Source organism: Malania oleifera, chromosome 7 (assembly GCF_029873635.1).
Source record: "Malania oleifera isolate guangnan ecotype guangnan chromosome 7, ASM2987363v1, whole genome shotgun sequence".
Classification (NCBI taxonomy): Eukaryota; Viridiplantae; Streptophyta; class Magnoliopsida; order Santalales; family Ximeniaceae; genus Malania; species Malania oleifera.
The window spans coordinates 99917964-100062142 of NC_080423.1; the positions used below are offsets into that span (position 1 = coordinate 99917964).

Here is a 144179-nt window from a genome sequence, read left to right on the forward strand (position 1 = left end):
AATAAGTACTTTTTTATATGAATATTTTTTTCCAAACAAAAAACATATTTTTCTATTATTAGTTCAAAATTATCATAAATCTCTCACTATGTAATTGGTCTGAGATAAGTGAATCCATCTCAACACCAATTTATTATTGTTAAAAAAGGCAACCCTGATTAACGAGACTTGGGGGCGAAGGACGTCGATCCGTAGGTTTGGTATAGTACCAGGGGATCCGAATGGCTCGTTGGTGGTTGGAGTTCCTATGTAATAAAAAAAAAAAAAGGCAACCCTAGTGCATGCCTCCAATCACTTGCTAATCATAACCCAATATGTGTTATTCCACCTAATCATTGATATGTGTTGGCATCATCCATATCACACTCTTACCGTTCTTATGTTAATACTCAAACTAGTCAAACTTCACTAGACAGTCACAAACAACAACAACAACAATTACTATGGTAGACACCCCAATTTTAACCAGGTCGCCCTAAGAAAGCCCAGTATGATAAAACTTATCTTAAATTCGATTAAACCCTAGTGTTTAGAGTCCTGGTTATGTTCAAATAAGTCTTCTTCAAAATTTGAGTCTCTCTTTTAGGTTAGATGAAATAGGTCATGTGCTTCCAAAAATCGAGTCCTTTTGGCTTTAATTTTAAAAGTTGAAAAAATTCCTAAATCTTGAAATTGAGTCTCTTAAATCTTAAATTCGAGTCTTAGTGCGTAAACAGAGTCCTTTTGAAAACTGAGTCTTTAAAATTCAAGTTTTAAATCATAAATAGGGTCTCCTTCATTCCTTTAAGTGTTTTAATTTTTAATTTGAGTCTTGATACCGTTTAGTTGAGTCCCGTATTTTCAAAAATTAAGTCCTTTCTACACTTGATTTTAGAATATGATTATGTTTTTAATTTCAAATTTGAGTCTTGTTGAGTCCTTTTTAATTGTAATTTTCAAAATTCAAAACCTTTGGTCGAATTTCAAAAATGAGGATAGGGGTTTCTTAATCTTTAATTTTAGTCTTAAAATCTTGAGTTAAGTCCTTCAAAATTTTAAGTCAAAAGTTTTAAATTGAGTTTTTCAAGAGTTTTCAAATAGTCTTTTAGTTGCCAAATTGAGTCTGTTAATTTTAAAAATCAGGTATGTTTGTTAGATCTTAAGGTCATATTTTATTACCATATGCTTTTTGGGCAAAATAAGTCAACTAAAATTTTGATTCTTGGTCAAAATCAAAGGATGTAGAAACGCTAGAAGGTACGTGTGCACGTGTGAAGCACAAGCGCACAAGCAAGCATACAAGGGAGAAATTACTTACAGAAAAAGAAAAGTTGTGTAACACCCCGACCCTTTATACGAACCCAAAGTGATACTACACATACGTTATATCTGTATCTGATAAACATACATGAACAACCAGCCCTAAATAGGGACAAATGAGTGTATCTCATACATATATGTATTCATGCACAGCGGAAAACATAAACATTCTTGCGGGATTCTATTAGACATATACCAGAGTTCTATCTATATTCTTTAGTACATAAGATTCATGCTTAAAACATAAACTGTATTACATCCCCATACATTCAACCAGGCTAACGACCCAGTATTGATACAAAAACTTACGTCTACTAACAAGACTCTACGCGTCAAAGTCCCTCTAGAAGACTAGGACTGACGTCCTGTAAGACCTGAAACAAAGGTTGTAAGATTGGGGTGAGACACTTCTCAATAAGGTGGAAGATGTACATCAGCACGTGACTACATGAGTTTATTTCAATTAGAAACAGCTGAACATATCACATTCACAATACTGTACTATAAGAGATATGTAAACATAATTCAGCATCATTACAAGCGAGAGTTCTCGAGGTTAGGGTAGGGTATAGGCCTATATATTGTACGATCCCTCCACATGGTACTCAACCCTGTGACTTTGCCTATTTTAATTTTTAAATAATGTATATGAAAATTTAGGACACTGACCAACTTTGGAACTCCATAAATATGTCTAATTACCCCGTGGCATGGGTTGTGCACTAATAAACTCTGATAGGGCCCTGTTTGTGTAGGCATTGTCAGGCATCACATATATAGTCCGACTGCCCCACCTGGTCCATTATTTCACTAGTGGCTCCACACTCCTGCAAGTCGACTAACTCGATACCCACATTGATTCACATGTGTGGTTGCACTGTACCTCCAATAGCAACGGAACCGCGCCTCAAGCTATTTAAAGGTTCATATAATCTAGAGTGTCTTTCAACTCATTTAGAGTGTCTTTCAATTCCTTTAGTAACAAGTTGTGGTCCCAATTTATCATACATATAATTTATAATGAAAACATAATAACCTGTGCAATTCGAGTAATTTCACAATCATAATCATGCATTCTTTCTTTCTTTTAGACTGTGGTGTTAACTGGCACAAGCACTCTCGGTTCAACCCTTTTTACATATAAAGCTTGGTGATTAACCAGTACCTATTTTCAACATTTTCAAATAACACAATGGAACTTCATTTCTCATAGTTTATTTACAAGTATAACAGTTCAATATATTCCACTTCACATCATATGCCACGCTTGTTTCGTCAAAATTCGCTATATATAGTGTATAACTCAAAAAATACCATTTGGACTGCAAACATGGGTATCAAGCAGCTCTTACTTTAGGTTTAAAACAAATAAAGTAGTTTTGGAAAGTTTGGATGTAATAACCCAAGAAAAAAAAATGAATAATAGTTAGTATTAAAAAAGAAAGTGTTTCTCTGTTAGGATCCTTGATTCTATGTTTGATGCCTAAGAAAGACCTTGTCTAAGCGAGTGCTCAAAGACCATTGCGGCTCAATCGCTCCCTAGAGGTCAGCCTGGTCAAAATGGAATTTCATAGGATAAAACAGGGTAGACACTGTTTATATAAGTAAATAAGTACATAAAATAATGTTCTGACTGATATAATTTGTAAAGATATATGATAAAATAATAATAATATAGGTATTTTCTGCAGGGCCCACATGAGTCCCGAAGCCGTGTGGAGGTTTACACGAGTCTCGAAGTTGTGTAAGGCTCATAAAATCGTATGAGGATTATTGGAGTTACGTAGGATTCGTCTGGGTCTCAAAGTGGTGTGGGGCCCACAAGACCATGTCCGGCCCACATGAGTTTTCAAAATTCAAATTTAATTCTTATTCAAAAATAAATAATAAAATAAATAAATACTAAAAATGGTTCAAAATTAATAATAATGATAATAATGATTAAGAAAAATAATAAAATAATAAAATAATTAATTAACTAATTGATTAATTAATTAGGTAAGTGATTAATTAAAAATTTATTTAATAGGAATGGTGGCAAGCACTCCCACATGGCCTCCATCCCCATCCCATACTCAACCCATACCTTGCCCATCCCTTGCCCATTCTTTGATTTTTAAAAATTATAATTTCACCATCTCCCCACATTTTTATAAATTTCATTTCTTCCCCAAAATTTTCCCATAAATAGGGAGCTCTCAACTTTCATTTTTCACAACAATTTTCCAAGGAAGAGAAGAATTAGTGAGTGAAAGAAATTGTAGTGGAGAGAGAATTTTTGAGTAAGTTCTCAATCACCCACTCTTTCCGATCTCATTTATTAGAGATAGTTACAGTGTTCGTAAGGAAAAAGGTAAGTAAATTTTGATTATGTTAGTTTTTTTTTTTATTTAAAATTCATAACCGAGTTTATTTTATAAGTAAATTTCAATTATGTTAATTAGTTTCACAAAATTTTCATGAGTTTATTTTTACGCATATTTAATTATATCAGTTCTATCTTTAATATACTTGCATCTATTTTTGGGTTAAGAAATGTTATAATCCTCTCGAGTAAATTTTCAGCATTTCTTTCTATTCAAAAATAAAATTATATATATTTTTAACACAAAAATTGTGTGACATGAGTTTATTTCTACGTTACATTTTTTATGAAAATATGAATAAAGATGAGATTTTCACGATATTATATTAAATTGCATAAATTATAATAAGATGATTTTAAAACCCCTTATGGCAACAAAAGTTCAAAGTTACAGATGTTCGGTACCGCAACTTAAAGTTTATACGGATCAGAGTACACCCACACTGTTTACAGAGTGGTTATTTATGTTAGTGGATTTCTCCTGAGTGCACACCTGGTTCCGGATCAGGACTTAATAAGGAAAATCTCACTTAAAGTTTACGTATGTTGATTTAGTTTGGTCGGCCAACCAGCTAAGTTCAGTCTTCGGACCGCACAACTCAGTCATGGGAGTAAACATGACTTACGGCAAATAGGCCTAAGGATGGTTTTTACAATATATGTTTATACATATTTAATTACGTGTACAAAGTTACTGATGATTTGAAGGAAAAGTATAAGTTTACATGAAAATGATCATTTTTGTGCTCAAATGACGATCTAAAGAAAACGTATAAGGAAATGTATATGTATATTTATCATTAAATATTTATACAGTTTTAAATTTAAAAGTTTAATTTAACAGTTATAGTATATGATTATAAAATTTACTGTTATAGTTGATGGTAAAAGTTTTATGTATAAATTTTTTAAAATTATATTTATTCTAGAGACAGTTTTGAAGTTATAATGTTAAATATTGTTTTACGAAATTTTTAAAAAAGCTTATTTTTGCAACACACTAATAATAATCTTATTTACTTACTGAGCGTTGTCTCACTCCAATCATATTTTTATTTCAAATAACTCTGAAGAGCATATTGAAAATCAGGCTTAGCAACTATGCGGGTGGGGATAGAAAAATAAAGATTGTTTAGAAATATTAGTATGATGCCAGATATTTATGCTTATGTAATTTTTCTTCTTTTGAAATAAATAATTGTAATATGGATAATTAGTGCTCTGGTTTAATAATAATTGAGTTTATTTGCTTCCGTTGTAAATCAATGGTAAAAAGTTAATATCCCAGGTCCCTTGGGGTTGGGGTGTTACATTGGAGTTCATATGTCAAAGCCTCATTTTTGCAAAAAAATCGTAAAATCGTACGAAACAACATTTATACCCGGAAAAACTTTACAAATAAGCAGTCAAAACATACATAAAGACATAATCTAATTTTCTGGCAGTTTAGTTTTCTAAAAATACTGATGTAAACAAATCCCCTTACCTTAATTCTAAAAATCGAAACACAAACGAATCGATCCAAAACAACGACACGGGATTCCCGAAACCTAAAAACCGAAGAACAATACTTCACTATAATCTCAACTACTACATATCTACCAAATCAAAAACGAAATCAGATCCTTACCTCGATTTTAGGAAAAAATCGAGAAATCCTCAGATCGAAAATCCAATCTGCTATAACTGTAGAGATTCTCCTCCTAATCCACGTAGTGATGTCAGATTGTTGATTCCTGCAACAGACGGCACGAAATCCTAGATAGAGAGAGAGGGGGGGCTGGTTCGTGTTCTAGAAAGAGAGAGAGAGAATGGAAATAACTTAGCATGAAAGCAATGAATATTCTATTTATAACTAGGTTGACCCAGCCAGCCTCGTCAACGAGTTGAAGTTCTCGTCAACGAGCAGAAGAAGGTCGCTTGTGGTCGAGAAAGTGACCTCATTGACGAGCCTGAGATTTCAGAATCTCTGAAAATCCCTCGATATCTTCTCATCGACGAGCCCCTGCGTCCTATCACCGAGCCACATAAGAGACTTTGTCAACGAGAAATGGAGCCTCGTCAACGAGCTCCGCTGTTTTATCATTTTAAATTTCCCTTATATTTTCTTTATTTATTTTTCAGATTTGGGTCCCTGCAAGTTGTACAAAACCAGTTACAGTACAATGGGGTGAGGGTACATCAGTATACATGTAAGGTACAAAGAAATGGAAAGTTGTACAAATTATAATTGCAGGGGTAAGTTGCACGGGGGTACATACAAAGTATACAAAAATAAAGTACCAAGCATAGGGAAATGAAAATGAAATACTGGTACAAACAGGAGTTGCAGGGTGAAACAACTTGAGGGTACATCACAATATAGCAAAAAGAAAAATACAAAAATAAAAAATAAAATTACAGGGGGAAAGATGCCATGCCCTCCTTTCCCTAGCCACCACCTGGATCACCAGGTTCACCTACACACAGGAAGCACAAAATCAGTTATCTGGAATTCAAAATAATAAGAAATGAAATGCAAAAATCATATGTACTAGTTGTTAAAGGGAATTATTCCCTGCTGGGTGGAGGGGAATTCTGTTAGAGGATATCAGAATTGGAGCCAAGAGGTCCCCCAGTTGCTTATAAATAGGGTAACCCCGCACTGTAGCACACACAGAGGAAAGCATAAAAATACTCTGCAAGAATTAAGAGGGAAAGAAAGTAGAAAGAGAGATAGGGAGGTTCTGTAGAGTTTAAGAAATAAAATAAAAAAGAATGGGGGCAAGTTCTGCCAGATTGGGAGTAAAAATGACTGAGGTCTAGAGAAACGCACTCAGAATAGACACACTCATAACAAATCATCAAACAGATACAAAAGAAGGAAAGAAGACTGGAGGAGGAAAAGAGAAGGGTAACTATCCTAAACCTTATGTTTCTAAATTGATTCAATTCATGTCATTGAGAGCATATGCAGGTGCCTCCTCTCGGGTTGAGGTTCATGTCTTAACCTAAATTGTTGAACTCAGACGAGGAGCCCCACAGACCCGAATCCAATATCCCATGAGTTCGAGTTGGGCCGGTGATACCCAATAGACCCAATTCTTGACCCGAACTTGACTTCAAGTTCAAATTTGCTTAACCCTAGGTCTGTTAATCATTTTCAATTGGACCCCAACCCAAATTCTCTTTTGTGACGCCCTGATTTTTTTTCATACCATATTTTTTTCACAATAAACAATAATAAACGAGTATCTACCACATCACAAACTCTGATACCATATTAACATAACCCGGCCCAAAGTGGTGTACCGAGTATTCAGTCTATTTCATACAACCATACCTAAAAGTGGAAGTTAATATTAACATACCATTCCGAATACAAATACCAAAGTACTATATATCTATCATACACATATACATCTTTACAACTCCACAAAACATCCCAGTAGATTTCACATAACTCATTTTCCAACTCAAACACTTACCTTGTCTATCAGGGTACCGGGTCCCTTTTTATCTCGAAGCTCTATCTACTGGTATGTCACGATTCCTTGAAAAATTTAGATATTTGGGTGAGACACCTCTTAGTAAGTCGGAATAAATTATTTACAGTGTATAACACATGAGTTCAATTACATCATATTACATTCCATTTTAATAAATATACTAGCTGGAAAAATATATATAGATATGTACTCATAATCATATATGTATGTAAAGCATAGTTTCATAAGCTTTCATATCATTTTCATAATCATATACGTATACTTTCATTTCTCATTTCTTATTTGTATACTTTCACATATCATGTCATATACATACTCTTTCTTTCTCATATCATGTACGTACTTATTCATTCTCATACTACTTACATACTTTCTCATTCCTTATAATCATATTCATATTTATATTATTTCATTTCCCATATTCATTTTCACATTTTCTAGCCTGTGGATGTCCACCAGCAATAGCACATCATGTCTGTAACCCATGGTTGTGCATCTCATATCGATTCACATTCTTTCATTTCTTATATTCATATTCACATTTTCCAACCCATGGGTGTGACGATCCAATATTAAATACCATTATTATATATATATATATATAATAATGGTATTTAAATAATAAAGAGGGAGGGAAATTCAAACAGCAGCAGAAGGAGGCAGCCGACTTCGTCGACGACATTGCACTTTGGGAGTAATAACTGAGGAAATTTATTAGGTCCTCGTAAACGAATACAGGGGATTCGTCGACGAGGATACAAGAGGGCCTCGTTGATGAAGACAAGTTTCGTCGACGAGAAGATATCGAGAGAGGATTTTTGAGGAAGCCTGAAATTTTTCGATGAAGGTGCAGGTTTGTCGACGAACTTTCTACAGGACTCGTCGACGAATCCGACCCTATAAATAGAAAAAATCTAGATTTAAACGAAAAAAATTAAGAAAAAAAATCACTCCCTCTCTCTCCTTTCGGTTTCTCTCTCCTCACTCTTCCATTTTGGCTTCGTCACTCGCCAGATTGACGATCTGAGGCCACCACGATGCTCCTGTGGAAGTTCTCTCCAAATCTACTAGAGCAGCTCGTTGGTGGAAGCGAGTTGAAATTCATCCTTGAGTTGAGGTAAGACTTTTTATGCCAAATTTGGTCTTACTGTAGTTATAGGAAATGGTATTCACGTGAAAATACCGAAGTTTAGTTTTGCGAGTTATTGTTTTCAGGGAATTGAACGGGGAACCCTATGAGTGCAGGACCGAAAATTTTAGGGGGTTTCTTTCAGTGTCAGGTAAGAGAATAAACTAAAACAATTATTTTTCATGCAAATTATTATTATTTATCAGTAAATTTATTTTCAGGAAAGCATGTATTATATCTGTATATTATAAAGAAAAATGCACATTTGAAAAAATACTGCTATTATGTTGAAATGTATATATATATATGTATGAGATGCCAGAAATTATGATTTTAGAATATAAAGTATGATTTTATACAACAAATGTGTGGCATGAATATTACTTTACGTGATAAGTATTATGATATGACTATGTTATGAATGAAGCATGTTTTCAGGAATATGAAATAATACAGTACAAAATGATGTTGAAAATACATGATAATTGATTTATTATTCAGAATGATATATATGAGATATTCAGCGCAAGGCTGTGATTGATAGCCGGCGCGAGGCTGTGTTTTACGTATGATTTCAGCGCGAGGTCGTATTTATGAAACGTTCGGCGCGATGCCGTATTTATGAAATTATAGAAATGATATCGATCTATTTATGTTAAATATTATATTATCATGTATTATATGTTATCAGAACCTGGATGTTAGTTTAGTTCAGTTTCAGGAGCATGGTATCGTACCTTATAGATCAGATATCTATGATCAGATTGGTACTAACCACCCAACGAGGGGGTGGGAGATGGACAGTCGATGTGGCTTTCAGTGTAGAGTGTAGACGTCCACCTGGCAGTTCGGACCAAGGTGTGGCGGGCCCATCGTACTTACATACATTTTTGAATCGACAGTGGTCAGCCAGCCATTGTCAGGTCCTGCCTTTGGCTGCATAACCCGTCATGGGGGTTAATATATGACATCAGCAATCTATTCATCCTGAGTATGTTTTTCAGTATTATTAGCTATAACATATAGTTATGATTAGTATTGTCGCGACATCCCAGGAGTGTGTGTGCCCCGAGCGATGAAATGAAAATCAATTTTAATTTTCAAGGAAAGATATAGAATGTTGTAGTCGCCACTAACCTTTTAGTGTGGTTAGAACACATGATTACTACCCCGTTAGGGGTAGAATGGGTCTACGTTACCAGAGTTGGGGTTGGGAGTTCGGTTACGCGAGGGGAAGGTACTAGCACCTTCTACGCGCCCATTCTTACGAACGATACCTAATTAATTTGAAATTATCCCTAAGTCAATCTAGTAAGTCTTTTAAAATTACTTCTCTAGTAAATTTACTAATACACGTGCAAAGTGGATAAACAAATAAATAAATAAGTAAATGAATAATACAAAAATATATATAAAATATAAATATTTACATATTCCCTCATAACCAAAGGTACGTAAAGTTCGAAGGCTTATACCCCAGCATTAAAATCATAGGGATAATAATTAAGAAAATACACTCCCAAATTTTGAAATTGTAAATAAAATTTTTATAGGAAAATACTAGTATGGGAGGTTTTAATATATATTAATAAGATAATAAACTAAGAAATTAAATTATCATAATACATGTAATAATAATAGGGATACATATATGCTAAAAGATTACAAATATCAAAGTAAGTAATGAAATACCATGATACTATATATATTAAGACACTAAAGACACTATAAAATAATATTAATAATAATAATTAATACTAAATATATCGAGATACTAAAAGTAATTAATACTAAATATATTAAGATACCAAAAATAATTAACACAAATGTATTAAGATACTTAAAAATAATTAATACTAAATATATTACGATGCTGAAAATAAATAATATTAAACACATTAAGATACCAAAAATAATTAATATTAAATGTATTAAGATATTAAAAATAATTAATACTAAATATATTAAGATACCAAAAATAATTCGTACTAAATATTTTAAGATAAAACAAAAAATATCACAATACATAACTATAATACCATAATGACTACATGTAATAAAGGAAACCCTAAAAATACCTAAAACAATGTAAACTGATCAAAACCCTAAAATATATATACATGGAAACACATAAAACCCTAAAATTTATATGTAAATATACAATACTACATATGGAAACAAATCAATCCTAAAATTAATATACCAAATACAATAACAAGTATGGGAGCAACTAATGCAATTAAGGAAACAAATCAACCCTAAAACCAATATGCAAAACCACTGGTGAAATTGGGAAACAATCCAATCCTACAATTAATGTGCAAGCTATACAATATGAAGACAAATCAATTCTAAAATTAGTAGGTACTTACACGATTATAAAGATGACACCAAGATAATGAAATTATGGAAACACTTAAGATCAATATACATGTAATCTCTAAAGTTAGTATACAAGCCATATAGAAATAAATTAAATCTTAGACGCAGAAACCAATCGAAACTCTAAACATGTTTAAATAATAGTAAAACATAATTACAACCCTAAATAGTAATATACTATTTGTTAAATAAATGTATGACAATAAGAAAATTAAAACTTTAACAATAATATTCAATCAACCACAATGTTACCTATGTAACATATGTACAATTCAAACTTTAAAATTGAAACCAGCCCCCACAAATAAAAAGGAAACCTACAAAAATGAGAGAAAACCAATTAGTATTTATAGTAATTATCACAAAAAATTTAAACAAACATCACTGCGATTAAATGAGATCGTGAACATAATATTTAAAAATTTAACATATATATAATAAAAAGCCTAAATGTGAATATTAACTACATACTATGATAAATAACATATTAATAGAAACACCTATGCAATGAAGTCTTAAGCTTTAAATATTAAAACAAGTCAAAATAAGAAAAGAAACAGAAAAATAAATAAATAAATTCATTAATTAATAAATAAAAATATGAACATCAAATATACACATAAAACCTGAATAAACATTATTACACAAGATAAAAAACAAAAAAATCCTGCGAAAAATAAATTAAAGTTAGTATATATATATAACATCAATTAAATGTATGATAAAAAATAAAATAAAAAAGAAATTAAACTTTACATATATACATGCGCGTGTGTGCGTAGTGTGTGTGTGTGATGGCAGGAGGCAGGGAGTTCACCGCCAGGGATTGCTGCTGGACTGATAGCCAGAAAAGAAAAGGTGGCTGGAGTTGATGAGGGTCTCGACTGGTGCTCACGGCGGCGGGAGGTGAAGCAAATGGTTCTCGGCGATGGTGGAGCAGGGGCGTTGCAGAGGCTAGCTGAGGGGGACTTTAGAAGCTGTTGGTTTGGGGCCGCTGTGGTGGAGATGGCCTTCGGGTGGTGAAGATGGTGCTCGGGTCAGCTGGTCTGCTGCCGGTGTGACGGAGACGGATCAGATGGCCGTGAAGAGGAGGGGGTTCTGCAGGAGGGTGGTCGGAAATCTGGAGATGCTGCAGGGCGGCCGTGAGGTGACGACGAACGGCGGCGGCGAGTATGAGAGAGGTGCCTGCCGGAGCTGAGCTGTTTGGTGGTTGCTGGGGTTGGATCTATGAAGGTTGATGGGCTGTGGATGTCTGGTTCGTGAGAGGGAGCGTGAGAGGCTGAAAGAGATAATGGAGGGCGTGAGAGAATGGAGAGAGTGAGAGGGAATCAGGGAGGCGCTGGGTTTGCTACGGTTGGGCAGGAGCTGCGGGCAGGCCTCCAGAAGCTTTTTTTTATTTGGCTGTGCACTGCTCCCCCGGCTGTGGCTCTCTTGGCCTGCGCTGTGTGCCCCCCACTTTTGCCGTGAAGGCTCCCCTGCTTTTATAAATAAAACTCCCAAAACCCTAAAAATCCTTTCCTTTTTTGTTTTTTTTTCTTTTATAATGATAATAATAATAATAATTATGATAATAATAATAATAATTATAATAATAATAGTAAGACAATAATAGTAATAATAAATACTAATAACAATAACAATGATATCAATAATAATAATATAGTAGTAGTAATAATAATAATAATAATAATAATGATAAAAATACTAAAAAGAAATAAATAATAGTAAAGTAATAATAATAGTATACAAAAATAATAAAAATAATAATAATAATAATAATAATAATAATAAAAATAAATATTAATGACAATAGTAATAATAATAATAATAATAATAATAATAATAAATACTATTAATAATAATGATAATAAAAATAATAAATAATAATAATAATAATTGCGGTAAAAATAATAATGATAATAATAATAATAATAATAATAATAAATAATAGTGATAATAATAAATTACTTATAACAATATAGGAAAATAAATAATAATAATAATAATAATAAAATAATAGTAATAATAATAAATTACTTATATCAATATAGGAAAATTATTAATAATGATAATAATAATAATAATAATATAAATAACAACAATAAAAATAATAATAATAATAATGAAATAATAGTGATAATAAAATAATAATAATAAAAATAAGGAAATAATAATAATAATAATAATACAATGAGAAATGACCCCTTGTTGTACTTGGTTAGGGCAAAAATAGGGTGTCTACAAGTATGATTTATTAGAAATATGAAAGTATATGTTTTGCGGTTATTTAATGATGAATGTTTTTAGGTATAAAGATTGTACTATATATCTATATTATCATTAAGTATTTATGTTGCTACACAATTGTATTTAGTTTATTTTCCCTTACTGAGAAGTGTCTCACCCACGAACATTAAATGATTTTTAGGGAACCCAAAAAGATCGGCGGATCGAGGCTGCCGTTGAGATAGAGCGGTACTACCTCGTTAGGAGGGTAATTTTTGATCTAAGGGCGGGTAATTCATATTGTAGGTCCCTAGACATGAGTATATTTTTGGAAATTTGTTTGGAGACTGTATATAAATATTGTGCTTTGGGATTACAGTTAACTTTGGTATTATGTATTTTGTGGTAATGAGGTTGATGATTTACATTTACTGCTGCTTAGGTTCCGCCGTGTATGACAGGTGTCCCCGCTACCCACGAGTTCGAGTTGACTGTTTTATTTATTATGTTTTATTATATGTTAAGATAAGTAAGTCGTTACAGTTTGGTATCAGAGCCTAGGATACTAGATTCTGTAGACTATAGAGTGCAGTAGTAATAATACCAGAGTATAAGATAAGGGGACTTGAGGTATGGTTTTGTAGTCTAGATGCAGGACTTTCGTGGTGATTTGTGTGATTTTCCTGGGGTGATGATTTTAGGAAAGTCATGATAAACTATAGTCGGGTTGGGTATCTAAGTTGTAGGATTGAACCTCGAATTAAGATCGGGAGAGATGAATTAATTTAGGAATAAATACTATATTGGTTGGGGGATATATGTAGTGAAGGGGTTGTGAGTTAAGTTACTTGTTTTTCATGATGGACCTTGGTGGCAGTAGTTGTGGCGACTTGCTTATTTTTCACATTTTTTTTCTTAAAATATAATAATAAAATCAATATCACATATTCCAGTTTAGTATATCATAATCCACCTGGACCCGTGGGTACCAGGGATACATCAGAATACAAAACGGAAGCCTAAGCAGTAGGAAACATACAATCATATACATCTCATTATACCATACAACACAATATGCTAGAGTTACTACAATTACTGTATATATATATACACAACACTCAACCCAAAAAGATGTCTTAGGGCCCTTTTCACAAAATACATCCGACCCTATCAAAGTACTTACCCTTCTGGAAGGGCAGCTCTACCGTACTAGTCTAGCGGGGCTTTACCCACTCTCCTATCAGGGGCTCTTGAAAAGTTTATAAAATTTTGGAGTGAGAAATCTCTCAATAAGGGAAATAAACTAATATCAGTGTGTGGCAACATGATTATTTCGTGTTATACATACACCAAACAGAACATATTCAGTAACTGTTTGTCAAATCTGGGAAAACATATATATCATCAAAACATATCAAAACATACTGCATTTTCATAAACATATTTTATCTCATATAATTATAATAACACAAAAACATTCCTAGTAGGTTAGCTGGCTGTTGTCATGTATTATCCCCACATGACTAGGTTGTGTGGCCTAAAGGCGAAACCTGACAATGGTTGGCCGACCACTGTCCAGTCAAAAGTACAGTCTGTAAGTTTGATGGGTCTACCAGACCTGGTCTGTACACTAGGGGCACTCACACACTTCTTAAAAACCACATTGACCATCCAATCTCACACCACTTTGTACAGCGGTGTTAACACAGATATCATGATCACGTAGACCACGGACACATAACAACGGTACCGTGCAAGTGCTAGCCTAGACCAAGCCAACCAGGTTCTGATATCATATAACATATACTAAAACTATTATACATGGATATCTCATATCATTAATTATCAAATCAATCATTTCATTTTGCATATATACGTATATCATGAAAATCATCGGCTCGTACACCGATATTACACATTTTACCATAGTTCGGCCCATACGCCGGCAAATCATAGCACAGCCCGTACGTTGGGATATCACATCCATAGCTCGGCCTGTACACCTGCAAATTATATCATAGCACAGCCCGTACGCTGGCAAATCACATCCATAGCACGGCCCGTATGCCGGCAAAATATATCCATAGCTTAACCTGTACGTTGGCAAATCATACATATAGCACGACCCGTACGCCGACAAAACATATAAAAATCTTGGCCTGTACACTCGTTTTCCCATTATAAAAATCCGTATCATAATCACATTTCTAGTAAACAATATTTCAAAACAATTTCTACTCATGCCACGCTAACAAGTTTTTCACACATTCAACATACCATCATTTTAACAGTTATTTTCCCAAATATAAATCATATATAAATATATTTATTTTCCTGAAACCAAAAAGCTATAAAAGTATACATATTTTTCATAAAATACTAGCTTACTTTATCCCCTTACCTGATTCCTGAAAAGCCCCTAACAAAATCTACCCTACACCCGCAAGGTTCCCAACTCAACACCCTGAAAATAATATTTCCCAGAACAAAAGTTCAATTTTTCTACGCGTATGACACTTTCTACAACTACCAAAAATCCAAATATTGAGTAGAAAGTCTTACCCTGGATTTGGGATGGTTTCCACCTCAGCCTCACCAACGATCAACTCCGGTAGACTTGCATAGAACTTTCCCAAAAGTGTCGTGGTGGCTTCAGATCTTTGAACCGGCGGAAATCCGACCCGAAATTGAAGAAAGAAGGAGGAGAAACCGTATGGGGAGAGAGAGAAAGATTCGGAGCCGCAAAATGAACAAAAAATCACGTTTAACCCTATTTATAATGCGAGATTCGTCGACGAGCCACGTCACCTCATCCACGAGTCCTGTAGAAAATTCGTCGACGAACTTCAACCTTGTCGAGGAATTTCAGGCTTCTGAAAAAACCTCTCTCAGTATTTTCTCGTCAACGAGTCCCTTGTATTCGTCTACGAGGAGCTGAAAAATTCTCAGGATTATCCTTTTCAAAATGCAATGTGCATTCGTCGATGAAGTTCACTGCCTCCTTCTATTTTCGGTTTTCATTTCCCTTTCTTTTATTATTTAAATACCATTATTCTTCGAGTCGTTACAGTAGTACCTACGCTAGTGGGAATGAGGGTATTGGACCCTTAGGCGCTACAGGCGGTGATTTGGATGCAGTTTTACGCAGCGTGGCATAACAAGTTATGGCAGAAATTGCCATGAGCTGGAGGGAACAGGGTGGTCCATCGACAGGCCATGATAGCTCAATAGAGAAGTTTATTAAGATGAATCCTCCGACTTTCTCAGGGGGAACAGATCCTGCAGTCGCTGAAAACTGGGTGCAGAAGATAGAAAAAATATTTGTAGTGCTGCAATGTTCTGAGGAGCAGAGGGTGCTATTTGCTACCTACAGACTGACTGGGGAGGCCGAAAGATGGTGGTTAGCCGTGACACTTTTGGAGTGGTAGAGGACGGTACCTGTGGAGATGACATGGAGCGGTTTAAAGAGACATTCTTCGACAAGTATTTTCCAGCCTTGCCCAAGGAAGCAAAGATTGAGGAGTTCCTGAATCTGAAGTAGGGACAGCAGACCGTACAGCAGTATGCGGTGAGGTTCATTGAATTATCTCGCTTTGCCTCGTACATCATACCAGATGAAGCAAAGAAGGCATGGCAGTTTGAGAGAGGTCTAAGGAGAGCAATACATAAGCAGGTGTCGATTCTAAAGCTGTAGGATTTTGCTGAGCTAGTGGATAGAGCCACTATAACGAAGATTTGGGAGCGATTGGAGGCTAAGGAGCAGAGGCATAAGATAAGATCCACACCTTCTGGTTCCCAGCAGGGAGTCGGCCATGATTCATGGAAGAGAGGTGGCTACTACAAAGATCCGAGGCAGGAGACCGGGAATCGCAGTTTTCAGGATGTGCAACCATCTCCAGCTTGCCTGTCTCTCGGGAAGTGACACCTGAGGGAGTGTCATGCCGGGTGAGGTGTCTATTACCGGTGTGGGGAGTGAGGACATATGATGAGGGATTGTCAGGCTCATATTGTGTTACTCCTACTCCTAGACCTGCTCGAAGAGGCTACCATGCGCCACGTGGAGGCTAGCAGCGGAATATAGCCCCAGCTAGGGTTTTTGCTTTGACCCCTGGTGATGTTGAGATAGACGGGGACGTGGTGATAGGTACGGTTAATATACTTTCATTTAAAGTTACTGCACTTTTTGACTCAGGGGCCACACTCTCGTTTGTATTTGTGGGATGTGTTAAATTGTGTGGGGCCGAAAGACAAACACTAGATGTTGAATTATTAGTAGCTACACCAATTGAATTAGCAATGAGATGTAGTAAGGTACTCCGTGGTTGTCCAGTTGACGTTCAAGGGAGGATTCTATCTGCTGATTTGGTAGTGCTAGACATGCATAGGTTTGATATTATTTTCGGCATGGATTGGCTAGCAACTAACTTTGCCAGTATAGACTGTCATGCGAAAGAAGTAATTTTTAGACAGCCAGGAATACCATAATTCAGATTTACAGGGTCATGAGTGCAATCTCTACCTCAGATGGTTTCAGCTGTTCAGGCGAGGAAACTACTCTTAAATGGTTGTCAGGGATTTGTGGTTGGTTGTGTATTGATGCAGTATGGCAAGGTAGTGGCATATACGTCCAGACAGTTGAAAGAATACAGAAAGAACTACCCTACCCATGATTTTGAATTGGCTGCAGTAGTACACGCATTGAAAATTTGGAGGCATTACCTGTACAGTGAGCAGTGTGAGATTTTCTCTGACCACAAGAGCTTAAAGTATTTCTTCACCAAGAAGGAACTGAATATGAGACGGAGAAGATGGTTGAAGGTTATTAAGGATTTCGATTGCACTATCAGTTACCACCCAGGGAAAGCAAATGTGGTAGCTGATGCGTTGAGTAGGAAGTCTACGAGATCAGTGATGGTAGCTATGGAGATCCAGTATCCGATCATGATGGATTTGGAGAGACTTGGCATTGAATTGATTGAGAGTGATCCTTCTCTATGTATCGCCAGCTTAGTGGTATAGCCTACCCTACAGGAAATAATTAAAGCTGCTCAGAGGGAAGATCCAGAATTAGCAGAGGTAGATAGGGTGCATACTGGTCAGGGAGAGGAATTCTGCATTTCAGATGATGGAGCCTTACGATTCCGTTCCAGATTGTGTGTTTCTGCTGATGCTGACATCAAAAAGACTATTTTGGAGGAGACTCTCAGATCTTTGTATATAGTTCATCCCAGCAGTATGAAAATGTACACGGATCTGCAAAAATTTTATTGGTGGAGTGGTATGAAGAGAGGGATTGCCGACTATGTAGCCTAGTGCTTGACATGCCAGCAGGTAAAAGCTGAGCACCAGAGGCTAGCAGGTCAGTTGCAGCCGTTATTTATCCCAGAGTGGAAGTGGGATCATATTTCCATGGACTTCGTTTCAGGGTTGCTGTCGACATCACATGGCTAGAATGCGATTTGGATGATAGTGGACCGGTAAGACCGCTCATTTCCTCCCTATCAAGATCAGCTATTCCCTCAACCGTTTAGCGGAGATTTACATTTAGGAGATAGTTCATTCTCATGGAGTTCCCGTATCTATTGTGTCAGATCGAGACCCGCATTTTATGTCACATTTCTGAAAAAGTTTGTAGGAAGCTCTAGGGTCTCAGCTATCGTTTAGTATGACATTCCATCCTTAGTTAGACGGGTAGACTGAGAGGACGATACAGATATTAGAAGATATGCTCCAAGCATGTGTTTTAGATTTTGGGGGTAGTTGAACTTAGTTCATGGCACTGATAGAGTTTGCGTATAATAACAGTTACCAGTCCAGTATCGGCATGGCACCATTTGAAGCTCTATACGGTAGAAAATGTCATTCCCCGTTATATTGGGACTAGATGGGTGAGTGGCGAGTTGTGGGACCAGAGCTAGTGTAGCAGGCGTACAATAAAGTTTGGCTCATTAGGGATAGAATTAGTGCAGCTCAGAGCCAATAGAAGAGTTATGTCGACAATCGCCGCAGGAATTTGGAGTTCAATGTGGGTGATCACGTATTTTTGAAGATAGCTCTGTTAAAAGGGGTTATGAGGTTTGGTAGGAAGGGTAAACTTAGCCCTACGTTTATCGGTCCATTTGAGATTTTAGAGAAAGTGGGGTCGGTGGCCTTTAGGCTAGCTTTGCCACCTACACTATCCAGGATGCACGATGTATTTCACGTATCTATGTTGAGGAATTACGTCCCAGATCCTTCTCATATTATCAGCTAGAGTTTAGTGATTCGCTAGTTTATAAGGAGGTACCAATGCAGATTCTGGACAGCAAGGAACAAGAACTATGTAATAAGAAGATTCCTCTAGTAAAAGTTCTATGGAGGAATCATGCAGTAGAAGAGGCTTCTTGGGAGCTCGAGGAATAGATCAGACAGGAATACCCGTAATTATTCCAAGAAGTCCATATGTGATTAAGAAATGTACGTAAATAGGTAGTATTTCTTTTGTAGGTACATGTAATGCTTTAGTTAGTAAGTGGTATTTTAGTTTTGGGGGAATTTTCTTTTGGTATATGTAATCTCCTAGGACTTGAAATGTAACTACGGTATTCCTCCGCCATAAGTGAGGGTAAGTAATAAAATAAGTAGATCGTTTTGCCTTTAAGGGATGATGAGTTGTATGAATAGTAAATTTCGAGGACGAAATTTTATAAGGAGGGGAGAATGTGACGACCCAAATATATATATATATATGTATAATAATGGTATTTAAATAATAAAGAGGGAGGGAAATGGAAACAACAACAGAAGGAGGCAGCCGACTTCGTCGACGACATTGCACTTTAGGAGTAATAACTGAGAAAATTTATCAGATCCTCGTTGACGAACAAAGGGGATTCATCGACGAGGATACAAGAGGGCCTCGTCTATGAAGACAAATTTCGTCGACGAGAAGATACCAAGAGAGGATTTTGGAGAAGTCTGAAATTCGTCGACGAAGGTGCAGGTTCATTGACGAACTTTCTACAGGACTCGTCGACGAGGTGACGCGTCTCAGTCGACGAATCTGACCCTATAAAAAGCAAAAATCCAGATTTAAATGCAAAAAATTAAGAAAAAAATCACACTCTATAATGACCCAAATAAAAAAATGGAATTTAGATAATAAAGAGGGAGGAAAAATGGAAACAGGAACAGAAAGGAAGCTGCCAAGCTTCGTCGACAAACACAGGGTTTTATCGACGAAGGCTTTAAGGATTTTGTCGACGAACGCAGGGCTTCGTCGACGAGAAAATACCGAGAGGTGGTTTGGGCTGCTCTGAATTTCGTCGACAAACACAGGGCTTTGTTGACGAATTTACTAAAGGATTCGTCAACGAAGTGATGTGTCTCGTCGACGAATATGGCCCTACAAATAGTGAAAAATCGGGAATTTTTTATCACTTTCAGCGCCCCTCTCTTTCTCCTCTCTCTCTCTCTCTCTCTCTCTCTCTACGTCTCTCTCTCCCTTCTCTCTTCGATTTCGGTCCCAACAGTCGTCGGATCGACGATCCGTAGCCACCACGACGCTTCTGGCGAAGTTCTCTGCAAGTCTGTCGGAGCGGATCGTTGGTGAAAGTAAGTTGGAAATCATCTCTAAGTTGAGGTAAGGCTTTTTAAGTCAAATTTGGTCTTATGGTAGTTATAGGAAATGCTGTACGTATGAAAATACTGAAGTTTAATACTGGAAATTTTCCGTTTCAGGGTATTGATTAGGAATTCTTACAGGGGGTAGGCCAAGATATTTTGGGGGCTTTCTCAGTAGCCAGGTAAGGGGATAAACTAACCTAGTATTTGTTGAAATTATATATACTGCTATAGCATCTGATTTTGGGGAAAAGTAAATGTGTATATATATGATTTATATTTGGAAATTATTGTTAAAATAATGATAAGTTTAATATGGAAAATCTGTTCAGTGTGGCATGAGTATAAAATGTTATTGAATTACTGTTTTCTGGAATGGGATGGTGATATGGATTTTTATAATGGGAAAATGGGTGTACATGCCGAGATTTTTATATATGATGTGATTTGCGAGCGTATGGGTTGTGCTATAATATATGTTTGTCGGCGTACGGGCCGTACTATAATGTGATTTGCCAGCATATGGGTTGTGCTATGATATGTTTGCCGGCGTACGGGTCGTGCTATGATATGATTTGCCAATGTACGGGCTGTGCTATGATATGTTTGCCGGCGTACGGGCCGTGCTATGATAAAATGTGTAATACTGGGGTACGGGCCAATGATTTTCATGATACACATATATATGCAAAATGTTATGATTGATGTGGAAATAAATGATATGAGTTATCTATGTATCACAGTTTTAGTATATGTTATATGGTATCAGAACTTGGTTGGTTTGGTCTAGGCTAGCACTTGCACAGTACCGTTGCTATGTGTCCATGGTTTTCGTGATCATGATATTTGTGTTAATGCTACTGTACGAAGTGGTGTGAGATTGGATGGTCGATGTGGTTTATAAGAAGTGTGCTGATCGCCCCTGGTGTACAGACCAGGTCTGGTAGACCCATCGGACCTACAGACTACTGTTTGACTTGATAGTGGCCGATCAACCATTGTTAGGTCCCGCCTTCGGGCCGCACAACCCAGTCATGTGGAGGGAATACATGACAACAACCAGCTAACCTACCAGGAATGTTTTATGTTATTATTATTATATGAGATGAAATATGATTATAAAAAATGCAGTATGTTCTGCCATGTTTTGATGGTATATGTATGTTTTCCCAGATTTGATAAACAGTACTGAATATGTTATATATGATATATGTTGAACATAGAATACTCATGTTGTCAAACACTAGTATTAGTTTATTTCCCTTACTGAGAGGTGTCTCACCCCTAAATCTTATTAACTTTTCAAGAACCCCAGATAAAAGAGTGGGAAAAGCCCCGCTAAACTAGTGTTGTGTATCTGCCCTTTTGAAGGGTAAGTTTTGTAGGGACGGTTAGATTTTTGGGGAAATGTCCCTAGGTCTTATTTTTGAGATGTATATATGGAAATACGGTAGTTGTAGTGGCTCTGGTATTTGACGTAAAATAATGGATGTTTTGTATTTACAATATTATGAATATATATATATTTCCTGCTGCTTAGGCTTCCAATTGTGTTTTGATGTATCTCTGGTACCCACGGGTCCAGGTGGATTATGATTGGTTGAGTTGGGTTTTGAGATATAAGATATTGATTTTATTATTTTTTTTAAATGAGTAAAATAAGCAGGTCATGACACACACTCTCTCTCCCTTCGGTTTCTCTCTCTTCTCTCTTCGATTTCAGCTCCGTCGCTCGCCGGATCGACGATCTGAGGCCACTGCGATGCTCCTGGGGAAGTTCTCTCAAAATCTACCGGAGCAGATTGTTGGTGGAAGTGAGTTGAAATTCATCCCTGAGTTGAGGTAAGACTTTTTATGCCAAATTTGGTCTTATTGTAGTTATAGGAAATGATATTCATGTGAAAATACTGAAGTTTAGTTCTGCGAGTTATTGTTTTCAGGGAATTGAACGGGGAACCCTATGAGTGTAGGACCGAAAATTTTAGGTTGTTTCTTTCAGTGTCAGGTAAGAGAATAAACTAAAACAATTATTTTTATGCAAATTATTTTTATTTATCAGTAAATTTATTTTCAGGAAAGCATGTATTATATCTGTATATTATGAAGAAAAATGCACATTTGGAAAAATACTGCTATTATGTTGAAATGTATATATATGTATGAGATACCAGAAATTATGATTTTAGAATATAAAGTATGGTTTTATACAGCAAATGTGTGGTATGAATATTACTTTACGTGAGAAGTGTTATGATATGACTATGTTATGAATGAAGCATGTTTTCAAAAATATGAAATATTACAGTACAAAATGATGTTGAAAATACATGATAATTGATTTATTATTCAGAATGATATGTATGAGATATTCGGCACAAGGCCGTGATTGATAGCCGGCGCGAGGCCGTGTTTTACGTATGATTTCAACGCGAGGCCGTGTTTATGAAATTATATAAATGATATTGATCTATTTATGTTAAATGTTATATTATCATGTACTATATATTATCAGAACCCGGATGTTAGTTTAGTTCAGTTTCAGGAGCACGGTATCGTACCTTATAGATCAGATATCTATGATCAGATTGGTGCTAACCACCCCACGAGGGGGTGGGAGATGGACAGTTGGTGTGGCTTTCAGTGTAGAGTGTAGACGTCCACCTGACAGTTCGGACCAAGGTGTGGCAGGCCCCTCGTACTTACAGACATTTTTGAATCGACAGTGGTCGGCTAGCCATTGTTGGGTCCTGCCTTTGGGCTGCACAACCCGTCATGGGGGTTAATATATGACATCAGCTAGCTATTCATTCTAGGTATGTTTTTCAGTATTATTAGCTATACTAGACAGTTATGATTAGTATGATTTATTAGAAATATGAAAGTATACGTTTTGCAATTATTTAATGATGAATGTTTTCAGGTATAAAGATTGTACTGTATATCTATATTATCATTAAGTATTTATGTTGCCACACAACTATATTTAGTTTATTTTCCCTTACTGAAAAGTGTCTCACCCCCGAACATTAAATGATTTTCAGAGAATCCAGAAAGACCGGCGGATTGAGGCCGCCGTTGAGATTGAGTGGTACTACCTCGTTAGGAGGGTAAGTTCTGATCTAGGGGCGGGTAATTCGTATTGTAGGTCCCTAGACATGAGTATGTTTTTGGAATTTTTTTTGGAGACTGTATATAAATACTGTGCTTTGGGATTATAGTTAACTCTGGTATTATGTATTTTGTGGTAATGAAGTTGATGATTTACATTTACTACTGCCTAGGTTCTGCTGTGTATGACAAGTGTCCCCGCGACCCACGGGTTCAGATTGACTATTTTTTGTTTTATTTTATGTTAAGATAAGTAGGTCGTTATAATGGGTGTCCACTAGCATATAGCACGTCATGCTTGTAACCCATGGCTGTTCATTCCACTTTTCACTTTCACAACATTCCCTAGCTCATGAGCGTCCACAAATATATTTTACACGTCATGTCTGTAGCTCATAGCTGCCGTGAGGATATTCACATCGTCATGTATTCACCCCACATGACCAGATTGTGCGACCCGAAGGCTGGATCTTACCACGTTGGCCTACCTGGTTAGATCAAAACAGTTAACATATTTGTAGTTCGATTGGCTTGCCCACACTTGGTCCAGACTCTAGGGGATAACACAACCCTTCACACTAACCCAATCGAGTGCCATGCCACATGCTATACAAGTCGTGTGGTTGCACTAACACAATGCTAGCAACGGTACTGTGCTCTCAGAATTATTCTAGTCCATCAAGATTCTCATTTCTACATTTCAGTAATCATAATCCATTATATCAATATATCTCAACATGTTAGTATAGTTTACATCATTTTTGTATCATTCTATCATTCTTGTATAATTTTCATCATTTCTATTCAATTCTCATCTTATACCAGTATATTTCATTTTGCATATCTGTATAACACATCTCTCATTATTATATATATATATGTGTGTGTGTGTGTGTGTGTATGTATATATATATATATATATATATATATATATATATATATATATATATATCCCATTTTATTGTTTCTCAATGAAAACATATCTATATAACACATTTATCATTACCAGTAAAATACACCTCTGTTTCACAATTCATCATTTCTTAGAAAATACTCATCAGTATATCACTTTCATCATTTCCTAGTAAAATACACACACACACACACACACACACACACACACACACATATATATATATATATATATATATATATTCATATTTTCACATCTGAGTAAAACATTTTCATACTATAACATAGTATCATTTCTCAGTACAAAACACATTTCTCAATTTCTAACACTTTCCCAGTATAAATTTATTATTTCAAAATTTCTCATGCCACACAATTTTTCACCTGATATTCATATTATAATTTTCACAGTGAATATATCATAATATCATTTTCACATTTTTACTCAACCAGTAGTTTTCAAAAATAACTGTCATAATTTATTCCCCTTATCTGTCTTATTGAGAGGCCTGCTAAAATCCCTAATTCCACGCCCACGGCATTTAGAGCTCAAAACCCTGATATCACATTTTCCTATTTTAATCACCTCAACCCCAAAATAATAATAATTTTAATATTTCCTAAGCCCACACACTCCCATTAGCTAATTAAACTTTAAAAATAATTAATGGATATAATTTCATTATCCTTACCCTAACCTTGAAGCGGTGCCTAGGAAATCCAAATTAAAAATATGCTCCAACTAAAATGACGAGGATTGACGCTTGGACCTCGTGGTGGTGTCCGATCGTCGATTTGGTTAAAGATTTGAGAATAATTAAGGAGAGAGAGAGAGAGAGAGAGAGAGAGAGAGAGAGAGAGAGAAAGATTACCTTATCCCAGGAATGGTGCCTATGATGCTCTTACGACAAATCCACTTTAGTTAAAATGTCAGTGGTGGAGAATGGAACCTATGAGTATTTTCCGTTCTCCAATTGGTGCACATTTGGTCGAGGAAATCGAGGAGAGAGAGAGAGAGAGAGAGAGAGAGAGAGAGAGAGAGAGTGATGGAGACGTCTCTATATTTCTCTGAAAGGAGGTAACTAACTAATATATATTATTATATTATTTAATTAATAATAATTATTTATTTATTTATTCATTTGTTTATTTATTTTTATTTTTTTGGAATCACTACATCTTTAAAAATAGCCTAGGACCCATCTTGTGTTAAAATCACCCCACCTATTTTAAAATCCCATTGGGCTAGCCCGTTTTTAAAAATCCAACCCTTGTTTTAAAAATAAAGCTGGGCCGACACGTTTTCAAATAATAATCCAGGTCTTGTTTTAAAACCCTACTGGGTTGGGCCATTTCCAAAAGATGACCCATGTATTGTTTTAAAAAATAACCCCCAGGCCCCCATTTTTAAAAGTCTAAACTCCTGACCCATTTTCAAAAATCAACCAAAGCCCAAAAACTTTTTAAACTCTCTAGCCCATTTTTGGAAAATTTAAACTTGTTATGGAAAACATAAACCCAAGGCCCATTGTTTTCAACACTTTACCCGAAGCCCAAATAAACCCAAACTCACCCCTCAACCCACACATGTGTTTGGTTATGAAAGTCAAGGTGTAACCTCAAGAGGGGGGGGGGTGAATTGGGTTATTAAAATTTTAATTCTTTTTATGTATTCTTAACCTTTTGTTAATTTAGCAATCACACAACAAAAACTTAATTGACTAATCAATCCACAAACCAATATTCAATCAATCAAATAACCAATCAACAACTAAACCAATAAACCACCAAATACCAAATCAACATATGATATGCAACTCTTTGGAAATTTTCAACTTTTGCAAGAACTCGAGATATTTGTTTGTAGCCCTGTGTTTGTGAATGAAATTTGCTTGCTTTCTCAATTAAGATTTCCGCAAACGATTAAATAACGTACTCCCTTTTTAGGTTTCCATAAAAGTTTAATCAACACGTACTTTCTTGAGTTAAGAGTATTATTATTAATCTCGGTTTTTTATTTCAGCAACCTGCACTTTGCATACACACGACACAATGTACATATATGCTGAAAGTAAAGAGAAGGGTAAAAGTGAGACCGAGATTTTTTACGAGGTTCGGCTTATCCCCAACCTACGTCCTCGCCTTAGGCCAATACCACCTAAGGATTCCACTATAGCACTCCTTTCCAGGTGGAGCAAACCTTTACAAATCCCTCCTTCAATTAGGCTACTTTGTGTCTCTCCAAATGATACCCCACGCTTGGTCCAACAACGATTGAAAACCTGAATCGTCTACAAAAACAAAGAACAAGAATTTGTGTACAAAGACACTCTCAAACAAAGCTAATTAGTACAATAATTCAACACTAATAATACACTTCAATTCAAAGCAATAATTGAAAGAATTTGAAGCTTTAAGAAGTATATCACCATAACCCTTCTTTCTAGGTTGAAAGAATTAGGAGTAAGCTCAGAATACGTAGCAAAACCTCTGTAGAGAATATCAGAATTTGTTTGTACAAGAGAGCTTTAGAGAGTTTTGAAAACTTTGAGAGCAAGAGAGCTAGATTGTTGTAATTGCTTGGTATTTTAATCCTTAGCCTTGGGAAGTTATTTATAGATTGAAAAACAAGTCTATTTCGTGTTCCCCAAGTGACTTGGAGTGTTTCCCAAGTTTTTATAACGGTTAGGATTTTAAAAAATCAAATTTGGAAAGAAAGTGCCCGTTAAGTTTAAAATTCAAAAACTTGAAGAGTCAATCACCTATAAGTTTAGAGTCAGTCACCTGGATCCATTTAAAACAGAGATTTTCAAAGGCAAAATTGAGTCAGTCAACTAGATCCTCAAGAGTAAGTCGCCTGGGTCCTCTCGGGTTAATTCAAAAATAGTTCAAAAAATGATTTGGTCGTCTGGGAAATCCTTCCCAGTCGCATGAAAAGACCAAAAAATTGTTGTAATGATATGAAAAATAATGATATTTAAATAATAAAGAGAGAGGAAAATGAAATTAGTAAAAGGGCGGCAGCAGACTTCGTCAACGAACGCGACAAAGGTGCACTTCGTCGACGAGATGATACCGAGAGGGCGTTTTGGGCGATTCTGAATTTCGTCAACGAGGGGGAGAGTTCGTCGAAGAATTGCCTTATTGACCTCATTGACAAGGTGATGTGGCTCGTCGACGAAGGCCAGTGTATAAATAGGCTTAAACCTCATTTTTTATCCAAAAATTGAACAAAAATTCCTCTCTCTCTCTCCTCACTTTGTCCCTCCTTCCTTCTCTCTAAGATCTCAGGCTAAATTCTCGCCAATTCGACAATCTGAAGCCACCACGACGCTCCTGGTAAAGTTCTTTGCAAACCTACTGGAGTGGATCGTCGGTGGAACTACTTTGGAATTCATCCCTGGTTTAAGGTATGACTTTTTATTCAAAATTTGGTCTTCCCATAGTTATAGGAAATGTTATTCATGGAAAAATACTAAAGTTTAGTTTTGAGAGTTGTTGTTTTCAGGGTGTAGAACGGGGAACCTTGCGGGGGTGCAGGATGAGTATAATTTAGGGGGTTTCTTTTCAGTAATCTGGTAAGGGAATAAACTAAACTAGTTCTTTTCCATGCAAATTATTATTTTTTATCAGTAAATTAATTTTCAGGAAAACATGTATTATATTTGTATATTATTGAGAAAATACATATTTGAAAAAATATTGCTATTGTGTTGAAATATATGTATTAATATGAAATTCCAGAAAATGTGATTTTAGAATAGAATGTATGGTTATATACAGCATTGTGTGGCATGAATACTATTTTATGTGGAAAATATTATGATATGACAATTTTATGAATAAAGTATATTTTTTAAGGATTATGAAATAATGCTATACATTATAATTTTAAAATACATGATAAATGAATTATTTATTCGAAATGATATGTATGAATTATTCGGCACAAGGCCATGATTGATAGCCGACGCAAGGCCGTGTATTATGTATGATATTGGTGCAAGGCCGTATTTATGAAATGTTCGGCGCAGGGTTGCAGATATGTAAGAAATCGGTGTAGGGCCGCAGCTATGTAAGAAATCGGCACAAAGCCATATGTATGTATTTATGTAACTACAAAAAATGCTATCAATCTTATTATGTTAAACAAGATATTATCATGTATTATATGTTATCAGAACCTGGATGTTAGCTCAGTTTAGTTATAGGAGCACAGTATCCTAGCTATACAGATCAGATATTATGTTCAGACTTGTGTTAACCGCCCTTGCAAGTAGAGGGGGTGGGAGATGGATAGACGATGTGGCTTTCAGTGTAGAGTTGTAGACGTCTACCTGACAGTTTGGACCAGGGTGTGGCGGGCCCATCGTACTTACAGACATTTTTTACTCGGCAATGGTCGGCCAGCCATTGTCGGGGTCCTGCCTTCGGGCTGCACAACCCGTCATGGGGGGTAATACATGACATCAGCTAACTATACATCCTGGGTAAATTATAGTATTATCAGTTATATCCGACATTTCATGATCAGTATGAATTATTAGAAATTATGAAAGTATATGATTATTCAGTATGTTATGATGAATGTTTTCCAGCATATGAAATGTATTGTATATGTATTATAGCATTTAAATATTCATGTTGACACACAGCTGTATTTAGTTTATTTTCCCTTATTGAGAAGTGTCTCACCCCCGAGCTTAAATAATTTTTAGGAAACCCAAAAGACCGATGGATCGAGGCCGCCGTTGAGTTAGTTGTGCTACCCTGCTAGGAGGGTAAGTTTGAACTAGGATCAAGAGATTTTGATGTGGGATCCTAAAGATATTTTTGTATTTTTGGGAGATTGTATGTAAACACAGTGTTTTGGATTATAGTTAACTCTTGTGTTATGTATTTTATGGTTTTGAGAATGTGATTTATATTTATTGCTGCTTAGGTTTCCGTTGTGAATGTCAGATTGTCCCTATTACCCATGGGTTCGGGTTGACTTTATTATTATATATGTTTTATTATGTGATAAGAGAAGCAGGTCGTTACAACTGTTTTTTAAATTTTTGTTTCCATATTCATTTTACTCTTTGCTTTCCCTAAAATAAGTTTTGACTTTTGAAAAGTATAATTTGGGGTTTCTCAAAACATGGTCTCTAAGTCAATTGATTTCCTAATAAGCTTCAAATCCAAACAAATTATCATTTTGAATTAAGTACTTACATAGACTCTATTAAGACATAAAAACATTCTAAAAATTAGAGTCTTCAAGCTTGTTCATTATTGAGTCATTTTTGTTTTTAAACTTCAAATCTTTAAGCTTTTATTCTATCACATTATTTGAGCTTTCATATTCCTTTCACTTTGAAATCTTGCAGTGAGCTTCAAATACCTATTACCTGAAGATTATTACTCACAACAAAAACATGTTAAATAACCTTTTATTTGTTATCATCAAAATAAGATTGGTAAGCCATGTTAGGCCAATAGGTTACACGTGTCAAACTCACTTGGAATCCCCGAGTTCCCACAACACCTCCGTTGACTCGCACGAGTCAACCAGGTACCACCCACCTTCAACCTAACCCTGACTCAAAACCCTAACTAGATCTAGATCACAAAAACACCCAAAACAACACCCAGAATCACCATCAACCAGACTCATCATAGATCAGAACAACAACATCCACAAATCATGCATGCTCACACCATACTTCAAAGATTAAAAGAATAGAAAAAGGAAAAAAAAAACAACAACAACGACAATCAAGATAAGCAAAGAAGAAACTTATCTTTTCAAACTCTTCTGAATATGGGATCTCCTCGAGGTATACCTGGATCCTCCAATTCATGTCACCCTCTGGATGCTCACAGCTCAATCATGATTTCTGGAGGCCTCAAGGGAGAGTTCTTGTCATGACCTGCTCATTTTCACATTTTTTTTTTTATAATAATATCAACATCACACATCACACATTCCAGCTCAGCATGTCACAAACCACCTGGACCTGTGGGTACCAGGGATACATCAGAACATACAGCAGAAGCCTAAACAGCAGAAAATATAAAATCATATACATTTCATCATAATGTGCATAACACATACCAGAGTATTACAAACACCATCTCTTAGTATATACATGCCAAAAATAATTGTAGGGACAATTCCCACAAAAATTTAACTGTCCCAACCCAGACTTACCCTTCTAACAAGGGCAGATAATCAACACTAGGTCAGCGGGGCTTTTCTCGCTCTCCTATCAGGGGCTCCTGAAAAGTTATGAAATTTAGGGGTAAGACACCTCTCAATAAGGGAAATAAACTAATACCAGTGTGTGGCAACATGAGTATTCAGTGTTCTACATATACCATACATAACATTTTCAATACTATTTATCAAATCTGGGAAATCATGCATATATCATCAAAACATGGCAGAACATACTGCATTTTCATAATCATATTTCAATCTCATATGATAATAATAACATAAAACAATCTTGGTAGGTTAGTCGGCAGTTGTCATGTATTACCCCCACATGACTGGGTTGTGTGGCCCGAAGGTGGGACCTGGTAATGGTTGGCCGACCACTGCCAAGTCAATAGTCTAGTCTGTAGGTTCGATGGGTCTACCCAGACTGGTCCGTACACCAGGAGCGATAACAGCACACTTCTTGAAAATAACCACATCGACCATCCAATCTCACACCACTCCGTACAGCGGCGTTAACACAGATATCATGATGACAAAGACCATGGACACATAGCAACGGTACCGTGCAAGTGCTAGCCTAGACCAAGCCAACCAAGTTCTGATATTATATACATGTACTAAAATTGTGATACATAGATATCTCATATCATTTAATTTCACAACAATCATATCATTTTACATATATACGTGTATCATGAAAATCATCGGCCCGTACGCCAGTATTACACATTTTATCATAACTCGGCCCATACGCTGGCAAATTATATCCACATAGCACGGCCCATACGCCGGCAAACATATCATAGCACAGCCCGTACACTGGCAAATCACATCATAGCACAGCCCGTACGCCGACAAACACATCATAGCCCAGCCTGTACGCTAGCAAATATATCATAGCACGGCCCGTACGCCGGCAAATATATCAAAATCACGATCCATACGCTGGAAAAAATATATATATAAAAATCACGGCCCATATGCCGATTTTCCATCTCACAATCACATTTCTAAGAAAAGAGTATCTCACAACCATTACTACTCATGCCACATTAAACAAGTTTTCCACGTATTCAACATATCATCATTTTCAACAGGGTTTTCTCAAATATAAATCATATATATAAACATATGTATTTTCCTAAAAATGAGTGCTATAAATATATACATACAATTTTCAAAAAGAACTAGCTTAGTTTACACCCTTACCTGATTCTTGAACAGCCCCTAAGAAACTCTTCCCTGCACCCGCAGGGTTTCCGACTCAATACCCTGAAAATGAAATTCACCAGAACTAAAGTTTAGTATTTTTGTACGTACAACATTTTCTATAACTATCACTAAGTCAAATTAGGCTTAAAAGCCTTACCTCAACTCAGGGATGATTCCCAACGTTTCCAATCAACATCCCTGGAAACTAAAACTTTCAGTATTAAACTTTAATATTTTAACGCGTACAACACTTCTCTCAACTGTCACAAATCCAAAAATTGAGTATAAAACCTTACCTTGGATTTGGGATGGTTTCCTTCTTGCTTTCACCAATGATCCGCTCCAGCAGATTCGGAGAGAACTCCGCCAGGAGCGTCGTGGTGACTTCGGATGGTCGATCTGACGTAAAAATAGCCCAAAAATGAAGAGAGGGAGAGAGAGAGAGAGGAAACTTAGCTTCTTTAAGAAGCTTAAAAAATCTGGATTTCCACATTTATATAATAGAAAAATTCGTCGACGAAACCCTGTGTTCATCGACAAAATTCTTAAAGCCTTCGTCGACGAAGTCGACGGCCTCCTTCTGTTTCCGGTTTCCATTTCCCTCTCTTTATTATTTAAATACCACTCTAAATTCGGGTCGTTACAGTTCTATTCAAGCTACGTTCACAGAGTAGTGAGTTCAAGTGAGAAAATGAAGGGTTGGTGTTTCTAGAAGAGCTAGGTTGAATGAGGGTAAGAGAGACTTACAGAGAGGATAGATCTTGGGTCTTCGAAGAACAAAGAGTGAAGGGATTTGAAATGAAAGAGAGAAAGAGAGAGTTCTAGAAGGTCTCAGAAGAACTCAGGGAGTGAGGAAGAAAGCTGCATGTTAGGGTTTTGGTTCGAGAAAAGAGAAGGGGAACTGAGAAAGAATGAGGGACTGAGAGAGGCTAAGAAAGTTTTAGAGTAAGGAAACCCTAGGGTTTCGGGAGTGAACCTGAGAGAAAGGAGAACGAGAGGAAGGGGAAGGGTTGCTGCGAATGGGGAGTGTGAAAAGAAACAAAACAGAAAAATTTTAGTTTAAATATGTTCCATTTCGGCATTGTAGAATTGCTCTGCGTGGCGTACTTTGTCTCGTTAGATCAAGTCATGGACGAGGTCCCTTTGCAGCCATTGGATCTCTGATCTAATCGATGGCCTAGATCTCATCATGTCAGAGGCTACCCTGATGACCGTGCCATCCGTACGCCTCTTGATGCGTGGCGACATCTAATCCTTTCATCGAAATTGTCAGCGTGGAGAGCCCTTAACCGTTGGATTACCTCTCTCTGTGTATGGCCATGATCAACCCACATCCGTCCTACCACCTGTTGTTGGATTCCTGTCCTCATCAATGGCCGGGACCATCTTGAGTCCAGAGCCCTCATCAATACTCGCATGCTCCCCTGCACACGTTGACGCGTGGCGTTCTTGTCCCCCTCTCCATTAATGCCTGACGACCCTCCCTATCAGCCATCCGATCACCCCATGATGAACCTTTGAGATTTGGCCACAACTTTCACTTGCACCTTGCCTGCGTGCCCTCACCTGATCATGACGCGTGGCAGCTCCTCCACACATCAATGACAATGATCACTCCATTGTTAGAAGCCTTCAATACACCCGACCTACCTTGCCCGCTCACCGACATGTGGCAAGCTTGTCCCCTATGTGCTCAGCGCTCCTTACATGATCATTCATCTACCGTCAGATCTCTTTTCTCATTGAACGCTCAGGATGATGACACCTCAGCAATCCACACCTATCTGCACCCATCACTCATATGCTGACATACAACATTGTCTTAACCAAGACCTTAAACCAAGTTCCCCCTACACCGGTCAAAGTTTGACACGTCCACCCCCCTGAACCGGTTTACACCGATTTTCTTTTCCTTTTTATTTTTAAAACCTTCAATAATTCATTTAAAATTCACAAAAATTCATAAAAAAACCCAACAAAATTACCAAAAAATCTAGAATATTTGGGATTTTTTTTTAAAATATTTTAAGTCAGTTTTATTGTTTAAAATAATTCCCATGTTAAAAAATGCATAAAATACCAAAAATTTCACAAAGATATTTTTTGCAACCCGAAATTGTTTTTTACACTTCGAAAATTCACAAAAAAAAATTCAAAAAATTCAAAAGAAAAACCTAAAAAATAGTTTTGACTCGATTCTTATTGTTTTTGCTTAATTGACTTTTTGTTATTTCAATTGAAAATTAAAAAAAAAAGTCATAAATAATATTTTGGAGATCAAAGTTGCTTTCGTACTTGGAAAAATCACATAAAAATTTAGAAAAAAATCATAGGAAAATAGGGAAAAATATTTTTGAGTTAGAAAACCCATTTTTACAAATTTTTCATCTCCAAAAAAATTCAAAACCTCCCAGAATATCATTTTCATATTTATGAAAAACCCTACAAGTTTCAAATACCCCGAGAGTGTATTTCATACCACATTTTCTCAATTTTCATATCCCAATAATTTTAAAAGAGAGGCATGAGTTTTTCGGAGCGCGATATGCCCCGATTCCGAGGGAATATTAATATAATATTTTATTTTGTACATTTATTCACACTTTTTTGAATGGGAGTAATTTCAAAGGCCTATTATTTTTATTTTTGGATAAGTTTCGATTAATTAGGTACTGTTCGTAAGAACGGGCGTGTAGGGAGTGCTAATACCTTTCCCTCATATATCTGAACTCCCGAGCCCAACTCTGGTAATGCATATCGATTATACCCTTAATTGGGTAGTAATCAAATATTCTAATCACACTAAAAGGTTAGTGTCGACTCCATCACATCTTGTTTTCCATGAAAATAAACATTTTCAAAATCCACACATTTCATTTCATCATTTTAGTCGTCCCAAGTTCGCGTTCGAGAACGTCGCGACAACTATTATTATTATTATTATTATTATTATTATTATTATTATTTATTGCCTACATGAGTTTTCCAATACGCCCAACTTAACACAAGTACAAGTCCTACATGAACACATTGTTTTCCCTTTAAGCTCCTTTGCGACAAATTAAAGTCCTAACTAAAAATGCATACACACAAATGTCCAAATGAGATGTTAATCTATGTAACTTCGAAGTTCAAAATAACAAAATGATGGTTGCACTAAATCTTAGGTTATTGTCGTTAGATGTAAAGGCATTGAAAGACATGCTAGTTCAAACTCCTCATCCAAAATGTTTGTCAGATAACCTAATTAATGACTTAAACCAATTGTCGCCAAAGAACCAATGATGAGAGAGCATTAAAGGTTGATGATTAAAAAAAAAAGAAAAAGGCATATCGAAGGTCAAGATCAAACAAAGCAACGCAATGTCCACACTTCCTTGAAACAACACATTGTTTTCCCAAAAGATAATTGGGAAGAGCTGTTGTAATTGGTGTGATCCCAAACGGGGGGTGAATTGAGTTTTAAAAATATTAGGCTAAATTAAACATTTACGCTAATTCACCACATATCATATCTCATTTTAATTATGGTTGTGTATGTAAAACTGAATAAGCAATATGTAGTAACTCGAACTAAGAAAATAAGAAATAAATAAAAGAAAAGGGAAAGGGGAAGAAAAAAGGGAAATTTGGTTTGGCACAAGACCAAACCATCAACAATTTCAGGGAGTCTCAGAAAAACCATCAACGATTTTCCTACAGGACAAACTAGCGAGAGCATTACACTGACAAACAGGTTTGGTAAGTGGCCAAACCGTCAACGGTTTCCTGCAGGGGCAGAGTCTATAAGTTAAGTTCTTATATTATTTTTTCATTCCATACTCATTCTCTCTCTCTCTCTCTCTCTCTCTCTCTCTCTCTCTCTCTCTCTCTCTCTCTCATCACTCTCTCCCTCCTAAGCCTTCCGGATCACCTTCGAGTACTCCTTGATTCTCTCTCCCTCTTCTTGGCACGTCGGTCGTCGATCTTTAGCGGATTTGAGCGCCTAGGTTTCGTGGTTTTGAAGGTTTTAGGTAGTTTTTTCAAGAACAGGTAAGGGGATTAGATTATGTCAATTATTTTTGAAATATAAACCGTTTGAATTGAAGTATGTGCGTACAAAAATAGTATATATGATTTTCTGAACGAATCAGGCATATAATAATGGTTGTTTTGACTTTTATACATTTTTTGAGGAAAATTAAAGTGAATGGTTTGAACATCTCCTATTTTTAGTAAAATATATAGTTTGAGTTAAATTAAACCCTAGAGATGCTCATACCCCTGTTTTCAGCAACTTGTATGTTTTTCAAATAATTTATTATATTTATGATTTATCAAATAAAAATTGCGTGACATGAGAATGATTTAAAATGGCATAAACAAACAAAACGTTTATACAGTTATGATACAGTATGATATGACGACTATATGCCAAGATGTGATATGACGACTATATGCCGAGATGTGATACGACAACTATACGCCGAGATGTGATACGATGGCTATATACCGAGGTATGATATGACGGCTAGATGCCGAGTTTTGATATATCAGTTTTATATCGAGACAGTATATGACAAATATTTTATAAAATTATGAGCAGCTTATGTTTTATACAGTTTTATGAAAGTGAATTCATAACTACAGTTTTTATTACATAAATTGTCATATATGATTTAAGAACCCTAAGGATCATATGTGATATTATGAGTATGGTACCATAGCTATGTTTTTGCCAGTGAGTACAATCATACGGGGATGGAAGTGTGATGCAGGATAGTCAATTTGTGGCCTGAGTACAGTACTACTCTAGTTGTAGTTCCGTGGGACCCTTCCTGTCGTAGTTCCAAGTGACCCTCCTCATGCAGTTTTGGGTATAAGGTAGACACAATCATACTTACTACCTTTTTATGACTTAGCTTTGGTCGGCTGACCATATTATAACGCCCTAGAAAATTAATATGCATGGAAGCGTAAAAAAAATTAATTAAAAATTATTTAAATAATAATAATACTAAATAATTGATCAATTAAATTATATAATATAATATATTAATATAATATATAATATTATATTATAAAGTTAGTAACTTCCTAAGGAAGTAATACGAATTCAATTCTTTAGGAAGGACCAGCACTCCGTCTCTCCCTCATCTTCTTTATCCCACTCTCCTTAATTTTTTCTCTAACATTTGACTGATCGGAAATCCGAAGATACCCTTAGGTTCCTACCTTTGTCACCGACATTCCTACTGAGCGGATTTGTCGTGGGAGGTAAGCATATCTCATAGGGTAAGGCCAATTTTCACACTTACCTCAATTTTTCTTAAATCTTAAGTCCAATTAACGAACGACAATTGCCAGGAGATTCGTGGGGAGATTCTCTACAATATAATTGGAGCGAGTTTTCGAATTGGAGCTCTGGGGCATCAACTCTAAATCGGGGATAAGTTTAACAATTTAGGCTTTGTTAGGCTATTTAGGGTATTCAAAACTTAGAGGAATTTTAGAAAAAGTTACTTTGAGAATTGTGACAAATAATATGGTGAAGTTTGAATTTCAGGGTTTCAGGGGTTTTGAACGCCGTGGGGCGTAGGTCGAGGTTGTGTTGGGCTTTTTAGGAATCAGGTGAGGGAATTAATAGGTCGAGGTTGTGTTGGGCTTTTTAGGAATCAGGTGAGGGAATTAAGTTAAGTCAGAATTTTATTAAATATGATTTGGTTAAATTGTTATATATTTATATATTTATTTATTTATTTTTGTATTTAAGAATTTAAAGGCTATTTCGAAAACCAACCGTTCAAAATGGATTTTACAAATTTAGGATATATGGTATGGTATTTTAAATAAAAATGATCGGTGGAAAGTTTGGTTGTTTGTATGATTATATTTAAATGTTGAAATTGTGTGATCGATGATTATTTGGTAGGATTTATTGTTTAACTTGATTTGAGACTGTTTTCGAAATACTGGAATTATTTGTAAAATACTGGAATTGTTGTGAAAAATATTAGAACTTCTTGTGAAAAATGCAGGATTTTGAAATAAAGGTCGGTGGCTGGGTATTGTTTGATTGGCCAAGGGCCAGGATTATTATTTGACGACCGAGGGCCGTGGTTTTGTTTAAACGACTATGAGTCGAATTGTATTTTTGGCCGGGGACTAGGTTTTTTGAATAACAGAAAATATATGTGAATTGATATTTTAAATGGTAATTTCAATCATCTAAATTGCATGATATGTTTTAGGAACCCTAGGGACCAATGTATTGTGAGCATGGTACCATTGCTAGTTAGACCATGTGCACCCACACTATTTTAGATAGAAGTGTAGGGGGTCCAGCCGACTGCCTGCGTGAGGTTGAAGTAAGGGCGTTGGACCTACAGTTTTGCTGTGGATGCCTGCAGATGTGTTTGCAGAGGATGTTGTTTTTTTGACTTTGTTTGGGCTGATCACCCAAGCTTAGTCCAGCCTTCGAGCCGCACAACCTGTGCCATGGGGGAGGTAAATGGCGTGTTTGTCACAGGGATTGTCTTATATGCATATAAGTTAATTTATGTGAATATGGATAATTAATAAGATAACTTCGAGGGTTTACTGAGAAATGTGAGTGCCCTAATAGCAGTAATGGTATTAGAACAGAGGGAAGCTACTTGTATGGTCGGATAATCTTCCCTATCATCGGCTAATTGTGTGTGTGAGTGTAAAATAAGAATGATTTCATAAATGTCTTTATCTACTTAGTGAACTGGTTATTTTCTGTATACTAAATGCATGTTGGCCACACATTGACATTAATTTAGTCTTTCTCTTACTAAGTTGTGCCTCACCCCTACTTTACAAACTATCTTTTCAGGAAATCCTGAAGATCGGATCTAGCAAACTAGAGGAGCCGGGCTCGTGGTGTAAATTTATGTAGGTAATGTGTATAGATAGAGATTTTATTTTTGTTTAGTTTTATGAGATGTAATTATGATAAAATAGATTTATTTGTATATAAAGGTAGTATAGAACTCTGGTAATGGATTTTTAGAGATTGTATCTTTTAGTTTCGCTGCATTTTATATGATGAGTTTGGTATTATGTACACAGACGTAACTAAAGTAGCACCCCGGGCCCACGTGGCGGGTCGAGGCGTTACAAGTGGTATCAAAGCCTAGATTTTCTAGATTCTGTAGACTTTAATTACCAGAGTTTAGGCTGAGATAGGATAAGGATGAGAGTGGGTAAATTAGGTTGGGTTTTGGTCTGGAAGCTTAAAGGCGGAGTTCCTTTATGGTTTTTTGGGTTTTTCCTAGGATGACGATTTTAGGAAAATCATGGTAAATCCATCAATGGTTTCATTTATGGGTTGAGGGACTGGAGCACGAAAGTTTAGTTTGGGACGTTAGGGCAGTCGAGTACGTGATCAGTGTTATGTTGGAGACTGTTATCTTGTTGGTTTTGTGACAGAACTAGGGGAATGAATTTTTTTTAACTGAGAATTCATACGTATTAGTAGTTTCTTCATTTCATATTTACTTTAATTATGATAAATGAGGAGTTTCCAAGTCGGTTTCTATCCTATCTTCAGGATGGATTTTAGGGGAAATGACATTGTAGCTAGAGGGGATAATTATGTAGATACTTCTAGTGAGGATGATGTTGATGATTCGCCAGTGCTGTGAAGTATAGCGTGGCAGGCTAGGAAGGAGACCTGGAGGAATTCAAGAGAGCAGGATCAGCCACCAGTTGGTCGGAGCTACACTTTTCAGCAGTTTACACGTATAAATCCTTCGATTCTTGTTGGAGGAGTGAATGGTCGTAAATGAAGATTGGGTTCAGGAAATAGAGGAACTGTTAGGTGTGTAGGAGTGCACAGAGGAGCATAAGGTGTAGTTTGCCACCTTTAAATTGGTAGGGGAAGCAAATATGTGGTGGAGATTGGCGAAGATGGTTGAGGAACAGCGTCCAAGGCATACATTTATCACTTGGAGCCGTTTCGAAGGAGGTCTTCTTCGACAGATACCTCCTTACTGCCACCCGAGAGGCGAAGACTCAGGAGTTCCTGCATTTGACTAGGGACCTATGACTGTACGACCAAGTTTGTAAAGTTATCCTGTTTTGCTCCTCATATGGTCCCAGATAAGCCAAGCAAAGCTCGGATGTTAGAGAGAGGTCTGAGGTAGGAAATACACGCACAGGGGAGTTTGTAGCATCCTATCTATTTCAGATGCCATCAGAGGCATTTGGGTGGGTGCAGGGGAGGACCAGTTGTTTGCTATCGGTGCTGTGGGGTTGGACATATGGTGCGAGACTGCTGTATGACATTGAACTATCTACCTCCACAACACTAGTACCGAGGAGGTAATCTGGCACCCCAAGGAGGTCACCGGAAGGGGAGTTGAGATTAGAGGATATCGCGGTAGTGAAGGATTTTCCTGATATATTTTCTGAGGATTTGCCGGGACCACCTCCTAATTGTGAGGTAGAGGTTACTATTGATCTAGTTCTAGGGACAGTGCCGATTTCTAAAGCGTCGTACAGAATGACACCGACAGAATTTAAAAAGTTAGAGGAACAGATACAATAATTATTAGATAAGAGTTTATTAGGCCCAGCGTGTAATCTTGAGAAGCGCCAATATTGATTATGGAAAAGAAAGATGGGTCGATGAGAATGTGCATCGACTACATATTTTCATATTTCCATAAGTTAGCCAAAATAGTGGGAACAATTTAATCCTAAAATTAAGATGCCCATAAGAATGTAAGATACTAAGTGGACAAAAATTTGACTCCTATGTTTTGGGGAAATTCTTTATTTCCTGGGAAGTGATGTTATTACCATAATCTATAAATAAACATGAGAATAAGATGTCATGGGCATCACATTGCCAAGTATTCCGAAGGAATTTGTGAACCAAATAACACCTAGCAGAATCATCTTTAGTAACTTACCTAGAAGAAAAATCATAATGATACTTGGACCATTAGCAACTCTCTAGCACAAATGAATATCACATTTTCCTTCCTGGTCTATTTCACACAAAATTTATGCTGCTGGACAATGTTCAATCACTGATCATGGCAGACTAAACAACTTCATTAGTATTGTATTTTGTACCAAAAACCAAGATACGTGTTTATTGCATATTTGTTCAGTTACTGGAGTAAGATCAGGGTTAGCTTGAGTTGGTATACCAGGATTTGGACTTGCCATAATTGCAATCCTTGTTTTTCATGGAGGATATCTTCCAACTATATTTTGATATTCAACGTTTGCCAACATAGGTTAGAAGTTGAGTCTTAAAAACTATTTAAAGTGAGAAAAAATAAATAAATAAATTTAGAAACCAATTTGGTAGGAAAATGATATTTTACCCTGATTTAAAAGTGTAAGCCTGTACATTAGTTTGGCATTAAAAAGGAATTCGATGATTAGAATTATAGGGAATGTTTAAAAGCTCATATAATTTTTACTCAAACAAATCACAAGTTATGATGAGAGTTTGAAGTGCCTTTTATACATTTGATCTGACAGGCTAATGATTGCACATTATGGTTTGGGATGTCTCAGCAGGCATGGTCCTTGATGAGTATGAATCATCATTGCAAGTTCTCTGTTAAAATATGAGGCTAACTATTGGTGGTTATTCATTGATCATACACCTAGTTGATTGTTTTCAAAAGAAAACAGTACTTAAAGATCCAAATGGAGTGAGGGTTTTCTTTCTAACTAACAAGCTCTCGTATTTGACATCTTGAGTGTTTATGAAAGGACGGAATGTGGGCTCATGTCTGGGGTTGTAACAATAATGAAAGAAATATACAAGTTAACGAATCCCCAAATTTCTTTACCCATAGGTGACGAATTTTCAGATATTCTTCCCATATGATTTATCGGGGTTACTTCCAAAAGGAGATTGAAGTTAATATTGATTTGGTGCTAGGAACGAAGCCTATGTCAACTGTTTCATATAGAATGACATTAACTGGACTAAAGCAACCTAGGGTGCAACTAGAAGATTTCTTGACAAAGAATTTGTTCGACTTAGTATATCATCATAGGTTGCACTTGTGTTATTTACTAAGAAACATAATGACACTTTGAGGTTATGCATTAATCATTGGAAGTTGAATCATGTTACATTAAGAATTGGTATCGACTTCCAGGGATTGGTGGATTATTTGATTAATTGGTAAAATCCCAAAATTTTTTAAGAATGATTTGCAATTAAATTACCACTAATTAAGATTTGGGAATTACACACCCCAAAGACAAAATTGAGTACACAAAAAGGTCGTTATAAGTTTCTAGTGTTACTAATTGGGGTATTCAAAGATTCAAGAAGAGCATGAACAACATTTGTGGTTAATTTTACAAACATTTATAGAGCATCAGTTATATGCTAAGCAAGAAATGTTGGTGTTAGATCTTTGGAAGATTAGAGATGGGAATTGAAGTTGTTGAGTGTTGGTGTTGAAGTAAGGTATATTAGGACATAATGTATAATCCATCGACTTATGTTAGTTACCAGTTTTAATAGGGTGGTTTACGAGATTAACTCAAACCTTATTAGGTTAACGATGGATTGTACTTGGGGTTGTATTCAACAAATTTTGAGAACGAAATTTTTATAAGGATGGGAGAATGTAACGCCCAAAAAAATTAATATGCATGGAAGTGTAAAAAAAAAAATTTAATTAAAAAATATTTAAAAAATAATAATAAAAATAAATAATTAATCAATTAAATTAAAATTAAAAATTAATTAAACAAATATTATTAATTAAATAATAAAAATTATTAATTAAATAATATAATATAATATATTAATATAATATATAATATTATATTATAAAGTTAGTAACTTCCTGAGGAAATCTTCCTCAGGAATGAATTCAATTCTTCAGGGAGGACCAACACTCTATCTCTCCCTCATCTCCTCTCTCCCACTCTCCTCAATTTCTTCTCCAACATTTAGTTGATTGAAAATTCGAAGATACCATTGGGTTCCTACCTCTGCCACCAACATTCCTACTGGAGCGGATTTGTCGTGGGAGCAGCGTGGGCATATCTCATGGGGTAAGGCCAATTTTCACACTTACCTCAATCTTTCTTAAATCTTTAGCCCAATTAACGAATGGAATTTGTTAGGAGATTTGTGGGGAGATTCTCTACAATCTAGTTGGAGTGAGTTTACGAATTGGAGCTCCGAGGCATCAACTCTAAATGGCTGGTAAGTTTAACAATTTAGATTTTATTAGACTATTTAGGGTATTCAGAACTTAGGGGAATTTTAGAGAAAGTTACTCTAGGCATTGTGATGAATAATATGGTGAAATTTGAATTTCAGGGTCAGGGGTTCTGAAAGCCATGGGGCGTAGGTCGGGGTTGTGTCGGGTTTTTCAGGAATCAAATCAGGTAAGGAAATTAAGTTAAGTCAAAATTTTATTATATATGAACTGATTAAATTGTTATATCTTTATTTATTTATTTGTGTATTTAAGAATTTAAAGTTATTTCAAAAACCAACCGTTCAAAATGGATTTTACAAACTTAGGATATATGGTATGGTATTTTGAATAAAAACGAACGATGGAAAGTTTGGTTGTTTACATGGTTATGTTTAAATGTTGAAATTGTGTGGCCGATGATTATTTGGTAGGATTTATTGTTTAACTAGATTTGAGACTGTTTGCAAAATACTAGAATTGTTTGTAAAATACTAGAATTGTTGTGAAAAATATTGGAACTGCTTGTGAAAAATGCAGGATTTTGAAATAAAGGCCAGTGGCCGGGTATTTTTTGATTGGCCAAGGGCCAAGATTATTATTTGACGGCGGAGGGCCATGGTTTTGTTTAAACGGCTGTGAGCCGGATTGTAATTGTGGTCGGGGGCTAGGTTTTTGGAATAATAGGAAATATATGTGAATTAATATTTTAAATGGTGATTTCTATTATTTAAATTGCATGATATGCTTTAGGAACCCTGGGGACCAGTGTATTGTGAGTACGGTACCGTTGCTAGGTAGACCATGTGCACCCACACTATTCTGGATAGAAGTGTAGAGCGTCCCGCCAATTGCCTATGTGAGATTGAAGTAAGGGCGTCAGACCTGCAGCTTTACTGTGGATGCCTGCAGATGCGTTTGTAGAGGATGTTACTTTTTTGACTTTGTTGGGCTAATCACCCAAGCTTAGTCCAGCCTTCGGGCCAACTCGTGCCATGGGGGAAGTAAATGGTATGTTTGTCACAGTGATTATCTTATATGCATATCAATTAATTTACGTGAATACGTATAATTAATAAGATAACTTCAAGGGCTTACTAAGAAATATGAGTGCCCTAATAGTAGTAATGATATTAGAATAGAGGGAAGCTACTTGTATGGGCGGGTAATCTTCCCTATCCTCAGCTAATTGTCTGTGTGAGTGAAATAAGAATGATTTCATAAATGTGTTTATATACTTCGTGAACTGGTTATTTTTTGTACACTAAATGCATATGTTGGCCACACACTGACATTAACTTAGTCTTTTTCTTACTAAGTTGTGTCTCACCTCTACTTTACAAACTATCTTTTCAGGAAATCCTAGAGATCGGGTCTAGTAGGCTAGAGGAGTCGAGCTAATGGTGTAAATTTATGTAGGTAGTGTGTATAGATAGAAGTTTTATTTTTGTTTAGTTTTATGGGATGTAATTATGAGAAAATGGATTTATTTGTATATAAAGGTAGTATAGAACTCTGGTAAAGGATTTTTGGAGATTGTATCTTTAGATTGTATCTTTTATTTTCGCTGCATTTTATATGATGAGTTTGGTATCATGTACATAGACGTCACTAAAGTAACACCCTAGGCCCACATGGCGAGTCGAGGCATTACACATATGCTTCGTCCAGCCTTCGAGCCGCACGATTTGTCATGGGGGGAAGCATGTCGATTCTACTTTAGCAGTACATAGGTGTTTTTATTTTGTGCATATATGAGCAAATTTACTATAAAGGGGCTATATTGAGCCAATAGAAATTATGTATTTTCAGTATTACAGATTAGTATAGTTTTAAAATTCCATTTCAGATACAGTTAAATTATGGAAGATTTATATTCACAGGAAAACTCATGTTAGCCACAAACTGATGATAGTCTAATATGCCTTACTAAGAAATGTCTCACTCCATTATCCATCTCATTTTTCAGGTCCTACGGGGGAATCATGCCTAACTTACCCCAGGGTTGGGATTAGACAGTTGATAGTAGTAGTCAGAGCTGGTGAGACACCAATTATCATATTTTGTTATTTTGGGTTGTATTATATTGACAGGTAGTTTTATATATGTATCTGGGGACAATTAGAACTCTAGTAGTGTAATTGAGGTGTTTTCTTCCGCTATATGGTTTTATTTCAGTTATGATAGGACTACCCAGTTTTCCCATGTTAGGGCGGGTGGAGGTATTAGGGTATCAGAGAGTTTATTTTAGTACTTTTATTTTAACTAGCACCCCGGGCCTCACTCTCGGGTTTGGGGTGCTACACAATATGTGCAGACATACACATGTATCTCATTTAAAGTAAATGTGGGCATGCAATTAGTTATAACCATAAAGAGATAAGGAGAGAGCGACACATGATATTTGCTATCGAGGCTCGGCCAAACCAGCTTACGTCCCCACCTTGAGCATACCCCCCAAGGATTTCACTATACCTGCTCACTTATGGGTGGAGCAGAGACCATTTACAACCTTTCCGTACGGGGTAAAGTAAACCCCAAGTCAGATTACAGGGCTAACCCCACCTTCACACCTCTCCTAATGGGGCGAGGAATACCCCAGCTGTAACGCCATAAAAATAATTATTATAGGAGGATGTAGTGGATCCAAAAAATAATAATAATAAAATAAAATAAAAAAAATAAATTAATTAAATAATTAAATAATTAATTATAGTAATTAAAATAAATAATTAATTAACTAAATAAATCACTAATATTAATTAAATATTATAATAATAATAATGATATTAATATTAATATTATTATATATATATCCAAAGCTACCAGGAAGCATCTAAAGGAATTTGAAATTCAGGGAGAGAAGTCGCAGCCCCCCCTTTCCGAGTCTCTCTCTCCCACTTCTTTCAATTTCTCGAATGATTTTCGCCCGATCGAAAATCAGAAAATACTGCTGGACTCCATTCTCTGTCACCGACATTTCTACTAAAGCCGATTTGTCATAGGAGTGGCGTAGACATATCTCATGGGGTAAGCTCAATTCTTACTTTTACCTCAATTTCTCGTAAATCTTAAGCCCAATTAACGATTGGACACCACCACAAGAATCTAGAGATGATTCTCCACAAGTCTAGCGGAGCGGATTTCTCGTGGCGTCATCATAGGCATAACCCCAAAATTAGGTCAAGGGGGTTATTAAGGTGCTAATTATTATTTAATTATCGTAGATTTAGAAATGTTAAATATTGGGCATTTTGAGGTTGAATTAGGGTCATTGGGCTCGAGTAAGCGTCGTCGGTGTAATTTCGGGACTTTAAGGGCATAATTCAGAAAAACCAAAGTAATTTGATTATTTTGGAGTTTAACAATTTATTTAGGTTATTGGGAGCCTAGGAAATGTTTTATGGAAATTATGTTAGAATTCTATTGAATGTTCCGAGGAAATGGAAATTGTAGATTTTGTGCTGGAAATGCCATAGGCTCAGGATTGAACTGTGTGGGCATCCTAGTAAGTCAGGTAAGAGGATAAATAAAATCAGAAATTTTCATGAAATTATTCATTATTTTGCAACCTTTAATTAAAGGAAAATATGTATATTGTATAATTATGTTTGAGAATTACTGTTACGAACAAGGATATGATTTAAGTATGTTTATCAGGAAATATGATTTTTAGCAGATTTTACGTACAGAACGTTACTCATTTCTGTGTGGCATGAGTTTATATTCTTGTAATTACGTATATTAGATTAATATGCTTTTCCCAGAACAAGCACGATATGATAATTTTCAAGGAAATTGTAAAATATTACAGGAACCATGATTTTATGAATATTATGTTAAACAGTATAGAAAAATCATGTTTAGTATATTATATTATGCTAGGGCATATGCCGTGATTCATATTGGCACAGATGCCATATTGATGTATTATATTACAACATTCATGAAATATTATTATGTTAGATATTATTGTGAAACATGAAACAATAATGTTCAGTATATGAAACATATTATATGCTAATAGAACTCGGATGGTATGGTATAGTTCAGTTTTTAGAAGCACATTACTGTAACTATATGTCAACATTATGATAGTGCAACCACACGACCAGAGTGTGGGAAGTGGTAGTCAATGTGGCTTCAGTGTAGAGTTGTGATGTGCCCCTGGCAGTTTGGGACCAGGTGGGGCAGGCCCATCGTACTTACAGACTCATGTTTTGATCTATTGTGGTTGGCCAGCCATTGCTAAGTCTCGTCTTCAGGCCGCACAATCCATTCATGTGGGGGTAAGACATGACATCAGCTAACTATCCATCATGGGTGTTATTTCAGTATAGTACAGTTATATAAGATGTTTTCCATGCACAGTATGCAGTATGCTATATTATGAATTAACAAATCATGTTTTACTCAGTTTAGTACAGTCAGACTTTTTCAGTTATGTTTTATCTATTATTTATATGTACAACACGAAAATACTCATGTTGCCACACACTAATACTAGTTTATTTCTCTTTTTGAGAAGTGTCTCACCCCAACATTAAAACATTTCAGGAAATTCAAGTAGAGGAGCTGATAGAGTTCCGTGACGGTAAAGTTGGACTATGCTACCCTGTTGGAAGGGTGAGTTGTTGTGCTAGGGTCAGATTTACTTTGGGATTGGCCTTGGGATACATTTCAATCTTTTGGTGGATGATTGTATATATATAATTAGCGGATTTAATAGAACTCTAGTATTGTGATCGATTGGATGATTGTATGTTAATTACGTTTCTTATAGCTTAGGTGTCAAAGTTGTTTGACAAGTATGTCCCCAGTACGCATGGGTCAAGGTGGACCATGTTTATATCAGTATAACAGGGAAACAAGGTAATTATGAATGTTGTTATGTTTTCATGTGAAAGAAAAAATATATATGGTAAAATAGGCAGGTCCTTACACCAGCTCAATTACCAAGTTGAGCCGAACTGATCTCCCTTGCCGGCGGAGACTCCCCAGTTCAATTATGGGTTGAACTCAATCGGTATTTCTTACGGGGCGGAGACTCTCCGGTTCAATTAACGGGCTGAACCCAATTGGTACATTAAAAACATTTTATACATATAAAAATGCTTCTAAATACAAGTACATATGTACAACATTTAAGCTCTAAAACATGTACTCTAATAAGGTATGAATTATGCTCAGTAGAGAAAGAGTGTTTTTTAAAATAATATTTTAACCTTTGAAGATAATTTGTATGATGAAAACTCAAAGGTTTTGATCTTAACAAAAATATTCTCCCAAAATTGTTTTTTTATGAATAATAGGAGAACCTAGGGTTTTGCTCTTCAAATAATTTTTGCACAAATAATATATATGAATATATATATATATATATATATATATATATATATATATATATAAATGATAAATATGTTCTCCAACAAAGATTTTTGCAAAATAAAAAAATGTTTGGAGAATATGGGATTTAAGCTTAAAAATATTTGTGCCATGAAAAATTTCTCCCAAGAAAATTTATCATAAGAAATAACCAAGAGAAACCAAAGCTATACTCTAAAAAATGATTTTCAAAAATAAATAATGAGTGAAAGTATATTTAATAACCCAAAAAATTAAGCAGGGTCTCGTTGACGAATACAAGAGATTCGTCGACGAACACAAAAGATTCGTCGACGAGAATACATGAGGGTCTCGTTGACGAGAAGATTTCGAAAAAGGGGTTTTAGCAATCTGAAATTTGTTGACGAGGGCTTCATGTTCGTCGACGAACTTTCTTCATGGACTTGTCGACGAGATGACGTGTCTCGTCGATGAATCTGGGGTTATAAATAGCTAAAACTCGGATTTTCTGTAGAAAAACTTGCGCAAGAAGATCCTCTCTCTCTCTAAAACGTCCCTCTCCCCTTCTCTCTTAGATTCCGACTCCGTTTCTCGCCGGTTCGATGATCTGAGGCCACTATGACACTCCTAGGAAAGTTCTCTTTAAATTTGTCAGAGTAGATCGTTGGTGGGGCTGACTTGAACTCCATCCCAAAATCAGGGTGAGACTTTTATTTAGTATTTGCCTACCCTATAGTTATAGAAAATGTAGAAGTTAGAAAAATACTAAAATTTTGTTCTGGGAAATGTTGTTTTCAGGGTATTGAGCGGGGAACCCTACGGGTGTAGGACCAGATGTAGTAGGGGACTTTTCCATAATTAAGTAAGGGAAATATGCTATGCTAAGAGTTTTAGCAAAATTATCAGAAATTTTATGTATATATATATACCAGTTTATTATCTAGTTTTACAACATATGAGTTTTAATATTTGTGTGGCCTGAGTAGATATTTACCTGATATAGAATTTATATAGTTTTTCCCAGCATATCATGATTCATAGTATATACAGATATATACAGATATAGACAGATATTTATCAGACAAGTATTGCAGATTTTTTTTCAGATCAGTATATTACAGTAATTACAGAATGTCATGTTTTCTAAAACCATAACTGTTGATTAAGGTGTAATCCCAAGAGGTGGGGGTGAATTGGATATAAAAAAAAATTTAAGCCACTTAATTTTCTTTCACACACTTCTTATAAGTTTACCAACTACTTCTAGTTGCTCAATTACGTGTGAGAGTGGCAATCCTATCTATGTATGCAATGTACTTGATTTTAAATATAATGCGGAAAATAAAAAGTAAAAGGAAGAGAGAAGACAAACGCAATTTTACGAGGTTCAGCCAACCTGGCCTACATCCTCGCCTTGAGCAACCACTCAATGATTCACTAAAAACCCTGCTCCTTAAAGTGGAATGGAGCTTCCCGTACAATCCGCTGCTTACAAGAGGTATAGCTTCCTCCTACTTTGCTGCTTACAAGAGATACAACTCTCTCCTCACACACCGGTTCACACACTGAACCGTGTATACAATAGAATCTGTAAAATAACACTCAAAACAATGCTTCTAACAATAGCTCATGAGTACAATTCAAATTCCTAACACATTAACATATGATATAACTTGAAGCTCGTGAATGTATGAAAACGATACAATCGTTTTATGAATGATTATGCATCAACACACAGATCCCGATTTATTCAAAATTCCCAAGTTATAATATATTTGAGATGCCTCGGAGTTAACTAGGGTTCTTGGTTCACTTTTGTAAAGATGCAAAAGTATGTTTGAAGTGAACTCGTTAACAAAATCTTTGTATTGAATACAAACTTAATCAAAATCACAAATCTTTATTCCATGTATTCTATCACAAACTGAGAATATTAATTTTCAGAAAATATCCCTCAATTTAGAAATATAGTTATAAGTACCAAGGATATTTAATCAAGCTTTAATATATCAAAATATAAATCCTTTGAAGAACACCCACTTGAATCAAAAATCAATCAACCAAGTTAAATAAGTTTTCTTAAGTAATGATCTTCTCAAAAATATATTTTATATGAATTGATACACTCAAGATAAAAACTTTTCAATACTTAGTCAAGAATAATCAATGAGATGAGAATTTCTTAAGAATATAAACTTGAAAGATCAAACCTCAATACTAGATTGAAGTACAGTAGAGTAAGCAAGTTCCCTTTGAGAATCTGAGTTGATTTGCTCAAGCTTGAAGATTAGAGATTGAGAAGTAAGCAATCGTATAGCACTAATAGTAGATTTTCAATGTTCTCTCAACAAGATGCGTTCTTTTCTTTCTTGTGTGTCTCATCTTCATTCTAGGGTTGAGACATTTAATATATATAGTGTATGACCCTTAGGATTGATCTTAGATGTTGGATCAATCAGATAGCTTGCGTGTTTTTTTTAATAAAAATCTGATTTTTTAGGCTTTCCTGCAAGTTCAAGCAACCGAACTGGGGTTTAAGCTCCTGAAGTGACAACTTCAGGCACCTGAGGTTCTAGGGTAAGGCGACCGAAGTACCTCTGCCAGGTTCTGTCTTTCCCATTTAATTCTTCAGGCTACTGAAGTAAAGTTCAGGCGACCGAACTCCCCTTTTTCTCAAATTTTCTTTTCTAAGTTAAAAATATGCTTTGATTCTCTTCTTGGGTCTTTCATAAAACATATTTTTCAATGATTTGAAAACATTTCTAAGTTCATACAGGTTCCCTAATGATATACATGAAATGCATGAAACCTAAAATCACTCTAAGTTATATTTGAGCTTCAAAATAAATCATATGACAATGTAAATACATAAGCTCTAAATACCCATTCCCAAGAGATTCTTGAACTTTGCCGCTTGTATCTTGATTCTTGTACTCTTTGAGTTCCATGGTACTTGCCAAGATGTGTAAGCTTTACTTGAAGGATTCCATGACTCATTATCTTTCCGTGCATGCTTAATATAGTTCCTGTTCACAAACTTGATGCACATATCAAATACCAAGTGATTTGTCATTATCAAAACAGGATTGGACTCGTAGAGTCAATAATAACACTTAGATTATACAGATTATACAGTTAGATATACAGTTATAGCAATCAGATGCTACAATTATGTTATATAGATGTTACTGTATTTCCAGTACAGAACTATAGTGTTATGGTTATTTTGGAAACATGATGAAAACAATAGGGTAATTATAGTAGTAGCATATATGTATACATTATCAGATCCCTGATGAAATATTACAGACAGATACAACTTACAGAGTATGGTTCCGTTGTTAATTACAGATCAGAGTGCAACCACATATCTTAGATAGTATGTAGGTACCGTCAACTGCGCCCGGAGTGATTGCAATCTCCCCAATTCTTTGGGTTGAGGGAGCTTAGTTTGATGAGGTAGCAGTCTAGTTTCGTGCTTAGGAGAGGATGTAGTTTGGCTGGACTGAGGAAGGGTAGAGTACAGTGACTTACCTGGTAGGCCAACTAGAGTTAAGTCCCGCTTACGGGCCGCACAACCCTGTTATGAGGGGTTAAATCATGACATACAAATTTTCAGGGAAAAATCACAGTTATGTATATGTATACAAATTTACAGCATTTTTATAGTATGATATTAGAAGTATGAAAAAGTAGAAAATTTAGATGATATAGTTACATTTTAAACTGCGATAAATGTAAGATATACTTTTTACTGATTTACCAGCTTATACAGTTTCAAATGTTATTATAATAGCTAAACAACTTGGTTGCCACACACTAGTAATAACATATTTCCACAAACTGAGTATCCTCTCATCTCATTACTCTAATATTTTTCAGGTGAACCAGCTAGGTGAGTATACCAGGCTCGTAGATAGAGTGATTTCTTGGTTGCTCTGTTTATAAGGTAAGTGTGTTCAGAGGGTTGTGTTTTTGAATAGATGATACTGGTGAGAGATGTAAAAATGTATCTATGGTTTGGGAAATACTGAATTCTGGTATTGTATATATATATATATATATATATAGATGTATGATTTTATCTTTTCTGCTGCATAAGTGTGTCTATTATGTACGGGAATATCTTAGTGCCCATTTGAGGCCTGAGAAGCTATAGCAGGGGTATCAAAGTAATTTATTTTATGTGGAAAAAAATGTGTAATTTTTGGGTCGTTACAGTATATGCATGTGAATACAAAAATAAATGCCCAAAATAAATATACTCTCTTCTAAAATGATTTTATATAAATGAATGGAAAGAGGGTTTGAGAGTTTTGTTTAAAAATTTTTGCCCCAAACAAGAGATTTTTGCAATAAAAATGATTTAGGGAAACTTCGATGAACAAAGGATTAGAGAGAAAATTATAACTAATTAAAGTTACTAATCTGGAGTAATGAGGGGGTATTTATAGTTTTTCAAAAAATATGACCATTTGGGGACACGCTTGGTATTTTTCCATTTGTTTAATTAAAAATTAATCATGTTTACCATTGGTAATTACCGAACCCGAGATGCTCAGTCGACCGGTCTAAGACGTTAGTTGGTTGAATACTCACAACAATCTGAAGGGGTTCGGTTGGCCGAGCAAAGGGTTGGTTGGCTGACTTTGGGCAATTTTCCTTTCCATTGTGATTTCGGTCGCTCGTCCTAAGGTTCGATCTGCTGGTCTTTGAAGGTCAGTCGACCGAGGCATATTTTGAACTAGAAGTTCGGTCGCCCGGGGACGGTAGGAAACCCAAATTTCATGATTCGATCGATCGTGGAAGGTATGTTCATTTTAGGTTGGTCGCCCGAGGCATAGTCAACATTTTGACTCCTGACCTACAGTGTGTTCAGTCGACCGTGGTGATTTACGTTAATGAGTTGATCGACCGAGGCTATTTAATTAACCCAAAAAATCCAACGTCGGTCGACCGACATAAGGTATGTTTATAGCCTTTGATTCTTTACAGTTAGTATATGATCGATTTGAGCATTAAGTCATATCATGCAAATGCATCCATTATTACAGACCAAAGATATAAAAATTAAATGCAATACAAATTAAATCAAAATATCTTCTTATTTGCTTTTCTGACTTCATGGAAAGTGCCTGAGTGCATAGTCTTTATGTTCTTAATGGCTTCCATTTCCAATCTTCTTATGTGTGTGTTGAATTATAATCTGTTCAATCACTAAATGTACACACAAGTAACTTATGCTTTGTCAGTATAAAAACAGGGATTATACTCAAAAAGTCAACAAGAGTCTTTACCAAAGGAGCTCAAAATGCCTTCAACACATTCTTACTATAGTAGCACTAATCTCATAAATTGTGTTAAGATGCTTAAGGCATTAATAGTTGTCCACATAAACCTAAATACAATCATGCACACCTAAATACAATCATGTACAAGCTTTTTGACATCGTTAACTTGAAGTTGGAACTTGGGTTTGAGACTAAACTTTGTATTTTCCTTCTAACAATTTAGTGTTTTTAACTATTTTTGTTAGTGATAGATTTGTAAAAAGACCTCCACAAGCATCGTGGAAATTAGATAGCGACAACACGAATTGTTGCATAAGCACATTTATGACATTAAAGTACTTAAGGTATGCAACAATTATGACATTAAAGTACTTAAGGGACCGTTTGGTATCACTGACAAGTTAAAGAAACAAAACCAAAAAACATAAATATAAACTAAAAACTAGAAACCAACAATCTATTTGGTTAACATTTATAAAACTAATAAAAGTTAAAAACTTAATTAAAAATATTTATTTTCATCTTTAAATAAAATAATATTGTAAAAATATGATTAAAATGATAAAATTACAAATAATAGAAATTTAACAAAATTACTATTATAAAAATAAATCATTATAATTATTTTACTTAATTGTGATGCTTTCAAAATTTACTTTACAATAAAAATTTTACTGGACGTGACAATTGAAAAATAGTAAAAGTATTTTATAAGTTACTTTATTATTATTATTTTTTTTCAAATTCATGTATCTTTTTTATTTTAATTATACTTAAATTCACATGATCATTTAATTTTAATTTTAATTAAAAAGTGTATAAAATGAATAATTTAATAAAAATAATAATTTTTGAATATCAAAATTTTTTTAAAGCAAGTATGGTTTTCAGTTGTTTTGGCAAATAGTTAAAGACTAGTAATAGAAACAAAATATTGACAATATAAACAAACGCATTTTTATAATCTGTTTATTCACTGTGGAGAAATAGAAACAAAAAACAAAAACCAACAATGATACCAAACAAACCTTAAGAGTTCATAATTTAGACTATGAAATAATAGTGGTTGCATTTGTGTACAACATTCTACAATTCAACTTGTGTTTTTCCCATTTTAATAATCTCTCAAAGCCATTATATGACTCTTTGAGCTTATGGATGGATATCGTAGCACCAAAAATATCATGTAAGAAGAAAAAAAAAGGATTCTGAACAATGTACTTTGTATGTTTTACCTCATAAAAACACATCGAAGTAACATATGTTGATGCATGTGTGAGAGGACTTGCTTGAACCCCTGTGGCTTGACTCTAGATTACCCACTCAAATTATGGGCATGTTGCCGAAGATATGTGTCACTTTGATAATTATACAACAAATAAAAGCCCTTATTCAACAAAGGGTCACCGTGCAGGCTTATGACATGACAATAACAACAATATATAATAGTAGGGGAAGAGGGAGGCCATTGCTTCATAAGGTTATTCATGCAAAAGGATAAAACGAAAGGATGTGCAAATGTGTCAAGTTGTTAACTTTTTTTTTTTAACATGACTTAATAAGGGAACTCACAATTTAGGTTTAAATAGTATTAAGAGGATAGTACAAAGATCAATGTGATATTCACAAGAAGGATGTGACTAAAAAGTATTTCACACTTAACCTTCCCTTAATATATTTCATTTGTAGAAGACCGTTGTGTTAAAAAGTGCGTAAAGGTCAGCACAAAAATCACTTGGAAGTAGCATGATCACTTGCAACGCTTTTTAACAAGGATACAACTAGCCATGCTTTAGTAGGTTGAAACACATTTTTACAAAGAGATGTAATGCCTATTAGCAACACTTTAGTCTTAATAAGCAAAATTTCAAATGGAAACAATCATAATATGCCTTTTAGGACTACCCATAAACATTAGGCTAATAGACAACGAGAAACAATTCAACCCAAGTTTAAAGCATTTTCTTTGCAAATTTACTTGATACACCTTGGTTAGTTGTCTGTAAATAGCTAGCTAAACACAAAAAACAAACACGGCTAACCGTTTCATAGTGCATTTGGTTTGGTGTTTAGGTTAGGGTAAGGACCCTTAGCGTATATTTGGTACAACACATAAGTGATATAGTACTAGCCAAGAAGGGGAGACCTAGTCCATGTATATGGTACAAAGCTGGCCAATTCTAAACTAAGTAGTCTCCATAACAAAAAGAAAAAAGAACAAAAATATTGTTGTATAACAAGAGCAGGGGTGATTGTCCTTCGTAGACCTATTCTCTTATTCGACAAAAGGAGCCCATCGCCTAAACTTCTCTATTGCCACCATTTATGACTCCCTCTTCAACTTCTCCTCTGCCCTCACTCCCTTGTCTTCAACCTTGACAAATGACTCCAAGTTACGAATTAGCTACAAAATGTCAGCTATCAAAGAACATAACAACAGAGGAAGTTAGTGCAATCACAATTGCAACTTTCATATGATCCTACTTCAAGATGAAGAGACAAAAACAACCATCGTGAGAGGTCTTCATTGTCGATCATCGTCAAATTTCACTTGAATGAATTGATGTTTGCTTTGTTGGATATGACATAAACACAGACAGACAAACATACACACACATAGAGAGAGAGAGAGAGAGAGAGAGAGAGAGAGAGAGAGAGAGAGAGAGAGAGAGAGAGAGAGAGAGAGAGAGAATAATGTGCATTTTTTTTTTCTTTTAAAAGAATAGTTTATCTAACGGGGTGTTAAAATTAAATACAAAGTATAAATATTATCGTAACAAATATAATATAGTTTTATAAATCAAACACACACATTTGTGCATTAGAAAAATAAATAGATATAGACGAACTCGAAAGGATTCTTTAGATGCTAATGTCCCATTTTGGTAGAGAAAAAGCCTACCTTTTGCATTGTAGGCCTTATGACTAGGCCCACAACAAGAAAGAGAACAATGATAACAATTCATATTCAAATCAATGTGTTGGGGAAGGCGGTCCAGCCCACCAGGTGAGAAGTTTGAATGGGCCGCGGGCCGTGGGCTCTAATGAAAAGTTGAACTGAAAGCGGAGGTGACTTAGGTGAGGCCGTGAAGGACTGAAAAAAAGTCTGAAACTCGAAGGAGGTCGTCAGAGCATTTGCTAAGTCTTCTTCTTCGTCACCATACGCGTCTCCACGCGCATACGACTCCTCCAAGCTCCTCGCCTTCAATTCAAAGGTACTCTCTCTCTCTCTCTCTCTTGCATTTTCTACTTCATTCAAATTCACGAAATCCTGTATTGCTTTTCGCACGATCGGTTTGGTTGCTGTGAGAAGTCGGGAAAAGGAAAGAAAATGATGGCTCTTTGAGTCTCACGTTTTGTTCCGTGGTGTCTCACTGTCTCAATTTTCGAATACGGAGTAGGGAGGTGAATAAACTGAGGTCAGCTAATGCAAGGAGTTGAATTATTGTGTCTTTAATTATTTATTTTTTTGCTTTCGGTTCCTCAGCAACTGCACGGATCATCATTACGGATTTTTTTTTTTTTTTTTTTTCTGGTTTCTGTATAAGAATTTTGTTCATCAGTGACTCTATTTCTAAACTTTTTTGTGATCTGATTAGTTGTCGCAATTTCCTGTTTGGTTGCTCGAAAAATACGGGAAAAGAATCGGAACACAATGGAAGAGGAAAATTTATAGTGTCATGTTTTAGGTTGAATTCGCACGTGCTTTTGTTTCATTTTCTAGCATTTTATCAGCAAACAATAGGCTAGTTTTTGTATTTTTCTTTCTAAAATTTTAAGGTTTTTGTTATTTTCAGGGCGAGGCTTTGGGAATTTGAGGTTTTGAAGGGTTTGGAGGTTAAGTTGTTAGGGTTTTGAAAGGGCTGTGAAAGATGAGTGACAATTTGATGGAGAAAGTGAGCGCTTTTGGTGAGCGCTTGAAGATTGGAGGGGCCGAGGTGGGGCGAAAGATGAGTGCAGGCATGACCTCTATGAGCTTCAAAATGAAGGAGCTCTTCCAAGGGCCGAACCAAGTTGACAAGCTTGTTGACGATGCCACTGCAGAGACCCTCGACGAGCCTGATTGGGCCTTGAACCTTGAACTGTGTGACATGATCAACACTGACAAGATCAGTAGTATTGAACTACTCCGAGGTATCAAGAGGCGGATCATGATTAAGAACAACCCCAGGGTGCAGTATTTGGCTTTGGTGTTGCTTGAAACTGTTGTCAAGAATTGTGAAAAAGCATTCTCAGAGGTGGCTGCTGAGCGGGTGCTTGATGAGATGGTGAAGCTGATTGATGATCCGCAGACTGTGGTCAATAATCGCAACAAGGCTTTGGTCTTAATTGAAGCATGGGGCGAGTCTGCTAATGAACTTCGGTATTTGCCTGTTTATGAAGAAACATACAAGGTATATTGATAACCAAATTGGGCCTTATTTTTTGCTTTTTGAAAAGAATTTGTTCCCTTGTTGGTCTGCAGACTCTGCACTGTGGTGGATTCTGATGATCAGAAAAGCTTGAAAAGTATGAATTTTGAGCTGCTCAAATTGTAAGATAATTAACCCCCCACCCCCCCCCCCCCCCCAAAAAAAAGAAAAATATTAATAAATATACTGTCAACTAAGGAACAAGTTACTACCCTTTTCTTTGTATGAAGAAGGTTCTTTTGGAATGGTATAAGTTTGAATTTGTTTGTGTGAAAGTATAATTTTCTGTGCATTCGTTTGATATTTAAACCAATGAGGAAAAAAATAATGAAAAAGTTCAACATTTTTCTATCTTAGGCTTTTTTTTCCCTGGAACAAATACTGAAGACTTGATAATTTTCTCTTTTTCCAGTGATTGAGATAAATGGATTATGAATCCTTAAAACAGATTTTCTTTTTTCCCAGAGTCTTTTATGAACTATTTCTTATCAAATTGATCCTTAGAAAGTCAATGTGCACAACCCAAATGCATGTTGTGGGCTTAATATAGGAAAGAAAACTATGTGTTTTTTGGGCAAGAATATTTGGAGATTTTGTATGTTAAATTTCTCTAACATGTCCCTGTTTTTCAGAGTTTAAAGTCCAGGGGTGTTCGGTTCCCTGGTCGCGATAATGAGAGTCTGGCACCTATATTTACCCCTCCTCGTTCAATTACGGCTTCAGAACTGAATGTTAGTCTTGCTCAGGAAACGCATCGTGATATTCCCATACAAAGCTTTTCAGCCGAGCAAACAAAGGAAGCATTTGATGTGGCACGAAACAGCGTTGAACTTCTTACCACAGTTATATCTTCTTCACCCCAACAAGATGTTCTGAAGGTATTTTTGTTCCTTTCATCGATCACCATTTTTCTATTTGTGTTTATGTGGATGTCCTGATTCTAGTTTGATATTAAATTTGTGATCATCTAAGACCTACACATGACTGATCACCTGGTCGCTTTGTTTTGAATTTCTTGTATCTAAAAATACATTATACCTTCCTTATTTAGACCTTTTGTTGGGTCCAGCTTTGGCCAGAGAAATATTCCAAAATATTAACTGACGAAACCATTTTGGATCATCATGTTGTTTTGATTAATTGGAAAATGGATTGCCTGCTTCGACCATGTGAGTGGCTTGAGAAGCATGAGCCGCATTCTTGTTACGTAGGATCTTGTGATGTGAAAAATAGGATCAGCACACAGCAGTGTCCTGTACTGATCAATTAATAGTTTGAATTTTTAAAATGGGGCAAATTATATCTTAAGTCCTTGAAATTTCATTGCATTGCATTTAATCCCATGAAGTTTTAGTTGTAATTGTTTGATCCTTGAAAAATTTCAATTCTGATGAGATCCTTGAACATAGACTTGAACTAGCCTAAATATGAAACTCCAAGGATCAGATTGTTACAATTAAAGCTTCATGAAGTGAAGTGCAATTTGATGAAACTTAGGACATGTTGTGTAATTTACCAATAATATATCATAGTTATTTATTTACGTTTGTGCGGTGCCTAACTCTAATCAGATTGATGAACTCCCTTTGCATTTTATATAGTAGTTGTAATGTACAACAACAACAACAACTACAACAACAAGCCTTAAGTCCCACTAAGTGAGATTGGCTACATGAATTCTTTTATACAAATTCACATGATCAAGGACATTTTTCTCATCTATCTAAAGAGCTATTAAATCCTTCCTCTCTATCTCATTCCATGTTAATTTAGGTCTACGCCCACCCCCTCTAATTATAGTAACAATAACTGGCTCATTCTTTCTCGCGTGTGCATTGCTTGGCTTGTGTTTTAAATGCTCAAACCATCTAGCCTACCCTTCCCTTAGCTTATCTTGTACCGATGCTATGCCTAACTTATTGTGATTATGATTGTTTCTTAATTTATCCTTTAATGTTATACCACTCATTCAACTTAACATTTACATTTTGACAACTTTTACTTTTTGGATATGTTGTTTCCTAGTTGCCTAACATTTTGATCCATAAAGTACGGTTGGTCTCATAGCCGTCTTATAAAACTTTTCTTTTAATTTTAAGGGTATTCTATGATTTCCCAACATTCTCAAAGCACCCCATTTTACCCAACCTGTTTTAACTATATGTATTACATCATCTTCAATTTCTCCTTTTTCTTGCATAAAAGATCCAAGGTATGGAAATCTACTGGTGCTATTAATTTCTTGATTATCAAGTTTAATTTTATCTCCAATATATCTCCTTATGCAGTTGAAATTACACTTCATATATTCTTTCTTATTTCTACTTATCCTAAAACCTCTAGATTTTAAAGTTGTTCTGCATAGTTCTAACTTAGATTCTACTCCATTCCTACTTTCATCAATCAAGACAATATCATCCGCAAGCAACATACACCATGGGATCTCGCTTTGAATTTTCCTAGTGAGTTCATTAATCGCTAAGGTGAAAAGATAAAGACTCAAAGTAGAACCTTGTTGTATAATTATTGTGATTGGAAATTCTCTAGACTCTTCTCCTACAATGTTAACACTAGTCATTACTCTATCATACAATATCCTTAATGACCTTAGTGTATCTACTACATACTCCTTTCTTTTCTAAAACCCACCAAAGAACTTCCCTAGGTACCTATCATAGTCTTTCTCTAGGTCAATAAAAACCTTATACAAGTCCCTCTTCTTTTCCTAAACTTTCTCATGAATCTTCTTAAACGATAGATAGCTTTCATTATTCGATCTCTCGGGCGTAAAACGAAATTGATTCTTTGAGACCCTTGTTGGGTGATTGATATGTATGCATGGATCAGATATGGTTCTAGGGTGTTTGTTAGATAATTGTAAAGTGAACGCAAGTTAGGGAACATGTATATTACTTAAGAGTAGGGTGTGCGGGATTCTACTTTAACATGTATTGAAATTTTTGAAAACAGTACTACTTTGGTTTATGTGGAAATTTAAATTGACTTGTGAATTAAACTTTCTGACTTCAAGAGCATTATAACTGCAAGTTAAACATTTGCATTTTTTTTAACAACTTTCTTCCTTCAAGAACAACTCAACTCACTCCGTTTTCAAGTTAGAACATACACACCTTATACATTTCAGTTTTTGCACTAGATATTTTTCTACCATGGATTTTCAAAACTAGAAATATATACACATGATTCTTTTAAAAGTTTCAATACAAAGCTATAGAAATTTTTTAAACTAAATTTAATCAATTAATCATCTGTAAATACATGCACTTCGCTTGTGAAGCACTAGTTGCCCACATGTTTTTACACAGACAGTACTAAGCTTGAATGAAGGAGTAGGGTTGCATTAGGTAGCTGACAATCAACGTAAAACTTGTCATATCTATATGATATTAATCCTTACCAAGTATTCACTGGGGTACCCCCTACAAGTGACACATTGCAATTATACCACCTGGGTGCAACAAAATGGGTGGGCTAGGCTGGGTCATTCTAGACGGGAGAGGGTTAATAAGTTAGTATAGGGAGTGATGGTCCTATCCGTATCTATCTCCCCCTTTTGTGAAATAGTTCCTCTCCCCCTCTTGTGCGTTCATAATGAAGATTGGTTTAGGTGATGATGAGCCAAATGATTCAGATCGAAGGAAAACCCTTCGATTTGTGTTTGAACAAGGGCGAGGGGAGTTCATCTTTGCTCATGGTTGAGAAGAACTTCCGTTTGTAATAGATGGGTTAGGTTATTGGAAGAGGCTGTTGTGGTTTGTTGAAGGGTTGTCGGTTTTTGGTTGGATGGAGGGGTTTTCAGAATTTTGGCGAGGGTATTACAAACTACTTTTTGTCAATTTGGACATGAAATTGCCTGATATTCACTTGAAATGCTATAAACTTGCAACATATAAATTTATGTTCTTCCATTATGTACCAAGACTTAAAGGTTGTAGTGTTGTTGTTGTATGTTGTTCCAATTTTTCACCTTGACCATTTGATTGGAGGCTTTTGATTTGGTGCCTGTTGTGATATGGTAATGATTGAATTCTCCATTTTTTTGATGTATATAAACTAACAATGTGATCATTTGTATTTTCCATACCCTCGATATCTATAGACGAATTGGATGTGGATACTATTAAATATTGGAATAGCTTTTGACTACTAGTGACCTTTTTAAATTGTTTTTTATTTTTTTCTTTTAGCATGATGGGGTAAAATGGGCTTTGGCTCCCTTAGTCCATAATGAGCTGGTCAGGAATTAGAACTAGTGAGGAAGGAGGAGGATCTTGGGAGACCCTAATGTGAGAAAAAGAAGGAAATACGAGGCCTTAGATTGGATGAAGTGGAAGTGGACTAACAAGACAAGGGAAGAGAATAGCTCCGAGTTAGGGCTAAGTGGACCTTATACTACGTGAGGTCCATTATTACTCCTTCATGGCCAATCCATCCAGGATTAATGCCATAAAGATGCCAATAAAGTTGACAAATTGTTTACTCATATTTTAACCTTTCAAGCCATAGCATAGAATCATATAAACGAGTAAACAAAATGCCTCTTGTATCCATGACACACATTATCTTAAATGTTTTATATCCTCTTTTGATTAACACCCAACTGCTACTTGTAGATAAAACTCTACAGACAGCAGTACTCAACAAAATAGGTTATGAAATTCCTGTTTGCATTTTCGTAAAGACTAACACTATTTTGCATGCACAGATCTATCCATCATGCTATCTAAAATATACCATTCACATCTTTTATTGCTAAAATGCCAGCGCTTATGCCTGTCTAGATTTGGTAATCAAGTAAACAAAAGCAACCATAATAGCTTTCTATAAAAAATAATCATATGCCATATAAAATTATAGCCAATTACTAAAAGTAGATAATAACATAACAGGCGAGTATAGTTCCAAGCTTTGTGAGCCTTAGAATGCACTTCCACTACATGCGAGCTCCTGAGCTTTGAATCTCCCATTTTTTTATCATTGTTAGAGCACTCTCTATTCAATTTTTTGGAGCACCTTTCCTCCAAGATGGCCTTCTTTCCTTATGGATTCCTTCTGACTTCTCCTTGTTGGTTTCACTTCCCCTAGCTTTTTTTTACCACTGTCACTATATGTTTGATGCATAGGAACGGAATCAAATTTGTTACTTGATTATTACACATTCTTCATTCAATTGTTTTTTTGATTCCATTCTTATCCTATTCCGTTATATGATCTAGATGTGCTGTAAAATGCTAAGCTTGTAAGGCAGGGGATAGTCCCAGAGTTATATGCTAGTAGGCTTTTCTAACATGGTTGAAGTGGGGCACTTCTCTATTGTTTACTCAAACACACCACACTCTACAAGTATGCGAATGTCAAACTTACGGAGCCACACAAGCTATTTACACCCTTGGCTCTCATATACATTGATATATTTTGTTGACAATATCAAATTGCGTTGAGGAAGGTGTTAAGACTATGTGTGCTTGATTTACATTGTTAGCTTTTGTCCTATTAGCTTAAGCTTGTCCAAATCCATTTTGTACACCTCTCCATGTATGAGATAGGTTGCATGTGAGGGCAATTATTTGATGGCTGGAAATACATTGTGGGGCCTAACTCCTAATGGCTTAAGCTTTTGGGACTGGCAATAAACTAACATGTTGTCAAAGATTGGTTGTTAGGTCACAGTTTAAACTCTTCACACACCACTTCTAAAGATGAGGGGTTTTGGCATCATTCTTGTTTTCCATTTCTCTGTTGTACAATGAGGAATTGGAGTATGGCAATGAATTTGTTTATGTTGCTATTTTCGCAAAAAATTAGAAAAGAAAACAGGATATATAAATTTCAATTATTTTGGCAACGTAGCCACAATACTTTAGTGTTCAGAATTAACTTTAATGAATCATTCACTTTATGCATAATGTTGTTCTTAAAAAATTAAAATAAAATGACAATGTTGCTATAAAAAAATAAAAAATAAAATAACCATGTGAATTTTAAATACAGTTTTTGGAAATATTGACGTGGTTTTTGGCTTTTAGTTTGTGTTTCTAATTTTTAACTTTCATTTGTTTGTAATTTTTGACATTGATACCAAATTGCCCCTAAACTTGTGTTAGATTTGGCCCTTTGTGTTGATTTTTGGACTTCCGCTTCCACTTGCGTGTGCTGGTGGGCCTAGCATGTGTGTCACTCCCCGAACCCAACAATGGGACCCAGGGTTTGATGTAGTAACCTATGTCCTTGTATCATACAAAACACAAATGATACGATAGTGAATGAGGGTCTGACCCCGTGGGGTTCCCGTACACCCTATGCACATATATGTAGCGGAAAAGTTCATTCTATACATACACAGTACCATACGAGAGTCTATACCAATAGAGTTTAAGCTCCATAATACAAAACATAACCTAGGGTGCCCGCAATACCCAAAACGACAACCCTGTTACAGTCCAAGTACTTACACTAGTACCCTACGCAGTAAACCGACCATCACGCTCCCAACACAAGGATGCTAGTTCTGGTTTCTCAAAGGATCTAAAAAGATGTATGTATGATAGGGGTGAGACACCTCTCAGTAAGGAAGAATCAGGTTATATCGGTTTGTGACATATGAGTGTTATCATGACATATAAGATATGCACAGTTCAGTTCCAGAATTTCCACAAAACAGTACTCAACACACACAAGATCAAGTAACCCGGTGTCGTCACACCCTTCGGCGTGAAGCCGACTCTCATTACACGGCATCCCCGGCACATGGCGTAGCCCCAGGCTCCCATGACATTGTACTGGTACATCTGGTGGATCCACACCCTTCGGTGATCAACCGGTAAGAGACGATATTTCACGTCCTCGGATATAGAGCCGGACACTCTTGCCACTAGCAGGCGATATTTCATGTCCTCAGATATAGAGCCGGACACTCTTTCACAACTTCGGAACACACGTTCCTATATCTCATTTCAGCAAATCACAACTTATGCATATTCATATAACAGTACATTCCACACTTATTTGGTAATCTCAAAAATCATGCTTTTCAAAATACATTTTAAACAAGTCAAGGCACGACCATCTCCATAACACAATATATAACACAATATATCTACGGTTTTCCAACGAAACCAGAGATGCAACCCAATGCCCTCTTTTTCCCAAAACTATAATATAAAAACCCTATAATTTTCACCCATTAGATTTCCCCAAATAAGTAGTCAAAACACATACAAGACCGTGAACCACAATTCTATCGGATCCGATTTCGAAAATAACCGATATAAACAGAATCCCCTTACCTTTCCCCGAAAATCCAAACCCGAACTCTATGACTCTTAAACAGCGAATCGAGTTTCCAAAACCTATAAATCATAGTACAATACATACTTACAATTCCATTCTCTACATATCTTCCAAAACGGAAATGAAAATCGAGCCTTACCTCGATTTTGGGTCAAAACCCGGAAATCCTCGAAACGAAGATCCGTTCCACAAATCAAGAAGAGAATCCTTCTCTGATCCTCGTAGTAACGTCAGATGGTCGATTCTAACGACGAACGACGAAGAAATCTAGAGAGAGAGAAAGAGTGTGGCTTCGAGTTCTCAGAGAGAGAGAGAGAAATTTGGATATCTTAGCTTCTAAGCAACTCAACTGATATTTATAGCACCTTTGACTTGGCCAACCTCGTCGACGAGGCGGCGTCTTCGTCGACAAGTCAACAAAGGGAGTTTGTCGAAGTAGCTGTGGCCTCGTTGACGAGCCCGAGATTTCCGATTTTCCCGAAACCTCTCGGCTTCTCCTCGTCGACGAGCCTCTGCATTTCATTGCCGAGCAACAGAAGGGCCTTCGTCGACGAGGCCTGCTCAATTTACTGTTTTACCCCTTTCTTATTTATTTATTCCACATATCACGGGTCGGGTTCTTACAATGTGAGCAGGTGATCTGGCACGTGAGGGAAGTGAGCATTGGCGTGCTCGTTATATATGGTTAGCCTGTTTCCATTGGGTTAAGCTTGTTGGACTAGCAACAATCCCCTTGTGTGTTGTGGGGAGAATGGGGGATACAAACTTTTTTTGCTTTGACACATTTGAAATAAACTACATGATTTAAATTGGTGTTTGTTGTTTTGCACTCATTCAGGCTTGCCTTTCTAGTATTCCTCTATATTTCTTGTCAATCTTTAGATTGCCTGTGAGGATAGCCAGTACAATAGTATTGAGAAGATCATGTGAGATTTTCTCTTGTTCGGGGTGCGGGAGAATAAATATTATTTGGTTAGTTTAGAGGTTGTCTGTAGGTCTAAAAAGGAGGGGTGTTTGGTCCTGGAAAGCTGTTATCTGAGAACATTGTTTTAATGGGTAAATGGTTTGTGGCAATTTCCCTTAGAGGAGTCTTCCCTTTGGCATAAAATTATTCAGAGTAAATTTGGCTTGCAGGATAATGATGGGATGCTAATTCGGGTTTGAGATGTTCTTTTGACAGTCCTTGGAAGGACATTTCATAGTTATATCCTCATTTTATTCCTTATACACATTTTATTATGGGGAATGGGTATCATGTTCGGTTTTGGGAAGACATTTGGGTTGGGGGGGGGGGTTCTTAGCTTTGTTCATCTTTTCCCAGTTTGTTTTCATTGTCCTCTTTGCACAATGAATCAATTTCTTCTTTCTTTATTTCTAATGGGGCTGGTTTCTATTGGGATTTCCATTTTCATAGGGATCTAAATGATAGGGAGGTTTTGGAGTTTGCTTCATTAAGTTTGTTGGATGATAGGTTCCTTTCCCAAAGGAGAGACTATCATTCTTGAATTCTTGATTCTTCTGGGGAGTATTCTTGTAAATCTTTTTTTGAGCATTTAACCAATAAAAGCTTGTCTTTCCCACTTCATGGATTCATTTGGAAGGCTAAAGTCCCCTCTAAGATTAAGGCTCTTTTTTGGTTGGTTGTTCTAATAGAGTTAAAACTAGCAATCTGCTGCAGAGTAGGAGGCCTTTTAAGGCTTTATCTCTGGATGATTGTTCTCTCTGTTTTCAAAATTCAGAACCTTCTTTTCATTTTTTTCTTCATTGCTCCTTTTTTTGGAGGTTGTGGAACAATCCTTTTTTGGTTTATTTGGAGAGAATTGGATTTGTCCGGAGTCAGTGGAAGATTTGTTGACCATCCATTTTTCAGGATTTGGCAAGGATGCTTCAGCCTTTGTGTAGATGTGCAATTTTTGCAGTTTTGTGGGGGATTTGGTTGGTAGTGCTCATTTTTTAACAGGGAAGAAGGTGTCGTCAGTTATGCTTTGGGATAGGATTTATTATTTGGCCTCCTTGTGGGGTTTTGCAGCTGGGTGTGAATTTTTTTTTCCATTTTCTGCTTTTTACAGCATGATTGGTTGGCTGTGCTGTTTTGATTTATTTTGATTTTGTTTTGTTCCTTTTAAGGAGGATTACTTATGCTTCTTGTCAAACTTCTTCTTCTTAATAAAATCCTTTTTTTCTATTAAAAAAATAGTGTCCGTCATTTAGTACTTGTTACTTCACATTTTTAATATTTTATAATAACATGTATTATCATATATATGTATATGTACGTACATATGTATGTATATATAAAATCAAAGGTCCAAAATGTGGTCTTAATGACCTGAGATGCTATAGTGTGACACATACCCAGCTGAAACTGTCCTCAAACTAGACTGACAGGAACACTTGCTCCTCTTTCTGGAAGTGTTATTCTTCTCTGCTTAGTCTTATTAGGTCTTATATCTCTTGAGCATTGCAAGGACTTTTCCCTTTGTTTACAACAGCTGAAGAATATAAAGCTTTTGTTTAGCCGTAATAGAATATGAGCAATTACTTCTAATCTAATGTCCCTTTGATTAGAGCTTGGATTGGTGCATTTGGTTGAAAGGCAGGCAGCGCAGACAATCTATCATGTTCTTGGTGCTCTTGATAGTGCTAATAAATTTTCCTCAGGTTTTTGACAGTGTGAAAGAGATCATGATTGAATTAAGCCCATTAAGAAAATTAATTATGATTGGCCATGAATGACCAGGAAGCACCTGTTGTCAAGAGTTGGTCTTTACCAAGATAAACCATTTGGCTAACTGTAAGCTTTTAACTGCCTAAGCAGCTTTACAGACCAATATCAGTAGCAAGTTGAGCAACTATAAATGGTCCATTTCCTGAATGATATAAATGATATATAGTATGGCCATTAGCTACTTCACATTGTTCATGGACCACCGTAATTCTACTGATTCGCAGAATGACAGAAACAGTGAGTGTTTTTGGACATAGCCTTTTTTTTTTTATCAGTCAAAGAGAGAATTTCAATAGAAGGGGTACCTAGGGAGTGCCAACCCAAGACATTTCAACTACAATTCAAAAAATCATTAAGGTCAAGAAAAGCAGGTTTTTTCATTGCATACCAGAATGTTAGGCTTTGTAACCATCTTGAGCTGACCAAAAGAGGTTTCCTTCCCTTCAAAAGCTCTTCTATTCTCTCAGTCCAGACAATCCAAAAAGCAGTGAAGGGAGCAGCTATGCAGGTTTTCTTGTTTCTGTGCGGTGCACGCTCTAAGCCCTGACCAAGCCCACAATTCTGGAGCAACTGTTTTAGCTCCCACCCAAGACAGGCCCAAAAATGAAAGAACTGTTTCCAGAGTTCCTTGGTCTGAGAACAACAAAATAGGAGATGGCGGGCAGATGCTCCATCCTCTTTGCATAAAAGCACCTTTTAATCAGAGTTTTCCACTTTTCCCTCTCTTTTGCATATTATTGATGATAAAGATCTTCTCTCAGCTAGTAACAAGAGCAACTTTTTCTGTACCTCATACTTTCCATATTTCTTTCCAAGGAAAGCTGCCCCTTGATGAAGCTCTGACCTGCTTTATTATTTCATCACAGAAGGGTTTCAAGCTGACTTTGCCATCCACTGTTGCTTTCAAATTTTTCTGTGCTCCCTAAATTTGTCAACCCTTTATCTCATAGAGATTATTAAAAATTCATAGAGGAGTTGAAGTTTCCAATCCTGAGGCTGCCTTCAGAAATTTATGTTCCAAATCACTGTGTCATTTACTCAAGTGATAGTATTTGCAACCAGAGTGCAGAATCTCTTTTTCCATCAACAAGAGTCACATGTTGCCAGATTTCATCCCACCCTTTCCTTATCCACCTCCACTCTTACACCATAAGTCTCCCTAACATCTTTCATGACCCAAAGTGCCATATTTGGAAGCAGGAACCTTCCTTTACGGGCTTTCCTTTTCACACGAAGCGCTAAATCCATTTATTGAGGAGGGATTTGTTGAAACTATTGAGAGATTTAATGCCAAGGTCTCCAAGTTTTGAGGTAATTTAGCCCCTTTCAGTTGATCAAGTGGTACATGAACTCATCCCCAAATTAACTCAATAAGAATCTCTACTCAATGCCTTCCAGTCTCTTTACCATTAAACAGAGATGGGAAAGGGGCCTATGAAATGCATGGTTAGATCAGCCATGGTACTTCCAGAGTTTGTCATCCTCTGCCATACAGTTAATTTTTCTTGAATTTCTTAACAATGGATTCCCATATTACACCATAGGAAGTGAACACAGATTGCATCCCATAGTGTTAGCAAGTACCTCCTGTCAATCCCTTTGTTGGAATAAAAATTTTTTTTGAGCCAATCAAAAAGTGACAAGTCAAACCAAATGGGTTCAAGAAGGAAAACATAGAAGGCCAATTAAAATGTGCTATGTATTGCTATGAGATCCCGTTTAATAAGGACAAATGAAAAATCACCAAGTGTTTCGAGCTTCATTTAAGATAATATTGTCATGGCAGTGAATTATTTCCACATCATCAATCAGTTCTAGAATCTACAACTTGACCACAAGCACCTCTCTCATGTTGAAAGATTTTTTTTTTTTTTATAACAAAAAATTTAATTAATGCAAGATCAGAGAAAAATCAAAGTGTAGGAAAGATTGCAATTAATAAGGTCTGTTCTGATTATTCAATGCTACTGGAGCTCAGCCTTAAAACTCCCGATTGCAGTTATTAAAAGTATTGAAAAAGAGCTTAACTACTTTCTTTTTAAAGGCAATGATTGGCACTCTCAAGGCTGCAAGGTAAGCTGGACTAAAATCTGTAATCCCTTTTCTAAAAGTGGGTTGAGTGTCAAACTTGTTTCAGATGTTAAACTGCTATGGTTCATTTGCTCTTCTGGAAGTTTCTTATGCGTCTCTTGGATTCACTTTTACAAATTGAAGAACAAGAGCATTTGGGCAGTAAAGCCTTCCCAAAATCCTGTTGGATATGGAAGAAACTGCGAGTGATGCTGTTTTCTGTTGCTTCGTGTATCTCATTGGTGATGAGAGGCCTAATTTTATTCTATAATAACTGGCACCCCTTAAGCCCTTTTGATGTATGTTTTGCTCCCTTGATAGAAGCTGATCTTGGGATTCCAGTTGATGCTAAGTTTCAAGCATTATAAAAGATGGGCATTGGCATTGGCCAAATACCTGTGAAAATGGTTCAGTTTTATGGTTGCTGCCCCCTCATGTTCTCTCTCATTCACCTCTGCTTGGGAGCATATTAGAGAGAAAAGCCTTGTGGTCATTTGGTTCAGGCTCAATATTCCCAACCATGCTTTCATATGCTGGTGGTGGCAGTTTTGAACTGATTATTCACTCTTGACAGACAGCAGGTTTGCGTAAGAGTTGACACTGCCTCCTGCATCTTCTGTCATAATCACATGGAGGAAAGAGACCGTTTGTTCTTTGCATGTGTTGTTACTAGAATGCCCTATGAGAGAGGCACTTCTGGCTTCAATCTCCCTGGACATTTCACAGATTGGGAAGAGGATTCGTTTGGTTTTTCTCCTTCAATTGTTCAGCTACTACTATCAAGTTATCATTTTGGAAGGCTAGAAAAGCTGCTTTGTTTGAGAGTGCTCCTATGAAATCTGATGACCTATTTCAGGTAGTGTTTGGGAGTATTTCGAGGCTTGGCTTTGGATTTGTAAGTTTGTAACACAGGGTCATTGTATTTTGTTTGATTTTAAAGGCAGGTGTTCTGGTATTAGAAAGTTTATGCCCCTTATAACCTAACAAGATTTGTTAGCTTTTCTTTCTAATTGTTATTCCCCTTTTGCTAATATTTTCTCTCATTCTAAAAAAAACATTGATACATGCCAATTGCTTACCCTATAAACTTTTCACTTTTCAGTCTAGAAGCAAGTTTTTTTGAGGTTTTAGACACCCCCTACAAGGCTAATAGGCTGGAAATATTTGATATTGATGGCACGAATTCTTTTGAGAACCAGAGCTACCAATATTGCATCAACTCTGCCTGCAAAATCCTCTGTTGTATAGATATATTCGAAGATCTTCATCACATCCTTTTTGACGACTTCCTAATTTGGATGCCGGAAAACCATTGTGAAAGCTATGCCTTCATTATTTGATTAATGACAAATATCCATTTGTTTCTTTGGTGCAGATAGTAACTCTCCATATTTTCAGAGAGTTCTTTATGACTGCCCATTTCCTTCTATTCTTGGACCCCTAATATTCCAAGCTATTATATTTAAGACCACCTTTGCAAATAATTCCTTTTTTTTCCTCCTCATATCATCTCTTTAATTGGTTTCTTCTCCTTTCATTTTGTTGCAGCTAACATAAGATTCCATTTTTAGTACTAGGGAGATCTTGGGCTTATAAGGGTGGTTTGGACTCCAACTACGTGAGATGCCTTTTATAGGATAAATTTGTGAGGCCAGTGGGCCAAAGTGGACAATACCTCACCGGAGTTGGGTCCAGGACCGTTACATTTGGTATCAGAGCTACCTTGGGGGTACCATCATGTGGGTGGATCCTACATAGAGGTGTAAGCCACTCTGACGAGGGTGTCAGAGATCAGAGGGGAGAGCCTGTCACGGTCCCATATTGGATCTGTACAAGGGAGATCTTAGGCTGGAGATCTTAGGCTTATAAGGATGGCTTGGACTCCAACTATGTGAGGCGCCTTTTATAGGACAAATTTGTGAGGCTAGTGGGCCAAAGCAGACAATACCTCACCGGAGTCGGGTCCAGGACTGTTTAGTTTTGGCCCACCTTTCTTTTTTTGCTTCTGCTACTTGTTCCCTTTTTCCTGTCTCTGTCCTTTTCTTCCTTTCTATTTCTTCAAAAGGACTATAAATCTGCTCTTCAAATCCTTGAAAGGAAACACTGATATACTTATTGGCAGCCTTCACTTTGCGTAGGACCCATTCTGAAAGCTGCTTCTGATATCAGATTGCTAATTGGGATGCAATCAATGGTTTCAAACCTTTATCCTTCAATACTTTTTGGTTCATCAGAGAAAACTTTGGGAAGGACAGGATTTATGACAAGATATTGATACTTAGAAATTGACCCTTTATCAATTGTGTTTTTGTGCCTCCTTTGCCACCATTATTCTGTTCCTTTGTGCATTTTCCTGAGTGACGAGGATCCCTTCTTTTGTGATTGTCTCCTCTTTTTTTTTTTTATTTCCCCTTAAAATTTCATTAATGCTGTTGGTCAACCCTCAGCAACTATTCTGCAAACTTACTTCTTTGAATTTTCCTAATCATTGAAGCTTGTCTCTAGTTGTAAAGACAATGCGAGCTGGGGTAGCGGGCTCTTGAGGTAGAGTCTGTTTTGAGGGACCTCCTACTTTGTGAGAGGACCGTGAGTATATGCAAAGTAGGATGGCTCAAATTCAAACAGACTGGGTTCAAACCTGAGGGAGCAATCAATATGAGCCTCTCCCCTAACGTTTTGATACTCTATAGATTTTGGGTCTTTGAGGAACGAGAGGCTCGTCTTTTAAAACAAAAAGTTTGAATTTATCCAGCAGTAACCCACCCTGCTCTTAGCCTTCATGTGTGGAGGAGTGCGAAGAAGATTGATTGCATACCCCCACTCTATCTTTATATATCTTCATATTCATATATGTAAATATAAATTCCATATAGGATATGGAGTGCACATAGCACCCCATTTCTATTTTTTTTTGCTATCTCTATTTGATTTGTATTGATTCCGAGCAATTTGAAATAATTGAAAGGAGATTCTTACTTGAATGACTCTAATTCCTAGATCTATTCTTATTTCATATATGAATCTAAGTATGCATCTAAAGAACCAAATCAGGAAGGAACAACCATATGGGGCATTTTCTAAAAGAAAACCAAGCTATTTTCTAAAAGAAAACCAAGCTATCTCTAGCATTATGAAGAAGTAATTGATTCACCCGTTGACAGATGATCTGAGGAACTCTATGTTGGATTTCGATAAGTGGTAACCACTTAACACTCAGTTTGTGTGATATGAAATAAGTCAATGAAGCATAAATCCAATTTCTAAAAGAACATAATAAAACAAGCTATAAGTGCATAGCATGTGATCCACTCAAGGCAAGGTCATACATAGTATCTTGTTGGTCATTAACTTCTGATAATACTTGTTATCCAAAAGAAGGATTTCTGATGATATCAGGAATTTACCATGAGTGTTTGTTTTAAGATTGAAAAGAGTGTTTGGTGCATTTCTTCAGCTTTATGAGTGCCAAGGTTTTGTTCTTCTCACTCCCGAAAGACAACCAAGGCTTGGTGAACCATTTTTAGCTCCTCCATGTCTGGGAAAATGGAAGTCCTGGATTCCTTCAATATTCCATTGTGTGCAGCAATTTGTCCTCCCCTCTTTGAACATGAGATTGAAGGTTTTCCTTCCAACAGCCATGAAACAACAGTCATCTCCTCTCATGAGAGCGAGTGAGATAGAGGAAGCTTCTTCTTGGAAACCAACTGTAGATGAGTTAATTTGTGCAGTGACAAATCCTAATTCAATGTCATGTTAACATGTTTTTGGACATAGTCATAAGAGTGCAGCTAGCATGGGTGCCAGATGTGGTCAGAAGCACTGTTGGCTAGATGACAGCCATACATTGAGTTCAAATGCACATGCTTTTTAGTCATCAAACTATTTTGATTGAATTGAGAATGCTAGGACAGATGATGGTTTAAATGTAGAACTCTAAAATATAAATTAAGGAATGAACATATATGTAGTGAATTAGCTGTAGCACCTGTACAAGATAAGATCAAGGCGGTTAAGAAGGTTTGGGTGCTTTCAATGCAGGGCAAATAACGTTCCTGTGAGTAGTGAGAGGAGGGGATAGACCTATGATTACTTGGAACACGACAGGGAGTAGGGATTTGATGTCACTTCAACTTTTGAAGGAATAGCCCTAAGTCATGAGGAATGGCAGAAGAAGATTCATGTAGTTGACCCCATCTAGCAGGACTGTATTTGTGTTTATGGGAAGTGTGTAATATATATCTGGATTCATATACTCACACACACACACACACACACACACACACACAAGATAGTCTATGGAGAATACTCCAAGCATCCCATTAGGTTTTTGGGAATTTATTTCCTTTACTTAAGAGTATAACTGTAAGATTGTCAACCCAGCCTCCAAAGGCTATTTGAAGTTGTTGAGGGAAGCATTTTGCTATCATGTTAATTCCATTTGTTTGGGCTTGATATGCATTGTTGGTCCACAACTTTATATTTTAAGGGCGAGACGGAATCTAGTATGGCATCAGAGCATGGTGGTTGCTGAGGAGTCTTGGGTTCAATTATTGCTGACTCTGTTTATTATCTGTTTGGTAAATTATTTTTTTCACCAATCATGGGTGCTAATTTACCTCAATTTACTGATTCAAATGAATTCCATGGAAGGGTTATTTAACGCATCTATGCTCTGTGACAGGTTGACCATTTGTTTGATCTCAAGACTGTTAACATTTAGAGTGCTTGAAATTTGCAGTGATGGTTTAAGGAAGGTTACAATATATGAATGTTCTCCTCCCTCACCCAAAGAAAAAAGGAAAAAATTAAAGTGCTATTAGACTCGTATTACAGTTCAGATGTGATTAAACTCTTATCATAGTATGCGTGCTCAATTCAAGAGTTCTGAGGGAAAATTATATATATTGCTTGTACTTGTGGGGTGGTGTGGATGAGATACGCGAATTCGCTATTTATGCTTTTATTTTTTGCCTGCTAACAATCTTTATTAGCAGGATGACTTGGCAACCACACTTGTCCAGCAGTGCCGCCAATCCCAATACACTATTCAAAGAATCATTGAGACATCTGGAGAAAATGAGGCGCTGCTCTTTGAAGCCTTGAATGTTAATGATGAGATCCAGAAAGTCCTCTCCAAGTATGAAGAGCTGAACAAGCCATCTGTAGCTCACACCGAGCCAGAACCTGCGATGATCCCTGTTGCTGTTGAGCCTGACGAATCACCCCGTCTTGGAAAAGAAGATGCATTGATTAGAAAACCTGCTGGTTCACGGAGTGGCGCTCAGAAGGGGAGTAATGATGATGTGATGGATGATCTTGACGAGATGATCTTTGGCAAGAAAGCTGGAGGCAGTTCTGAAGGGGGGAATGATCCAAAGAAGCAGCATCCATCAAATGATGATCTTATCTCCTTTTGAGTTTCCATACAGAAAGATTTCATATTTTATTTTTTTAAAAAAATGAAGTCCTTTGCCTTGTCGATGTCAAGCAGTTGATAAACACAAACGTTTTATAGCTGAAAGCCTACCTTTATGAACAGGACCGGAGACTTTTGTCGAGTTTCACATACCATTGTTTCTACACATTTTGTGTAATTATTGTCTTGGGTTTGCCACATAATTGCTTGCCAGGATGCATAAAAATGGATTTACGACGGACATATTTAATTAGTATGGATCTGATTTTTAATGCAATGCCAATGCCATGATCTTGTTCCATATTCTCTGTGGATCTTGTTCTGGTCTCCAGCATTTTGAGGGTACTTGGATGAAATGGTATTACGGTGATGACTGATGAGGGTCATGTGTAGATACTAGATACTTTTTTGTGCTTGTTCCTAGGTTCATTTTAATGGCTATGGTAATTTTCCTGCTGCATGTAGAGTGCTCTTTTAGAAAGTTTGAAGAAAAAAAGAGGTGATGCAGCATTTAGAATGAACGACTATGAAATATGTCAATACATTTTTTGAGGAGACGTCTCTCTCTCTTTCTCTCTCTCTCTCTCACAGTAATTTTTAGAATTTATACTGAATAACTTTTAATTTGTCACTAACCATTAGATGAAATGTTAGAAATCCATCTCTTTAGGCCTTGCTTGAAACATTTGTCGTCAAAATGTGAGACATGTATATGTTCCTACTAACTTTAGATGGACATCGAGCATTCAAAGAATGGTGGACCAAAGTTTTGAAGAGCGAAATTGATTTTATTTTTTATGGCAATTTAAGAAATGTTCCTTATTTTTTTTAATAAATTTGTTCAGGAAATATCTATTTCTAGATAAATTTTAAGAGAGAAGGCCTAAGAAATGTTAGACACTGAAAAAATAAATTAATGAAAATTTTGTAGTTAGCCAACTTATTAAGTTAATAAAAATAAAGATTCAAACTATATTGAACAAATCATGCCTTTACAAGCTTGAAATTTGAATTTAGATTTAAGTTCTATAAATTTGGACAAAATGCAGCGTGGTAGTGTATTAATTTATTCTCAAATTAACAAAAATTCAAATCTAAATTCCAAAGTTCATCTTTTCAAACACCAACATATTTTTAGAATAAAAAATTTAATTCTTTTTAAAAATAATTGATGCCCTAAACTCTAATTATTTGTTTATATTATAATTTATGGTCTGTCTGGAAACCTGTTGGAGTTCTGCACATTGGTGTATAGAAATCTAACTACACCGTTTGGGATCACATTTAATAAGAGCCTGAATTTTGAATTTGGGTGACATTCGAGGGAATCTGATGCGCGGAAGCGCAATCCATGAATTTCAAAGGCTCTTAACCCAAAAATTTGGATTTGTGTCTTGAATTTGATCCCGAACACGCTTCTCTTCTTCCTCCCGCCGCCGTCGAAGCTCCTTTCTTAATCCCCGATTTCTCCTTCTGGACACAATCTTGCTGAAGCTACAACGAGCTCGTTGGAGCTGTGTCTGCCTTCAGGTATAGATTTTTCATTACCTTCTGCTTCATATTTTCCGCCTTATCCTCCTCCTCCTCCTCCTCTTCTTCCTCTCTCTCGTCAAAAAAATCGTGAAGATCTCCTTTCGTGGTAAATTAGCGTGCAGTGTGTATCTTCTTCACCTGATGGTAATTTCATACTTTTCTTTTGATTAGTTTGTAGAATATGAAGAAATCAACAAACAACAGAGCATAATAGTAAGTTGCTATACATGTTATCCAATCCATGTAGGGCAGCAATTGTGGCGCCTTCATTCCAACCCATGTATATGTATTTTTGTGAAATGGTGCTCGAGTTCAATCTGCATTCGTGTGATGTTGTAGTGGTTGTGTGACGCTTGATCTTCAGGTGTTTGTGTAAATGCCCCAGTGGGCTATGTTTGCACTGGTCTTAGGGTGCATGATTTGGTGTAGGTGTGTGTCTTATTGCGTGTGTTTGAAACTGCAACGGATGGGGGGAGGAAATTGGTTCCCTTCCTATTGTATTGGCCATGGTTATTTGTGGGTATTTTTCTGGATTTCTTCTGTATAGTTTTGAATTATATTTGGGACGTTGGTGGCTCTTCCCTCACGTGTCTTACTAGTTATTGTTGATTTATGGAGGGAGGAGCCAAGGTTGGCCCAGTTGCACATAGATCCTGGATTCCAATTTGTTCCACTAGTCATCCTGCCAATTTTTGAGTTACATAAGAGGGGAATTTTGGGAAAATTTGGAGTTTTTGATGACTAGGGATGGCAGTTGGCAATTTGGTAAATTGCACTGGCTGTCTGGTGGTGAACTATGGGCCAAGTTGCAGTCGGGTTTGAAACTTCAGTTTTTGTACTGGTGGTCCTACAACATCTAGTGAGTCAATGGTTCCTGCATTGCACACGTGAAAGCTGGGGATCAAGCAGCAGGTAGCATCTGGATTTGGGGCACTCGATTGCAATAGGGTAGTATTTCACACCAGTTCCTATATATTCAGTTTAGCTAACAACATTAATTAAGATACTTTTGCTTTTAGATAACTGTTTTGAGGACTTTGAATCTAAATGACTGTTCTCTGTATTTATGAATTTATTAGAGGACTTTGAGGAATAAAATACTTGGTTACTAAACTTTTAAAAAATGTTTTACATTGTGTGCTATGATATAAATTTTTTCTAGTCGAGTCACTAAAGCTGTTGTTGTTACTAATTAAATGCTCACAGCAGGTTGGACCACCTGGTCACCTGATAGCATGTGGATTTTGTGTGGTGACTAGTGTCATGAGACAAGCTTGTTCAGGGTTGTGAATGTGTTATTGTGGTAAACGATGTATACTTTCCGTTGACTAGTTAAACAAGAGTGTTTTAGCTAGTGCTGCACAGTCTTTCACAAGGAATTGTTCTGCCCATGACAGACTGGACGTGTTGATGTGCAGGATCCATAGGGAAAGTAAGGAACGCAGTTGGAGAAGCCATACCTGAGCACCTATTGTACCATATTCATTCATTTTTTCTCCTTTTTCATCTTTAAAAATTGTCAACACAATATTTGAAGAAGGATAAATTGGATTTTCTTGTGAGAAGGAGAGCATTTTTGAGAGAAATCTGCGAAGGAGGGCCACACAGATTTATACAGTCAAATTTAATAAATTATAAAGGGACTCTTAAAAGCGGGTTTGGGCCAAATGGACAAAGGTAGTTTTCCTTTCTCAAAAAGGAAGCTTGGGTCTTGATGCCGAGGGTAACTTTCTCTTTCTCAAAAAGGAGATGAGGACCCAAGTGCTCTAGGGGCCAGAATGACTTTCTCAAAAAGGGGAGCTTGGGGCTTGAATTGGCTCAAGGCTGGGGGATTTTTCTCTTCTGACAAAATGAGCTGAGGGCTCGAATTGGCTGAGTGCTAGAATGGCTTCTCAGAGTTTCGAGTTGCAAATCCCCCCAAAAAAAAAGGAAAAGAAAAAAAACAACTTGTATTTAAGAGATTATACTCTCAGTTGAACTATGCCTTTTGTTTCAAGTTCTTAAGCGTTAGCTACATGATTTGCATGTTTAATTTTTTTTTACCTTCATGAGGGTTCTTGACTTCGAATCATTCACATGGACTTTAAAGCTAGCAATGCGTTATTAGACTGTGACATGAACCCAAAAACCTTTGGGCTAGCAAGAATCTTTGGAGGAAATGAAGGTGATGCTAATACTTCTAAAATTGTCAGAAACTGGTAAGTAAATTCATTTATTTTGTTTCATTCCCCATGACTAATTATAGTTTAATAGCAAGTCTTCTTTTTAAGAAAAATTTCACATTCTTGTGACAACAATATGGCTTAATAAATTTGTAGTATTTTGGCTTGCATAAACTTACTCTGCTTCTCTCGAGGCCAAAATCTACTTGAGGTCCCATTATTCTTCAATTTTAACTTATTAATTACCTTTCACTTATTTTCATTTGCTTGTGTCCATCAATCAGTGTTTAAAACCTTTCTGCAACCTCTTCTCTTTGCAGGTTTGATGCAAAATGTCCCCAAGAGCTGCCCAAATCCGCCTTGTCAGTATGCATCCTGAAGTTTATGAGCCATGTGATGATTCTTTTGCGCTAGTTGATGCACTATTAGCTGATCGAACTAAACTGATAGAGCATCATCCAACATTGTGCATGGAAGTGGGTAGTGGTAGTGGTTATGTTATTACTTCCCTTGCTCTTATGCTCAGAAAGGAGGCTCCTAGAGCTCAGTATTTTGCAACTGATATCAATCCGCATGCCATGGAAGTGACACGAAAGACACTGGAAGCACATGGTGTTCATGCAGAATTGGTAGCCACAGATATTGCGTCGGGACTGGACAGGAGACTCGCAGGATTGGTGGATGTGATGGTTGTGAACCCACCATATGTGCCAACCCCTGAGGATGAAGTGGGACGTCATGGGATTGCATCTGCATGGGCTGGAGGAGAGAATGGCCGAAGCGTTATTGATAAGATATTGCCTGTAGCTGACAATCTTTTGTCAGACAGGGGCTGGTTGTACATGGTCACCCTTTCTGCAAATGATCCTTCACAGATCTGCCGTCAAATGGGAGAGAAGGGTTACGCAGCTAAAATTGTTGTCCAGAGATCGACAGAGGAAGAGAGTCTTCATGTTATCAAGTTTTGGCGTGATGGTACCCAATCAATGGCAAAGGAAATGTCAAACACGAACAACACAGTATTTAGAGGGGTCCTGGAATCTGTTCGCTCGCAATTTCCTCAATTATTGTTCTGGAGCAATGGCCATGACAACAACAGCTGACAAATGGAAGGGTAGAGGTTTCCTTGATTATCTCACCTGCCAAAGCTATATCATTTCATTCCTCTGAAAAAAAAAGCATTCGGTAAAATATGATTCATTTATCAACGATTTTTGTAATTTTTTGTTTTGACAAATATGTTCACTAAAAGTCTTATGATTGCTTCTCTTAATCAAAGTGAGGGCCTTGGCCAGACACTTGACATTTTTGTGTTTATTTTTGCTAAAAGTTTCCTTAATGACATTTTACTTCCCACGTGACAAAATCAAGTTTATTCAGCACAATTTCTCTGTGTATAGTGGGCAACCTATATTTTTGCTAAAAATATTCTCAACTACTTAATAGCTATGTAGTTTCATTCACAAAATTCCTTTTCAGTAAACATATTTAATTTTGCTGGCGGCTTTTGCAGTTTTTTGCAGCAATGGCATCTGGCTCTGAAATTGGTTGTATTTGCATAATAGTTCATGCAGTTTTTAGGGATTTTTTTAGCCTCCTAGGATGCATTTTGTTTTTGTGGATTGGTCATGTTGGTCAGGTTATTCCTTAGTTTCCTTTTGGTGCAACAAAAATGTGGAATAGGACTAACCAGGACCATTTTCATGGTGGCTGGTCTTGCCTTCCTCATGAGTTAGGAGGGGTTGAGCAGTAAAATACTGAACTGTCCTTGTTTTTTTGGTCTTTTTAAATGAAATTGTTCTTTTCATCAAGGATGTTTTGGTCTTTTGAATGACTAGCCTGTCCTTTATAAGTGATAATTTAGACATAAAATATAATAAGTAGCATAGCTGTTGAAGTCCAATATTATTGACTATAGTTTAGCACTTCAGCTTTGCAAACTATGGCCATAAAAACCGTGGCACCCTTAATCACCAAGCAGGATTAAAAACTATATGAAACTAATTATACTAATATATATCTAGGGCAAGTACTACACGTGCAAACTCACGACACAAAAGAAGGATCAGAGTGTTAGTATTTTCTAACTACTATCGTAGTTTTTTTAGGCAATTTTTTGAGATTTTAATGTTCCTCCGTTGTTCTCAAATAGGGTTGGAATCGAAAGATACCGTTTGCATTTTCAGGCTTGTGTCGATGGAAGACATCGTCTCTTCTTAAGCTATCATTGATAAAAAATATCGAGTCATGGGGATCATGTTCACTAAACATGGTTTTTATGAGTGCAATGTTTGTGTTAATAGCATTTCCATTTTTTACTGTCATCTATTGATATGAAAACTTTACTAAATTATTTTATGCTACTAAAAATGATGCCCATATCATTCCACAGAAATAAATAGACTTTAACGGCTTTAGTGATGACTTATATAGCTTTAAGCATCGATAGTTATTATTGTTAGTATCTTCTTTAATTACCACAATAATGAAACATACGAAGCCTCTTGGGGATTGTATTTGTTTCTCGGGAAGCCTATTATTTACTTGCCTTGCCAATGCTCATTGAAAATCAATTTCTAAATAGGATTGTTTTATTCACTACTTCTGCAATGTTTAACGGCAATAAGATTTCCTTTTTCCTAAAATTGTGTTATTAAATACAATTTATCGCAAAATTTTCAATTTTTATCTAATTAAATTAGGTTAAAAAATACTGGCCTTGCCTAAGGTCCGACAAAAAAAAGGTGCAATCTTTTCTTAAGGTGTGATAAAAAAAAATGTAATTTTTTTTTAATAGTTTAAAACTCTCATGGATCTTTTCTTAGATTTAATTTTAAGACACTTATATTCCCTCTCGGCTTGCACTTTTGCAAATCTCAGAAAGATTCATCAAATTTTGGAAATTGTCCAAGGTATTCGTGTCATTTTGTTAAATTTCAAAGAAGGTCCATTAAATTTTGTAAAACACTAAAATATTTATATAAATCAATTAATCAAATTAGAATATTAGTTAATTTGAAGACCATGTCTCGAGTTTGATGGAGTTTAAGTAGGGAGGTATGATGATTTATAGGAATGAAAATGTGATTGGAGGTGAAAATAGTGTGGATGTTAATCCAATTAATTAATAGTTTAATTCAATTTATTTTCATTATTTCTTTAGATCTTTATTTTTTAAGTCTTTGAGCACATTTTTTGTTTACAGAAAATAATAAAATAACTAAATAACTAAATAAATATATATATAGTTTCTCTGGAAGCCTGAAAGGTTCGCAATGCTTATTCTTCATAGCGTTCGGAACGGTACGACGTAATTTGCAGAATTGCAGGTGCCTAAGAAATTGTAGCGAGAGGAACTCAAAGCTCAGAGAGAGAGGGATGGCAGGAAGGCATTTGTATTCAATTGGAAGCCCTAGATCCAAATCCCCCACCATCCTCTTTGTCTGTCTCTCTCTTCTCACTCTCTTCTTCATCTTCCTCTTCTCCTTTTCTATTTCTCCTTCCCAAAACCCTAACCTCAGACCCGAGCGCTCCTTCGTAGCCTCACTCGAGCACTTCCTCGCCTCTGGTTCTCGCAGATCTCGTAGGGTTCCTGACGACACGGTGGTTTCTGGTGCTGAAGATTCCGTGACAAAGCTCGATGATTTGATGTGGAGGAGAGAGAGTGAGAAGTTCCGCGAAGATTCGTACTACCCGGCTTTGTCACTGGCGCCGTCGCCCCTTCGGGTTTATGTATACGAAATGCCTTCCAAATTCACCTACGATTTGCTGTGGTTGTTTAGGAATACGTACAGAGACACCTCGAATCTCACCTCTAATGGCAGCCCCGTTCATCGCTTGATCGAACAGGTATTTAGGTTCTGTAATTGTTTTTCTCACAGAGAATTTTATTTCCTTTTCGGTATTACGATATTTAGATTGAATGTTTTTCTTATTTTATGTTATTATTAAAGGGCCATTATTTTTGAGCATTTTTTTGGGATTATAAGAATTGAAATCTATGCAGTTTTGCTTCAGAACGCAAGAAAACTGCTTTGGATTTTGGAGTTGCTAACCAGATAAATATTTCTTTCCAGAACTAAATGTTGGTCGGAGCATTGTTTGAATCTTGGAAATGAAATATTTCATTAGGCTGCATTTCTGATTGGACATTGGATTCCAAATGCGGACTTTAGAATCCTGCTTTTACTGTAAATTTGCCGGCCATGTGGTTTTGAATATTTATTGAAAATTTGCTTGCATATGAACCTGCAAAATAATGCAATTCCAGTTAGGCCTTTTTAAATTATCGTTCTAAAACTCATTTCATGCTACGTATAGTGTGAGCTTTTGAGATATAGTGGTATTTTTATTAGTAAATTGATACTCATGCTATTATAATCTAAATGTAATTATGTTCAGATTTTTTATGCTTTTATGTGCATATATGATTGGAGATTAGACACATTTAGTTTATTCTCAAATGCTGAATTTAATTTTTTAAAGCTTCATTTGATTGTTGAGAGGTGTCAAGGTCTAGGGAGAAAAAGAATTTGAAGTTTAAGCTTAAATTTTCATTCAGGGAAACCCAAGAAAAATAAATACAGCTTCCCAACTTGCAGAATACAGTTATTTTTTGGTTTGATAGCCAATGTATCTTCTCTCTCTCTCTGATATCTTATATAGCAGAAAAACATACATAGTAGATTAATAGGCAAATAGTTCCCTGCTGCTTTGAAATGTTGTTAATATATTATTTTTGTTAGTCAAATGACGTGTGGAGCATTAATTTACAATTGTCAATGCAGCATTCTATTGACTACTGGTTGTGGGCTGATTTGATTGCTCCGGAATCAGAAAGGCTTCTAAAAAATGTTATAAGAGTTCACCATCAGGAAGAGGCAGACCTATTTTACATTCCATTCTTCACAACCATCAGCTTCTTCTTGTTGGAGAAGCAGCAATGCAAGGCACTTTACAGGGTGTGAGTGCACTTCCAAGGTTTATGTTCAGTCTGCATGGTTTTTTTGCTTTATATTCCTCTGTGTTTGTTAATGTCATTTAACTGCTTCAACTTTTTGTAACTGGAAAGGAATGTGATGTTATATCATCAGCCCACTTTCAGTCCATTTTCGTACTTACTCTTCACTTGTCCAGAAAAATTAAAACGAAAAAAAAAAAAATACTTTTGTGATACTGAGCTTGACAAATCCTGATCCCAAGTACACGGGTTCAGTCGCCTGAATTTTATTTTATTTTCCAATTTGCTCTTTATGTGTTTCTGCTATAAAGTTGGTCTGCACTTTGGGCTAAAAAATTCATGAGCTGGATGAAGCATGTTGACCTTAAGTTGAATTTGGTATACCCTGCAGGTTTGATCCAAACTATCATTTATTAAAAAAAAATATTAAAAAAAAAAAAATAAATTAAAAGAACTATTGGAGCAGATGTGGAAGTGTAAACAAGACTCTATCTGTGAATGTTGTTCAAGCATAGTTTATTATGTTTGATCCAATATCATCATTTATCAAGTTGCAGTAATTAGTGTTTTGTTCCATTTTAACAATGTGTCAAAATGGTTCAAGCATTAATTTCTAGGTTAGGTTAACTTCATAAATTAGTAAGTTTCAGAAGAATCATACTAGGTAATTAGTCTTTGTATTGATGCTATAGCTTAGTACTTTGCAGTTTCTATCTTTTTTGTTCTGTTAAGTTGATTGTCTTTAGCTGGATTGGAAAATGGGAGGATTAGAATCTTTTCCATGAGAGTTTTGTTTTTAAGATGATATTCTCATGTCATAAAATCATACTTTCTGAATATATACTCTAGAATTAGTCATCGTTTTGTCGTGGCTGAAGAAAATTATGTGAAGGATTGAGGAGCTCAACCCAAATCTTAAAATATGTGAAGAATTAAGGAATTTATGCCAATGTCCACACATGCTTGTTCATTTATTGTTTGATAATTGATACAAAGACATCAATGAATACATGTGGTCTAGCCATCAACACTAATATGACGTGTCTATCTATTTATACGTGTGGTCTATCCGTCTGCACGGATATAATCCCTTCATTTGTTTATCAGTTCATCAGTTATTCCCTTATTCATGATTGCATACTCTCTGAGTCATTATTGAGTGTTGAGTAAATGTCTATTAGGGATTAATTAAAAACTTGTGTGAACACATAGTATGAACACCTGCAATGTACACAATCAGAATTTTGGTAATCAATACCTTTATATCATCCCTAGATTGTCTTCATTATTTTTTATTTGGCATTTGAGGATTTGTTTGAATGGCTTTTAGAATCTGTTGTATCTCTTGCAACTAGACTGGATGTGTGGTTTTATATATATATTCTGTTAAGTTTGTCAAATTTGCTTATGCATTCTGAAGAGCTTTTACTCATGCTTGTAGGAGGCTTTGAAGTGGGTGACAGATCAGCCTGCTTGGAAGCGGTCTGAAGGAAGGGACCACATACTTCCAGTTCATCATCCCTGGTCCTTCAAGTCTGTTCGAAGATTTATGAAGAATGCGATTTGGCTGTTACCAGACATGGACTCTACAGGGAACTGGTCTTTATCTGCCTGACATTGCTAATACTTCTTTAGAAGTCCATTCCTCACTTTAGGTGCTCTTGTAACTTATTTCAATATTTCAGGTACAAGCCTGGACAAGTTTGGCTTGAGAAAGACCTGATACTTCCTTATGTCCCTAATGTTGATTTATGTGATGCAAAATGCTTATCGGAGAGTGAACCAATGAGAAGGACTTTGTTGTTTTTTCGTGGAAGGCTTAAAAGAAATGCTGTAAGAATTTTGGCCAAAACTAATTGCTGAATTTCCTTGAGGTTATTTTGGTTGAGTCATGCCAAACCTTTTGGATATGTGAAAAACGTATTCTCATCAAGTCATCTGGATGGGCCTGGGAGTGAGATTTGGCTGGGGTCTGGGCTTTTAGGTGTTTTGTTTTTATGTTTTTTCGTCCTTTCTTTTTTTTTTTTTTTTTGGCGGCCATTGTTGGACTTCCTGAGATTTGATTATGGTTGCAATTACAATAGAGTTACTTCTGTATATCTTTCAGATACTTGATCTGATATTTTGTATTGCGGTTTGAAGCATTGAATAATGATCAGTTATGTTAAATTATGGCACAAAAGATAATTTGGTGTGGCGGGGGCACTTCAGTGGTGTGATAGTGAGGGATGTTGGGTGGGAAACACAACATATGGCACTTGATTATAGTACTTTATCATTTATTTAGCTTCCTGTTATGTTTAGGAATCCTACTTATTTGACCCGCATATTTTGTGCATGGTTTATTGCTTAGTGGCTTTTGTATTTTGTGTGTCACCATTCTGTAATGCTTGGACCAGACCTTCTCATTGATTCATTATTTTCTTGAGCCACTAATTTTATCACAAAAGAGCATGTGCGTGTATTATTTTCCATTTATCAAATATGCGTACTTAAGAAAAGTCAGAACACTAGAAGCATGTGTTCTTGAAAATGTTGTTGGCTGTCTTAGTAGACTTGCAACTGCTTTTTGCACTATTGGGTTGTATTATGCCATTAATCTTGAAATATTTGTTATCACCTAGTTGCATACTTGTATATGGAATTGCCTTCATCTGTAGTGGCCTTCACAGATCCTGCTTGCATTGTAATTGGGTTGCATTTTGTTTGAAGTTCATTGTCGGAATTTTTTTAGACTTAGGTTAGGTGGCTATAAGTCTAGATTCTGTAAATGAATCCTCTTATCTTGGGCAAATTGTAGCATTCTCTGGGTTCATCCACACCTTTTTGATTTCTCTGAAAGGTGTTATGAATTAACAAGTATGATCATATTCTGGAATTTGAAAAAAAAACCTACCTAGGCCATCACTTTGGAGTTTATTCGGAGCCTGGATATGGAAATTAGCTGGTCTCCGTATTTAATCATATTTTGCAGGCTGTTGGCATAAAGTTTTAGTCAATCATATTTTTTTATCCAGATGGTTTGACACCCTCTTGGTGTACAATGATGAATAATAAATATTGAGGCAACAAAAGGAAAGCAAACATTTGTTGAACCAATGAGTTCATTTCTTTATGTATTTTTCTTTGGAATGCAAAGAACATTATCCAAGAAGATTATGTCCATCAATTAGATGGTTTTATTGTTTCATTCTTTTGATCTCTTGCATTAGTGATCTTCTGATTGTTAGTGGGGAGAAGGTTCCTTTGCATTCTCTGTAATGAAAAGATAACTACGCATTTGTCTCGAACAGTTATTTTGCTAGTGCTTATTCCATCCAAGGAGTAGTTGCTAAGTTTATGGTATTCTACATGCAGGGAGGAAAGATACGTGCTAAACTTGTGGCTGAACTAAGTGGTGCAGAGGATGTTGTTATCGAGGAGGGTACTGCTGGAGAGGGAGGGAAAGAAGCTGCTCAAAATGGCATGCGCAAGTAGAAAAAATGCAGATGCTCCTTTTATTATTTCTTTTCAAATGAATTCAGCTCTGGTTTGCATTAGTAAATTTGTTCTGCTGCTTCCTTTCTTATCAGGTCTATCTTTTGCCTAAGTCCAGCTGGTGACACTCCATCATCTGCTAGGTTGTTCGATGCTATTGTTAGTGGATGCATACCTGTTATCCTTAGTGATGAACTAGAGCTTCCTTTTGAAGGCATACTTGATTATCGTAAGGTATATGCATTTTTTTAACCTGTGTCTAAGTTTTTTCTTTCATTTTGCGTATCTTGGAAAATGAAGTGATTAGTTTAATGAGAAAATATTTATAGTAGTCTCCCCAAAACAGCCATTCTCATAAGACCCTTATTGTTTCAAAAATCTATATCACCATACTGAATCTAGTGTGAAGGAAGGAATGATGATAGGAAGTTGGCTACTTAGGTAAATCAGTTCCTTCGCTAAAAGACCTGCCTGCCCTGTTGAGGGATATCTTTCAAGAGCACTTCTTGATAAATATGAAGAGAATTCGGTTGTAGCTAGGAGTAAAGCCATGTTCATTTGTGGAACAAATTTTAATATTCCATTCCCAAATTTTCAAATAATTATAAAAATGCTACCTTTTTATTTACCAGTTTCTCAAATTTGTATAGGAAAGTTGGAAAACATCTTTCTATTGTTTGCCAAATTTCCTATATAAATCCTGAAAAGCTGGAAAACAAGGTGACATTTTTGTAATTATTTGGAAATCCTGTGTATCTGTTTTCCATGCATAAACGGTCCCCAACCTTTTTTTTTTTTTGTGCTTTTTTGGGGGTGGGAATGGAAGATGAGTTTCAAATGTCACAGTTAAATGAATGCAATGCCTTTTATTTAGTTTAAAATTAGTAAAAATGTATCCAAATCATGGATCTGCTAGTATGATTTAAAGTTTGATTTTGTTCATTATATCTGTCTCAGATCTACGAGAGTATGATTTAAAATTTGTTTTTGTACCATATATTTTACTTGTATGTGATTATGTTGGTTGTACTTGAATTTCTAAGCGCATCACTTGCTCCACTGTTACATTCATCTGTTCTGCTGCTGCTAGGCAGAAGGCTTCTATGGGAGCTCAAGCTGGGCAGCCACTCTATAGCTCAAGAAGTAACTTTTTGATTTAGTATGCAAGGTGGCATGTTGAGATAACTTAAGTTTTGTTGATTAAAGTATTGACTATGTTGTTGCTAATTTCTCCATCAATAGGTATAAATGACCAAATGGTCAGCATACTAAATTTAAATTGACTTCTTATATAGTTATTATGTATGTTGCAAATAAGCTATGGTAATGAGTAGTTGCTAAGCTTTCGTGTTTTCTTGAATACAGATAGTTCTGTTTGTTTCTTCCAGTGATGCCATGCAACCAGGTTGGCTTTTGACATTTCTTAGGAGCATTAGTCCTTCTCGGATACAAGAAATGAGGAGGAACCTAGCCAAGGTTTGTGACTACAAAAAAGTGATAGAAAACTTCTGACTTAGCGCTGCTGTTTGAATGTCTTTTTTTAAATAGCTGGAAGCTTGTTGAACTTCATCTTTTGATCTACTTAGTGATGATGCTCTCCTGCAGTGTCACCCATCAGCTTCCAAATCATTTTCTTAATTTATTATCTCTTTTCATCTCATCAATATTCGTTTAGTAGCTTTCGTGAAATTTCTCATTATTATCCTTCATAACTTAGCCATTGCTTTGCAATGACAGATTTTGTTAGTCATTCATTTCTTGCAGTTTTCAAGGCATTTCCATAATTTAAGTTTTTTGTTTTTGTTTTTGTTTTTATTTTTGTTTTTTTGCATCCAATCAATATTCATTTAGTAGCTTTCGTGTTATTTCTTATTATTACCCTTCATAGCTTAGCGATTGCTTTGCAGCAACTGATTTTATTATTTATTTTCTTGCAGTTTTCAAGGCATTTTGTTTATTCAAGTCCAGCTCAGCCAGTTGGTCCAGAAGATTTAGTGTGGAGAATGGTCTCTCTCTCTCTCTTCTCTGTGTGTGCGTTTTCGCTATAGACTGGTATGCCAAGCATGGGTATGTTGTTGAAGTATGACATCTTCAGTACTGGCATACTGGCAATATCAAAAGCTTTCTAATCCATACTAGTCAATTTGAACCCTTTATTGGCTGCTATGTTTATTTGTTTCTTCATTTTATGCACCAGATGGCAGGCAAACTTGTGAACATTAAGCTCCACACCCGGCGATCGCAGCGTGTTGTGAAAGATTCCAGAAGACTCTGTACCTGTGAGTGCAGGCGTGCCAATTCCACAACTTCAACTCCTCTCTCTTGATCACTTGCTGCCACTGTTGCTTCAATATGCTTTCATTGTTGGTGAAAGATTGCTTTCTTTGCTCGTCCGATGATGCAAATCAATCTCAGCAAATTACTTCTGTAATCTCCTCATTATCTTTGTCTCGCTGATGCTAGATTCTGTAAGCTGCCAGTTTTTGAAGGTCGCTTCTCTCTTGATTATGTAAAAGAGGAACCGATTCACTCATGGTGTTCCTTCTTTTCTTTTTGTGCAATAAATTATTTTTGCCATCATTGTCTTTCCTTTTGCGTTGTTTCGTTTTTAATGTTCTTCTAGACTTTATTTATGATGCATTATCAATGTATATACTCAAAATGTTCTGTTTATATTAGAATGCTTCTAATCAAAGTAGACTTCTTTTTCCCCCCTACATTGCTTTCTAAATTTGAAGAGAAAAAAAAGTGAATTCGATATATTTTTTAAATTAATCTTGAGCATAGCTATGTTCGATTCGTTTTAAGATTGTTTGATAAACATTACACTGCTCTCAAGATCTTCATCTTTCAGTTTAAATTATCTATTTTTGTTTTTCAGTTTAAACTGTTCGCAAGGATAACAGTTTTTATTTTTGTTGTTCGTATCTTTGTTGATTTGTTTTTAGGTGCAGAACAAGGGGTCGGAGGAATAGCCAATCAGCCGAAGTTATTGAGATTTTTTCGTGTCGCAAAACACACCGAGGCAGTGTTTGTTGGATTATTTTTATAAAAACAAGATATTTCAATTATTATAATTTTAACCATTGTTTTATAAATTAATTCAATACTGATTGTAGTTATAATCTTTATTAGTTTTGCTATTATTATTTACAGTTATACAAATTATATATTAAATGTACGAGGCAAATTTATAATATTAATTATTTTACTTTATACACAGTTTAATATTTGTGTAACCACAATATTTTCATATAATATGGAACATCGTGATCATTGAAATCACCCGACTTTTTCATACTCAATAAATTCAAACAAACTATGGGTTTAAATATCGCTTGTGAGAATTTCTTATAATACAAATATTTATATATAATTTTTAAGGTTTGAATCCTCTACTACAATATTATACATAATCACATATGTCCACTGCTCGCGAGTGTTAAGATCCGTTGTCACATGTTTTATATATAAACATCGAACACAAATACATTTAGTGAATACTCCCCTCCCTTAGAGTGCAAAAGAGTGACTTAGTTACTGTGGGGGGCAGTAGAAGGGGTAGGGATAGACCTAAAATAATTTGGGAGGAGATAGTAAGGATTTAATGTCTTTGAATCTATCAAAAGAAATGGTCCATAATCGCATAAATTGGCGGAAAAGGATTCATATAGCCGACCCCACTTAGTGGGATTTTTTTGTTGTTTTGTTGTTTATGTAACTTTGCAATTAATTATAACAGAAAAAATTAACTATAAAATTCAAGCACGTGATGGTTCCACATAGGTAAGAACATTAGCTTGGTTGGTTCGGCCAAATTCGGTTAATTAATCGATTTAATCGGAATTTTCGGTTAATGAGAATTGTTAACCGAATCGAGGGGTCTCACTGAACCGAATCGAACTCGAATGAATTACATTTTCGGGTAATTCAATTAATTGAATTTAACCGAATTAATTTGAAATTAATTAATAAAATATAATATAATTGTAGATTTTTTACCAATTCCACCTTAATTAAGCACCTCATCTATTAATTTTATTAATAAAAATGATATTTTGCTATTGAACTATAAGAGTAGAATTAAAACTGTTACATCTGCTCTTAACATATACTAACTTATATTTAAATTTTAATTAGTTTTTAAATTAATTATTTCGATTAACTGAATTAACATTCCTCTTAATTGAACCGATTAACCAAACTGAACGAGCCGAATAATTTCGTTCGATTAATTAAGGTTTCCACGAATTATGCTCACTCCTAGATCTACATTCAAATAAGTTCTTTTTTTTTTTTTTTTTTTTGAAAATTCACTAATTTGTTGCACACAGTCTTCCCCCACACATACAAACTAGCATAGAATTCGTGCATGTTATGTAGAAGGCTACTTAATATAATATTACAACATTAATAGGGCAAAAATACACCCTAGCATAGCAAGAATATTCAACAGGGAAACCATTAGTTGCCCTTAAAAGTGTAATTCTAACGGATTGTGAACATTCTCGACAAAATACTGAGGGCAATTGGCTCCAAAAAATAGAACTTCTATAGAAATGGGATGGGATTTTTACAGCTAATTTATGGAAGAGATGAGAATAAGGTGTCCACGTTTCATGAGAATCTTTTTATTCTTAAGAATGTGAACATTCTTGCCACCTCAAATTCTCATGTTTAAACAAATATGGAAATAAAATGTGTAGGTAAAAAGTTGTTACACTAATTATAATATATAAGTTGAAGCAGATGGTGAGAAGTAAGGCGTAGATTCAATATAGATGAACAAGTGCAGATGCATAGAGTGCAATTTATGCAAAAGTAGTAAGCAATTAAGTAGGTTGGGAGTAAACATGAGTCAAAACAATAAATTGTAAAGCAACACAATCCACTTAACTAAAACCAAAATTCAAAGAGTTGCCTTAGGAGCGATGAAGACTCTAAGCCCGGATGGGCTGCCCTATGCGGTGTGAAGACCAAGACCATAATAATAATAATAATAATAATAATTTATTATAAAAGATGCAAGAAAATAAATAAAAATGAGACGAAAATTTACATGATTCGACTATACCTACTCTTCGAATGGATGAAATCAAAATTTCACTATTTCGGAAGGAATTATAAGATGATATGGAATCGGCCTTACACGAAATATCAGAACCGACCTTGTACAAGATATCTAACTTCTTTTTATCTCTCTTCTTTTTTCTATATACCTACTTACTTCAAACATATATATGTGTATACAAGCATGCAATGTGCATATCAAATGAGAAAGGGAAAGTGCCCTTTTCTAGAGCAATAAGGATAGTTAAACATTTATTGGAGTGAAAATTGAAAGGATGGAAGATGGAGTGACATACATATTTTTCATAATACAATTATTATTATTATTATTATTATTATTATTATTTGAGAGGGGAGAAGCACCTTGGCCCGAGAGAGAGAGAGAGAGAGAGAGAGAGAGAGAGAGAGAGAGAGAAATGTGAGTAGAAAGTCATGTTATGCTCTATAATGCTTTGAAGGCTATTTTATAAAGAAGACCATATGACTCCTTATTAATGGGCTCTATAACCTCATATGGATATGTCTTAACCTCATTTTTCTCGTCAATAATATATTATAAGAATAGGTTCAACTTTGATTATTGTAAAATGGGGAAAAAACGTTCAATATAGTAACTCATTCAATAGTATTATTGATAAAAATAAATAAATCTAGATTTTAATAAAAATAATAATAAACTAGTGCTAGCTTTAGATTCAATTAATATGTATCAAATTGATATTTTGTCATAAAAAAAAATAGGGCAAAAGACACTAACCTCTCTTGAGGTTTGACCAAAAAAATATATATATATATGACTTCCCTGAGATTTTAAAAATTTTAGGGACCTCCCTTGAGATTTCAAAAACCTTAGAAACCTCCCTTAAGATTTGTTAAAAAGACACAAATCTCTTATTGTATTTTGCAAAAAGACAATTCTTAGGAAATGTCTGTGTCTTTTTTGGCAAATTTCAAGGGAGTTTGTGTCATTTCTGATAAACCTTAGGAGAGGTCCCTATGATTTTTGAAATCTCAGGGAATGTCTTTATCTTTTTGTCAAATCTCGGGAGAGGTGAGTGTCTTTTACCAAAAAAAAATTAACGGTAGAAGCTATTGATTTGCCTTAAAATTTCGTAAAATGCAAACTTTGCTTGAGGTAAACAATCTTTTGAATCTCTCCTAAGATTTCGCAAAAAGACGTGAACTTAGCCCCCACGGGCATGGTACGGTGGAAAGACATCAGCACGTAAGAAGGAGTATTGGGGGTTCAATTCCAAGTAGATATATTCACGGAGCCAGCGGTACCTGTGGATGGTGAGAATTTACTTTGTGAGCCAACGGAGACCGTGGATGGTAAAAGTTTGCTCTGTGAGTTAGCGGGGACCATGGATAGTGAGAGTTTTTTGTGAGCTAGCGGGGGACTGTGGATGGTAATGGAGATGTGTCCCGAGGGTCAGGTTGGCCGAACATCCAACTAATGCACGGAAGCTGTATCCGCATTCCGAACTTTACCTGATTAACGAGACTTAGGAGGAGAACGTTGATCGGTAGGTTTGGTGTCGCACCAAGGGGTCCGAAAGGTTTGTTAGTGGCTGGAGTTCCTATGTAATAAAAAAAAAAAAAACGTGAACTTTCCATGATGTTTCAAAAATTTCATGGACCCTTCTTGACATTTTATAAGATATTTATACCCCTTTTTGCCTCATTTGTTTGTCAAAATATTAAGTTTGTAGGTTTTTAAAATAGAAGAGGTTTGCAACTTTGTGCCAAACTTTGGAAAGCATTTATAATTTTTAAAACTAAAAGAAAATTCATATCTTTTTACCAAAATATATCTTTTACTAAAAAATTAATAGTTTTTATCATTATCAATCTTAGTTACCAAAGTTACATTTGGACTTATTATGTATGTTTGGCCAAATGTTGTGTAGTCGAACTAAGGGCCTTTAATCTTTGGCCTCCAAAATGTCAACCCTAATTTTATGATGATTTTGAATTATAAATAAAAGATCATAAGAACCAATCAAATCGTTATACAAATAAATAAATAAATAATATATTTATAATATTGACCCGTATAATTTAAGATACATATTTATTATGCTTTTTTAATAAGGAAATACATTAGTTAATAAACGCGTGGACTTATTTTACTTAGAAACTACATTAAACTAGACAATTTATTTTTATTTTTATTCTCCATTGATGATCTCTTGCATCCCAATTGGGTGCATGTCATTAGTTGATAATGTAGTAAAACTTAAATTTTAGCAATTTATTTAGAGATTAATTAATTAAATTGAATTAATAAATTAGTTTTTGGCATCAAATATAAGAAATAGTAAAAAAAAACACACTTATTTTTATTTTATTTTGATAAAAAAATATAATAATATTTACTGATAAAATCATAAAACATATATATTTACATTGTTTAAAAAACTAAGTAGTCAAATATAATCTGAGTTGCACGAGTATACTCGTATATGACTTTTACTTCTCGACCTAAACTATAGGGATCCGAATCTGGAAAATAAAAAAAAAAAAAAGCAAAATTAAAAAGGATAAAGCAGTAGAGCTTGTCAACGAGGCTCCTTTTCTCGTCAACAAAGTCTCTTCTGTGGCTCTGCGATGAGACGCAGGGTCCCGTCGACGAGAAGATATAGAGGGGTTTTTGGAAATTCTGAAATCTCAGGCTTGTCGATGAGGTCACTCTCTCGACCACAAATGACCATCTTCGGCTCGTCGACGAGGTTGGCCGGGTCAAACTAGTTATAAATAGAATATTCATTTCTTCATTGTTAAGCTAACCCAATTCTCTCTCTCTCTCTCTCTTTCTCTCTCTCTCTCTCTCTCTCTCTCTCTCTCTCTCTAAGATTTCGTGCAGTCTGTTGTCGGAATCCATAATTCGACGTCACTACGTGAATTAGGAGGAGAATCTCTACAGTTATAGCGGATCAAATTTTTGATATGAGGATTTTCGAGTTTTTCCTAAAGTCGAGGTAAGGATCTGATTTCGTTTTTGGTTCGGTAGATATGTAGTAGTTGGGATTATAGTGAAGTATTGTTCTTCGGTTTTTAGGTTTCGGGGATCCCGAGTCATTGTTTCGGATCGATTCGTTCGTGTTTCGGTTTTCAGGATTAAGGTAAGGAGATTTGTTTACATCAATTATTTTTAGAAAATAAAACCACTAGATATGTAGTATATGTTCTTATGCACACATTGATTGCTTATTTGCAAAGTTTTATCGGGTATAGATGTCGATTTCTCACGATTTTTTGATTTTGGAAAAAATGAGGTTTTTGACATATGATCTCCAAATTTCTTAAAATTACTTTAATTGTACTAAAACTAAAGTGGAGATGCTTGAAACTCTTAAATTTTAGCAGAAATGATGTTTTACGAACCCGTTTATATGAAACGTATACTTGATCATATAAGTGTGACGTATGATATGAATTGAATCGATACTATTTTGTGATGTATATATGTATATGAATTAAGGTTCTAGGTGGTTATCAGAAAATGCAAAAAACAGGTGCCGGTTAGATATCGTGCCAAGTATGAGAAAATGGTAAATTGATAGGTTACGAGCTGATTTTTACTACAGTATGAATGAAAGTATGCATGAATGAGATTGTGAAAATACTGGAATTGCATAGGTTATTATGTTTTAATGTAAATTATATATATGATATTGAGACCGTAACTTGTCTTAATAGTATATGAAGCCTTAAAAAGTTTATATTATGTAGGTTCGGTACCGTTGCCAAAACAGAGGTATAGTGCAACCACACGCAGTTATTTTTTAGTGTGGGTATCTAGTAGTCGGCTTGGTAAGAAGGGCCACTGGTCAAAAGGAATCAGGGTGGTGATGGCCAAGTCAAACTGCAGTATGTTATGATGGCTGACAATGTCTGCACGAATAGGGCTCAATCAGTACTTTCTTATCACACAACTCTTGCTACAGGGAGTTACTGACATAGTTATAATAGTTTCAAGTTAGACGGTGTTCTAAATATGCATATACATGATTTAAAAGCTTTAATAGGCAAATTCACAAGTTTGATACCGAGCGGAAGGATTGTACAGTGTATGAGCCTGTACCCTACCCTAACCTCAGGAACTCTCACTTGTAATGATGTTGAGTTATCTATTATCAGGAATTTATATATGTACTATATATATTACAGTATTTAGAATGTGCAATCTATATAATTGTTTTCAAATAAGAATATAACTGTGCAGTCACACACTGATGTAATATCTTCCTCCTTACTAAGAAGTGTCTCACCCCAATCTTACAACCTTTGTTTAAGGAGTTACAGGAAATCGATCCTAGTCTTCTACAAAGACTTTGGAGCGTAAAGTCTGGTTAGCAGACGTAAGTTTTGTATGAGTTGGGTTTTTAGCTAGGATGAGTTTTTGGGAATGTAATACAATTTATGTTTTACATACGGATGAATGTATGTAAGGAATAGTTAGACACTCTAGTACGTCTATTAGAATCCGTATAAATGTTTATGTTTTCCGCACTGTATGAGAGTACAAATCATTATGAAATATCTGTATGTCCCTATTTAGGGCGGGTAGATATGTATGTTATCAAGATTTGTACAGGTTATGTATGTGTAGTAGTACTTTGGGGCCGTATAAAAGGCCGAGGCGTTACACAAACTATCTCACATTTGACCCAAAAAAGAATATTATATAATACTAAGGGTAAAATGAGTTTAATAATGAATTAAAAAAATAATGTGGATGTCAAGTTTAATTAATATATGTTAGCTATATTGTTAGTAAAAAACAATATTATCTTCTCAATTTTAATTATTCTATTAAGATTATCAATGTAAATAATTGAATATGTTAAATAATTTAAAATAATATTAGTTATAGAAGGAAAAAAAATAAGGTAAAATGCTTAGAGCCCATTTAATTGTTGAAATTTTTTCATTTTAATTTTTTCAAAAAAATACAAATACGTTAGCCAATTTTTTTAAGATATTTTTTTTAAATAAATGAACAACATTAAACGTTTGTTACACTATTTACTTATGGAAATTATTTTTCTGTCAATTTTAATTTTTCATATAATTAAAAAAAATACCATCTTGTTTTCTAATTTTTCAAATTTATATAGAAAAATTGAGAAATATCTTTTTGATTGTTTTTTCTAGATTCTTAACTCTTGCTTTTTGTATAGAAGCATGATATTTGAATCTTAGACTTTAATTTCTACGGGTTAATGTATATAATTTCTTCTAAATTTATAATAATCCAAATTCAAGCCACAAAATCCATTATCTCAAATAGTACCTTATATAATTTTTGGAAAATAAAGCAGTACATTTTTTTTTTGGGGTAATTATCTTGAAATCTACAACAACAAAGCAAAGCCTTAGTCCCATTAGGTGGGGTCGGTTATATGAATCTTTTTTCGCCAATTTATGCGATAATAGACCATTTCTTTTGATAAATTCAATGATATTAAATCTTTACTCAATATCTTCTTCAAAGTTATTTTAGGCCTATCCTTACCCCTTCTACTGCCCCCCACAGTAACTAAGTCACTCTTCTTCATAGGTGCACTACATGGCCAACGTTGCAAGTGTTCATATCATCTAAGTCGTCCCTCCCTTATCTCATCTTTTATAGGAGTCACACCTAACTTACCACGAATATGTTTATTCCTTAATTTATCTTTCAATGTTATACCACTCATCCATCTAAACATTCTTATCTCGACAACTTTTATTTTTTGGAAAATATACGACAACTTTTATTTTTTGGATATTATATTTTTTCGTTGTTCAACATTCTGATCCATATAACATAACTGGTCTTATAACTGTTTTATAAAACTTTTCTTTCAATTTTAAGGGTATTCTAAATCACAGAGCACACTTGAAACACTTCTCCATTTTACCAACCTATTTTAACTCTATGCATTATATCATCTTCAATTTCTCCTCCGCTTGCATAATAGATCCAAGGTATTGAAATCTACAAGTACTATTTATTTTTTCATAATCAATTTTAACTTTGTCTTCAATAATCTTCCTATCATTACAAAAATTACATTTCATATATTCAGTTTTATTTCTATTTATCCTAAAGCCTAGATTCTAAAGTTTCTCTCCATAATTATCATATATTTCATATATTCTCCATAATTATCTTGAAATCTATAAATAAAAAATAAAAATATTCTGTATACCTAAAAAAAATTCTTTATTTTCTCTTTTTAATACGATTCTTGAAAAACATAAAAATAAACTATGATTTTTATAATTATTTGAAAAACTAAAAAATAAAAATATTTTTATTAATAATATTGTTAATTATGCTCCTTGTAACCCCATTATGTTAAACTTATATATGCTTTTTTAATAAAAATAAATATAAACTTAATTTTTTCAGTTTTTTTTTTTTTATATTGAAGTAATAAACCATCAAGTCAATTAAAATTATAGTCAGTTGCCCCCAAAAATAAAAATAAAATCGTGTCCATGGGACCCACCATTTTTCGACTCAGAAATCACGAGGGAATATAGGGACGCTTCCGCTAATCACGGCGCTCCTGCGACTCCGCAGAGGCATAACTGTATAAGGGTAATTTTGGAATTCCAGAATTCAACTAACGCGGCAGACTAGTGATTCGCTGCGGAAAGCAACCGGTCTTCAAGTCCTCATATTTTGCCACGTCTGAGTTCCACTCGATCCCACTGGACATGAACAATTCTACTCCTAAATTTTTAATAATTATAAGAAATTTAAATAATTTGTAGGATGAAAAAATGTGAAGAAGGATTGTTTGGATAGTAAAAAACTAACAATTAAAATTTTAGGAGACTTTTAGTAGTTCTTAGAAATTAAGATTGCGTTTGGATTCAGAATGTCTATTTTTAGGAATATATTAATTTTAATAGGTTAATTACAATTAGTTACATAAAAAATTATATTCTTATTATAAAAAAAATATGAAACAATTTTATAAGTCTATAGTAGGAAATAGATGCCCCCACGGCATGGCGCAATGGAAAGGTATCAGTAAGTGAGAAGAAGTATCGGGAGTTCAATTTCAAGTAGATATACTCACGAAACCAGCGGTACTTGTGGATGGTGAAAGTTTACTCTATGAGCCAGTGGGGATCGTAGATGGTGAGAGTTCTTTGTGAACTAGCGGAGACCGTGGATGGTAATGAAGATGTGTCCCGAGAATCGGGTTGGTTGAATGTCCAACTGATGCACAGAAGTCGTGTCTGCATTCGAACATTACCCTGATCAGCGAGGCCTGGGGGCGGAGGACGCTGATCCGTAGGTTTGATGCCGCATCAGGGGGTCCGAAGGGCTCGTTGGTGGCTGAAGTTCCTATGTAATAAAAAAAAAAAAAAAAAAAGATTGATATGTAATAACTATTCTCAAATTTCATAATACGAGTGTTTTTTTTTTTTTCTTATTATATGTTGAATGAAATAATTAAGAATATATAAATAATAATTGTTCCTTGATTCCTAAAATTTGAACTATATTTCATCTTATTCTAATGAATAGATATTCTATTGAATCAAACAAGGTGTGAAAGAGTTCTTTAGTAATTGTCGAAAATTTAGAGATGTAACATTATATTCAAAAAATTCAACATGTGTTTATGAAATTTATCCATATAAGTAATGAAATTCCGAATGATTTTTAATAAAATTTATGTTATTTTAAAAAAATTTCATAAATTTGAAGCTAAGATGTGCCCGTACTCTAAAATATATGGTATACGCGGTGGACCTAAAAGCATGGAATATTGTTACAGCTCGATTACCGATCGATATGTACCAAGTATGCATTATTAATTTATTTTATTTTTAAAAATTATAAGCATGTTCTTGGCACAGGTGTGGTTATATCTTTATTAATTTCAAAAAATTTAAATTTGGATATAATGTATAAATTCAAAATTTATGAGCTAAAAATTTTAAAATTTGTTTTTTTAAGAGACAATTTACCTAATTAATTTGTTGTGTGTTTTGCATTATTGTACCATAATGAGATTATTAATGTACGATCTACTTGCATTACATGTTTTCTTTAAGAAAAATATTTAAGGTACGACACGATTATCTCATTTATGTTTTTTGAAATTTTAATAACAAGTCTAATAATTTTACAACATATATATGTTTTAATTATTGAATTTAATGTACCTTGGTAGTAATTTGTAATAGATTTTTTAAAAATCATTGTATTACTTGCATTTTTATTGTACTAAAGATTTGTAGAGTCAAAATGAGTTTAATCAAAATAAACAAAGGTCTTATGACTTGAATTGGGCAACCATTAATTAAAAAAATTCATTTTTCATATATTGTCCATCTTTACGTTTCTAATTAAGAGACTTGTCATAAAATTACTTCTATTCTAACAAATTATAATTACAAAAAAAAAAATGTTCTATTTTCTTAATTTGCAAACAACATGAGATTAAATTTTAATTTCAAAATTTAGATTTTATATTAATAATTTTTTGATAAATTGAAATCTTACTTAGGGTTGGTATGAGCTCTTGGGAAGATTAGTCTGTTTTTCTTAAAGTAACTTTTATCCATTGAACGACGACCCTTTTACTCGGCACCGTCGCATCCTTAAGAGCAGAAAGCCAAGAAAGTTGGTGACCTGATGTTCGAAGATAAGCCTTTTTAAAAGAATTCTCTATGCCTATAAAAATAATAATAATAATAATAATTTCTTGTTAGTAAGCAAAAGTTAAAATGCAATGTTTGTTTAATGTTGAAAACAACTTATCATTCAATTATGTCGTAAATAATAAATCAATTTTAATTTTACCATTTAAATAAATTTTTATCCTGAGTTCAAATATAAATCATCGTTAAAATAATGATGAATTGTTTGACTTTCAATCGTGCAAATGGGTTGAGGAATTGACCAATGTAAAAAAAAAAAAAAAATTTATAAAATAGGTTAACAGACCAAACTTAGCATCATCAACCTTAATTATTATAAATTTCGTAATACTTAATTCATTCTTAGTTGAAATGTTCAACCTACGCTTATGTAAATCTCAAATAAAACTTACTCGGTAATTCTCTTGCAGCCGAAACAGTTGTCGAATCTCAAATTTAAAATTTTCAATCCTCTCCCTTTGTAATAATAAAATATCAATAGTTAACATGTGCATTTGGTAATGAGCATTTTTTTTTCTTTTTTACTTTTGACTTTCCAAAATCAACATTAAAACTACTACTCATTATGTTCTAAAAAAATGGCAAAAATTAAAGAAAACTATCAATTTATCCCTAAAATAAATATAATCTTAATAATAAAAATGTTAATTTTCTCGACAATCTTATAAAAGTATATCCAAAACTTGATATGGTGCTGCCATACACAAATCATTACATAAGTTTTTTAATTCGGTGTGATGTTTTTCTAAGTCGTGTGCGTTATTGAAATTTAAAAAATATTAGAAAAATGAAAGAAAATATCACGAAATCAATATTTTCATATTTGGTTATGAAGTAAACTAAGAAAGAAAATAAAAATACAAATAAGTAAAAATTTGATTTTATAAATCATTAATATTTAATTTTTCTTACTTTTTAGTCATATTAAAATAAATTTTTATTTTAAATAATATCTCATATATAAGGAAAATATAATGAAAAAGAGTTTTCTCCTTATTTTCTTTTGCTAAGGAAAATCCTTGATTCATATAAACTTTAATGTTGCATTTGAGAGCATGAACGGACCATAAATTTAGATTTTGATGGATTTAGACTTTTTTTTTTAAATAATCCGAGAACTCTAACTATCATCGCGTCACTTTGGACACCATGGTGGGACACCAAATCTGGGAGGTGGAAGCCACCCACCCGTGGTAATTTACCGGGGTAAACGGGGAATCGAACGCGTAACCTTGGGGTTATCAAAGTCGCCTTTAGACAAATTTTAGTACAATTTTATATTACATTTTATTCAAATTAAATACAAATATAAATTTAAGGTTATTTAAAAGATTGCCACGTAATATTCAAGATACATATTGATAAAATTTTCAGGAAAAAATAATAATAATAACAACTACACGCTACTCAGGAATGACCCAGATCAGCTGGACTTATTCCCGCACAGCCAAACACAGCCCACCTCCAAGTCACACGTCAGCCACGCTAGCATGTTCTAAGCAGTTGACTTTATAAGAAATACCAATAATGCCCTTCCCATAATTTTTACACTTTTCCGAACTGACACAAAATACCGATACTGCCCTTTCCAGCTGAACCGGTGCAGCTCATTGAAGCAGGAACATTGAATTGGTGTGCGCGAGTTACACTGAATCACTCTACGTAAAGTGATTATGATTACTGTAATTTTAATGTTAATACATAGTGTGAACACGGCATTAACGCTGTAATGATTTTATTTAATGTTTTTCCAATTTGATTATTACATCTGGAAACCATTTTTTGGTACGCGGAATTCACATGTTGTAGGACGATTGGCCAACCCAAATCTCTCATCTTCGTTTCCTTTTCTTCCTCTTGGGTTTTGATTACCCGTGTTAAGCTTTTAATGGGGAGCTAGCTAGGCGGTGTTTTGTTTTATGAAGCTGTTTTTTGGAAGCAGTTTTTGTGTTTTATAAAAACAGAATAAGAAGAAGAAGAAGAGGAAGAAGAAGAAGCATAGGAATTTTTTAAAAAAGTGGGGAGCTCGAGGAAACTTCTGTGTTGATCGAATATTTAATGGACTTGTTGTGAGTGTTTCTGTCGTGTCCATTTCATGGTTTTGCGGTAATGCTCGCCACTTACTCTCTACTCTCTCTCTCTCTCTCTCTCTGTGAAGGGCATTAGTAGACGCGTGGAGATGAAATCAGATTAAATCGGAATCACTTGCATTGTGAGGCTTTCTTCAGATTCAATTGCTGGTTTTGTATCTAAGACATTTTTGTGAAGATCGGCCATGAGATTTGCATTATAAAGAGGTATTTCTCTCTTAAATAAATCCTAGTTTGCTGAGTTTCTTTTTTTTTTTAAAAGATGAAAAATATCTTGCCCATTTTTTTCTCGGGATCATTCTCCGATTTTTTTGGGACATCCTCCGATTTTTCTGGGTCTGGTGAATCGCAGACTTTGCTTTACTGTTAACAGTGTTAATGCTACAAATATATGGTTTCCGTTTTGTTTTTTAAGTTTATTTTGGTTTTTTGATTGTTCTTCGAAGTGTTCAAGTGCCGGACCGTTTGGTGGCTGAGAAATCTGAGGAAAATGAAAAGAATTTTGAGGTTTTTGGGATTCATGATTTGGGATTGAGGGATCAAACTCAAAAAACTTCAGACAAGTGACCCTATGAATATGATCTATTCAGTTAAATACTCATTTTCTATGACATGATTGTTTCAATTTATACCATTCGGGACAAAAATAATTGCGCTTAATTATTTTTTTTCCCTGGATTTCCTTGATAGAGACCAAGAAATGGTTTAAATTTAAACTTTGTTTTGAGGATATTATTACCAAATTCTGAGATCAAGCCATTTGGAACAATGCTGATAGATTTTGAATTTCGTTTTAATGAAACTTCAGGATTTGGGTTTGAGGATTGGTAGTGTTGAAGTATGGCATCGAAGTCCTTCAAACCAACCCAATCATCGTTATCGAATAGTTCAGATGCGTCTGATGTGCATCACAGTAAGCCCCCCCTGCCTCCCACAGTCACATTTGGCAGGAGAACCTCATCGGGTCGTTACATAAGCTACTCAAGAGATGATCTTGATAGTGAACTTGCAAATACTGACTATATGGTGCACCTACCGCCCACACCCGACAACCAGCCAATGCAGGGAAATGGGGATCCTACAATGTCAGAGAGGGTTGAAGAGCAATTTGTGTCAAATTCACTTTTTACGGGTGGATCCCACTGCATACCGCGTGCTCATCTCATGAACAGGGTGATTGAATCCCACCCGAGTCATCCGCAAATGGCTGGTATGAAAGGATCTCATTGTGCAGTTCCAGGGTGCGACGGGAGAGTAATGAGTGATGAACGAGGCAATGACATTATCCCTTGTGAATGTGACTACAAAATATGTAGGGATTGTTATTTGGATGCAGTTAAAACAGGTGATGGTTTGTGTCCGGGATGTAAAGAGCCCTACAAGGCCACAGATTTGGATGAAAAGGCAGTGGACAACACCCGGAATCTCCCGATGTTACCACCTGCTGGGATGTCCAAAATGGAGAGAAGGTTGTCTTTGATGAAGTCAACAAAGTCAGGGCTGATGAGAAGCCAGACTGGGGATTTTGATCACACCCGGTGGTTGTTTGAAACAAGGGGGACATATGGATATGGGAATGCTATATGGCCAAAGGAAGGAAGTCTTGGGAATGACAAAGATGATGGGGTTGTTGAGCCGATGGAATTGATGAACAAACCATGGAGACCACTCACTCGAAAACTAAATATACCAGCTGCTGTTCTCAGCCCATACCGGTATGTTTAGTGTTTCATGATGTTTTATCTTGCTGTTTTCTTCCTTGGGTTTCTTGTGTGCCTTTGTGACGTGGATTAAATAGTCTTACCATTTCCTTTCATGTTTAATGAATTGAATTTTTTAGCTTTCGATCACAATCATTTGATGATGTGGTGTGGAGAAAGAAAGCTTTAAACTGGTACCTTCATGCTGCACCAGTTATATGTGTATCAAATGCCTTTAAAAATACCATAGTGCTTTCAGACTATGAGTTCCAGACCAAAAGTTTTGAGGACTAGAGCAATAATATCAACAAAAAGCCTCAAGACTCGCTACATATAATGTTCATATCACTGTTTTAAATTATTGTTAACAATTTATTTTTAAATTCAATATTGAAAAATCAAAAATAAAAAAACCATCACATGCAACGCTGATGAATTTATTTTTGAGTTGTGTGCAAATTCCGGTATCAGTTGTATAATTGTGAAAATGATAGCAAATACTGTAAATAATTTGAGTTCTGTCCTGAGAAAGTGGTCCTGTACAAGATAAAGTGGCTTCTACCAAAAGCTTTGAAATTATAAATTGTTAATGTGTTCCATTCATGTTTGCAGGCTTCTAATATTTATTAGGATGGTCGCTCTTGGGCTGCTCTTGGTGTGGAGGGTTAAGCACCCTAACAATGATGCAGTCTGGCTATGGGGGATGTCTGTAGTTTGCGAAATCTGGTTTGCCTTTTCTTGGCTGCTTGACCAACTGCCTAAACTCTGTCCTGTTAATCGTTCTGCCGACCTCAGTGTCTTGAAAGAGAAGTTTGAAACACCTTTTATGGAAAACAATGAAAAATCAGATCTCCCAGGCATAGATGTCTTTGTGTCCACTGCAGATCCAGAGAAGGAGCCACCACTTGTCACCGCAAACACCATCTTGTCTATTTTAGCCTCCGATTATCCAGTTGAAAAGCTTGCTTGCTATGTTTCTGACGATGGAGGTGCACTTCTAACCTTTGAAGCCATGGCTGAAGCTGCTAGTTTTTCCAATTTATGGGTGCCTTTTTGCCGTAAACATGGCATTGAGCCCCGAAATCCTGATTCTTATTTCAATTTGAAGAGGGATCCTTACAAGAACAAAATAAAGACAGATTTTGTCAAGGATCGTAGGCGGGTAAAGCGTGAGTATGATGAGTTCAAGATCCGGATCAATGGCCTGCCTGAGTCTATCCGACGCCGGTCTGACGCCTATCATGCCCGTGAGGAAATCAGGGCTATGAAGCTTCAGAGGCAGAACAAACATGATGATGAACCTATGGAGGTTGTGAAGATCCCAAAAGCTACGTGGATGGCTGATGGAACTCACTGGCCAGGAACTTGGTTGAATCCAGCTCCTGAGCACTCTAAGGGTGATCATGCTGCAATAATACAGGTATTATTTACTTCCAGAGCTCCTATTATTTCTGTTTCTTTGATTATTATACGGCTAAGGCTGTTTTATATTGGGTCTGCTAACTACATTGCAGTATATTAGTTTGTAAAGATTATTTAGTGCTCTTTGGCTTTAAAAAGTGGAAAAGAAGAGTGGATAAAGGGATTAAGTTATACTAGTAGCTGAACATGGTTTTATTAAGTGATGCAGGTGATGTTGAAACCTCCAAGTGATGACCCACTGCATGGCACTGTTGATGATTCCAATCTGATTGACCTTACTAATGTTGATATCCGTCTCCCCTTGCTTGTTTATGTTTCCCGTGAGAAGCGTCCTGGCTATGATCACAACAAGAAGGCAGGGGCCATGAATGCCCTGGTTCGAGCCTCTGCCATTATGTCTAATGGCCCCTTCATTCTCAATCTTGACTGTGACCACTACATCTACAACTCGGAGGCCATGAGAGAAGGCATGTGTTTCATGATGGATCGAGGTGGGGATCGCATTTGCTATGTCCAGTTCCCTCAGAGGTTTGAGGGAATAGACCCGTCAGATCGATATGCTAATCACAACACTGTTTTCTTTGATGTCAACATGCGTGCCCTTGATGGGCTTCAGGGCCCAGTTTATGTTGGAACTGGGTGCCTCTTTCGAAGGATGGCCCTTTATGGTTTTGACCCTCCTCGATCAAAAGAACGTTCCCCTGGTCTGTTTGATTGTTGCTTTTCCCGTCGCAAAAAGAATGGCACTGTTGTTCACACCCATGAAGAGAATAGGGCCCTGAGAATGGGTGACTCTGATGATGACGATTTTAACCTCCCATTGCAACCCAAGAAGTTTGGGAACTCAAATTTTTTCATTGATTCAATCCCTGTGGCAGAGTTCCAAGGCCGTCCCCTTGCAGATCATCCATCTGTAAAGAATGGACGACCGCCCGGTGCTCTCACTATTCCTCGGGCTCTGCTTGATGCATCAACTGTTGCAGAGGCAATCAATGCTGTTTCCTGCTGGTATGAGGATAAGACTGAGTGGGGACATCGTGTAGGGTGGATTTATGGATCTGTTACTGAAGACGTGGTCACAGGATATAGGATGCACAACAGGGGATGGAAATCAGTTTATTGCGTCACCAAGCGGGATGCCTTTCGGGGGACTGCACCAATCAATCTCACAGATAGACTCCATCAAGTCCTTCGCTGGGCTACTGGCTCAGTTGAGATATTCTTCTCTCGCAACAATGCCCTCCTGGCCACCCGTAAAATGAAGATTTTGCAGAGGATAGCATACCTCAATGTTGGAATCTACCCATTTACCTCAATATTCTTGATTGTGTATTGCTTTCTTCCTGCCCTTTCCCTCTTCTCTGGCCAGTTCATTGTCCAGACCCTCAATGTCACTTTCCTTGTTTATCTCTTAATCATCACGGTTACTCTCTGTACACTTGCTGTACTGGAGGTCAAGTGGTCAGGTATTGAGCTAGAGGAGTGGTGGCGGAATGAGCAATTTTGGTTGATTGGAGGCACCAGTGCGCACCTTGCTGCTGTGCTTCAGGGTCTTCTGAAAGTCATTGCTGGGATTGAAATATCTTTTACTTTGACATCAAAATCAGCTGGTGATGACCTTGATGATGAGTTTGCTGATCTTTACATCTTCAAATGGACATCTCTGATGATCCCACCAATCACAATTATGATGGTTAACTTAATTGCAATAGCAGTTGGGTTTAGCCGAACAATATACAGCACTATACCACAGTGGAGTCGTCTGATTGGTGGTGTTTTCTTTAGTTTCTGGGTTTTGGCACATCTTTACCCTTTTGCTAAAGGTTTGATGGGAAGACGAGGGAGGACACCGACCATTGTTTTTGTCTGGTCAGGACTTATTGCAATCACCATTTCTCTCCTCTGGGTGGCAATCAGTCCTCCATCAGGTACCAATCAAATTGGAGGCTCATTCCAGTTTCCCTGATAGATATACATATTTTTTTCTCATTCAAGAAGGTTCTGCTTTGGAAATTCTTGTTATTATTTTTTTTCCTCAACAATCTGTTGAACAAACTAAATATGCTTTTATAGCTTGTGCACAAATTCAATTAGTAGTAGCTGTGTTTTTTAGCAGTTTGGGAAAGAAAGTGGGGGTGAGAGAACAAAGAATATTGTATCCTGTTGACATTTATTTCTTTACTTTTTTCAATAATTGTTAAATGGATTCAAAATTTTTAGTTGTTTAAATGCTTCATTTTTTTTTTAATGGGGGATTAGCAGTTGCACTTATATGATTTATTTAGTAATTCAACAGTGCAAATGTGAGCCTAAGATGACTGGAGTTTTTTTTCACTTTATTTATTTACTCATTTGTGATTTATAGCAGAGTTGCTTGGCGGAATCCATCCCATGATTGTTTTGCTGTATGGTATGGCAAAGCATGGATTCTAGATTCAGGATGGTCACTATTTTAGTGTTTGGGAATATATATTTCAAGGCATGGATTTAAATTTGCTTGAATTTGAATATAATTAAAAAATAGTTGCTTTGTATAAAAATCCCTACAAATTCAAATTCAAGAACTTACTCCAAAACACTTGGGGAGTCTCATATGAAAATTATCTATGCATTAAATTCAATGGTTTGAATTGGAGTGCATGGATGAAGAGGGCTTTGTACTTCCTTTTCATTCAAGTTCCATTATTTGGCACATTATTTTCATAATGGAACCATTCAAATTTAAAGGGAAGTCAGAATCCATCTTGGTATTTCACACTCCAAATCTTGTGCATGACCAAACTATAGGAACCCTGATGCTGCCTATGGGAGCATGTATTTTGGGCCTTGAATTTGGATTTGGACAAAATTTAATATAATTTTATATTATATTTTTAAAAAAATCCATACAAATTCAAATCTGTTTTCAAATTTGGTTACACCCATCGGTTACCAGGGGCTACTTATGTTGCTAGTAGAACTCTGAAAAGATATATTGCCTCATATGCAAATTTATGTTATATAAGATTAACAAATAATTATATAATTTAATATTAACAAAACCTACCATGCATTTTGATTTCTTCCTAGTCATCTTCCACATTTTATGCACTATGGGGGCAGGGCATACTTGTTCTGCCCCAATTTTGAATCAAATGAGGAGAGAAAATTGGTCATTGAGATAGGAAGGTAACAGAAAAGTATACTTGGGCTATGTTCTTGGGGATAAAGTCTATAAAAAATTTATTTATTTTTTTAAAAAAGGGGGAAAACTATGCTTACTTCTACTTCCCCTCAGGGATTGAGAACTCCCAATCATGTAGGAAGCATGATGTTAGTTGTTGAGGCAGCACAGATGCATGTTCAAGCTAACCTCAACCTCAATTCAAAAACTCAAAAGTAGATACATTCCTCCATCATAAGATCAAGTAAGTAAATTCTGCCATTCTCTCAGTACTACCAACTCCCACATGGCAACTCACATGGTCAACCACTTGGTTCTTCTCCTTGCACTGATATTGCCAGCCGCTCCCACCAAGAGTATCCCTTCGAGAAGTCAGGACCTTCTTGTTGCCATTGAAGAGATGCAGAGAGCCAACTACTTCACCTTTGTCACTCTGATCAACATGTCCCCAGCCGACCTCTTTCGTGCCAGGAACATCACTTTTCTGATGCCCAACGATCGGTTGCTGTCGAATGGCATACTCTCAGGAACTGCTATCTCCGACTTCTTGCTCTTGCATTCCATCCCATCCCCTTTGCTCTTTGACTATCTTGAGCACATCCCAAGTGGTTCAATCATCCCAACCTCAAAGCCAGAGTTCGTGCTCAAGATCAAAAACCATGGAAGAAGAAGCTTCTTTCTCAACAATGCAAGGATCATTAGCCCAAACATCTGTATCGCAGGATCTTCAATCCGATGTCATGGCATTGATGGGTTGTTGTCTGCAGATAAGTTGACGTCAGAGCATAATTCTACAGTTCCTACACCAAAGTGTCCTAGTAGTAGTCCACCTCCTATTGTTGCAGCAACACCTCCTGCCCTCGTGGGGCACTCGCCGCCATCATTACCGCCACCTCCGCCCATCGCTCTTAGTCTTACCCCTTTGGTTGCCCCACCACCAGCACGTACGAACGTCCATTCAGAAAAGTCAGCTTCTTCTCCATGGCCATCTTACAGAGGATTATTGCCCCTAGTGATGCTCTTTGTTTTGGGGTTGTCAGTCTAGTGTTGAGGGGGAATTTGATAGATGGCCTGAATGGTACTACTTACATAAAACACAAGGCATGCAATATTGCTACATCACCCAAAATACAAGGCTCCCATGCTGCACTGGGAATTTAGTGGACATGGTGTAGACAGGCTTGCTTACATAATAGTACTATATATATATATATATATAGATGTTGACAATTGTACATGAGTTAATGAGCCATGCATCTTTTGTCTTGTGGTAAGATTCTTATGTAAGTGTGGAATAGCACTGTGTGCACAGGCAACAAGAGTCGAACCCAATAAGACACTACACATTAATCATCCAAAACTAGGAAAGAAAAGTTGTAGCATACCCCATATTCATATGTAAACAAATAAATAAATATATAAACATACACAACTTGGTAAGAGTGTTTGGGTAAGCTTTAAAATAGATAAACGTCACAATGTTTAGAAACAAAAGCATATCTACTTTTTCCTAATAAATTCTTTCTTCGTTTTCTTTGGACAATATATATATATAAAATATTTGTGAACCCAAAATATTTGGTTTTTTCAAAGAAAAAAAAATGTTCCCGTTTTTTTTTTTCCTTTTGATGGTGTAAGGAGAGACTAAACCCAGAGAGAGAGAGAGAGAGAACAGGCTTATTTTCTAGTTAGGATTATTTAAAGATGATTGGTTATTATTTAGTAACTGAAAGATAAGCAATTAAATGTTTAATTAGATGAATTGTGTGCTATATTATTACTTTTGCTTATTATTTTAACAAATTAGTAATGCAATTTCTGATTTGTTTTATTATGTAGATGATAATTATATCACATAGTGTTAGCTGTTGACACCAGATTCTGGTTTGGGGTGCGTCAGATTGGATGGAAATGTTATGCATGAGGATTCCCAATCAAGAAAGTTAAATTAGGGGCGAATAAGACTTTAGAAAATACGAAAATTGAAAACAAGAGTTCGAGAGTATGTGTGTCCTAATTGGGAAATAAAGAAGGAATAGATGTAGAAATGAAAATTGAGAAAATGTTGCAGAGCAAAAAACGCTTCAAGACACGTTGCAATGTCGTTTTCCTTAAAACGTTATTTGCTCCCACCAGATCAATGTGTATTGAGTTAGCAAATATGTTTTTGGGATACAATGAAACTTATAATATAATCTGATATCAGCTTTCGTTATACACAAATAAAAAACTGATCACAAATACCCTTAGAAGAATCTGAACAAATTTGTGGAATTCTATTTCTACAGATTACAGAACCTAAGATTGAAAAAGATATAATGTGAAATCTTTTTGAGAGAAAGAGAATGAGAGAATGATTGAATATTTTTATTATTCTTGGATTTAATTTTGCCTTTAAATAGATAGAATTATGCCTTTCTCGAAAGGTTACATCTGTTCAAATCTATTTCATTAACTGTCATTTGCAAAGTAGATTTCTGAAATTGACTAGGCATCGACCTGGTCGCGTCTTGGTCGACATAGTCTGAAATAGATAGAATTATGCCTTTCTCAAAAGGTTACATTTGTTCAAATCTATTTCATTAACTGCCATTTGCAAAGTAGATTTCTGAAATTGACTAGGCATCGACCTGGTTGCATCTTGGTCGACAAAGTCTGAAATATATTCAATCTTTCTTTGTGTTCAGTAGGCCTGGTGCACCAACTAAATGCGCCACTAGCGCTCTACAACCCACGCTACGTGCGCACGTGTGTGAGTGTGCAGACGGTGCGAATGACCGTCCTAGGGTACACTAAAGTACACACTAGCACTATCTTTTAACCAATTTTAACAGATTATTTCACCTTATTATTTATTAATGACTTTTAATTTTCCACTCTTTTCAATGTGGGACAAGTCCTCATAACAATAAATGCTCCTCATGAAAGTTTTAGAGAATTTGTAAATGGAAACTTTGAAAAACCCATAAAATCGATTATTTTAGAAAATATTTCAACAATGGAAAGAAAAGAAGACCCCTTTTCAAGCAAGAGTATGTCCGAGCTTTTTTGCTCTATCGTTTAGAGTAAGTATGACGTTTATTTTAAAATTAAAATTTTAGACGGAAGTCAGGGATGAGTATCCAATTTGAGAATAAAACTTTAATTTTTAATAAAATATTTAAATTATTTTATTGTGCCAACAAACTATTTTGATGTGTTTTATTTCACAAAATGACGCATCATCGACATGTATCTGTTTTTTATGTAGAAAAAAAGATAAAAGGCACTAATCCTTTTCAAGTTTAGTAGAAAGAAAGAGACTTTTCCTGATATTTCAAAATTTTCAAAATCCTCTCTTAAGATTTTAAAATTTTCAGAGTTTGTCAAAAAAGATATGAAACTCTAATATATTTGACAAAAAAAGACATTTTTGAAGGAGTATAAGTGTCGCAAAAATCAAATGTGATAATGCCCAAACTCAAGAGAGGTCTGCATCTTTTTGCAAGCCTCAAGAGAGCTTCAATATTTTTGACCCAAAAAAAATATTTTATATACCTAGCAATTAACAAAATTAACATGACTGGGAGAAGAAATATAAGATCTTTTAAATGCTCAATCACCCAGTCAAATCTTTTTTCCTTTCTTTGCCAAAAAAAACCACCTACATAAACTTATCTTTGAGTATGATGTGTTTCCTCCTGCTAGTCTACAGAGGATATCTTAGAAAATGGAAACTCTGAAAGGAATCCAGCTGCTAATTTTATTTTTATATATAGAAAATATGATCATTGCATTATGTATGATTCAAGATATAAGGATAAGCTTGGTTTGCAAACTAGACGAGATTAAGGATTCTTAGTTTATATTTGACTCAACTCATAAATAGAGTGAGGTTGAGGAAGAAGAGAACACATTTGGTAAGAGAATTTTTAAATTTTTCTATGCAAATATATCTATATACATTTAGATGTTTGAAATTTATGAAGTTGAAATTCCTATCTCCTCAGGGTTTTTAATTCTTCTCGTGGGAGTACGATGATGGCTTTCCAACTTGCCTATCAAAGAATTTTAAGAATGTTAGAGAGCTCGCCTTCATCATCATCGACACGCTCTGAATAATAATGTTGAAGTGCCAAGAGTTAACATGTTAAAATTAAATTTTGGTGACAAATTGACAACCCAAGTAGTAGGAGTCATTATGAAGATATGAAAACTGTTTTACACATCCAGACAGGCCCTAAATTTAAAATAATAATAATTAGCAAGTTTCCAAGTGTAATAGTTCTGTTACCGCTAAATTAATAAAAAAGCTAGAAACCGAAGCAGCATTTATGTATTTATTAGGAAATTTTAAAATGAACATCAAAACTGTTTCACACATATAAACAGGCCCATAATTAGGAAAGAAGTTAATTAGAAAGTTTCCAAATGTAAGAGTTCTGTTATTGCTAAAGTAATAAACAATCTAAAGCCCAATCAACATACTCAATTAGGGTATTTCACCACTTCTATTCAGTTATTATAAACTAAGAATATAGGCAGATGCAGCATTCATTCCCTAAAGAGGGCAGAGGGCATTGAACTTGGAGGGAGATTCTTTTACTCTACCAACTTCTGGTTTTGAACTTCAAGAACACACTCTTTGACAGACTCGAATACATCTTCGATGGGTAGCTCAGCATCAATCTAATCCAACAAAAACAAGGGTAAATAATCATATGGTAGTTGTAAATTATCCCTTGGGTGCATGATTCAGTCAATAAGAGTTATAAAATCTAATCGTATTGACAACGAAATATTGCTATTTCACAATAATATTGATTATTAATCAAGGAGAAGTTTGTTAAATAGGGAATGACTTGGGTCCAGTCAGTGGCCTTCAATTCTTCACATTCAATAGAAAAAAAATGCCCTTTTGGACTGAAAAAGAATCTAACTTACATGTGGGGTTCCTTTACTTAGCGTAAGGTATTCCTTTTTAAAATTAGTGACAGCAAAATATCACCCAAAAAAAACCAACACAAAATTTTGCACATACGATTTACCTTCTGAACCTTTTCCTTTGCGCTGTAGTAACTGATTTCTGGCAGTGTTGATTCAAAATAAACTTTAAGCCGTTTTCTTATGGTTTCAATATTATCATCAACTCTTCCCTTCAAAAGCACAGAATAAAAGTGAGACAGAGAGACGAGAGATGCAGATTGAAATCCATGAGCATAAAACCTGCAACTAGCTAACCTGCTTTCTATTCAGTACACGCCTTGTCAACTCTTCTTCTGAACAGTTGAAGAATAATACACAATCTGGGTCAGTTTTCATCTGTGAGATGATTTAGAATAGTAAGCACATAACACTGATAGGAAAAAAAAAAAGGTCGGCCTAGTGCATGAAGCTCCCGGGTATGCAGGATCAAGGGACAGAAAAAGAACCCTGAAGAGTTCTCAGCACTACAAACTGCAACCAAAAATCAATTGTCAATTTTAAAAAGCAAATCACAGCCTCACAGTGTTCTCGAATGCAATGCGATTTTCTTCATTCCGTGGAAATCCATCAATAAGAAATTTCTTGTTTTTGCTCCTCTGCATTGCCTGCTCCAGAAGCTTAACAGTTACCTCAGCAGGAACAATCTTCCCTTCCTTCTTGAAGTCCAGGATCATGGTTCTGAAACACAAGATTCAATGATGAAAGAAAATTTTGTGGAAAATTAGAATACAAGTTGCAGTGACAGCAACAGCAGTAGCAATAACAAGGACAACCACCACGACAACAGTGACAATTACCTTTCAGATATAAAAAGGGAAGAAATGAGTAAAATTTTTACTCCAAAATTGTACATAAACAGGAAACTAGTAAATTCTGCGTACCCGTTTTCAGATCCAGACTCTATTTCAGCTTGAAGAAGATCCCCAGCACTAAGATGAGTAAACCCAAAGTGCCTGACCAGCAGGTGGCATTGGGTTCCCTTTCCACTGCCCGGACCACCTATCAAAATATTATCAGGATCATATAATTGGTGCATCTGCATAAATGGGAAGACTCCTAGAAAGTGGACAAAGAGAAACAACAGAATCGGGCGCAAAATGTTGGAACCAGAAGTAAGACGAAGACTACCAAAGCCTCTCGCAATAAAATGAGGTTCAAGTTTGGTTTTTCTTTAATGCTAAAGAGATAATCAAAAGCCGCACCAAAACCAGTTTCATCAGCTGAGCTATACGGATGAACAAAAGTAACAATCACATAGCTCCTCCTCCCACATTTGAAAACTTCCAGAGGCCAGGGCTTTCTGGCAAACAATGCGCTAAAATCAATATAAAATTTATTTTCCCCTACTAAAGAGTGTGTAGGTTGAGTAGAGTAGTTCAAAATATTTTATAAATCAAGTTCTAGAGGATAATAGGCTTATTCTTCAACAAGGCTACGTTGTGCAGTCACTTGTGCATGCCTGAAAATAGAAAAAAAAAAAAATCCATGGCTGTTATGGCTGCTTCCTGCTGCATAACCTCCAATACTCTCACTTCCTAATATACCCATTTCTGTTAGGCATGCAAAATACAGCTTTATACTTGCCATGACGTTGACGAAATAATTTTAAAGGATTATCTTTCTGACATATTTCTCCTAGTATATAATTGCATATCATGTCCTCTCTCAAGAGATCCTCTCTGTATTTTGGATAGGTAGAAAGCTCCATACAAGCACAAACCACAGCTCCACCACAGTCAAAGAGATCAAAGGGCCGACCCATGGCCTTGTGCCCCATCTGCCTCAACTTCTCCATCTTTTTTATTTCTATTATTCTTCACCAAATATTCCGCAGATTTGGAAGACATTAGTGCAATACGAGAGAGAGAGAGAGAGAGAGAGAGAGAGAGAGAGAATACATGCTCCTGCCTCTGGACTTATGTTGTTCGAAAATTACCAAACTGATCCCGAACTGCAAACTGACCAAAATTTGGAGAACCGACATTCTGTTTGTTGCATCTTTTCAATTACTGACTTTGACTTATATTTCAGTAAACTAACAAGCCTACAAATTTTGGTCTACAAATTCTTTTTTGAAAAACTTAGACAAAAATGTTTAGGCCATCACAAAAAAGAGGTCAGATCCATAACCACTTAAACTGTTATTAAAATTTTATACTACGAAGGTTTAATTATGAGCCACCAAAGCCCAAACAACACATAAAAGCATTAAGATGTACATATTATGATATATATGACTAAACATAATTTGGATATCTCAATTTTTCAGTAAGATATGTGCTTTATAATACACAGATAAACATAGTTTGGATATTTTTATTTTTCAGTTCAGTATTCCACTAAACCCCTCACAGAAATCTTAATTGAGCTCCTTCCCTGTTTTACAATAAATATAATTCGACATTTTATCATTAATATATTGAATAAAATTAATGAAGCATAAATTGCAAAATTGATTTTAAAAAAATTGATTATTTTTAGTCTCAGCGTCTCAGTTGAGTCTTTTCGAAATGAAAACCTCCAATTTTCAATTTTCTCACACCCCACCCATCGCTGCTGCAACTTTCTAATGGGTCACTGCACAGTGCCCCACCCAACCTCCTGTTTCCTCCTATTTTCACTTTTTTTTTTCTTCTTTCTCCTTCCCACCCACAATTAAAAATTAAATACCCGCATCGAGCCAAACACATTAGCGCACAATCCTATACAAGAATTTATTCAAATCAGCCACTAGCCGCCATCATTCTAATTGGAAAAACCAATAATGACCAGATCTTTCTGGCCTGCGCAAATAACCTCAATTCTTAGCCCAATATAAATCACAAACGATGAAATTGTTATCAATCTTGAAAGCTACGTGTGCTAGCTATTGATTTGAACACCAGTGGCTGCCCAACCTGCTGCCGGTTTCATCATTGGCATCAGTTACTTAGCATAAAGACTAATCATCGAATACCTCTAGGGAAGCTAATTGTAGATGTCTTAACAACTAAAATGCTTATCAAAAAAAGAACTGAAAGGGAAAATTATGTCTATGTTTCTGCTACGTAAGAGATGTTGGATCCATCAAGACTGTGCTCCGGCTATACTGTCATTAATAACACCAACACCACCACAACAACATCACATCATCATCATCAAACTACATCCAAAAAATAGCTTGCACACAAAAATTTGATTTACTCATGACCTATGTATTGCACCTGAAGAAAAACACAAAATAGGATTGCCTATAAACATTTATTTAAGCTGCAAAAACAAGAACCTCTTGAGGGCTTCTGCTAATAAAGAAGACAGACAACATTAGATCAGATTTTAAATGCAACTGGAATTCCAGAAGCACAGATTTTTTTCCTTTAACCTTTAAAGGATACTAATAATCAGCACTGTGGTGAAGCTAAATTCACTTGGAAAGACACGTGGAAGTCAATAATTCTGAAAATGTGGCCAATATTTGTTTACACTTTACACAGCCACTTAGGAAGCAATTTTGACGGGTAATATTTTGAAAATAAGAGGCATGATCCTGGTGATTTAATGGTTTATGAGCGACAAGGAAAGCAATAATAATCTCCTTTAGCATTGTCGGATGGCATGGTAGTTGTGGAGTAACTTGAATTTCCAGCACTTCCCTGTCCACTTTTAAGGAAAAGGTGAATTTTTAGGGATGTGTGGAGGAAGGCTTGGGCTTTCCATGGAAGATAAGAGGGTTGCCCCACTTGGGACGATGTGGGCTTTTGGAGAGAGAGAAATTAGAGGACATTGGAATGCACAGAGGAAAGCACCTCAAGGCTAAAGAAGAAGTTTCTGTTTCTGCTAAGGAGCATCTCAAGGCCAAAGAGTGAACTTGAGTTCCAGGCTTCTTTGTGGCATTCTCTTTTCTATTCCTTTATGCAGTTTCTGTAAGAATTTTTTTGGGTTTGTGCCTATTAGTCTTTTTGCTCATAGATTTTTTTGCTTTTGATAGTCCCCTGCACTTGGTGGGGACCCTGTGTTACCTTTTCGTGAACCTTTGTGCCCATTTTAAGTTGTGTCAAGTATTACAAAAAAATAACAATAATATTTACAAGGGTTAAACCATTATAATAACAACGCAGAGAGAAACTTATGCAAAAGATGTAAAGCTGTATCATCTTATAAACCATCACAAACAATGCCAATGATCACTAAACTGATGGATCTTTGCAGAACTATTTTCAAGTTATTATGTGTGCTGAATCAAATGTGACAAATGGTTCACCTAAAACAAAAATAATTGAGACCTCATTTGAAAAGTTTCCACTTGCAACCTGTCAGTCAAAGATGCATGTGTACAAATTATCAAGGAAAAGCAGGTAGGATGATATTTCAATTATCTGAAACAATACACATAATATAAGCATGTTCTTGATTTAAAATAGATGAATGCACATGATGGTTCAAGAATACAAGAGCAAGAAGCCAATAGATGGTTCACAAACTTTCTTAGCAGGCATTTGGTTTGCAGCATCAAAAATATTCCCATGGAATGACATTCCTGGAATCTCATTGCAGGGAATGGGACGCCTATTCGAAAATCATAGATTCCCAGGAACATAAATTTCCAGGTTAGTGTTTGGTTCAACTTGAAAATGATAGCAAGCATTTAAAGAAGATGACCTTGACATGTGTATAAACTAAATATGAAAAATATTTATTTCCACAAAAAATAAATATATCTCTAGTTATATTACATAAAATCCACTCAATAGTTTGTATAAGTTTAAAAGTTTGAACTCAAAGTCCCAGTCCAAGAAAAATTATCAGCTAAGTGTCACGGACCCTCAAAATGGGACTCAAGTAAGGGCTGTGTGGCACTCGTTGAGAGCTCTTCCTCGACAAGTCAGTCAAATCTCACACGTTCAAGCTTGCAAGCATGAATACCAGGTGAGTCTCAATACTCAAAAAAAACAAGGAACCATAAAATATCACACAAGGAATATACTTATACACAGAATAAGACCATAACAATCAGGGACATCACAATCCAAGGCAACAAAACACCACAATGAAAAGGACTACTTGTATTATTCAACTCCAAGAGAATAACCATACAAACGATAACACAGATAATCATATATTCATTCTAAATCCCTGGAGAATACAATTATAGAGCAGTATCTCTCTCCCCCTTTTTCCCATTACATAGTCATTCCCTAACACTAAACTATATATTTTATTGAACATGATTGCCATGCGTCCATTTAGTGCAGTTAGGCCAATAAGCACAACTTTAGTTCAGCAAAGAGCAGTGTACTGCAGTATCTAGTTGGCATAGTAGACTTGTAGCAAATGAGCTTAATGTAATTTTTTATTTTTGTACACCTACAAGGTGATTGATTTCTTGTGCTACAGTTTGGCATCCCATTGATGCCCTTTTTAATAAATACATGTTTTACTGATTAAAAAAAAAAATGATGGATACCTTACATGCGAACTTACTTCTTAATTAAACTTGCAACACCCAGTGTACAAGGCTCCCATGCCATATTGGGGGTTGGGGAAGGGCATGATATATGCAATCAAACCTCCAGAAATATTTAATATAAATTGAGAAGGAAAAAATATGCATAAAGCATGTTGCCATTCCAATCTTTCCATCCCAATCATTTACAGTTTTCTCTAAATTACTCGATATTTTCTGTTGTGCCAGCTGCCAGTAGCCTACTTCTGCTAGGGAGTGGCCCATTCTACTCTCTAAAGCCGAAATGGATTTCCCAAACAACACAGGTTATTAGCTGTTTGGACTTTGGAGACTTAAAATGGTGATATCAAATAATAACACCCACATCTAACCAGCCAAGCTACATTGGGGCAACTCCCAAGTGCATATTTGCAATCAACTTTTAAATTTCTCAGGGTTCTCAAAGCTCTAGAGTTCCAGGGTCTGGTATTTTTCTAAGAGCTAGGTGCTCAAATACAACCAAGGCAGTTGCCAAGGCAATTAGGAATCTAGCTTCATCCGACCAATTGCTTCCCACTGTTTTTTGGTGTAGGGAAATTATCACGAAATTCCCAAAAAAATACTTGTGAGAAACAAAATAGAGAAAAAACACACGCCAAAGAAAAAAAAAATAACCACACGCACAAGACAGTATTTACATGGTTCGACAATTTGCCTAAGTCCATAGAGTTGTAGAGATTTCACTATTATCAAGGATTTCACTGTTCTATGCTTAATTTGAAATGCCTACCCAACAGTGTGCTCACTGGTTTAGCTTCATTCATGTTGAACCTGCTGAGAATTTTCTTCACATACTCTGACTGTGAAAGCTTCAATGTACCATTAGTCTTTTCTCTAATGATTCTCATATCAAGGATTCGCTTTGCAACTCCCAAATCCTTCATTGCAAACTGTTTTGACAATTACTACTTTCGATTATTAATCTCCTCAATGCTAGACCCTACAATGAGCATATCATCTACATACAACAATAAAATGATGTAAGAATTGTCAAAGAACTTAACATAGGAACAGTGATCAGCTTCACACCTTTTGAACCCAAATCTATGTATAAAACTGTCAAACTTCTTGTACCATTGTCTTGAAGCTTGTTTTAAGTCATACAAGTTCTTTCTCAGTTTGCAAACTAGATTCTCTTGTCCCTGAACAATGAACCCTTCTAACTGAATTATGTAAATGTCTTCCTCCAAGTCACCATAAAGGAATGCCGTCTTTACATCTAACTACTCAAGATGTAGGTTTTCTGTAGCCGCCATTCCCAGTACCAATCTAATTGTTGACATCTTCATAACTGGAGAAAATATTTCTAAGTAGTCAATGTCATTCTTCTGCTGGAAACCTTTGACAACTAATCTGGCCTTATAACGTTTGCTACCATCATACTCATTCTTTATTCTGTATACCCACTTGTTGTGCAAAACCTTCTTTTCTACTGGCAATTCAGTCAGTTCCCATGTCTGATTCCTTAACAAGAAATCCATCTCATCTTTTATGACTAACTACCACTTGCTTGAATTTTCATCTTACAAGGTAGACCTGGCAAAGCGGATCAGGTCGGTTTATCCGTGAAGGATAAGGCGGATTATCAGGTGAAAAAATCATAATCCATATTTGATTCGTTTAAGTGGCGGATTAGGCAGTTTCGGGTTGGATAATTCATTGCAGATGGGCGAATAATCCGCCATTCTCAAATATAATTTTATTAATAATTTATTTTTTATCATAATAATTTAAATTGTATACGATAACTTACGATTAGTTTGTATATTAACTTTTTTAGTAACTATATCAATCATTCAATCATTTATATTAATTAACAACTCCTGATTCATGTAAGTAAAATTGTACAATAAAACATAATAAATTAATCCCAATCCAACTCAAAATAGAAACTCAAACCATGTGACTCGTGTGAGTCTAAAATCTAAACATTATAATTGTTCTTAAAGCATGTGAGTTTCTTTAAATACAACTATTTTCAAATCGTGTGAATCTCTCAAAATAAAACTATCAACAAACTAAAAAAATCTCAATCCATCCTTCAAATAACTTCAAAATCATTTGAATGCCTTATATTAATTGAAATGCTTTCATTTGTGACATCAAAGCTTTCATCTTCTTCTCCTCGTGTGCCTATCATGAAAGAATTCAAAATATAATTTAAGTTATGAATCAAATAACATAAATTGAACTTATTAATTAGCATCTCAAAAGTTGCAAGTTATCAAACTGGAAAAAAAAATTACAAATAATTTATTCAACACTACAAGTTAAAACAAAAAATAAACAATAATTTATTGACAACATAATTTTCAAAGATAAATAGAAGCACTAGCTACGCAACCTGTGCTAGAGTAGTAACGCAGTCTGCGCTAGGGTAGTAATATTCAAATAAAGTCAAACAGAGCAAGATGATACACTAGATGAGGTACAATATGCTCTTTTAGCTTGAGCAATATCTTCAGCAAGTTCTTCCTTATCTACATAATCTTCAACTGCATTCAAAATTCAAAAGATAAATAAATAAATAAATATTGCATAATACATAGTAATTATAATAACATAGAAATATAATTAAATAAGCATACCTCCTCGACTATACAGCCAATCACGAGTTAAAATAATAGTTTCAGCATTATCAGGCGTAAGAGAACTACGTGACATATTTATCACTTTTCCTCCAATACTAAATGTTGATTCCGATGCAACAGTTGATATTGGAATTGATAAGATATCTCTTGCCATTCGAGAAAGGATCGGATACCTATATTCATGACTTCTCCAAAAGTCCAAAATATCCAATTCTTTATCACAATCTACCATCCGCTCTCTAAAAAACATTTCTAATTCTGACATTGGAGCTTCTTCATCTTCCTTAGCAAAAGCTTTAAAACCCTAAAAACAAGTATATAACAATAGAAATATAAAAATTTTATAGATGTATAATAAAAGTAAAATAAAATTTGTACTTAAAAAAATATCTTACTTTTAGTATCACATCAACTGATGTTGCAATAGTTGTCATATGACCACGATCATGACTAGTAGTTGCTTCAAAGGAAGGCATTTTCTTAGAAGTCGAAGGGGAGTGGTGCTTCACATACTCATCGAAAAGAGAATGCATCTCACGCTGTATGTCGTTTACTCGATCTTTCCAAGACATTGGTTGCACTTCTTTTAAACAAAAAGATACAAATTGTATCTTGAAACGAGGATCCAGAATAATAGCCATTGCCAAAATTTTACTATAATCTGACCAGCATTTGTCAAATTTCCCTTGCATTTGACTAGCCACATTCCTTAAAAAGACATCATCACCCAATGCTGTATTAAGTAAAGTTACTTGTACCTTCCATACTCCTTGAAAGTACAAATTTGCAGTTGGATAAGATGTCCCAGAAAAAAGATTTGTCAAGTCATAAAAAACCTTCAAAAAACTAGCAATTTTCTCAATTTCCTTCCATTCATCATCATTTGGGCAAAACTTGAAATTCTCCTCACTAAACTTGAATTGGCAAATAACATCTCTATAGTACAAAGCACTTTCAAGCATCATATAAGTAGAATTCCACCTAGTAGGGCAATTTTGGCGAAATCCTCTCACACGTGGCACTCTCACCTTTTCACAACATTCATGAAATCTAAACTTTCGATGTTGTGAATGCTTCACATATTTGACATAATCTCGTATTTTGTCCACAACCAAATGAGAAAATTTTAGGCCATCTTGGACAATGAGATTTAACATGTGAGTGCAACAACGAACATGAAAAAATTTTCCTTCCCTTACCAAAGCATTTTTCAAGTTCAGATTAGACTTCAAAAACTCTACAAAACAGTCATTGGATGTAGCATTGTCCAATGTTATCGAAAATAGCTTCTTATCTATACCCCAATTCACCAATAAGTCCATGACTTTGTTACTAAGTGCTAGACCAGTGTGTGGAGGAGGCATGCTTGAAAAACTCAATACTTTCTTCTGAAGCTTCCAATTTTTATCCACAAAATGTGCAGTTAAACATAAATAGCCATCAGTATTTAACGAAGTCCATAAGTCCGAAGTAAGAGAAATTCTACTAGAATTATTCAATAAAAGTTCACGAATGTGCTCTTTTTCCTTGAAAAAAACCCTCATAACATCAGCTTTTGCAGTATTTCTTGTCACAAATTTTGTCTCTGGATTTAATTCTAAAGCCTATTCATGAATTCCTTCACACTCAACAAAAGAAAAGGACAAATTGTGTCTCACAATTGCCATTGTCAACTTCCTACGTTGTACAGCTTGATCAAGTTTTCGTGTATGCAAAGACAGCTTTCTATCACCTTGACTCCTTAGCATTTGTTTCAGATCATTATTTTTCTTTCCCATGCATTTTTTTATATGACAATGTAAGTTTGATGTCCTAGAATTCTTACTATGGTAGAGATATTTCTTAGGACAATACTTACATTGGGCATATTGTTTATCTCCACTCTCAATCAACTCAAAATTTGTCCAAATACTAGATGTTTTTTTCCTAACTCTTTTTACCTGTGGAATTGTTTCTTTTGTAGGTTCTGTGTTTGATGAATCTGGCAACTGAACTTCTTCTTCACCCATTTCATCATTTTGATCAATTGAATTTGCTATTGACTGAGACATTTTTTTCTCAAATCCTTGTAATGCACTGCAAAAAATTATGAAATGGGATTAAATGTTTTCATTGCCCAGCGAAGGATTAAATTCATCTTGAAATAGAAACAATGCTACTATGCAGGCCTACAACAATAGCAATGCAGAGATGTCAATGTATTTAAAATGACAAAGGCCTACAGCAATAGCAATGCAAAGATGTCAAAGTATTTAACATGACAAATAATGTAGTTGCCAGAAGTATTGGCTTAGAGCTAAAAATTCATATTTTCACTAGCCTCTACTAACTTGAACATTAGTTTGTTTTGCCAAATTTCAAATATTTACTGCCTTGTTAATTGTTTGAAAAAAGATTTTGAACTAAGGACTTTAGTATCATCAAGCACTGCACTCAACCTATTAGCTAAGACTTTAGTAATAATCTTATACACACTAGAGACAAGACTAATAGGACCAATAGGTCTAAAATCCTCCACTTTAATAGAATTAATTTTCTTCGGTACCAAGGCTATAAAGGAGGAATTAATGCTTTTACTAAGGACTCCATTATCAAAGAACTTACTAAAAACTTTCACTAGGTCCCCCCAACACTCTTAAAATAGAGCAATGTTAAAACCATTCGGGCTTGGAGCCTTATCCCTTTCCATCCCAAAAACCACCCCCCTAACTTCCACCTCATGAAAAGGTCACTCTAACCAACACATTTGATCAGCAGATATAGGGTTCCAATCAATAATCCCTTTATTATCAGCCTACAGTGATCCTCCTCTGAATACAAGTTCTAGAAAAAATTGGTGATAATAGAAGTAATATGACATTGATTATTAGACACTATCCCATCCCCCATATCTAACTCCCTAATCAAATTCTTACTTCTTGTCCTATTAGCTAGTCTATGAAAGAAAGAAGAGTTGCAAACTTGCAATCACCATCCTCAGCCCATTTGAATTTGGACTTTGGTCTCCAACTCCTCATTTACTTAAATATCACCTCTACTAGCTCATTTTTCAGGGAAACTCTCTTAATCTCCTCACTATATATATATATCAGTGTTGTCGAATGTCCTCAGCATGTGAAGACACAAACACAAATACAATGGTGAAAGGCATAAAGAGTGGAGCTCGGAGTCGGGACTACCTTCTGAGTTATGAAGCCCCCTCGGATAGAGGAGATGAAGAACACCCGCCGGTTCTGAATAAAGGTCTTGTTGGTTCGAAGCGTTGAAGAAGAACTCACGAAGCTCCTGCTGGTTCGAAGGATCGAAGAGACTCGCGAGTCGCGAAGGGTCGGAGACTTGGAGGGCCAAGGGCTTCGAAGGGTCAAAGAAGAAGGTCTCTCACTCTCGTCTCTCGTGCGACCGCCAACTAGTTCTCCACTTCTCCTTCTCTGAGTCTCTGTTGGCTGAGGACTTGAGGCTCAAAATCTCAATTCTCAAGTCTCTGTGACTAGGGCTCTTTTCGAATGGGAATGGCTGAATGAGGTTGGCCTGGGGGCTAGGAGCCTGGGACTCTAGGAGTGGGAGGGGCCAAGACACGAGAGGGGCGTGTCGCGTGCTGGCTATGTGGGCACTTGGGCCTTTGAGCTTTGGGCAGTGTCGCAGTGGGCTAGGCCGACTAGCTTAGTATACTATAGGCTATAGCGGGCGGTGGGCTTTTATGGGTTAATACTTAATAATGTAAGCGGGTTGGCGGATATCCACCGGATAAACCCGACCCAACCCGCTAAGGGGGCTGATATGAAAATGAAAACTCATATTCGACTTATTTAGTAAACAGATGATTATGAGTAGGTTAAAACGGGTCGGATACGGTTCGGATTAACGGATTTTTATCCATTTTGCCAGGTCTACTGCAAGGCTTCATCATAACACTCTGACTCACCACTATCAGTCAACAGGAGATAATTTAGAGCGGGTGAATAACACTGTGGAGATCTAATGGTCCTAGAAGATCTACAGACTTCAGCTACAGGTATACTCTGATCTACCTATGATTCTACATTCTCCTTACCCTCTTCATCCCTTTTCTGGACAGTACTTTCAGTTAATTCATCTAAGTTGACAAACTCAGATTTCTTCTTATCTATCTCTATGACATCTTACACTACAATTGACATGTCCTTGTACATAACCTGTTCATTAAATATCACATTTCTACTTCTGAAGATTTTTCTGTTTTGTTCATCCCAAAACCGATAGCCAAATTTCTCATCACCATAGCCAATGAAAAAACATATTTTAAACTTTACTTCAAGTTTACTACAAGCATCAGAATCAATATGAACATAAGAAACACAACCAAAAACTTTTAAATGGGAAAACTTTACTTATTTATTGCTCCAAATCTCTTCAAGAAGTCTGAACTTCATGGGAACTAAAGGTCCTCGGTTTATCAGGTAAGCTGCAGTATTAACAACATCAGCCCAGAAAGTTTTTGGTAGTCCAGCATGCAACCTTATACTCCTAGCACGCTCATTGAGAGTTTTGTTCATGCGCTCAGCCACACCATATTGCTATGGTGTCCCAGGAATGGTCTTCTCCATCCTGATTGCATGGGCAGCACAATACTCACTGAACCCTCCATCTACGTACTCTCCTCTATTGTCTAACCTCAAACATTTTACTTTTAAGTCTGTTTCTGTCTCAACCATAGCCTTCCACCTCAAATACATCAGATTTATTTTTTTAGAAAATAAACTCATACCTTTCTTCTTAAGTCATCAATGAAAGTGTTGTAATACCTTGAACCTCTAAGGGATGCAACCGGAGAAGGCCCCCACAAATCAATGTGTACTAACTCCAATTTTTCAGCCTTCAGTGTCCTACTAGTTTTCAAGAAGCTCACCTTTTTCTACTTTCCTAAGATGCAACTTTCACACATGTCAAAATCAACGGACTTCAATTCTGGTAGTTTCCCCTTTGACAACAGCATCTTCATCCCTTTCTCACTCATGTGACTAAGTCTACAGTGCCATAAGCTTGTATCAGTACTTGCTTCAACAACTGCAATTGTGTCTCATGGACTTGAGGTCATATATAGAGTATCAGTCTTCTTTCCATGAGCCAATACTCTGGCTCCCTTTGTAACCTTCCAAGTACCACCAAAAAACAACATTGCATGCCCTTCATCATCAAATTGTCCAACAGAAATTAGATTCCTCCTCAAGTCAGGAATATGTCAAATCTTCTCTAATAACCAAACAAACCCATTGGGCAACAATATCCGGACGTTTCCCATACCCACAACATCCAAGGCTATACTATTGGCCAAATACACCTTACCAAAATCACCTGCAACATAGTTCTGTATGATTTCTTGGTGTGGAGTGGTATGAAACAAAGCTCCTAAGTCCAAAACCCAATCATCAAGTGGACTGTCTACTACAAGAAGTAATGCATCATGTACCTCTTCTGTTACAGTATTAGCAGAATCATCTTCATTCTTCTTCTTAAGACTTTTGCATTGCCTCCTAAAGTGACCTTTTTTCCTACAGTTCCAGCATTGTACTTATTGGCCTAATCTAGATTTACTTACGTTTCGATTAGAATTTCTGGACTTTGATCTGCCTCGATTTGAATTTCTGTCATTACCTGTGCCTCTTGTCTCAAGGTTTAGGACAGAACCAGATCCTAAGGTTTCATCTGCATCTTTTCTGTGAATCTCCTCAGCCAGAATTAGATCTCGTATATTATTATACTTCAGTTTTTCTTTTCTTGTAGAATTGCATACTGCCATCCTCATTGCCTCCCAACTGTTTGGCAAGGAAGCCAAAACGATCAGTGCATGGATCTTATCATCAAAATCAATTTCTACAGATGACAATAGATTTGTGATAGTGTTAAACTCGTTCAGATGTTATGCTACTGATGCATTTTCTGCTATCTTTAAATTGAACAGTTTCTTCATCAAATGCACCTTGTTGTTTGCTGACGGCTTTTCATACATTTCAGATAAAGCCTTCATCAAATCTGTTGTGGTCTTCTCCTTTACAACATTGTGTGCAACAGAACTAGACAGAGTTAACCTGATAACTCCCACTACCTATCTATGAAGAAGAGTCCATTCCTCATCCTTCATAATTGCAGGTTTTTCCCCTAAAAGTGGCAGATGCCACTTCTTCCCATAAAGATAATCCTTGATTTGCATCCTCTAGAATCCAAAGTTTGTGCCATCGAACTTTTATATTCCAGACGCCTTTCCAGCTTCGTCTATCATTGCACCCACTCAAACCTAACCCTACGCTCTGACACCAGTTGTAAGAAAATTATCACGAAATTCCCAAAAAAAACTTGTGAGAGACAAAATAGACAAAAAACACATGCCAAAGAAAAAAAAAAATAATCACACGCACAAGACAATATTATGTGGTTCGACAATTTGCCTACGTCCACAGAATTGAAGGGAGTTCACTATTATCAGGGAAAAAAATACAGAAAGCGGCAATACAGTATTTTCTTCTCTCAAAAACTGCGTCAAAACAAAACCCTAATCACCAAAACAACGGTTTTTATATCCTGCGCACAGGATTCACAATGGGCTACGAAACAGGCCAAAAAAAACCAAGCAACATTATTTCGAGTCGAGTCATCATCCGGATCAAACACAACTAGGCTCCACAAAGCCCAACATTTGGTTCATGCGTAACGTCTATTGAGCACTTCAAATAATTACTTGAAACATGCAAAATATTAGTACTTCAAAATTATTTGAAAAATAAATCAAATAATTCATATTTTCAGTTAATATATTTAATCCAGTTTCAGAAGGAAGAAAATATTTCTATGTAATGGACGACTAATAGGCTAATTGCAGCTGCTCTATCATCATCGCTCTTTGACCAAATCATTGTGCTTATATGAGATATCTTACAGGTACTAATGTGAATGCTCAACTTGCTGACTTCTTGTTGTAGGCAACTTTTAGCCATACTTTTGTTGTAATATCAAATTACCAAAGAGAATTATGGGCTTCCTGATGATAGAGTCAAAGCTAATGTTAGCATATTCTTCTAGCCCTACTTGTACTTCAATGGAAGGATTCCATTAAATGCAGTCTCGCCCCTCCCCCAAACCAAAAACATGAATCATTTCAACAGACATGTCAAACTGCAAAAAAATGTACGCCTACTAAGAAGCTGAGCAAAAATAACAGAATATCAAGGTTGGAATACTTGTAAAACATGTAATTGAGCAGCTAATGTGTGCCTGGGCATATAACATGTACCGATGAACATCAAGCAGTTATGTAGGCACCTCATGAAGAATTTAGCCAAGTAGCATGGACATTGCTACTTTGCTAATCTGCCTCTCAGAAATTAGTTTGAAGAACACGAACATTGTACACACCAACCTCATTTGAAACTGCAGTTTTATCTTCAATTTTGGCAGCTTTTTCAGCAGTTTCCATTGACGTAAAAATTGACCCGTTTCCTTATGGAGACTGACAATGCAAAAGAGCTTCATCAAATAAAAGAGGGAAATAAAGAAACACTCCAAAATTAAGGGAATGAAATCAAACACTGAAAAGGAAGAATGAAATACTAATGAAGTCTAAGGAAACAGTTAAAACTGAATTTTAGGTCATGAACAAAAATTAAAGCCTTTATCAATTCATTATGTAATCTAGTTTCACATGACTAACATGGTACCATGTTACCAAGGAAGAAAACTCAAGACTTTGTAGGAACTCCTGCCCCGCCAATGTCAAACCCATGTGTTTATCGTATATTATTAGTTTCAAGGGATAATGAATATGAACTATGCTTAAACATTCCCACACCCACTTCAACTTTAACCTAATTTGTAAAAATCAACAAATAAAATCGTGTATTAAATCATAAGTGACATCTATCATCAAATTCCAAATCAATTTCATGATTTCATCTACTGCGTCTTATAGCAGGAACAGGAAAACACAAATATGGATTATAAATTGTAAATGCAGAGTAGGAGAGGGTACCTTCAAAAACCCTTGAGCCGTCAAACCACAGTGTGATCAAACTTTCAGTAGTCCCAAATCGCGATTGAGCAAAAGGGAAATTAAGGGTTCTAAACCTACTCTCTGAGGGGTTATAATTTCGTAAACCCTTCGTCGTGCAAGCTGCATTGTGATATTTAGGGAAACAGGAAATGCTGGTAAACCTTCAACACCAATAAGATTGAAGTAATCAAGATTCGCATACGATACAGCCAATAAAGACAGATTTGTTCCCAAAAATAGACAAACCGGAAAAGATGAGTTTTTTCCCGTTTTATAAAATATAAAATAACACTGGGAAATTTTTTCCCAAAATAATGCTTACGTAATCTCGCAGCTTCATGCTGCGAGATTTAAACTGGTGGCCACTCTGCCTTCGACGCGTGGCAAAGAGAGAAACAGGGGGCAGGTGACGCGTGGCGACGCTTGAAGAAATCTCGCAGCTTCAAGCTGCGAGATTTAATGAGCCATCGAACCGAAACGTGATGCGTGGCTGGGAGATTAAATGAGGTATCGAACTGGTGGTGACGCGTGGCGAAAATCTCGCAAGACGAAACTGCGAGATTTGTGCCTGACATCCATCCGCGTGGTGACACGTGGTAAATCTCCCAGGACTAACCTGCGAGATTTGCTTCGTCTGCTGAATTCCTCCCCGAGCCTTCTCAGAACACAAATATTGCAGAGAGAAAAGTTGCAGACCTTCGAGCTTGCAGAGGACCGTTGCGTTGGCAGGTTACCGTTAGAGGTGCAGGTGACCGTTCGGGCGAAGACGAGGCGAGGCTATTTAAGGGCCGAAGATGGTGTATGTTATTTATTATTTAGAAAAAAACGTGAATAATTTATTTAACTTACTGAGATTTACTAAGATTTATTTTATATTTTGAGTTGGTTTGATATCATATTTGTGTTCCGACTATTTGGGTTCGTTGCTGCATCTAGAGGAAGGTTAGTTTTTTTAATTAATAATTTCATTAACTTTTATGTATGTAATAGTATTGTATATACTCCGCATAATCATGTAAATTTTTAATAATTTAATCTGAATATTCTAAATAAAAAAAAAAGTATATTGATCTAATATTTATGCTTCAAATTTTATCTTCAATATTTTAAATTAACATATTCATTAATATCAAAGAAGAAATACTGTTTAGGACATTTGTTTGTTTGTATTTTTTGTATTGTTTGTGGATCTTAACTCACTTTGATAAGGTTCTTTAATTACAAAATCATTATTAGATGAATTGATCCATAATTTACATTATTTATTATTTGGGTGTACGAGTTATGCGTGTCTCCTTGATCATCAAGTATAAATTGAGACAAAGAGTTAGGATAGTTTAACATGTAATAGATATTTACATTATCAAAATGACTTAATTGAGATACTTTTGGCTGTCACACAAACTAAATTATTATAAAATTGTGGACGTAGAAAAAGTTAATCATTTACCAATATTTATTATTTATTAGAGTCACATGAAAGAAAATGAAAAAAAATAAAAATTGTTGTTATTTTTAGACTTCTTATACGAGATAATTATTTAGATGAAAAAATCTAACTCTGTGTTTTTCCGTAATAATTGTTGCACGTTTCACAATAAGTACAAAGATTTTTTAAAAAATAACATGAAATAATTTATGAATAAATATCACGAAAATCTAATATGTTTTAATAGTTGCAAAGATAGGAATAAAATTTTCTATTGTATAATCTAATAGTAACAAATAAGTTGTAGTTTGTTGATCTATAAATGTTTAATAATAAAGTTAAAAGGTTAAATTTAAGTTAATTTAACTTGTTTAACATTAGTCTTATATACTCATATTGAGTGTGCTCCATGCCAAAATCATACAAATTTTTTTGTTAGAGTACGATCCGATCTACTACACATTAAAATAATTTTTTTTTAATGTTTGGAAGTAATGTGAATATGATAGTGGCATGCATATAAGGTGAAGGAATTATAAGTTAATTATTTAGTATACACTCAATGGCACATGATGTTTTGGAGCTTTTGAATCTATATTTGAGATATGTATATACATACATACATATATATATATATATAATTAATTTTATTATATAATATAAATATAAAATGTTAATTAACTTTTATGAAAGATTAAATAAATATTTGTGACACACGCATTAATTGAAGGCTTGCTTACAAAAAAGTTTCAAAGATATTATATGTTATCTAAGCGCAAATTTAAATGCCTCCTGCATAGCTGATGCAGTGATGTGAATTGCATGCTGGTAGATATCATAGGTTCTCGCATGCTTAAACTATATTATTATATTGTCTGCAAACGTTTAAGGGTCATTGTAAAAATGGGTAAATGTTCAAATTACACTGGCCTGCTGCCAATTCGATACGATTTCTTAGAGAGTGTCAGAATTGCATGTAAGAATATTTCAAAAAGTGACAATGAACACCTGTAGAGAATTATTGATATTGCACAGTAACGTATTGAAAATAATTTTGTTCACTATCCCTCGCATTTAAACTTATACATATACATGATTGTGTTGCGTAAGGCTTTTATATTTACCGGGCCGTCAATCTAGAGGCAGGAGTTCAAGCAGTTAGTTCCGTTCCGGTATTATGTACATGGGGGGTGGTAATATATTTATAACCGGACCAAAAGCGGTGTTAGTTATAGTATCGCCAGTTCAACCTCTTTAGCATTGGTATAGGAGTAATAAATGCAGACGAAGCTTATACAAAAGTATTTGCTATTGATCTAAATCAAATGCATTGCGGCTAAACTAGCAAGAAACTAGATTAAGGGGGCCATCATGATACAATTTTATTGAGGTTGTTCCATTTAGTGTTTGTAACTAGGGATTACGGTTGCGAATGGTTTGGATGCACACTGCGTAGCGGACGACATATTTGAATGTTGCAACTGTGATGTCAAACTCATTTTCCTCAGAGTGTGTTGGTCGCCAGCACATAGGCTTAGTACAGCCGGGAAACCGTATTGAGCTGATGGTTGAGCGTGGAGGAAGACAAGAAGATGCCACGCGGATGGTGGTGGGGTATGCTGTTGTGTATGAACGAATGTCCAGATCGTCTTAATTCGAGGCACAGACGTACGAAAGATCAATAATAATTCATAACGAATTATCATGTTTTTGCGAAGATTAGATGTTTCAGCAGAACAAACCAGGATCGTTGGTCGCTAATTGCGAACAACGCGCTGCCGTCTGGGATGAACATCGACGAACGATGTTCATTTACAGATAACACGTCCGATGAGGAAATGGTGAAGGGACGAAACGAGGTTCCCCGATGATGTCGACCCACCCCCCCCCGGTCAATCGAAACGAATAGGCACGTATACGGCAGATTTCATGGACCGAACCTCCTATGTAATGGTGTGTAAATTGACGTAGATGCTGCCCTGCAGATTTTGTTTGTCTCCATGGTTGGCACGAGCTTCCCCTATAAAAACTGAAACTCGTTTGGATGAATCAATCAGACTGAGTCAAGGGATTCATTTGGGTTCGAAAGATCAATTGGATTAGCTTTTTTGTTTGCGAATATAATACCACGCTCGAACGCCACCAGAACTTTCCAACGCTCCTGCAGTCGACTACTCCACTTATTATGGGTTTTTTAGGTGTAAGAACTCTGAATGCAGTTTGGAGACTGCGTGCCGATGGTAACCGTCAAAACATCATTCTTCGAATCACTCAAATATGTTGGTCTGCCCCCATGCTTGAAATGAACTCTACTCTGCTCTCGCAACGACAGAGCCAAAAATCACGGTCGTCCCTTCTTGCGAGGAGATTGTGATATGATAAGGGGTGATGCGTCGACCTCAATCGCTACCAATTTGAAAGAATTCATAGATCGTCGTTTTCGGCTATGCATCGCTATAAGAAAATTGGTTTAGGAAAACAGAAGGCAATTGGCCCAAGTAATTCGGCGATGTAGAAGAAGTCCTTATCAACGTTCGCCTAGGTTGGAATGGAAGCATGTGCACCGTTTAATAATCCCTGGTACTTTACTATTGTGCCGTCCAAGTTGGAGGTGGAACCCTATAACCAGTGCAGCGATCAGAACCGTTAACATAATTTGTATCATTCCTTTTGGGCTTCGCGCATCAATTCAGGGTTTTCCCCCATTTGGTCCTCCTATGGAGATGTATAGATGTTGGACACACCTGTACGGTAAGTACAAGGGAAAAAACTTCCTTACTTTTGCGACGTGTCCGGATGCAAATATAGGCACCAAATATTTCCCTTTTGCATTCGCTATTTGTGCAAAGGAAAGTTTGGAACACCAATGGAATTGGTTTTTCTGTGTTTGTCTTTCGTTCCAATTAAACCGATAAGGGCGACATTTGCCTATATAATCATCAATAGGCATCCAGGGATCCACGCTGCAGTGTCGCACAATCCCGAATTGTCAGCCACCGCGTTCGCACCCGAATTCTTTGCCTTTCGACACCGCACATACGTTTGTAAGCAAACTTTCAACAGAAAGTGCACAGTGTCACTCTGAAGCGAATGACCTTGACCGGGCCGGGAAGGGACCATCAAGGTTTTTAGAAAGTTTAACCTTAAACATGGGTGATTGAGAAGATCTTCAATGAGGGGTGGGGGAAACCCGCCGAGACGTTCTTTGAATCAAATCGCGCCTTCAATATTGTGGACTTCTCCAGTGCCACGACGGGGGCAGAAAGGTAATGGAACATGACGACAAACCTCGGTCGAATGTTTCCCAACGCCGTCCCTCAAGGGCCGCCTCGTAGCCTCCTAATCACTGCCCTCTTTCATTCTGTGCAACTGGACATTTTTATCGCCGTTTTGCAACAATTATTTTTCAACGATCCGATGGGAGGGCTGCGCGTAATGCAATATCAGTGAGGAAATGCATTTAAAACTCCCTCAATATTATTGCTTGCCGATGGAAGAGAAGTTGACGCGACCGTACATCGCGTGACGAGTTTCAAAACCGGTCCCTAGGAAAGTACGTTTTATTAGCATCACGAACTGCGCATGTTGGGACCTCATAAAGGAAAAAGTGAAAAAAAACGCTGGCGCAATTCAGGAATTGCAAAGCGTCCATGCCTTCGTGTGGGAAGTGGCAAAGCCCTCCTTACACCTTTCCATCCTCCCCACCTTCTCAGCTGGCAATGTGCGTAGACCCACTTAAAACCAACGCCCATGCAGTACTTGAAGCCTTGTTGGAGCACACCGCTGAACTTAATGCGAAATAATGTGGGGTTTTCAAAACCACCGATTACTTTTGCACGAAGGGGAATACTAAGCCAGCATCGTCCGTTGCTTCGACTAATACAGGCAATTTCAGCTTATGCTCGACAAAAGGAAAGTTAAGTTTCCGTCCAAGGAGCCCTCTATACACCAATTGAGATGGGACGCCTAGGGAAAGTAGGAAAGGGAGCACGTGGCAGTATAATGTCATCAGAAGGGCATAAAATCGCACAAGGTGTCCGACAAGGACCCACTCGGGCGATTGGCAGCGGACCATCGCGTTGATGTCGTATGCAGTTTAATAACTATTTTCACACAGGTTTTTTTTTTTTTTTTTTGGTATAACCTATTTCTTTCTGATGCAAACGATGCAATTTTTCCAGGATTGAATCCCCGGGCCCGTTCCGAATCCGAGCGTATTGACAGTGGCCGATCATCACCAAGGGCCCTAAGCCGAGCTTGGACCATGAGGGCATGCGGAGCCCCTGTGCTTCAGGGGGGCACGCAGTTTTGCCGAGCGTTGTTTAAAGGGCAAAACCCCGCATTGTCCAGCCTGATACGTGAATTGCGGGGTTTTTAATGCAGATTTATCGGATTGCCTCATAATTCGCTTGCATTGGGCAATCTTGTCCCCAACATCAAATGGTGAGCGATGGGAAGACCCGAGACGCCAACAGTTCCACCTACCCTCATGGCGAGGCACCGTCCACATTTACATACAGACTAGCTATTTGTTCCGGTTTTTGCCGATTGAATGGGCGACTGTCACTGGTCGCACTGCCCAGACAGTGAGGGACCTACAGACCGTCAGGGTTGACTCGCACTGCGTACTATGTGCGAGCGTTGTAGGTGTCGTTCCGGCCTGACAGCGAGTTTGGTTGGTGGCACGCATCCCGTATGCGTTCCTTTAGGGGGGATGCATTTTTCGTTGAGCTCCTGGCCACATGAGATGTTCAGACGATAGCAATGCCACGCACAGAGCCCCAACTTTTGTTGCGTTTGATTGGTGGGGGTGATTCTTCTCGGAATTTTTTGGCAATATGCGCATCTGATGTTCCTTCAACTCCTTGAGGGAACTCAGAAGCGTGTCACTCGTCACAAGTTTGGGGTCCCGCCACTTTTGGCGTGTTTGTAAGGGAGATGTTGTCCGCGCCCCGCGCACGTCAAAAACCACTCGAAGGAACACAAATTGCGGGCCCATTCGTTTTACATCAGGGTTGGGCTGGGGAAAGGAGATTTCCTTCATTCAGCTGCCAACTACAGCGGCGGGTTTTCCTCTAGATTGAGAGGGGTCAGAAATTGTCCCGGTTGTTCCGCATTGATCCTCCCTCCCACCTCGTATATTGGTTTAGTACAAATTATCTCACCCTTCTCATTCACTCAATTAACTATTACGAATTACTAAATTCGTAATTAGGTAGTAGTCTTCCATTTTTTTGGGAACGTTAGTAACAGTTTTTCATCTTATTAAGAATGGAGGGGAGACGACTTAGGCATTCGATGGGTGGCGCTTCACCACCGTTGCCCCTGTACAGGTTCGAGTTGGACATGCCACCGGGAGCATGAGTATAATCAATTAAAGTATAGCACGTGATATTATTTCTTTTCTTTCTTTCAGTTGTGGTATAGTTCCGATATTATTTTTTTTGTTTTGTTCTAACTTGCCAGTTTTATATGATGCCCCCCGACCCGGATGAGATTTTAGAATCAAAAAAAAAAAAAAAAAAAAAAAAGGCCGACATGCCGTCCTCGCCTTATGTCAGACGGGAAGTACCTGTGGGGTGAGCCCCGTCGAGATGGCCCCTCAATAAATTGCTTTTTCATACTTATTGAATGGGTAATCTCCCCCCCAAATTGAGTTCATGTCGCAGTTCGGGTTTCCGACAAGAGTTCATTCCCCTTTCCGCACCATTTTATGACTTTCGGGGGTAGATATTGTTGGGGAGACGATCTCCACGGGCATGGATGGGCGGGTTCAAGGGGGGTCACAGACTGGTCGAGGATGCACGCGATATTCAATTACGTCCACTAACGTGGGGAGCATCGGCTAGGCAAATTTAAATGCCTCCTGCATAGCTGATGCAGTGATGTGAATTGCACATGCTGGTAGATATCATCGGTTCTGCTGCTTAAAACTATATTATTATATTGTCTGCAACGTTTAAGGGTCATTGTAAAAATGGGTAAAGTTCAAATTACACTTGCATGCTGCCCAAATTTCGATACGAATTTTCTTAGAGAAGTCAGATTGCATGTAAGAATATTTTCAAAGTGACAAGTGAAAAATTTAGAGAATATTGATGCACATTAACGTATGAAAATAATTTTTGTTCACTATTCAACTAGCAGACAACTTATTTACATAAAATTATTGTTTTGCGTAGGTCTTTTATATTTACCGGGCGTCAATCTAGATGGCAGAAAGTCAAGCAGATTCCGGTTCCGTATTATTGTACATGGGGGGTAAAATTATAACCCAGGACAAAGCGGGTTAGTTATATATTTAGCCAGTTCAACCTTTAAGAATTGGCATAGTGAACTAAATTTGCAGTACGAAGATATACAAGTATTGCATATGTGATCACTAACTCCAATATGCATTGCGGCTAACCGCAAGATACCCGATTACGGGGCATCTGATACAATCTTTCTATGAGGTTGTTCCTGTAACTAGTGATTACGGTTGCCGCATGGTTTGGATGCACACGCGTAGGGACGACCTTTTGACTGTGCAACGATGTCAAACTCATTCCTCAGATGGGTGTCGCCGCACATAGGCAGCCGGGAACGTCTATTGAGATTGTGGTTGAAGCGAGAAGAAGATAAGTGGTTGGTGGGAGCCCTGTTGGGGATATGAACGCATGTCCATGATCGTAATTAGAGGCACAGACGACGAAGGAAACAAAAAAAAAAACAATACTATTCATACGAATTATAATGGTGTTTCCGAAGATGTTCAGCAGAACAACCAGGATCGTTGTCGCCTATTGCGGAACAACGCGACTAAGACGTCGGGATGAACATCACGAACGAGTTCATTTACAAGAGAACACGTACGATGAGGACACATTGGTGAAGGGACGAACGAGGTCCCCGAGATGTCGCACCACCCCCCCCCGGTCAATCGAACGAGGCACGTATACGGAGATTCATGGCAGAACCTCCTATGTATGGTGTAATTGACGTAGATTGCCCTGTGCAGATTGCCCATGTGACGAGCTTCCTATACGAGATAAACTCGTTGGGATGAATCATCAGAACTGAGTCAGGGATGCTATTTGGGTCGAAAGATCAATTGATAGCTTTTGTGACGAATATACCACGCTCGGACGCACATGACTTCACGTTGCAGCGACCCCACATATGGTTGTTAGGTGTAAAACTCTGAATGCAGTTGGAGACTGCGTGCGAGTACGTCAGAACAGCGATTTTCGAATCACTCAATATGGGGCGTCTGCACACATCTTAATGAACTCTGCTCGACAAGACCATAGCCAAATCACGCGTCCCTTATTGCTAAGGAGTGGTGAATAGATAAGGGGTGATGCGTCGACCTCAATCGCACATGAAAAATCATAGATCGGTTTCGGCTATTCCATCTTCATATAAGAACAATTGGTTAGAAACAGGAAGGCAATTGCCAAGTATCGGCGATTAGGAGAAGTCTTATCAGACGTTGCCTAGGTGGATGGAAGCAATGTGCACTTATAATCCTGGTATGTCGTAAGGGAGGTGGAACCCTATACCAGGCAGCGAGCAGACCGAACATTTTATCAGTCTTTTGGGCGGTTGCAGCATCAATTCAGGGTTTTACCCATTGTCCTCCTATGATATGTATAGATGGGGACAACCTGTACGGTAAGTAACAAGGGAAACTCCTTTACTGCGACGTGTCCGGTGCAAATAGGCAAATATTTCCCTGTGCATTCGCTATTGCTGCAAAAAGCGAAAGTTGGACACATGGAATTGGTTTCTGTGTTGTCTTCGTTCCATTACCGATAGGGACGACATTTGCCTTATATCGATGGCATCCAGGATCATCGAGGCAGTGTCTCACAATCCCGATTGGCAGCCACAGAGTGGACGCACCACAGATCTGCATTCGACACGTTGTAAGCAACTTCAGCACGAAAGTGCACAGTGTCAATCTGAAGCGAATGGCTGAGCGGGCGGGAAGGGACCATCAGGTTAGAAAGTTTAACATGTGGATGGAGAAGATCTTCAATGAGGGTGGGGAACCCGCGAAGACGTTCTTTGATCAAATCGCTCCTCATATGTGGACTCAGTGCCACGACGGGGGCAGAAGGTATGGGAACATGACGACAAACCTCGTCGAATGTTTCAACGCCGTCCTTAAGGGCGCTCGTAGCCTCCTAATCACTGCTCTTGTGCAACTGACATTTTATCGCGTTGCACATTATTTCAACAGCCGATGGGAGGCTGCTCGTAATGCAATATCATGAGGAAATGCATTAACTCCTCATATATTGCTTGCGATGGAAAGAAGGAAGTTGAAGGCGACCGGACATCGCGTGACGATGTTCAACCGGTCTAGAAGTACTTTTAGCATCACGACTGCGCAGTTGGGACCTCATAAAGGAAACAACGTGCAAACGCTGCGCATTCAGGATTTGCACGTCTGCTCGTGTGGGAAGTGGCAAGCCTTACACTTTCCATGCTCCCACCTTCTCGCTGCATGTGCGGAGACACGACTTAACGCCATGCAGTACATTGAGCCTTGTTGGAGCACCGCTGAACATTATGCGACATATGTGGCGGATTTTCAACCGATTATGCACGAGGTATACTAGCCAGCATCGTCGTTGTCGACTATACAGGCAAATTCAGCGTATGCTCGACATAAAGGTCGTCCAAGGAGCTCTCGTATACACAATGAGATGGACGCTAGGGAAAGTAGGAAAAGGAGCACGTGCAGTATATGTCATCAAGAAGGGCATAATCGCACAAGGTGTCCGACAAGGACCCACTCGGGCGATGCAGCGAGACCATCGCGTTGATGTCGTATGCAGTTTTATACTATTTCACACAGGTTTTTTTTTTTTTTTTTGTATATACCTATTCTGATGCAACGATGCATTTCCAGGATTGATCCAGGGCCGTCCGATCCGAGCGTATTGACGATGGGCGATCATCACAGGGCTAGCCGAGCGTGGACTGATGGGCATGCGGAGCCCCTGTGCTGCCGAGGGGGCACGCAGTTTGCCGAGCGTTGGTTAAAGGCAAACCCCCGCATTGTCCAGCTGATACGTGATGCGGGGTTTTATGGCATTTATCGGATTGCTCATATCCAGCTTGATTGGCATCTTGTCACATCATTGGTGGAGCGATGGAGACCCGAGACGCACACGTTCCACCTACCTCATGGCGAGGCCACCGTCACATTACAGGACGTAGCTATTTTGTTCGGGTTGCCGATTGATGGGCGAGCTGTCACTGGTCGCACTGCCGGACCAGTGGAGGGACCTACAGACCGTCAGGGTCGACTCGCACTGCGTACTATGTGCGAGCGTTTGTTAGGTGTCGTTCCGCCTGACAGCGAGTTGGTTGGTGCACGCATCCGTATGCGGTTCCTTGAGGGGGATGCATTTCGTGAGCTCCTGGCACATGCAGATGTTCAGACGATAGCATGCCACGCACGAGCCCACTTGTTGCGTTTGATTTGTGGGGTGATCTTCTCGGATGTTTTTGGCAATTATGCGCATCTGATGTTCCTTCCACTCCTTGAGGACTTCAGAGCGTGTCACTCGTACAGTTGGGGGTCCGCCACTTTGGCGTGGTTGTACAGGGAGATGTGTCGCGCCGCGCACCACTCGAAGACACAAATTGCGGGCCCCCTTCGTTTACTCCAGGTTTGGGCTTGGGAGAGATTTCCTTCATTCGCGCCTACGCGGCGAGGTTTCCTATAGATTGAGAGGGGTCAGGATGGTCGTCCGATTGATCCTCTCCCACTCGTATATTGGTTAGTACAAATTTTATCTAACCCTTCTCATTCACTCAATAACTATTACGAATACTAATTCGTAATATGTAGTAGTCTTCCATTTGGGAACTTACGTTTCATCTTATAAAGATGGAGGGACGACTTGAGGGCATCGATGGTTGCGCTTCACACATTGCCCTGGTACAGGTTCGAGTTGGACATGCACCGGGAGCATGAGGTATAAATCAATTAAAGTATAGCACATGATATTATTTCTTTCTTTCTTTCAGTTGTGTATAGTTCCGATATTATTTTTGTTTTGTCTAACTGCAGTTTATATGGATGCCCTACACGGATGAGATTTTAGCCGACATGCCGCCTGCCTATGCAGACGGGAGGGACCTGTGGGTAGCGCGAGTGCCACTCATATGCTTTCATATTATTGAATGGTATCTCCCCGATTGAGTCATGCGACAGTTCGGGTTTCGACAGGTCATTCCCGCCCCATTTATGACTTCGGGGGTAGATATTGTTGGGGACGATCTCCACGGCATGGATGGGCGCGGTCAAGGGGTCACAGACTGGTCGAGGATGCACGCGATATTCGTCACTACGTGGGAGCATCGGCGAGACTACATCGTACGAGGGGTGGCGGAGCACAGTCCGATGCGTCTAGATGACCCATACTTCACTTGGTATAGGTCTATCACACGCCGCTTCGTCGACAGGACCGCAGCTGTATATTTGAGCCTCGTAAGAAGATTAATGCCAGAACTCATTTTATTATATATACGTTCCGATTTGAATGCGTTAATAATATATGTTCATATCCTGCAGGCTGACATAGTCATTGAGGCAGACCAAATCTCGTCGAATCCTGCGATCCACCAATTGATGAGTGCTGCACTAGACCTCGTCCACGAGGACGATCGACAGATCTCAGAACGAGGAGGTCGACCTGATGTACCAACACGAGAAGGTCAACCAGCTCCAATACAAGGAGGAGGACATGCCTCCTCTAGTCGTCCAGGGACTCCCATGTCCTCCCCACCAGTCGTACAGGCCGAGTACTTATTCGGCCCGTCAGCGCCTTATGCACCTTCCACTGCAGCTCATATTGCCGGACTATCGAGCAGACCGACTGATGCCGCATCCGACTCTGCTGCTACCCCATCCATGTCATTTTTATTAGACGATCTTTTCGATGGGGTGGGGGTCGATGCACCCCCTATGCCGCCTCGTTCTCTTCCCGAGACATCGTATCATTTCTCACCGCGTGCGCTCCACATGGCTGATGATGATGATGCAGCACCTCTTGGTGGAGAGGATTCACATCCAGCACGACAGGACAGAACACCTGATGATGCTGACGAGCAGGGAGAGGGTAGACGCAGATGGCAGCCATCACGACCCCGGAGACGACCTCGCTGCGGCACGGAGTAGTTTAGCATTATTTTAATTGCATTTTATTTGTATGTATATCAATGATTGTTTTGATTTCATTTGTATATAATTGATTCTTTTTTTTATTCTTTTGTATATATCATTTAATAATTCGTATCTCTAAAGAATTCAATACTGTCAAATATAAAAAATGACACATAATTCGTATCGCTAAAATTTGCATGTCTAGTTAAGTTAATTCCTTAAATTGAATTGTCTTTTACTGCAAAATTCGTGTCGCTAAAATTTGTATGTCTGCATGCATTTACGTGCGTCGTCAGATCCAAACGTGTTTCAGTACTCTAAACATTTACACGTTAACCTGCCCTCACCGCCATATACTACATGCACCGAAAATCTTAGGGAGCACTTAATATATGTTCTCTCCATTAAACTCCTAGTTAATTTGTCTTAAAGTATATTAATTAATTACGTATATTAATTTTAATAAAAAAATATTATTGATTAAGTGATATATTAATTTTGAGAGTATGTATATCCTTAATTAAAGTTTATTTCATGATTTCTCTAAACTTATACTTTAATTGACT

The 144179-nt window shown here is 36.4% G+C and overlaps 5 protein-coding genes across 17 annotated transcripts; all 5 read left to right on the forward strand.

Annotated features, from left to right (window-relative positions):
- Window positions 1-56812: 56812 nt before the first annotated feature.
- On the forward strand, window positions 56813-76004 carry LOC131159656 (TOM1-like protein 1). Of its 4 annotated transcripts, none has more exons than XM_058114718.1 (5): window positions 56843-56981; window positions 57366-57455; window positions 57564-58160; window positions 58811-59056; window positions 75282-76004. In XM_058114718.1, exons 3-5 carry the CDS (start codon window positions 57639-57641, stop codon window positions 75702-75704), a joined length of 1191 nt encoding a protein of 396 aa, XP_057970701.1. In that variant the 5' UTR covers window positions 56843-56981; window positions 57366-57455; window positions 57564-57638; the 3' UTR covers window positions 75705-76004. The 4 variants fall into 4 exon arrangements, with proteins under 4 accessions (XP_057970700.1, XP_057970701.1, XP_057970699.1 ...); XM_058114716.1 differs by having other exon boundaries at window positions 56897-57185; XM_058114717.1 differs by lacking the exon at window positions 57366-57455 and having other exon boundaries at window positions 56813-56981.
- Window positions 76005-76761: 757 nt separating this feature from the next.
- LOC131159657 (uncharacterized) lies at window positions 76762-80764 on the forward strand. Of its 6 annotated transcripts, XM_058114724.1 has the most exons (4): window positions 76932-77233; window positions 77408-77449; window positions 79326-79434; window positions 79719-80764. In XM_058114724.1, exon 4 carries the CDS (start codon window positions 79731-79733, stop codon window positions 80499-80501), a length of 771 nt encoding a protein of 256 aa, XP_057970707.1. In that variant the 5' UTR covers window positions 76932-77233; window positions 77408-77449; window positions 79326-79434; window positions 79719-79730; the 3' UTR covers window positions 80502-80764. The 6 variants fall into 6 exon arrangements, with proteins under 6 accessions (XP_057970702.1, XP_057970705.1, XP_057970706.1 ...); XM_058114722.1 differs by lacking the exon at window positions 79326-79434 and having other exon boundaries at window positions 76893-77233; XM_058114723.1 differs by lacking the exon at window positions 77408-77449 and having other exon boundaries at window positions 76901-77233.
- Window positions 80765-82671: 1907 nt separating this feature from the next.
- Window positions 82672-91012, forward strand: LOC131159659 (probable arabinosyltransferase ARAD1). 4 transcript variants are annotated; one of them, XR_009137847.1, is made up of 10 exons: window positions 82677-83247; window positions 84186-84359; window positions 85800-85957; window positions 86044-86191; window positions 87716-87831; window positions 87931-88069; window positions 89201-89311; window positions 89773-89841; window positions 90033-90262; window positions 90784-91012. XR_009137847.1 is itself a non-coding variant. In XM_058114725.1 (9 exons), the coding sequence occupies exons 1-9, from the start codon at window positions 82777-82779 to the stop codon at window positions 90159-90161; spliced, it is 1515 nt and encodes a 504-aa protein (XP_057970708.1). In that variant the 5' UTR covers window positions 82672-82776; the 3' UTR covers window positions 90162-90549. The 4 variants fall into 4 exon arrangements, 3 of the variants coding, with proteins under 3 accessions (XP_057970708.1, XP_057970710.1, XP_057970709.1); XM_058114725.1 differs by lacking the exon at window positions 90784-91012 and having other exon boundaries at window positions 82672-83247; window positions 90033-90549; XM_058114726.1 differs by lacking the exon at window positions 90784-91012 and having other exon boundaries at window positions 89773-89902; window positions 90033-90169.
- A 12280-nt stretch (window positions 91013-103292) lies between these two features.
- On the forward strand, window positions 103293-109009 carry LOC131159660 (cellulose synthase-like protein D3). Of its 2 annotated transcripts, XM_058114728.1 has the most exons (5): window positions 103293-103653; window positions 103743-103881; window positions 104483-105389; window positions 105987-106794; window positions 107005-109009. In XM_058114728.1, the coding sequence occupies exons 3-5, from the start codon at window positions 104515-104517 to the stop codon at window positions 108760-108762; spliced, it is 3441 nt and encodes a 1146-aa protein (XP_057970711.1). In that variant the 5' UTR covers window positions 103293-103653; window positions 103743-103881; window positions 104483-104514; the 3' UTR covers window positions 108763-109009. The 2 variants fall into 2 exon arrangements, with proteins under 2 accessions (XP_057970711.1, XP_057970712.1); XM_058114729.1 differs by lacking the exon at window positions 103293-103653 and having other exon boundaries at window positions 103674-103881.
- A 1236-nt stretch (window positions 109010-110245) lies between these two features.
- LOC131160963 (FAS1 domain-containing protein SELMODRAFT_448915) lies at window positions 110246-111211 on the forward strand. Its single transcript, XM_058116830.1, has one exon. The coding sequence runs from the start codon at window positions 110246-110248 to the stop codon at window positions 111002-111004; it is 759 nt and encodes a 252-aa protein (XP_057972813.1). The 3' UTR covers window positions 111005-111211.
- The last annotated feature ends 32968 nt before the right edge of the window (window positions 111212-144179 follow it).

Excerpts from the sequence above, each read along its gene's own strand:
- LOC131160963 (XM_058116830.1), top strand. The coding sequence starts at position 110,246 with ATGGCAACTCACATGGTCAACCACTTGGTTCTTCTCCTTGCACTGATA.
- LOC131159659 (XM_058114725.1), top strand. The coding sequence starts at position 82,777 with ATGGCAGGAAGGCATTTGTATTCAATTGGAAGCCCTAGATCCAAATCC. Across the intron at positions 86,192-87,715 it reads GAAGGCTTAAAAGAAATGCT|GGAGGAAAGATACGTGCTAA; the intron begins GTAAGAATTTTG and ends TTCTACATGCAG. Across the intron at positions 89,312-89,772 it reads TGAGGAGGAACCTAGCCAAG|TTTTCAAGGCATTTTGTTTA; the intron begins GTTTGTGACTAC and ends ATTTTCTTGCAG.
- LOC131159656 (XM_058114717.1), top strand. The coding sequence starts at position 57,639 with ATGAGTGACAATTTGATGGAGAAAGTGAGCGCTTTTGGTGAGCGCTTG. Across the intron at positions 58,161-58,810 it reads TTTATGAAGAAACATACAAG|AGTTTAAAGTCCAGGGGTGT; the intron begins GTATATTGATAA and ends CCTGTTTTTCAG. Across the intron at positions 59,057-75,281 it reads CCCAACAAGATGTTCTGAAG|GATGACTTGGCAACCACACT; the intron begins GTATTTTTGTTC and ends CTTTATTAGCAG.
- LOC131159660 (XM_058114728.1), top strand. The coding sequence starts at position 104,515 with ATGGCATCGAAGTCCTTCAAACCAACCCAATCATCGTTATCGAATAGT. Across the intron at positions 105,390-105,986 it reads GCTGTTCTCAGCCCATACCG|GCTTCTAATATTTATTAGGA; the intron begins GTATGTTTAGTG and ends TCATGTTTGCAG. Across the intron at positions 106,795-107,004 it reads ATCATGCTGCAATAATACAG|GTGATGTTGAAACCTCCAAG; the intron begins GTATTATTTACT and ends TAAGTGATGCAG.
- LOC131159657 (XM_058114719.1), top strand. The coding sequence starts at position 79,731 with ATGTCCCCAAGAGCTGCCCAAATCCGCCTTGTCAGTATGCATCCTGAA.